At 41.9% G+C, this 144,179-nt stretch overlaps 3 protein-coding genes, 2 long non-coding RNA genes and 1 pseudogene across 8 annotated transcripts; 3 read left to right on the top strand and 3 right to left on the bottom strand.

Annotated features, from left to right (window-relative positions):
* Window positions 1-9,466: 9,466 nt before the first annotated feature.
* On the bottom strand, window positions 9,467-35,548 carry LOC101131481 (beta-glucuronidase-like). Its single transcript, XM_055347845.1, is given in 14 exon segments — window positions 9,467-9,567; window positions 14,806-14,921; window positions 20,343-20,489; window positions 20,574-20,752; window positions 20,976-21,146; window positions 21,234-21,292; window positions 22,096-22,251; window positions 22,254-22,274; window positions 32,471-32,616; window positions 32,793-32,922; window positions 32,925-32,958; window positions 33,266-33,452; window positions 34,946-35,302; window positions 35,376-35,548. Coding segments are annotated over 14 exon segments (1,977 nt in total).
* Window positions 27,829-28,578, top strand: LOC129523651 (ATP synthase subunit a-like; annotated as a pseudogene).
* Window positions 35,549-50,134: 14,586 nt separating the features above from the next.
* On the bottom strand, window positions 50,135-89,895 carry ZNF727 (zinc finger protein 727). 3 transcript variants are annotated; one of them, XR_008667211.1, is made up of 5 exons: window positions 89,691-89,895; window positions 66,289-66,415; window positions 65,697-65,792; window positions 55,983-58,035; window positions 50,135-50,729 (listed from the first exon to the last, which is right to left on the bottom strand). XR_008667211.1 is itself a non-coding variant. In XM_031012894.2 (4 exons), the coding sequence occupies exons 1-4, from the start codon at window positions 89,691-89,693 to the stop codon at window positions 56,762-56,764; spliced, it is 1,500 nt and encodes a 499-aa protein (XP_030868754.2). In that variant the 5' UTR covers window positions 89,694-89,893; the 3' UTR covers window positions 50,135-56,761. The 3 variants fall into 3 exon arrangements, 2 of the variants coding, with proteins under 2 accessions (XP_030868754.2, XP_055202906.1); XM_031012894.2 differs by having other exon boundaries at window positions 50,135-58,035; window positions 89,691-89,893; XM_055346931.2 differs by lacking the exons at window positions 65,697-65,792; window positions 66,289-66,415; window positions 89,691-89,895 and adding an exon at window positions 58,314-59,091 and having other exon boundaries at window positions 50,135-58,035.
* A 376-nt stretch (window positions 89,896-90,271) lies between these two features.
* Window positions 90,272-90,643, top strand: LOC134758866 (uncharacterized). The gene is made up of 3 exons (XR_010134530.1): window positions 90,272-90,353; window positions 90,430-90,506; window positions 90,622-90,643. It is a non-coding gene; the product is annotated as an uncharacterized lncRNA (long non-coding RNA).
* A 15,176-nt stretch (window positions 90,644-105,819) lies between these two features.
* On the top strand, window positions 105,820-111,181 carry LOC109027736 (uncharacterized). 2 transcript variants are annotated; one of them, XR_008667214.2, is made up of 5 exons: window positions 105,820-105,979; window positions 107,353-107,474; window positions 108,258-108,570; window positions 109,214-109,324; window positions 110,970-111,181. It is a non-coding gene; the product is annotated as an uncharacterized lncRNA (long non-coding RNA). The 2 variants fall into 2 exon arrangements; XR_002006772.4 differs by lacking the exon at window positions 110,970-111,181 and having other exon boundaries at window positions 105,824-105,979; window positions 109,214-110,869.
* A 7,891-nt stretch (window positions 111,182-119,072) lies between these two features.
* ZNF722 (zinc finger protein 722) lies at window positions 119,073-136,276 on the bottom strand. The gene is made up of 4 exons (XM_019030787.2): window positions 136,238-136,276; window positions 129,553-129,679; window positions 128,972-129,067; window positions 119,073-120,289 (listed from the first exon to the last, which is right to left on the bottom strand). Exons 1-4 carry the CDS (start codon window positions 136,274-136,276, stop codon window positions 119,397-119,399), a joined length of 1,155 nt encoding a protein of 384 aa, XP_018886332.2. The 3' UTR covers window positions 119,073-119,396.
* Between the last annotated feature and the right edge of the window lie 7,903 nt (window positions 136,277-144,179).

Genomic DNA, 144,179 nt, shown 5'->3' with positions numbered 1-144,179 from the left:
CAGAACCAGAGACCAGGCTTCCCCTATCTTGCCCTTGCTCTTCTCTGCATTTTTACTTCCCCCAGGCTCCCAGCTGCCTGGATTTCCACACGTGGTTAAAATATAGATGCCAACAGCTCCCCAAACATCAAAGTTTTAGTTACTATTAAAGAACTACGGTCAAGTGGTACCATAGTTCCAATGTGGTGGTAAAGGCATCATGCATTCAAGTATTTCAGGGAAGGAAATTATAACCTTGTTTGGGTGAAGTGCTCAGCCCTAGATGAATAAGCTGTAGCATGAGAGAGGGGAGAGGGATGAATAATGTCATAAATGAACATGGCAGCTCCATTAGGGATGGGAGAGGGTAGTTATTGCCCAGGAGGAAATTCTGATAGAGCTCCACTGCAAGGCCCAGTCTCTGCTTCCCTTGCATGGTTGTCATCCTCCAACCCTTAGACAGGGCCAAGCACTTGCTGCCTTGGTGTGTTAATCTGTTCTCATGCTGCTAATAAAGACATACCTGAAACTGAGTAATTTATAAAGGAAAGAGGTTTAAGGGGCTCACACATCCACATGGCTGAGGAGACCTCACGATCATGGCAGAAGGCAAAGGAGAAGCAAAGGCACATCTTACGCGGCAGGAGGCAAGAAAGCATGTGGAGAGGAACTCCCCTTTATAAAACCATCAGATCTCATGAGAATTACTCATTATCATGAGAACAGTATGGAAAAACCTGTCCCCATGATTACTTCCACTGAGTCCCTCCCATGACACATGGAAATTATGGGAGCTACAATTCATGATGAAATTTGGGTAGGGGCACAGTCAAACCATATCACTTGATGTCCCTTACAAGCCAGAGAGGCAGTATCTTGAGTGTTTTTGTGTCCTGAGTGTAAACAGCTATAACTACCATGGACAAAAAGATAAGAACAAAAGACATTCTTCAACAAAAATGTCCCTATAAAACCATCCCAATTGTCCCCTAGAAATGATGTTTATAGTTTCTTTTGAATAAAGATAAAAATTGGCCCTCCCAGTCTTAAAACTCAAGAAAGTTACGTTTGTCTTATCTGAGTTCCTTTCTCAGGAAACCATCAGCCCTCCCAGATAGAATCAAGTAGCTGAAACTCACGAGACCATCACATCTGGATAGTGAGATGCCAGACTTCTCATCCATCATAATTGCCTAAGCAATTACCTGCTTTCTGTTGGCCAACTTCTCTTCCTTTCCTCTCCCTAATTCCTGCTTTCCACATGATTACATTTCTTCTCTGCTGTATAAACCCCTAATTTTAGTTGGTCAGGGAGATGGATTTGTGGCTGATCTTCCATCTCCTTGACTGCAGCACTCAATTAAAGCCTTCTTCCTTGGCACTACTCATTGTCTCAGTGATTGGCTTTCTGTGCAGTGTACAGCAGAACCTAGACTGAACCCAGCATGTCGGTAACACCTTGCTGTAATGTAAACTAACTTTACATAGAGAAGAGAAAGGCACCTTGGGAGTGGCTGAGCTTAGGTGTTTGTGAGAAGCTAATCTCATGGTTCAGGGCATGACTTCCACCCATTTCAAATGTACAAAGTCTAGCTTCTTGGGAAATGCTTGAGTTTCTCAGGCTGACACTGTGTGTTGGGTCATGGCATACATACATGTTTCCTTAACACACACAGGTGCACAAACACATGTAGTTTTTTATGGAAAGAACTTTATTTTTTTTCTACCCGAACATCTCAATGGAAAGAGCTTTGGATTAAGGAGTTCAAGATCACATTCCACCCCTGTCTCTGCATGGGTGAGTTCAGACACATCTCTTTCCTTCACCCACTCAATGAGTTAGCCTCAAACAGGGACATTTGGAAATGCATGAGGAGGCATTGAATTGCTCCTATAACTTTAGGGAAGGGAAAAGGAGCGCTAAGGACATTGAATGGGTCAGGGATGCCAGTTGTGCAGCAACAGGAATGGGGGATTTTCTTGCCCCCATTGATAATTGTGCCCAGATTGAGAAACACCACCTGATGGCCCCTAAGGTGTCTCCATGCTGGAGAAAACAAGGCCAATGCTTCTATGTCTTTCTCAAAGTTCAGAGCAGAGGAGCCTTCCACTAGGAGAGGGCAGAGTGTCTAACAGGCCCATGGCATCTCGAGAGGACAAGTCTCTAGAGTAATCTTATTGGGGTCCTCCCAACTGTGCCCTTCAGTGCCAGCCCCTCAGATCTACTCAGATCTGGCTTCTGCAGAGAGCTGCCGATTTCAAGCCAACCCTCACCTCAACTGGCTCCCTCTCTGTTCTTCTCTGTCTTAATAAGGACTGCAGATCCCATGGAACACGTGTTTCCTTTGACATTTCCTAATTATGTGAATTTTATAAATTTAGTTTCTATAAAAATCTGTGTTGTTACTGCTGAAATGAGAACGGCAAGAAGTTCTGGATAGTACCCCAAGGGGCGGATGCAGGTTCCAGTCCATTTGACTTTTCACTACAGTACTGTAAAGGCCTTTCTCCCCATCATAATATATTAGGTGTTTTGTTTTGCTTTGTTTTTCTTGTTTATTTTTATTTTTTTGGAAACAGGGTCTTGCTTGGTCACCCAGGCTGGAGTGAAGTAGTGCTATCATGGCTCATTACAGCCTTGAGCTCCTGGGCTCAAGCGATCCTCCCACCTCAGCCTCCCAAAGTGCTCAGTTTACAGATGTGAGCCACCGGGCCCAAACTGTTAGGTTCAAGGTAAGGCTGTGGTGCAGATATGGTGAGGATATTTGATTGTCTGTGTTGACATTAAACTATTAGAGGTTGATGCTAGGAGTGCAGTGTTGAGCAGACCACATGACAATATTCAGGCTTGGCAGGATAACATTCTCTGCCTGATTAATGTGACATTTCATGGAACAAATGGAAAGTGTTTACCATTCCTGCTCTAGGTGATCAATTCTCTCCAGTCTTGAAAGCCATGTCCAGGTGGAATCTGGTTTAGATGTAGTCTGAAGCAAAAGGAAAGTCAGGAAAAAAAAGGGTAGGAGAGCCAGTCAACGTAGCCCATGCCTGTAATCCCAGCACTTTGGGAGGCCAAGGTAGGCAGATCACTTGAGCTCAGGAGTTCGAGACCAGCCTGGGCAACACAAGGAAGACCCCCATCTCTACAAAAAATAAAAATTAGCTGGCCATGGTGGTACACACTTGTGGTTCCAGCTCCTCAGGGGCTGAGGCAGGAGGACTGCTTGAGCCGGAGAGGTAGAGGCTACAGTGAGCCAAGATCATACCATTGCACTTCAGCCTAAGTGACAGACGATACCTTTCTCAAAAAAACAAACAAACAAAAAAACAGTAGGAAAAGGGTGAAGGATAGATTGCCCAAGTAGAGTACAGGGTGTTCTCATCAACTGACAAGACTCCTCCTCTCCAGCAAATGGCCCAACCACAGACCACTCCAAGGCCACCCTGGAGCCTCCAGATGCTGCCCGTCTTGGCACAACCCTGCCTTCAAAGCAAGCAGGTTGTCCAGCATTGCCTGGGTGGGCTGTCTCAGTAGAGGTTCTTATTGGCAAAACCCCACTTAGTTCAGGTATAAAAGGCAGCCTGAGGCCAAGGCGGGTAGATCACCTGAGGTCAGGAGTTCGAGACCTGTCTGGCCAACATGGTAAAACCCCATCTCTACTAAAAATACAAAAATTAGCCGGGTGTGGTGGCATGGATCTGTAATCCCAGCTACTCAGGAGGCTGAGACAGGAAAATCACTTGAACCCGGGAAGCGGAGGTTGCCATGAGCCAAGATCGTGCCACTGCACTCCAGCCTGGGCAACAGAGTGAGACTCCATGTCAAAAGAAAAGGCAGCCTGAGAATCACCACGAGGGCTCACAGAAGCAAGGCTAGAGGCTCCTAGGCCAAACGCCCATGCCATATTGAATTCCAGAACCCTTTTCACAGCACAAAAAGTCCTCCCCCATAGTGGCGTGTGGGACCTCAATCCTCAGCCCTGTTCAGCTGCCCCTGAATGCTGGACACCCTTTCTCACCCTCACCAGGAATCACTTCTGCAAAGAACCCTCTTCCTCATGTCACTGCCTGCTAAATTGTTCTCAGCTATTCACATTGGATCTGTGTCACTGTGCCCTAGTTACAAGGATGCCTGGAAACGAGTTATTGGCTTTCGTCTTGAAGAGGCAAGTCCCAAAAGCTTGGAAATTTTTGAACATAGAAAAGGGATTCAAAAAATGCCAAAGCAGCCCAAGAAATACATCTGCTGCAGAGATTCATCCAGATTCTGAGGAGGTCACTGGGGCAGGTGTTTTCTTACATGAGGCCGGGCACAATTACAGACACTCTTTGACTTACAAAGGAGTTACGTCTGGATAAATCCATCACAAACCAAAAATATCCTACTTTGAAAGTGCATTCAGTACGCCAGACCTACCAAACATAACTTAGCCTAGCCTGCCTTAGCCTAGCATTCTGCCTAGCTCAGAACGCTTATATTAGCCTACAGTAAAATCATCTAACACCAGGCCTATTTTATAATAAAGTTACTATAAATCATTTTGAATCAAAATTCAAAGTATGGCTTGTATTAAATAAATATCACATTTGCACAATCCTAAAGTCGAAAAATTGTAAGTTGAACTATCTTAAGTCAAACCATTGTAAGTCAAACAATCATAAATGGAACTATCTTAAGTCAGCAACAACAGAAGAAGTGGTCAAGTGGGTTCCTGTCCACTTAATTCAGCAATGGCATATCCAACACCTATGGCCACTTCAAAAAGACTAGTTTCAGACAAGCACGTTGGCTAATGCCTGTAATCCCAGCACTTTGGGAGGCCAAGCCGGGCAGATCACCTGAGGTCAGGGGTTCGAGACCAGCCTGGCCAACATGGTGAAACCCCATCTCTACTAAAAATACAAAAAAAAAAAAAAATTAGCCAGGTGTGGTGGGTGCCTGTAATCCCAACTACTTGGGAGGCTGAGGCAGGAGAATCACTTGGACCAGGGAGGCAGAAGTTGCAGTGAGCTGAGATCATGCCATTGCACTCTAGCCTGGGTGACAGAGCCAGACCTCGTCTAAAAAGATTAAATTAAAAAAAAAAAAAACTAGTTTCCAGTGTCTTTTCTTCTTTCCCACTGGTCCCAGGGATTTTATGTACTTCTGCTTCCTTTCAAAGGCAGCCTCTATCTACTCGATAAAGGTAAGCTACAAAATGGAACATGGACTCTTCAGGTCACCCCTTCCCACCAACAGCTCTTATCTGCAAGTGGTGCACACCATCCGTCTTCTTCTTTTGTTTTAACTGAGGTGAAATCTATGTAACAGAAAATGACTCGATTTAAAGTGTACATGGACACATGCACAGATGTTTACTGCAGCACTGTTGACAATAGCAAAGACTTGGAACCAACCCAAACACCCATCAATGATAGACTGGATAAAGAAAATGTGGCATATATACACCATGGAATACTATGCAGCCATTAAAAAGGACAAGTTCATGTCCTTTGCAGGAACATGGATGAAGCTGGAAACCATCATTCTCAGCAAACTATCACAAGAAAAGAAAACCAAACACCATATGTTCTCACTCATTAAGTGGGAGTTGAACAATGAGAACACATGGACACAGGGAGGGTAATATCACACAATGGGGCCTGTCGGGGGGCTAGGGAAGGGATAGCATTAAGAAAAATACCCAATGTAGATGATGGTTTGATGGGTGCAGCAAACCACCATGGCACGTGTATACTGATGTAACAAACCTACATGTTCTGCACATGTATCCCAGAACTTATAAGTATAATAAAAAAATAAAATGTACAATGCAGGGGCCTTTAGTACATTCAGAGAGTTGTGCAACCATCCTTGCCAGCTGGTTACAGAACATCTGCATCACTTTCAAAGGAGACCCTGTACCCATTAAGCAGTCATATCTCATTCCCTCCTTCTCCCAGTCCCTGGCCACCATCGGTCTGCTTTTTGTCCCTGTGGATCTATGAATTCTGGATACTTCATATAAATGGTCTCACACAGAATGTGGCCTTTCGCATTGGCTTCTTGCACTTCATGTACGTTTTTGAGGTTCATTCATGTTGAAGCAGTTGCTTTTTTTTTTTTTCCTGAGACGGAGTCTTGCTCTGTTGTCCAGGCTGGAGTGCAGTGGCATGATCTCGGCTCACTGCAAAATCCTCTTCCTGGGTTCAAGCAATTCTCCTGCCTTAGCCTCCTGAGGAGCTGGGACTACAGGTGCCTGCCACCATGCCCAGTTAAATTTTGTATTTTTAGTAGAGACGGGGTTTCACTGTGCTAGCCAGGATAGTCTCGATCTCCTGACCTCATGATCTGCCTGCCTCAGACTCCCAAAGTGCTGGGATTACAGGCGTGAGCCACTGCACCCGGCCGCAGCAGTCATTTTGACTTATTATATTAATTTGCTCAGACTGCCATAACAGGACTACAGACTGGATGGCTTGAACAACAAAAATGTATGATCTCACAGTTCTGAAGACCAGAAGTCCAGGATCAAGGTGTCAGCAGGGTTGGGTCCTTCTGAGACTTCTCTCTTTGGCTTGTAGACGGCCATCTTTTCCCTGTGTCTCTTCTCAACATCTTCACACTATGTGCGTGTGTCCAAATTTCACTTTGGCACAGGGACACCAGTCATACTGGATTAGGGGTTACCCAACTGATGTCATTTTAACTTGATAACCTCAGGAAAGAGACTATCTCCAAATAAGGTCACATTCTGAAATATTAGTGGTTAGGACTTTAACAAATAAATCTGTTTGCGGGGAGGGGCACAATTACACATAGCACATATCATTTCACTAAAGATTACAGGAAATAAACAGGGGCTCTCAAAATATTGCTGGCACAAAGAAGCCTGGTAGATGTTCATCCTCTAATTGCTTAAACTTGCACTGAGTTGTTACCAGAAGTCCAAATATTTCTTCTTTTTTTTTTTTTTTTTTTTGAGACAGGGTCCTGCTCTGTCATCCATGCTGGGAATGCAGTGGTACAATCACAGTGGCACAATCACAGCCTCCACCTCCCCAGGCTCAAGTAATCCTCCCACCTTAGCCTCCCAAGGAGCTGGGACCACAGGAGTACACCACCATACCCACATGATTTTGTTTATTTATTTTAGAGCTGGGGGGGGGGGTCTCACTATGTTGCCCAGGCTGGTCTCGAACTCCTGGACTCAAAGGATCTTCCTGCCTCAGCCTCCCAAAGCACTAGGATTACAGGCATGAGCCAGCATGCCTGGTCAGCTTCTGTGTTCTTGGAGTCCATCACTATCTCCTCCCTGTGGTCCCTTTTCAGATCACACAGTTCTCCTTCTCTTGGAAAGCCTCATTCCCAGAAATTTCCTGATGAGACTCTTCCAACTCCTGTGTGCAACTTCCCTGCATACCAACAACCCCCTCAACTATTACGTCTCCCCAGAGAAGGTCAAAGTTTAGGCATATGGAAGGGTCCCAAGGCTGAAGGGCTGCAGTGGACATCCTGGTCCAGTGTGGGCTCTGAAGGTCCCTGACACGCAGAGGTGTTTTATTTGTATGCAAGGGAATTGCACATAAGAGTTAGAAGAGTCTCATCAGGAAAGAGTTGGAAGAGCTTTTCTCTCTCCCAATCCTCAGGTGCCAGATCTCCCACTGAGTCATAATGCAGGGTAACAAGTTCCATCAAATTAGTTAGTCCTTGCCTCTGGGAGGACCTTTCAAGAGAACTGTTCCCAGGTAAAATATTGCCAAGAAACATGGTTAAATTAACATAAGGGATCCTGAGACCAGGAGGGAGGCAGAGTATCTCATCCCAGTGGCTGAGATTTCCCCGTGTAGTTTAGTGTGCTTTATCTCACCACAAATTTCTTTCCTTTTTCTTTCTCTTCTGCAAACACTTGGACTTTGAGTGGTCCCTTCACTCCCTACTGAATGAAGGCTGGGCACAGTGGCTCCTGCTTATAATCCCTGGACTTTGGGAGGCCAAAGTGGGAGGATTGCTAGAGCCCAGGAGTTGGAAGCTGCCGTGAGCTATGATCACACCACTGCACTCAAGGCTTGGCAACAGAGCGAGACACTGTCTCAAAAAAAAAAAAAATCAAAACAGATCTACCAAATGAGAAGAGGGCACAGCACAGGGAAAGAAACAACATCCCTTTTTTGTAAGGCATAACTCGATATGTGATGAGTGGTAAGCCATATGCAGCTGTCTGGGCCTCAGTCTACCCATCTGCCAAATGGGACTAATTCTACCCATTCCACATTTCTCAATCACAATCACTCAAAACGCAAAAGGCAATGCAGAAATCACCCAAAACACAAAAAGCAATGCAGAAATAAAGACTTGCTTTCCTATTCCCCCAATTCATAGACTTTTAGATCTTATTCATCAGCCTCCTAATCTGTTGGTTTTTCAGAGACATAATAGATATTATCCAACTTTTTTTTTTTTTTTTTTTTTTTTGAGACAGAGCCTCACTCTGTTGCCCAGGCTAGAATGCGGCGGCGTGATCTCAGCTCACTGCAACCTCCACCTCCCAGGTTCAAGCAATTCTCCTGCCTCAGCCTCCCGAGTAGCTGGGGACTACAGGTGCTCGCCACTAAGCCTGGAAAATTTTTGTATTTTTAGTAGAGATGGGGTTTCACCATGTTGGCCAGGCTGGTCTCAAACTCCTGACCTCAGGTGATCCTCCCGCCTAGGCCTCCCAAAGTGTTGAGATTACAGGTGTGAGATGACACACCCAGCTGGTCATTCAACATTTTTCTGATATCCTTGTTTTTAGCTATTGTGTTTTGCTGAATCAAAGCAAATTTGATAAACATTTGTAAATCAAAGAAAATTCCTGAGGTGTGTCTCAGTCATTTTTAGAGGTCATTTTGCCAATGTTGAGGACGCAATGGGAGGGAAAAAGGAATAAAAACCACAGGAAACATTTGTGATAGATGCTTTTCTTCCAAAGAGGGTCTTGGAGACTTAAATATTTGAAGGGAAAAAGAGGCCGGGCTTGGTGGCTAATGTCTGTAATCCCAGCACTTTAGGAAGCCGAGGCAGGCAGATCACCTGAGGTCAGGAGTTTGAGACCAGCCTGACCAACACGGTGAAACCCCATCTCTACTAAAAACATAAAAATCAGTTGGGCATGGTGGGGCGTGCCTGTAATCCCAGCTAGTCGGGAGGCTGAGGCAGGAGAATTGCTTGAACCCAGGAGGCAGAGGTTGCAGTGAGCCGAGATTGCACCACTCCACTCCAGCCTGGGCAACAGAGCAAGACTTGGTCTTAAATAAATAAACAAATAAATAAAGGGAAAAAGAGTGGGCAGTAGGGGAAGGTAAAAAAAAAAAAAAGCAGGGAGGGAAAGCAAATTGAAGAGACAAGCAATTGTGTTCCTTTGAGTCTTTGATCAGCATTTACAGAATTCACATTTTACATGTGGAAAGGAAAGGGTGGAAGAATAGTCAATTATGCATTCATCTTGCACTCAGTGAATCTGCATTTTTACATAAGGTAAATAAACACAAAGTACAGGAAGCAGTCAGATATGCTTTTGTCTCCGGGGCGCAGAGGGATGACTTTTAGTTCTGTCCTTTGTCCCTCACCTGTGAAGACAAGTTTTTCATTTATGTTTTCAGGGTGAAATTCAACAGAACTCTTTTGGCTGGGCATGGTGGCTCATGCCTTTAATCCCAGCACTTTAGGAGGCTGAGGTAGGTGGATTGCATGAGGCCAGGAGTTGGAGACCAGCCTGGCCAACATGGTGAAACCCTGTCTCTACTACAAATACAAAAATTAGCCGGGTATGATAGTGCACACCTGTAATCCTAGCTACTCAGGAGGCTGAGGCAGGAGAATTGCTTGAACCAGGAGGTAGAGGTTGCAGTGAGCCAAGATCACACCACTGCACTCAAGCCTGGGCAACAGAGCAAGACCCTGTCTCGAAAACAAAAACAAAAACAAAAAACCCGAACTGTTTTAGATGAAATCCAAGAAATTCAACAGAACTGTTTGTTTTCCTTTAGCATATTCAATGTCAGTAACTCATCTTTCTGGGTTTGAGATACTGAATGAGCAATGTCTGGCCTCATCCAAACCCTGGTAGATTTCTCCCCCAAGAAATTTTGATGTCAAGACCATACCCTCTTCCCTGAATAATGACAGTGAAAGGAAAAGAAATCTCAGGACCACCAACTCACTAAGTGAAAGGCAAAAGTCAAGCTGGAAACTGGATCATACAAACCTGCCTCTCCCATTCTGTTCCTAAATAGATAGCTACAAAGATTTTTTTTTTAAAGCTACACACCTCCCTCAAAATTTACCCACAAGGAAATTCCTTATGGGCCTCAAGATTTTGACCTTAGAATAGTTCTGTTGCATTTCACCCTGAAAATGTAAATTGATAGCTTATGCTTACAGGAAAAAGGATAGACCCCAAGGTCATCCCTCTGCTCACCTGAGACAAATGCATATCTGACTCTTTCCTCTGCCCCATGTTTACTTTTTTTTCATTAAAAAAAAAGAGACAGGGTCTCGCTATGTTGCCCAGGCTGGTCTTGAACTCCTGACCTCAACCGATCCGCCCACCTCAGCCTCCCAAAGTGCTGGGATTACAAGCATGAGCCACCGAGCCCAGCCGCTGTCTTGAGTTTCATGGAGACTTCAAGACACAGGCATGATTTGGTTTTTAGTTTGCTTTTTGTTTTGTTTTGGTTTTGAGACAGAGGTCTATGCCACCCAGGCTGGCATGCAGTGGTGCAATCATAGCTTGCTACAGCCTTGATCTCCTGGACTCAAGTGATCTTCCCACCACCGCCTCCTGAGTAGCTGGACCACAGGCATGCGCTACCATGCCTGGCCAGTTTTTTTATTTGTAGAGATGAATTCTCACTATGTTGCCCAGGCTGGTCTCAAATTCCTGGCCTCAAGCGATCTTCCTGCCTTGGCCTCCCAAAGTGCTGGGATTTCAGGCATGTACCACCCGCGATGGCAACATAGGCATGGCTGATTAAATCAGTGGCCACTGGTGATCAACTCAAACCTTCAGCTCCTCTCCATCCCTGGAAATCTGGGGGCAGGGGGCTGAAAGTTCCTACCCCCTAATCACGAGGTTGGTTCCCCTGGCAACTGCTTTTCATTTTGAGACTATTCAGGAGTCACCAGAAATCAGTCGTCTCATTAGCATCCACAAAGACACTTACTACTTCGGAGATTCCAAGGGTTTCAGGAGCTGTGCACCAGGGAACAGTGGCAGAGACCATATATGTGTGTTTGTGTATATATGTGTGTGTATTTTTTTGTGTGTGTTCTTTTTTCTTTTACACTGTAGCTCTCAGATTTTACAAATATATATTTTTTATTATTTCATGTCTGTATTATAAAAGGAAAATAAAATCTTAGGACCTCAGACTCACTACAACCTCCACCTCTTGGGTTCAAGCGATTCTCCTGCCTCAGCTTCCAGAGTAGCTGGAATTACAGGCATGTGCCACCATGCCCAGCTAATTTTTTATTTTTAGTAGAGACAGGGTTTCTCCATGTTGGCCAGGCTGGTCTTCAGTTCTCCACCTCAGGTGATCTGCCCGCCTCAGCCTCCCAAAGTGCTGGGATACCAGGCATGAGCCAGCACGCTTGGCCCAATGTTTTATGAACAAACATTTAAACTGTAATTCTGCTTTGTACCAGAATTCATCAGAAACAATCTTTTTAGCTCTGTGATTTTATTTTCTTTTCAAAATTAGCTGAACATTATAGCAAAACTAAAAGTTACAATTTTCTCCTGCCTTCCCTGAAGAAAAGCCCAGAGAGATTTTGTTTTGTTTTTTTGGGGGGAGTTTTTGAGACAGAGTTTCACTCTTGCTGCCCAGGCTGGAATGCAGTAGCTAGATCTCGGCTCACTGCGACCTCTGCCTTGTGGGATCAAGCGATTCTCCTTCCTCAGCCTGCCGAGTAGATGGAATTACAGGCATCTGCCACCATATCTGCCTAATTTTTGTATTTTTTGTAGAGGTGGGGTTTTACCATCTTGGCCAGGCTGGTTTTGAACTTCTGACCTCGTGATCCACCTGCCTCAGCCTCCCAAAGTGCTGGGATTACAGGCGTTAGCCCCCATGCCGGGCCATCTCTTTTTCATTAATGGAAACATGTCCTAAGTACCTCATACCTTTACTTATTAAAAACATATTTTCTTTGCATACTTTTCATACAGTCGTTTCCTTTCACCCTTATTATATTTAGTAGGTCAATTATGTACATTGATCAGAATTCTTAACACTTTCTAACTTTAATTTCCAGTGAAAATGAGGTTGTAGGGAATTGTGGACTACTTGTCATTTAACAGCATTCTCTAGTAGATTAGCATACTTTTACACCATTTTTTTTTTCAGATGGAGTCTCACCCAATATATTACCCAGGTTGGATGGAGTGTAATGGCACAATCTTGGCTCACTGCCACCTCCGCCTCCCAGGTTCAAGTGATTCTCCTGCCTCAGCCTCCCGAGTGGCTGGGATTACAGATGTGCACCAACACGTCTGGCTAATTTTTGTATTTTTAGTAGAGATGGGGTTTTCACCACGTTGGCCAGGCTGGTCTTGAACTCCTGACCTCGTGATCCGCCCACCTCAGCCTCCCAAAGTGCTGGGATTACAGGCATGAGCCACCGCACCCAGCCTTAATATACCATTTTATGATTTTTTTCTTAGACAGGGTCTCATTCTGTCAGCCAGGCTGGAATACAGTGACATAATAACTCTTAATAAAGCCTCAAACTCTGGGGCTCAATAGATCCTCCTGCCTCACCCTCCAGAGTAGCTGGGGCTACAGGCATGCACCAGAACGCCCTGCTAATTTTTGTATTTTTCATAGAGACGAAGTTTCACCATGTTGGCCAGGCTGGTCTCAAACTCCTGACCTCAGGCTATCCACCAACCTTGGCCTCCCAGAGTGCTGGGATTACAGGCGTGAGCCACCGTGCCTGGCCTCATTTTCTTTTACTTCACTTGATTGTGCTTCACAGATACTGCATTTCTTAACATAGTTTTGTTTTATTTAAAAATATAAATAACAGTTAAAACTACTGAGATGGAGTCTCGCTATGTTGACCAGGCTGGTCTTGAACTCCTGCCCTCAAGCAATCCTCCCATCTCAGCCTCCCAAAGTTCTGGAATTATAGGCATGAGTCCCCATGTCTGGACCATTTCTTAACATATGAGAGGATTGTGGCAACCTGTGTTGAGCTAGGGTAGTGGTGTCGTTTTTCTAACAGCATGTGCTCACTTGGTGTCTTTGTGTCACATTTCGGTAATTCTTACAGTATTTCGAACTTTATTATTTTTTTGAGACAGAGTCTTACTCCATTGCCCAGGCTCAAGTGCAGTGCTTTGACCATAGCTCACTGCAGCCTTGACCTCCTGGCTCAAATAATCCTCCTCCCTCAGCCTTAGCTGGGACAACTAGCTTGTGCCACCATTCCTGGCTAATTTTTTTTTTTTGTAGAAATGGGGTCTCACTACGTTGTTTAGGCTGATCTCAAACTCCTGGGTTTCCAGCAATCTTACCGTTGCCACCTCCCGAAGTGCTGGTATTATAGGCGTGAGCCAGTGTGCCAAGCATTATTATTATTAATTTTTTTTTTGGTTTTTAAGACAGAGTTTTGCTCTTGTTGCCCAGGCCAAAACGCAATGGCACGTTCTCAGCTCACTGCAACCTCCACCTCCCAGATTCAAGTGATTCTCCTGCCTCAGCCTCTTGAGTAGCTGGGATTACAGGCATGCACCACCATGCCCAGCTAATTTTGTATTTTCAGTAGAGACAGGGTTTCTCCATGTTGGCCAGGCTGGTCTCGAACTCCCAAACTCAGGTGATCTGCCTGCCTTGGCCTCCCAAAGTGCTAGGATTACAGGCGTGAGCCACCACGCCCGGCCAAAAGTTAGCATTTCTACCAAGTTCCTGGGTGGTAATTATAATGGGCAAGAATGACAGTCTGAGAACAACTACGCTGGAAGATTTTATCTTGGCAGCCCCTCATCCATCTGCACGTGAGAGTACAGATCTTATTCTCTTTGAAGACCAATTTTTTTTTAAAGACAGGTCTCACTCTGTCACCCAGGCTCACATGCAGTGGTGCAATCATACCTCACTGCAGCCTCCAACTCCTGTGCTCAGGCGATCTGCCCACCTCAGCCTCACAAGTAGCTGGAACTACAGGCACACACCACCACGCCTAGCTAATTCGTTTATTTTTTTTGTAGATGATGAGGTCTTGCTACGCTGAACAGACTGGTCTCAAACTCCTGGCCTCAAGCGATCCTCCCATTTTGGCCTCCCAAAGTGCTAGGATTACAGGCATTAGCACCATGCCCAGCCTGAAGACTTTTAAATGCTACCCCATTCAAGACGTGTTGAAACTCACCTATATTCAATCAGCCTGCTTTTTGCAAGTAATATAAAACTGACTAAAATACCTTAAGCCTCTTAGGCTTTGTACCCTACTGTGGAATAATGAGTGTGTCCCAAAAGTAAATCCATAATGAAGTCCCATTTTTCCTTCCTCCTTGGCTATGAAATAGACAAGAAAAAGGCAAGCTAGTCATTTCCGTCTCACTATAGCAGACTCTCCTGTTTGCTTTTTTGACCGTATTTGGGAGGCGGGGGCCTGACTGCTCTCCTACTTTCTAAGCACAACTTACTTTTTCTAGAAAATTCTCAATGCAACCTACATGGAGTAAGCCAGCTTCCCTCCTTTGTTTCCAATATTCTTATAATCAAAATGGCCAGAATTGGCAAGGCAACCTGAAAAAATGAGGACAGGTACGTTATCCCATGAGCCAAACTGCCACTTACACTGCATAGTCATGAAATCGGCAGAATTCCCGATAAGCTCTCCAAACACGTATTTTCTGTGTTTTTGATCCAGACCCAGATGGTACTGCTCTGGCAGACTCTTCTGGTACTCTTCACTGAACATCAGAGGTGGACCCTGGTATTCAAGGCAAAGAGATTCTAAGAGTCAGAAATGGCAGAATTGTAAATGTTAGATAAAAATAAAGATCCACTTGATGGTGACCAAAATATCTGTCCTCGCAGGGGGCTATAGTGACTGTAGGACTCACTGATGCTGGGGTAAAGACAGCCAGGGAATGATGTAACCCAGAATAAAAAAGGAGGTTTAAAAAAAAAAACAACCTTAATGAGCAACTGCTTTATTTATAAATGTAATTTGATATTCGCTTTACATTACTTTTCCACCTCTATCTGCTGGTACAGTCTAAAGGCTGAACTACTATACAGGTAAAAATACGTCTTTGGGCCAGGTGCAGTGGCTCATGCCTGTTATCCCAGCACTTTGGGAGGCCAAGGTGGGAGGATTGCTTGAGCCCAGGTGTTCAAGACCAGCCTGGGTAACACAGCAAGACCTCATCTGTACAAAAAACACAAAAATCAGCCAAGCATGGTGGCACATACCTGTGGTCCCAGCTATTTGGGAGGCAGAGGTGGGAGGACTGCTTGAGCCCCAGAGGTCGAAGCTGCAGTGAGCTGTGTTTACACCACTGCACTCCAGCCTGAGTGACAGAGCGAGACCCTGTCATACATACATACATGTAAAATGAAATTAAACTAAACCAGGCTGGGCATGGTAGCTCAGGTCTGGTATCCCAGCACTTTGGGACGTCGAGGCAGGAGGATCACTTGAGACCAGGAGTTCAAGAGCAGCCTAGGCAACACAGTGAGACCCAGTCCTACAAAAAGGCAAAATATTAGCCAGGCGTGGGGGTGCACACCTGTGGTTCCAGCTACTTAGGGGGCTGAGGAGAAAGGAGTGGTTGAGCCCAGGAAGTCGAGCAGTGAGCTGTGGTTATGCCACTGCACTCCAGCCTGGACAACAGAGTGAGTCTGTCTCAAAAAAAATCTTTTTTAATTAAACTAAATCAATTCAGTTATCCTAGTCATATATCAAGACCTCAATAGCCACGTGTAGCTAATAGCTACCATTTCAGACAGTGCAAATACAGAACATTTCCATCACTGCAAGGGTGTTTTTTTTAAAAAAAACAAGGTCACACTCTGTCACCCAGGTGGGAGTACAGCAATGCAATCATGGCTGACTGGAGTCTTGACCTACTGGGCTCAAACAATCCTCCCACCTCAGCCTCCCAAGTAGCTGGGACTACAGGCAAGCACAACCATGCCCAACTCATTTTAAATTTTTTGTAGAGATGGGGTGTATGTTGTACAGACTGGTCTCAAAACTCCTGGGCTCAAGAGATCCTCTGACCTTGGCATCCCAAAGTACTAGCATTCCAGGTGTGAGCCATCACGCCCAGCACTGCAGAGGTTCTATCAGCACTGACCTAGACCCTCTGAAGAGTTTCTTAAGAATTCAGAGCTGAGGCAGGGCATGGTGGTTCATGTCTATAATCCCAGCACTTTGGGAGGCCAAGGCAGGCGGATCACTTGAGGTCAGGAGTTCAAGACCAACCTGACCAACATGGTGGGGAAATCTCATGTCTACCAAAAATACAAAATTAGATGGGCGTGGTGGCGCATGCCTGTAATCCCAGCTACTTGGGAGGCTGAGGCAGGAGAACAGCTTGAACCTGGGAGGCAGAGGTAGCACTGAGCCAAGATCGTGCCAAACTCCGTCTCAAAGAAAAAAGAATTCAGAGCTGGTTACCTTTTCAAAGAGGATGAGCAAGCATGCATATCGATGAGCCACTTCCCCCTACTTGACTAGTTTGCAGAAGTGGCATTCTGTAATCATGATAAATTTAAGGGTGCAAACAGAACAGCACAGTCCACTGTGGGTGGCTGTTACCTGTATGTCAATGGGAGTCCCAGGAGCTGTGACAAACGAGCGTGAGCTGGCTGGGGAGGGGACGAGGGGCTGGATGAGGTTCAGGAATTCACATGTAAAAAAACCCCAAGACAAAGCAACATACCTTTGGTGAGGACAAAAAAAATGAGATGGATAAAAAAAAATCAGAACAGGCCGGGCGCGGTGGCTTACACCTGTAATTCTAGGATTTTGGGAACCCCGTCTCTACAAAAATACAAAAATTAGCTGGGCATGGTGGCGGGTGCCTGTAATCCCAGCTACTTTGGAGGCTGAGGTAGGACAATTGCTTGAGCCCAGGAGGCAGAGGTTGCAGTGAGCTGAGATCACGCCATTGCACTCCAGCCTGGGTGACAGAGCAAGACTCCATCTCAAAAATAAAAATAAATAAATACATAAATAAAGAGGACAAAATGAGTGATTAAACATGGCTCTGTGATCTCACCCATGCCCTCAAGCCCTCAACAGGTATTATATAGCACGTGCTGTGTCAGATATTGCAGAGTACCTAGGAAGCAACAATAAATAGAACTCCTTCTCTCTCCTGAGCCCACAGTCCAAAGAGAGAGCCAAAGAAATAACAACAGTGCCTGGTGAGAACGCAGGGAGAGCCAGGTTCAGGCTACAACAGGGGCAGAGCACGGAGAAGGCTCCCTTGGCCTGAGGCAAGTGAGGTAAACCTCCTCATAGAGGGGACAGCTATGAGCGTCCTCATAACTGTCCCCTCTATGAGGAGGTTTACCTCACCTGCCCCAGGCCAAGGGAGTCTTCTCCATGCTCAGACGCTGAATAGGAATCTTGTCAGCCATGCATTGTGTGACTCATGCCTGTATTCCCAGTACTTTGGGATCCGAAGCGGGAGAATCACTTGAGGCCAGGAATTCAAGGCCAGCCTGAAAGCGAGACTCCATCTCTATAAAAAATTTTAAAAATAGGCTGCACATGGTGGTGCATGCCTCTAGTCCCAGTTACTCAAGAGGCTGAGGCAGGAGAATTGCTTAAACCCAGGAGGTAGAGGTTGCAGTGAGCCGAGATTACACCACCGCTCTCCAGCCTGGGCAACAAAGCAAGACCAACTCTGAAAAACAAACAATGAAAGAAATGTTCCGAATGGAAATGACGAGTGGTGGCAGGAATTGGTATCTACAACACAATAAACATAACTTGGATTGGAGAGTCAGGGAGAGACTCTTAGAAGAGATGGCCCTTATGCCGAGTCAAGTTAACCAGGAGGGATAAAGGGAAGAAAAACCCAACAGAGGGATCAGTCCCTGCTCAGAGCTTCTGGCACCCACCTGAGGCCTGCACAGTACAGTTTTGTTTTTTTTTTTTTGAAAGAAAGAGTCTCACTCTGTAGCCCAGGCTGGAGTGCAATGGCACGATCTCGGCTCACTGCAACCTCCACCTCCCGGGTTCAAGTGATTCTCCTGCCTCAGCCTCCCGAGTAGCTGGGATTACAGGCAATTGCCACCACTCCTGGTTTATTTTTGTATTTTTAGCAGAGACGGGGTTTCACTATCTGTTGGCCAGGCTGGTCTTGAACTCCTGACCTCAGGTGATCCACTCGCCTTGGCCTCCCAAAGTGCTGGGATTACAGGCGTGAGCCACCGTGCCCAGCCTAGACTGTTGTTGAAGCCTGTTTTCCTCTTCTCTTTCCTCAGTTTATTTCTTCTTTTACACCCTCCCCCATCACTGCTCTGCCCATCCAAAGGCTGTGGCTGGCACATGATGGAACAGAATCTCCCAGCCTCAAGTTCCAAACCTGCACTATCCAACAGCCAGGCTCTCAGATGGGAAGCTTCAAAGCCTTGTGACAGCCTGGCTGAACCACTCCAGCCTGGGCAACTCCCTTCAATTCCTACCCTGAAAAACAGGCATCTCCTCTGGCCACCGCTCAAAGAAGCCTGTCTGGAAGCCTCAGGCATCCTGGAAGCCTGAACTCTTCACTTTTGCAAAAAACGTTGTCCACCCAGTCCTGCTGAGCACACCCCATGCCCCCGAGCTCTGAATTGTCCTTTGCCCAGGCTAGGACGACTTCTCAGAGCCTTCTGCCTGCTGTAGACTTGGCTCAGCCCAAAGCACTCCATGAAATTGGGGTGTGGTGTCTGTCTCAAGAAACATTTCTACAACCTCTGCTGCCTCTACCACAAGTGAAAAATTCACCTCTGAATGCTGTTAGAACTGCACGATTATAAGGAAGAAAAGGGGGCCGTGCGCAGTGGCTCACACCCGTAATCCCAGCACTTTCAGAGGCTGAGGCAGGTGGATCACTTGCAGTCAGGAGTTCGAGGCCAGCTTGGTCAACATGGTGAAACCCTGTCTCTACTAAAAATACAAAAATTAGCTGGGCACGGTGGCTCACGCCTGTAATCCCAGCACTCTGGGAGGCTGAGGCAGGCGGATCACCTGAGGTCAGCAGTCCAAGACCAGCCTTGCCAACATGGTGAAACCCTGTCTCTACTAAAAAACACAAAAGTTGGCCAGGCACAGTGGCTCACGCCTGTAATCCCACCACTTGGGAGGCCAAGGCGGGCGGATCATGAGGCCAAGAGATTGAGACCATCCTGGCCAACATAGTGAAACCCTGTCTCTACTGAAAATACAAAAATTAGCCCGGTGTGAGACTCCATCTCAAAAAAAAAAAAAAATTAGCCAGGTGTGGTGGCGCAAGCCTGTAGTCCCAGCTATTCAGGAGGCTGAGGCAGAAGAATCACTTGAACCTGGGAGGTGAAGGTTGCAGTGAGCTGAGATTGTGCCACTGCACTCCAGCCTGGCAACAGAGTGAGACTCCATCTCAAAACAAACAAACAAACAAACAAACAAAAATGCAAGTTAGTTGGGTGTGGTGGCACACACCTGTAATCCTAGCTCTTCGGGAAGCTGAGGCTGGAGAATCACTTGAACCCAGGAGGCAGAGGTTGCAGTGAGTCGAGATCGTGCCCCTGTACTCCAGCCTGGCAACAGAGTGAGACTCCATCTCAAAAAAATAAAAAATAAGTATAAAGTAGCTGGGTGTGATGACACACATCTACAATCCCAGCTGCTTGGGAGGCTGAGGCAGGAAGATCACCTAAGCCTGGGAAGTCGAGGCTGCAGTGATCCAAGATCACACCACTGCACTGTAGCCTGGGAGACCAAAGTGAGACCCCGTTTCAAAAAAAACAAAAAAAATCAAAAAAACAGGCCAGGTGCAGTGGCTCACGCATGCCTGTAATCCCAGGTACTCAGGAGCCTGAGGCAAAATAATCACTTAAACCCAGGAAGCGGAGGCTGTAGAGAGCCAAGATCACGTCACTGATCTCCAGCCTAGGTGACACAGCGAGACCCCGTCTCAAAAAAAAAAAAAAAAAAAAAAAAAAAAAACAAAGAAAAAGAAAACCACAACTTGGGTGGGTAGATATTTGGTCCCCTGAACTGTCTGGCTATGGACGGCACTCCCATCAGGCTGAGACAGGAGGCTGGTCTCAAACAGCACAAACCCACCCCAGCCTGCCACCTGCCAGGGTCTCCTTCCCGATCCAGCCCAGGGCAGCCAGGGGGCACTCACCTGAAGTAGTAGCTGGCAGATTCCAGGTAGGATGCAGGCTTGTTGGCCACAGACCACATCACCACGGCGGGGTGGTTCTTGTCCCTGCACACCAGTTCCTCCATCACCCACATGTGTTGATGCACAGACACATTGTTGAAAAGCTGCCTGTGGGCCAGGAGGGAAGGGACAGAGGGTCACGGTGCGGTCCGCGGGCTGGGCAGGTGGAGCGGGTGCGTGGTGGGGACTCACACCAGCACCAGGCCCACGGCGGGACACTCATCAATGACCACAATCCCATAGCGGTCACACATCTGCAGCACTTCCCCCACGTAGGGGTAGTGGCTGGTGCAGAAGGCGTTGGCACCAAGCCAGTGAAGCAGGTTGAAGTCCTTCACCAGCAGCAGCCAGTCGAAGCCCTTCCCTAGGATCTAGGAGACAGCAGAGTGGAGTGACCCCTGCCCGTCGAAGCTGCACTTCCTCTGAGAGCCAGGACCCTGGAGAGCCACCCCATGAGCCCCCTCTCCAGACCAAGCACCGGCTCCACCATGGGGCAGTTTGGAGCCATTTGCCTTATTGCCCTGAGCTGCCCTGAACTGTGGGACATACGGAAGGCAAAAGTGGAAGGTGACCAGAAGCAGCCCCCACGAGGACCCAGGAGCACAAACGCAGGTCCGCATCCTCGTGCTTGTTGATGCTGTGGAAATAAAAAGGTTTCCCGTTGATGAGGAACTGGCTCTCAGTGACAGCCACAGTGCGGATCCCCACAGGGAGTGTGTAGAAGTCAGACAAAGGCCCCAGTGACGTCTGTGCAGTCAGCCGCACCTAAGACAGCCAAAGCGCCAGGTGTGAGCACCCCGACAGCCTGAGCCCCATCCGGCCCTCCCTCTGGCAGGAAGGCCCCTCGTGCACCCCAGCAGCCGCCTTGGGCCTGCAAGCAGGGATGCAGCAATCAGAGGCTCTGCCCTTCCCTGGATGACCCCGGGACCTGCCCTTCAAAACTGGGCCTTCCCCTTGACCAGATGAGGTGGCTCATGCCTGGAGTTCCCACGCTTTGGGAGGCTAAGGCAGAAGGATCACTTGAGTCCAGGAGTTCAAGACCAGCCTGGCAACAGAGTGAGACCCCATCTCTATAAAAAAAAAATTTTTTATTTTTTTTTTGGAGACAGTCTCACTCTGTCGCACAGGCTGGAGTGCAGTGGCGTGATCTCAACTCATTGCAGCGTCTGCCTCCCAAGTTCAAGCAATTCTTGCCTCAGCCTCCCGAGTAGCTGGGATTACAGGCATGCACCACCATGCCCAGCAAATTATCGTATTTTTAGTAGAGACAGGGTTTCACCATGTTGGATGGGCTGGTCTCGAACTCCTGGCCTCATGTGATCCACCCACCTCAGCCTCCCAAAGTCCTGAGATTACAGGTGTAAGCCACCACGCCTGGCTTACCAAAACAGTTTTTTTAATTAGCCAGGCATGGTGGCATGTGCCTGTAGTCCCAGCTACTAAGGAGGCCAAGGTAGGAGGATTGCTGCAGCCTGGGAGCTCAAAGCTGCAGTTAGCTGTGAACAGGCCATTGCACTTCAGCCTGGGTGACACAGTGAGACCATCTCAAAAAAAAACCACAAAAACTGGGCCTCCCACCAAGGGTGGGAAATATCAGAAAGCTCAGAGGACCACGCCTGGCCGTTCATCTGTCCTGGGCTCCTGCTTAAGCCCAGATGGGGGCAAAAGACCTCCCTTAACCAAGTTCCAAACCACCATTATCTTCAATGAGTACAGATCGGGGGGTGTTCGTACATCAGGTAAGGCCACCAGAGGCTCCTGACTGCACCCGGTACCTTCAGCTGGCCCTGAGTAAAGGCCCCAGTGGCCACGGCTTTGTTTTCTGCCTCCAAAAGATGCACTTCCAACTGGATCTGGTTGCTGCACTTGAGGAGATCTGGTAATTCACCAGCCCTGCAGGAGGCAAGAGAGACCAGGGCTGAGGGAGGGACATGACCTGGGCCACACAAACGGGAGTGCCCCGCAGTCACCACTCCCAGGCAGCCATTTGTTTCTATTGTTTTTTTAAAATTTTATATACATATATATATATATATACACATATACATATATGAACACACACATATATATGTGTGTTCATACACAGACACACACACACACACACACATATATTTTTTGAGACAAAGTCTCACTCTGTCCCCCAGGCTGGAGTGCAGTGGCGTGGTCTTGGCCCACCGCAACCTCCACCTCCGGGGTTCAGGTGATTCTCCTGCCTCAGCCTTCCGAGTACCTGGGATCATAGGCGTGTACCACCTCGTCTGGTGAATTTTTGTATTTTTAGTAGAGTCGGGGTTTTGCCATGTTGGCCAGGCTGGTCTCCAACAGGTTTCTATTTTGTTTTTCTCCCTGTACGAAAGGACAAGAAAAATAGGGCCTACTTCATAAAGTGCCCTCGCACTATAGATGATGTTAATCTCAATCTAACACCCTACGGACTATTTATTTCAACCATCTGCTGATGCAATACAACTTTTCACCAAAGAACCCTTACAACCCTCAACATCTACTATTGCCCTCTATATTACTGCTCCAACCCTAGCCCTTTCTATCGCCCTTCTTTTGTGAACTCCCCTCCCTATACCAGACCCTTTAATTAATTTTAATATAGGCCTCCTATTTATTCTAGCCACATCAAGCCTAGCCGTCTACTCTATTTGACGATCAGGATGGGCATCCAATTCAAACTATGCACTAATCGGCGCATTACAAGCTGTCGCCCAAACAATTTCATATGAAGTAACCCTAACCATCATCCTGTTATCAGTCCTACTGAGAAGTGGCTCATTCAATTTATATACACTCATCACAACACAAGAGTCCCTCTGACTGCTCCTACCATCATGACCCCTAGCCATAATATGATTTATCTCCACATTAGCAGAAACTAACTGAGCCCCTTTTGACCTAACAGAAGGAGAATCAGAGTTAGTCTCAGGTTTCAACATCGAATATACCGCAGGTCCATTTGCCCTCTTCTTTATAACAGAATATATGAATATTATCGTAATAAATGCCCTAACTACTACATTTTTTCTAGGAACATTACACACTATATATTCACCAAACTCTATACTACATATTTCATTACCAAGACCTTCCTCTTAACCTATTTTTATGAATTCAAACAGCATATCCCCGTTTCCGCAACGATCAACTCATACACCTCTTACAAAAAAACTTTCTACCACTTACACTAGTATTCTGTATATGACATATCTCAATACCCATCCTAATCTCCAGCATCCCACCCCAAACATAAGAAATATGTCCGACAAAAGAATTACTTTGATAGAGTAAACAATAGAGGTTGAAATCCTCTTATTTCTAGAACTATAGGAATTGAACCCACCCCTGAGAATCCAAAATTCTCCATGCTACCTATCACACCATGTCCTAAAGTAAGGTCAGCTAAATAAGCTATCTGGCCCATACCCCAAAAATGTTGGTTATACCCTTCCCATCCTAATTAACCCATTAGCTCAACTTATTATTTCCCTTACTGTTTTTACAGGTACTTATCACAATGCTAGGCTCACACTGATTTTTCATCTGAACAGGCCTAGAAATAAATATACTAGCCCTCATCCCAATCTCAATTTAAAAAAAAAACCCGCTCTACAGAAGCAGTCACTAAATATTTCCTTATAGGGGCAACCGCATCTATATTCCTCATAATAAGTATTCTCTTCAATAACCTGTTCTCCAGTGAACAATAAATACTATTAATCAACTTTCATCCTTAATAATAATAACAGCTTAGTAATAAAACTAGGGATAGCCCCTTTTCACTTCTGAGTTCCAGAAGTAACCCAAGGAACTTCCCTAACATTCGGTATACTACTCCTCACATGACAAAAACTGGCCCTATTTCAATTATATATCAAATTTTTCCATCAGTAAACACGAACATCCTCCTGTCTCTCTTGATCTTATCTATTATAGTGGGCAGTTGAGGAGGACTTAACCAAACACAACTATGTAAAATTCTAGCCTACTCCTCAATTATTCATATAGGTTGAATAACAGCAGTAGTAATATATAACCCAAACATTACCATTTTTAACCTAACAACCACTGCATTCCTAGCACTCAGCCTGAATTCAAGCACTACAACCCTATCACTATCTCACGCCTGAAACAAATTAACATGGTCAGTATCTATAATTCTATCAATTTTATTATCCCTAGGAGGTTTACCTCCATGAACAGGATTCCTGCCTAAATGAATCACCATTCAAGAGTTTACAAAAAATAAGTCTTATTATCCCAACCATTATAGCTATCATAACTCTACTCAATCTGTATATTTACATACGCTTAGTTTACTCCACTTCAGTGACAATATTCCCCACATCAAATAATATAAAAATAAAATGACAGTTTGAAAATATTTCATATTACTTCTCCCCACACTTATCACCTTCTCTACCATCCTCCTACCAATCTCTCCACTAACACTATCCATAATCTAGAAATTTAGGTTAAGTAAGACCAAGAGCCTTCAAAGCTCTTAGCAAGTAAATTATACTTAATTTCTAAAAAACCCTAAGGACTGAAAAACTCTATTCTGTATCAATTGAATGCAAATCAATCACTTTAATTAAGCTAAGCTCTTGCTAGATTGGTGGGACTTAAACCACGAAAATTTAGTTAACAGCTAAACACCCTAATCAACTGGCTTCAATCTACTTCTCCCGCAGTTGGGGGAAAAATGGCGTACAAGCCCCAGCAGGATTCAAGCTGCTCCTTTGAGTTTGCAATTCAACATGAAAATCACCTCGGGACAGGAAAAAAGAGGCCTTTACCTCTGTCTTTAGATTAACAGTCTAAAGTTTACTCAGCCATTTTACCTTTTCTCACTTCACTTATGTTCACCAACCGTTGATCGTTCTCAACCAACCATAAAGATATCAGGACATTATACTTGCTATTCGGTGCATGAGCAGGGATAGTAGGTACAGCCTTAAGCCTCCTTATTTGAGCGGAACTGGGCCAACCAGGTACTCTACTAGGTGATGATCAAATTTACAATGTCATCATTACCGCTCATGCATTTGTTATAATTTTCTTTATAGTAATACCAATTATAACTGGAGGTTAATCCCTCTGATAATTGGCACCCCTGACATAGCATTTCCCCGGATAAATAATATGAGTTTCTGACTCCTCCCACCCTCTTTCCTGCTATTACTTGCCTCCACTATAGTAGAGGTCAGCGCTGGAACCGGCTAACAGTCTACCCCCCCTTAGCAGGAAACCTAACACATGCGGGAGCCTCTGTAGATTTAACCATCTTCTCACTCCATTTGGCAGGTGTCTCTTCTATTTTAGGGGCCATTAACTTTATTACCACAATTATTAATATAAAACCTCCAGCCATGTCCCAATATCACACACCCCTTTTCGTCTGATCAGTCCTAATTACAGCAGTTCTACTCCTTTCTCTCCCAGTCCTAGCCGCCAGCATTATTATACTATTAACAGACCGCAATCTTAATACTACTTTTTTCGACCCAGCTGGTGGAGGTGATCCTATCTTATATCAGCACTTATTCTGATTCTTTGATCACCCTGAAGTCTATATCCTTATCCCACTGGGCTTCAGGATAATTTCCCATATCGTAACATACTACTCTGGGAAAAAAGAGCCATTTGGGTATATGGGCATAGTGTAGGCCATAATATCAATTGGCTCCTTAGGGTTTATCGTATGGGCTCACCACATATTTACAGTAGGAACAGATGTAGATATATGAGCATACTTCACCTCTGCTACTATAATTATTGCTATTCCTACTCATGTCAAAGTCTTTAGCTGATTAGCTACATTACATGGCAGTAACATCAAATGATCTCCCGCAATACTCTGAGCCCTGGGATTTATTTTCCTTTTTACAGTAGGAGGTTTAACCGGCATTGTACTAGCCAATTCATAACTAGATATTGTTTTACATGATACATATTATGTTGTAGCCCATTTCCATTATGTCTTATCAATAGGAGCCATATTTGCTGTTATAGAAGGCTTTGTCCACTGATTCCCCCTATTTTCAGGTTATACACTCAATCAAATCTATGCTAAAACTCACTTTGCCATCATATTTATAGGTGTCAATTTAACTTTTTTCCCCGCAGCATTTCCGCAGCCTATCCAGTATGCCTCGCCATTACTCCAATTATCCCGGTGCATACACCGCATGAGATACTATTTCATTTGTAGGCTCATTTATTTCCCTAACAGCAGTAACGCTAATAACTTTCATGATCTGAGAAGGCTTCGCTTCAAAATGAAAAGTTCTAACAATTGTGCAACCATCTACCAACTTAGAATGACTATATGGCTGTCCACCACCCTATCACACATTCAAAGAACCAACCTACATGAAGATCTAAGCGAAAAAGGAAGGAATCGAACCTCCAGAGACTGTTTCAAGTCAATCCCATAACCTCTATGACTTTCTCAATAAGATATTAATAAAATTATTTCATAACTTTGTCAAAGTTAAGTTATAGGTTAAGCCCTATATATCTTAATGGCCCATCCAGTTCAATTAGGTCTTCAAGATGCTTCATCCCCTACTATAGAAGAACTACTTACCTTCCATGACCACACTCTTATAATCATTTTCCTAATTAGTTTCCTGGTTCTATACATTATTTCTCTAATACAACAAAGCTGATTCATACTACCACTATAGATGCCCAAGAAATAAAGACTGTCTGAACTATCTTGCCTGCCATCAGCTTAATCTTAATTGCCCTCCCATCCCTATGTATTCTGTACATAACAGATGAAATCAATAACCCCCCTCTCACCATTAAAACAATTGGACATCAATGGTATTGAAGCTACGAGTATATAGATTATGAAGAATTAAGCTTCGATTCTTATATACTTCCAACAGCCAACTTAAAACCAGAAGAACTTCAACTCCTCAAATTCGATAACCAAACATCCTCTCAACAGAAATTCCCATCCGCATGTTAATCTCATCCAAAGATATCCTGCACTCATGAACTATTCCCTCATTAGGGTTAAAAACAGATGCAATCCCTGGACGCTTAAACCAGTTTGCCTTAACCACTACATGACCAGGCCTCTACTATGGACAACGCTCAGAAATGTGTGGATCTAACCACAGCTTTATATCTATTGTTTTAAAATTAGTCCCATTAAAAACTTTCAAAACTTGGTCTATATCCACACTATAATCTCACTGTAAAGCTACCCCAGCGTTAACCTTTTAAAGACTTCTTCTGACAGAAATCACACCTCTCTACAGTGAATTCCTCAACAAGATACTTCCACATGACCTATTATTATTATATCAACAATCATAACTTTATTCTCGATTATTCAATTAAAACTATCAAATGTCATTTACCATACACCCCCTACACCAAAAATAATTGAAACACAAAAACATAACAACCCTTGAGAACTAAAATGAACGAAAATCTGTTCACCTCATTTACTGCCCCGACAATCCTAGGTTTACCCGCAGCAGCACTAATCATCTTGTTTCCCACCACACTCCTTCCAACCTCCAACTACTTAATTAATATACTCACTAATTAATATTAATTATCTAATTAGTATCATCTAATAACTATCTAATTAATATTAATATAATTAATACAAGATTGATTTCTATTCAACAATGACTAGTTCAACTTGTTCTAAAACAAATAATAATCACACATAATATTAAAGGACGAACCTGATCCCTTATACTAATATCCCTAATTCTCTTTATTGCCTTAACCAATCTCCTTGGGCTTCTACCCCACTCATTTACACCAACTACTCAACTATCAATAAATCTCGGTATAGCAATCCGCTTATGAGCAGGAACAGTAATCACAGGTTCCACTTTAAAACTAAAAACTCCTTAGCTCTCTTCCTGCAAGTCACGCCCATACCACTTACCCCTATACTAGTAATCATCGAAACCATTAGTCTACTTATTCAACCAATGGCACTAGTTGTACATTTAACAGCCAATATTATGGCCAGTCACTTACTCATACACTTATTGGAGGAGCCACACTAGTATTATCAACTATTAACCTTCCCACAGCTTCAATTACCCTTATTATTCTAATTCTATTGACCACTCTCGAATTCGCTGTGGCCCTTATCCAAGCTTATGTCTTTACGCTATTAGTAAGCCTTTATTTATATGACAACACATAATGACCCACCAAACACACACCTCTCATTTAGTCAAACTCAGCCCTTGGTCATTAACAGGGGCTCTCTCAGCTCTCCTAATAACATCTGGCCTAGCTATATGATCTCACTTTAACTCTATTACTCTTTTAACTTTAGGCCTACTAACCAATACACTGACTATATATCAATGGTGACGTGATATTATCCGAGAAAGTACATTTCAAGGCCACCATACAACAATTGTCCAAAAGGCCTCTGATATGGAATTTATTTATTATCTCAGAAGTATTTTTCTTTGCTGGATTCTTCTGGGCATTCTACCATTCCAGTCTAGCCCCAACTCCAGAACTAGGAGGACACTGACCCCCAACAGGCATTTCTCCCCTCAACCCTCTGGAAGTACCCCTCTTGCATCAGGGATTTCAATTACTTGAGCCCATCACAGCCTACTAGAAAATAATCAAAAACAAATAACTGAAGCACTACTTATCACAATTACCTCAGGTATTTACTTCACCCTCCTACAAGTCTCAGAATACTCTGAGGCTCCCTTTGCTATTTCTGATGAATTTATGGCTCAACATTCTTTATAGCTACAGCCTTTCACGGACTTCACGTCATTATTGGATCAACATTCCTCACTATCTGTCTCTTCTGACAATTAAAATATCACTTTACACCTAGCCATCACTTTGGCTTCAAAGCCGCTGCCTGATATTGACACTCTGTAGATGTAGTATGACTATTCTTGTATATTTCTATTTACTGATGAGGATCTTACTCTTTTAGTATAAAGAGTACTACTGACTTCCAATCAATTAGTTTTGACAACATCTGAAAAAGAGTAATTAACCTAATACTAGCCCTAGTAATCAACACCCTATTAGCCTTATCACTAATAGTTATTACATTATGGCTCCCACAACTTAAGATTTATACAGAAAAATCCAGCCCCTACAAATGCAGATTTGACCCATTATCCTCCGCCTGCATTCCCTCCCCCATAAAATTTTTTCTAGTAGCCATCACATTCCTCCTATTTGACTTAGAAATCGCCCTATTACCCTTGCCATGAGCTCTTCAAACAAACAACCTGACACTAACAATCAGCACAGCCCTTATACTAGTTATCATTTTAGTACTAGGGTTAACTTATGAATGAACTCAAAAAGGATTAGACTGAACTGAATTGGTAGATAGTTTAAGCCAAAATAAATGATTCTGACTCATTAGATTATAATAGAACATATTTACCAAATGCCTTCTATTTATATCAATATCATATTAGCATATACCATATCACTTCTGGGGATATTAATCTATCAATCCCACCTGATAGCATCCCTAATATGCCTAGAAGGAATAATATTATCATTATTCATCATAAATACCCTTATAACTTTAAATATACATTTCACCCTAGCATTCATAATACCCATTACCCTCCCAGTATTTGCTGCCTGCAAAGCTGCAGTGGGCCTCGCCTTACTAGTTTCAATCTCCAACACGTATGGCCTAGATTATGTACATAACCTAAATTTACTTCAATGCTAAAAATTATTATTCCAACAATTATACTGCTATCAATAACATGACTCTCTAAAAACTCAATAATCTAAATCAATATGACTATTCACAGCCTAATCATCAGCTTCATTGCCCTATTATTTTTTAATCAATTCAGCAATCTATTCAACTTCTCATTAACTTTCTCTTCTGATCGCTGACATCACCCCTTCTAATCTTAACAGCCTGACTACTACCTCTTATAATTATAGCAAGCCAGTACCACCTCTCCAATGAGTCACCCCTATGGAAAAAGCTCTATATTTCCATATTGATTTCCCTATAATTTTTTTTAAATTATAGCATTCACAGTCACAAAACTAATTATATTTTATATACTCTTTGAAGCTACGCTTATCCCTACCTTAATTATTATCACCCCCTGAGGTAACCAACCAGAACGCCTCAATGCAAGCTCGTATTTCTTATTTTATACACTAATGGGATCTCTCCCGCTACCTATTATACTTATTTATACTTGAAATACCTTAGGTTCACTGAACATAATAATATTTAACACCCAAGAACTATTAATTTTCTGATCCAATAACCTTATATGATTAGCATGTATTATGGCTTTTATAGTAAAAATACCCCTATACGACTTCACCTACGACTTCCTAAAGCCCACATAGAAGCCCCTATTGCTGGCTCAATAGTACTTGCAGCGGTTCTCCTAAAACCAGGCGGCTACAGCATAATACGGCTTACCCTTATCCTCAGCCCCCTGACAGAATATATAGCCTACCCCTTCCACATGTTATCCTTATGAAGGATAGTTATGATAAGCTCTATTTGTCTACGACAAACTGATCTAAAATCACTTATTGCATATTCCTCCGTAAGTCATACAGCACTTGTTACTATGGCTATCTTCATTCAAACCCCCTGAAGCTTTACTGGTGCAATTACCCTCATAATTGCCCATGGACTTACTTTGTCCTTACTATTCTGCCTAGCAAATTCAAACTATGAGCGAATCCATAGCCGAATCATATTACTCTCTCGAGAGCTTCAAACACTACTTACTCCCACTAATAGCCTTTTGAAGACTTACAGCAAATCTTACTAACCTTGCCTTACCCCCCACCATTAATAGGAGAACTCTGTAATGGTGGCTTCATTCTCCTGATCAAACATCACCATATGCTTATAGGACTTAATATATTAATCACAGCCCTTTATTCTTGTTTAAGTTCTTATTTATTTATTTATTTAATTTATTTATTTTGAGACAGGATCTCACTATGTTGCCCAGGTGGGTCTCGAACTTTTGAGCTCAAGCAATCTGTCCACCTCGGCCTTCCAAAGTGCTGGAATGACAGGCATTAACCACCGCACCCAGCCTAAATTCTTTTAAATTTGGAACTGCGGCCACAAAACACTGTCAATAATCTCGCCACTGCACTCCAGCCTAGGCGACCGTGCAAGGCCTCATCTCAGAAAAAGAAAAAAATATATTTTAAAAATGAAAAAAAAACTTAAAAAATCCTTACACTCTGGGAGGCCAAGGCGGGTGGATCACCTCAGGTCAGGAGTTCAAGTCCAACCAGGCCAACATGGTGAAACCCTGCCTCTACTAAAAAAATACAAAACTAACCAGGCATGGTGGCAGGTGCCCATAATCCCAGCTACTCAGGAGGCTGAGGCAGGAGAATCCTTTGAATCCGGGAGGCGGAGGTTGCAGTGAGCTGAGATCGCACCACTGCCATCCAGCCTGGGCGAGAGAGCAAGACTCTGTCTCAAAAAAAAAAAAAAAAAAAAAAGACAGGGTCTCCCTCTGTTACCCAGACTGGAGTGCAGTGGCACAGTCATAGCTCACTGCACCCTTGACCTCCCAGGCTCAAGTGATTCTCCTGCCTCAGCAGCTGGGACTACCAGCATGCATCACCATGCCTGGCTAATTTTTTAATTTTTTGTAGTGATAGTCTTGCTATGTTGCCCAGGCTGGTCTTGAACTCCTGGCCTCAAGTGATCCTCCTACCAGGGCCTCCTTGCAAAGAGCTGAGAGGACAGGCATGAGCCACCATGCCCGGTCCCCCGAAGCTGCCTGTTCCTTGAGCACGATGTGTAGCAAAGGGAGCTGGAGTGACAGCAGCACCGTGGGGAAGGGACAGGATTGCCACCCTGAGCTGTGTGACATTAGGCCAGACCCCTCTTCTCCAAGTGAGGTCAACCACACGGGTGATTTCGGGAGCCTGTGCCCCAGTCAGCCTGGATTTTACCTTCATAGGTAGGTAGGAAACTATGAGGGTTCAGAGATGCTCGGAGAACCTTTTCCCTGGGAGAGCTTTCCAAGCAGGAAACAAACAGAGCCACCCTGGGCCCCACTGAGGGAGGATCCTACCAGCACTGTCATGCTCCACGCCGGTGGTGATGGTGATGTCATCGATGTAGGTGGTAGGTGTTGTGTACAGAAGCACAGACCGCTGCAGTCCCATGTAGTTGAAGAAGTCAAAGTCTGTGTTCTGGACAAAGTAACCCTTGGGATACCTAGGGTCGGAGGACAGTGGTTCGCTGGGCCCTTGCCCTGAGTCCCTTGACCTCAGCTCACAAGCCTCCTCAGATCCAGGGCCTCCACTCTGCCAAGGCCACCCTGTCCCTAGCAGGAAGACCACAGGGTGGGATGGGAAGGTAGGTGAGTGCGGTGGAGACAGGATGGTATCCACTTGGAGGTGTTGATCATGTAGCAGATGGTCCCTGGTGGCAGGGTGGAGGGGGTGAGCGTATTATTGATGGTGATAGTGATGCGGGGGCAGAAGGACAGGGGTCCCACCTGGACCAGACTGCTGCTGTCGGCCCCTCATGCTCTAGCGTGTCGACCCCATTCACCCACTGCAGACACAGGAGATATGAGGAGGGGGCAGCAGGTTGGGGCATGAGGAGGGGCCCTGCTATCAGGCACTCCCTCACATAACCTGCAGCATGGGGCTCAGGGACCTGCCGGCCAGACAGGAAGAATGGCATCCCAGGGGTGTAGATCAGGCCACCTATCCCCCTACACAGGGCACAGCCCCCAGGGCAGGGCAGGGCCCCCCACCATCCCACCCCAGGAGACAGGCTGTAGGTGGCTGCTGGGGGTCCCATGCTGTTCAGCAGCCATGCCCACCCACCTACCCTGCCTGCTCCTGGCTGCACTGACCACAATGGCATAGGAGTGGGCACTGGCAATCCTCAGCACCACTCTTGTGCGCAGGTGCTGGGTCCATTGCTCCGGCAGGGTCACCTCCTGTTCGTACAACACCCAGCCAACAAACTGCCGCAGCCACCAGTCCTGACAGATGTCGTTGAAGCTGGAGGGAACCGGCACGCCCAGGGTGGGGCCCGATGGTGGAGAGAAGAGCCGCGCTCACCTCCTAGGTCCCCAAAAAGATCCTGGGCCAGTGTGCTGCAGAGCTGTGCCCCCAGGCCTAGTGCAAGTCCTGACACATAGCGGGGACTCTTGGCGGAACGGACAGACAACTTGCTGAGGACAGATTAATCGCCAAGGCGGTTTGTGCACCTGGACTAGCGGGGCCAAGAGTTCCTCTTCGGAGTGGATGGGGCCCAATATCTCCCAAGACAGATGACCCACTGCCTGTCACAGGGAGGAAGACTGTTTGGGGGTATGCGAGGCTTTGCTTAGGACACTGTGAGTGGGACGCACGCTGGCACCCAGCCCTCTTCTCTCTTCCTCCTGTACTGAATGCTGCAAAGTTTTTCTAAGGGGATGCAAGCAAGGAAAACGCGGCCCAGACCTCACTCGGTCCCACTTCTCTGCTGACCATATCCAAGTCAGGAGGAAAACAGGGGTGGTGTCCTTGGCCTGATATCATGTCCTGTCCTCAACCTGAACCTTGAAAACCAAGGGACCTTCCTGCCTCAGCAGAGCTGACCTCAGGAGGTCTAAACTGTCTCCCTCCTCCCAGCTCTGTGCAGCACATGCCGCTCTGGCCAGACCAGTGTCTGTGTGGCTCATGCCTGTAATCAGCGCTTTGGGAGGTCAACATGGGAGGATGGCTTGAGGCCAGGAGTTCGAGACCAGCCTGGGCAATGCAGTGAGACCTATATCTTTAAAAAAGAAAAAAAAAATTATTTATTTGTTTATTTATTTATTTATTTTTTTTTGAGACGGAGTCTCACTCTGTCACCCAGGCTGGAGTGCAGTCCAGTGGCTCTGTGATCTCGGCTCATTGCACCCTCCGCCTCCCGGGTTCAAGCACTTCTCCTGCCTCTGACTCCCGAGTAGCTGGGATTACAGGTGTGTACCATCATGCCCAGCAAATTTTCGTATTTTTAATAGAGACGGGGTTTCACCAGTCTAGTCTCGAACTCCTGGCCTCAAGTGATCCACCTGTCTCGGCCTCCCAAAGTGCTGGGATTACAGGCGTGAGCCACCAAGCCTGGTCAAGGTTTTGTTTTGTTTTGTTTTTAATAGCCAGGCGTGGTGGCCCCAGCTAACTTGCAAGCCTGGGGCGGGAGAATCCCTTGAGCTCAGAAGTTAGTATTACACCACTCTGCTCCAGCTTGGGCGACAGGGCCAAACCCAGTCTCAAAACAATTTTTAAAATTTAAAATAAACATTAAAAAGAAAGACACTGCCCGGGCTCACCCTTCGTCTCGTGAGGGGGTTCGGCAGCAGCGCTTCCTTCTTCTCCCGCCTCGGCCCTCCCCAGTTCCCCCGGTCTCCCCGTCCCCCAAGCCTGCGCCCCTAAGCCCATTGACCTTTAACTTCCTGTAGGGCGCCAGCTCCGGGGCGCCCAGGGGAAGGAGCCTGCAGGGAACCAGGGCTCCCCCCTCCCACCGCCGAGCTCCCGGGCGCCTCCCGGCCCTGCCCCGCAGCTCCCGCAGCGGCCGCGGGTACCGCTGCTCCTCGAAGCCCTGGCGTCGATTGTCCAAGACGGCGCGGAAGCTCCAGAGGCCGCCCAGCTCCTTGGACTCCCGCGACGGGCTCTCCCGGGGATACAGCATCCAGCCCTGCAGCGCCAGCGCGCAGCCACCGCCGTGCCTCGGATCACACTTTCCCCTCCACCGCTCGGCAGCCGTCTGCGGGGCTAAGAGCAGCGCGGGAGGAGTCCGGCGGATGGGTCGCGTGAGGCGCCTGAGACCGCCGCGCCATCTTTGCTGAGGGCGAGTGCCAGGCCTGGAGGGGCGGGCGGGCGGGGCCCCGCACTGCCCAGTGGGGCCTGCGGCTGGAACCCTGGGTTAGGCCTTTGGGGAAGCGGGACGCTCACCCTCAGCCCCCGCTAAGAAGGGCGAGGTCGGCTCCCCACCCCAAAACAGGCTGGATGATCCAGGGACGCAGGCGAGGACAGAACCCCTGAGATCGTGGTATCCCCGTTTCTTCAAGGAGCACCTCCTCTTGCTTTCCACAGCAGGAATTCCAGCAGGCCCCAGCGAAGCCTCTTCCATTCCTGTCGGATGCACGTCCTTTGGATGGGGCCATAGCCTTGACCCTGGGCCTCTGGGGCCCCGACCCTAACCAAGGGGCCAGGAGCTCCCTCTTGGGGTTGCAGGCACATGAATATGCAAGGAGAGAGGCCAAGTGGCTCACGCCTGTAATCCCAACACTTTGGGAGGCTGAGGTGGGCGGATCACCTGAAGTCAGGATTTGGAGACCAGGCTGGCCAACCTGGTGATATACCGGTCTCTACTGAAAATACAAAAGATTAACTGGGCGTGGTGGTGCACACCTGTAATCCTAGCTGCTCGGGAGGCTGAGGCAGGAGAATCGTCTGAACCCTGGAGGAGGAAGTTGCAGTGAGCCGAGATCATGCCACTGCATTCCAGCCTGGGCAACAGAGTTAGACTGTCTCAAAAAAAAAAAAAAAAAAAAAAAAAGCTACATACCTGTCACCCAGTTTGCCTGCTAGGAAATTCCTTGTGAGCACCAAGAATTTTACTGACCTCTTAAGTCATCCCTCTGCTCACCTAAGACAAATGCGTATTTGTTTGCTTCCTCTGCTAGAAAAATTCAGATTCCCTGAACTAGACAAAGGCAAAAGTGACGGCTGGGGGCGGTGGCTCATGCCTGAAATCCCAGCACTTTGGGAGGCGAGGCAGGTGGATCACCTGAGGTCAGGAGTTCACGACTGGCCTCACCAACGTGGTGAAACCCCGAGCAAATTTTTTTTTTTTTTTTTTTTTTTGAGACGGAGTCTTGCTCTGTCACCCAGGCTGGATGCAGTGATGCGACCTCCGCACACTGCAACCTCTGCCTCACGAGTTCAAGCAATTCTCCTGCCTCAGCCTCCCAAGTAGCTGGGATTATAGGCACAGGCCACTACTGCCCGGCTAATTTTTGTATTTTTAGTAGAGATGGGGTTTCGCCATGTTGGCCAGGCTGGTCTCAAACTCCTGACCTCAGGTGATCCACCTGCCTCAGCCTCCAAAAGTGTTAGGATTACAGGCGTGAGCCACCACGCCCGGTGAAATCCCATTTCTACTAAAAATACAAAAATTAGCCGGGTGTGGTGGCAGGCACCCATAATCCCAGCTACTCGGGAGGCTGAGGCAGGAGTATCGCTTGAACCTGGGAGGCAGAGGCTTGCCATGAGTCGAGATTGCGCCATTGCACTCCAGCCTGGGCAACAAGACTGAAACTATGTCTCAAAAAAGGTAAGAAATGGCCTAAGTGAGTATTCCTCTACCCTTCCCCCAGATGTACATTGTGTATTTGGCGAAAGTCTGATTAAAGGCTGGCATGGTGGCTCATGCCTATAATTCCACCACTTTGGAAGCCTGAGGCAGGTGGATCACCTTAGGTCTTAAGTTCAAGACCAGCCTGGCCAAGATGGTGAAACCCCATCTGTACTAAAAATACAAAAATTAGCTGGGCAAGGTGTCGGTGGCCTGTAATCCCAGCTACTTGGGAGGCTGAGGCAAGAGAATCGCTTGAACCCAGGAGTCTGAGGTTGCAGTAAGCCGAAATGGCGCCATTGCAATCCAGCCTGGGCAATAAGAGCAAAACTCCGCCTCAAAAAAAACCCAAAAAAACAAACAAAAAAAAGAAAGTCTGATCGAAGACTTAAAAGAATGCGACCGTTTGTCTCTTATCTACCCACACCTTTTTAAAATGTCTTCTTCCTTCCCCAATATCTGTCTTTTCTCCTTTAAATATTGAACCTCTCAAAGTAATCTTTGGAGAAAGATACAGACCTGCCTCCCAGGCATGCATCCTTAATGTTGGCAAAACAAAACTTTTTTTTTTTAAGATGGAGTCTCACTTACTCTGTTGCCCAGACTGGAGTGCAGTGGTGTGATCTTGCCTCACTACAATCTCGCCTCCCAGGATCAAGCAGTTCTCCTGCCTCAGCCTCCTGAGTAGCTAGGATGACGGCTAATTTTTGTATTTTTTGTAGAGACAGGGTTTCACAACATTGGCCAGGCCAGTCTCAAACTCCTGGCCTCAAGTGATCCACCTGCCTCAGCCTCCCAGTGCTGGAATTACAGGCATGAGCCATAGCACCCAGCCCAAAATAAATTGTCTAAATTGATCAAGACCTGTCTCAGATACTTTTTGGTTTATACCTTCTGCTATGATTGGAAGCTTCCTGAGGCCTCACCAGAAACAAATGCCAACACTATGCTTCCTGTACAGCCTGCAGAACCGTGAGCAAATACATCTCTTTCCTTTATAAATTACCCAATTCCAGTTATTCTTTGAGTGCAATAAAGAAAGGACTAATACAAAGAGACTCAAGATTTCCGTTTATTTGGCCAGGCACAGTGGCTCACGCCTATACAATCCCAGCACTTTGGGAGGCCGAGGCAGGCAGATTGCGTGAGGCCAGGAGTTCGAGACCATGGCGAAACCCTGTCTCTACTAAAAATACAAAAATACTAAATACCAAAATACAAAAATTAAGGTTGGGCATGGGTAATCTCAGCACTTTGGGAGGCCAAGCTGGGAGGATCACTTAAAGACAGGAATTTGAGACCAACCTGGGAAACATGATGAGATCCCATCTCTACAAAAAATAAAATTAAGGCCGGGCACAGTGGGTCATGCCTGTAATCCCAGCACTTTGGGAGGCCGAGACAGGCAGATCACAAGGTCAGGAGTTCAAGACCAGCCTGATCAATATGGTGAAACCCCGTCTCTACTAAAAATACAAAAAATTAGCCGGACATGGTGGCATGTACCTGTAATCCCAGCTACTCAGGAGGCTGAGAGAGGAGAATCACTTGAACCCAGGAGGCAGAGGTTGTAGTGAGCCAAGATCGCGCCACTGCACTCCAGCCTGGGCCACAGAGGTGACTCTGTCTCAAAAAAAAAAAAAGAAAAGAAAAAAGAAAAAGAAGTGGGCAGCCTGGTAGGAAGATGGGGCAGCCCTGAAAGGCTCAGTGAATGCACCAGCCTGAAGCTAACACTCTGCAGATCTGGGATGCTGCCCTCCAAGGTGTGGTACACACTGACAACTGGTGTCCCTGGTAGCTGGATCACACAGACCCGGAATCAAAGAGAGTAGAAATAGAAAAGTAGAGGCCAGGAGTGGTGGCTCATGCCTGGAATCCCAGCATTTTGGGAGGCTGAGGTGTGCATATCACTTGAGGCCAGGAGTTCAACACTAGCCTAGACAACATGGTGAAACCCCGTCTCTACTAAAAATACAGAATTAGGCGGGCATGGTGGTGCGTGCCTGGAGTCCCACTTACTTGGGAATCTGAGGCACTAGAATTGCTTGAAAACCCAGGAGGCGGAAGGTTGCAGTGAGCCAAGATTGTGCCACTGCACTCCAACCTGGGTGACAGAGCAAGACTCTGTCTCCAAGGAAAAAAAAAAAAACTGGAAAGGGGTCCTCTGAGCATCTCTTCTGGTGAACCATTTTCAGAGTTTTGGTCTCCTGCTCAGGCTGGAGTGTAGTGGCACAATCATAGCTCACTATAACCGTGAACTCCTGGGTTCAAGTAATCCTCCTGCCATGCCCAGCTAATTTTTAAAAACACTTATTTTAGAAATGGGGTCTCACTATATTACTCAGTCTGGTCTCAAACTTCTGGGCTCAAATGGTTTTTTTTGTTGTTGTTTTTGTTGTTGTTGTTTTTTGAGATGGAGTCTTGCTCTGTCGCCCAGGCTGGAATGCAATGGCTTGATCTCTGCTCACTGCAACCCCCGCCTCCTGGGTTCAAGCGATTATCCTGCCTCAGCCTCCTGAGTAGTTGGGATTACAGACATGTGCCACAACACCCAGCTAATTTTTGTATTCTTAGTAGAGACAAGGCTTCACTATGTTGATTAGAGTGGTCTCGAACTCCTGACCTCAGGTGATCCACCTGCCTTGGCCTCCCAAAGTGCTGAAATTACAGGCGTGAGCCACTGCACCCAGCCCTCAAATGATCTTTCTACCTCAGTCTCCCAAGTAGCTGGGACTCCAAGCATGTGCCACCATACCTGGCTAAGTTTTGTAATGTGTTCCCAATCTTTATAACATTAGGGTCTGATGGACTTAGGGGTGCCAGTTCCCAGGATCATGGTAAGCAGAATACTTTCTTTTTGTTTTTTTAATTACCTTTTTTTTTTTTTTTTTTGCCAGGTGTAGTGGCTCACATCTGTAATCTCAGCACTTTGGGAGGACAAGACGGGCAGATTGCTTGAGCTCAGGAATTCTAAACCAACCTAGGCAACACAGCAAAACCCTATCTCTACAAAAAATACAAAAATTAGCCAGGCATGGTGGCACATACCTGTAGTCCCAGCTACTCAGGAGGCTGATGTGGGAGGGTCGCTTGAGCATGAGAGGTTGAGGCTGCAGTAAGCTGTCATCACACTACTGCATGCAGCCTGGAGGACACAGAAAGACCTTGTCGAAAAAAAATATATATATATGGGTAGTAGAGGAGAAATAACGTTTGAAGGCCGGGTGCAGTGGCTCACACCCGTAATCCCAGCACTGTGGGAGGCTGAGGCAGGCAGATCACCTGAGGTCAGGAGTTTGAGACCAGCCTGGCCAACATGGCGAAACCCTGTCTCTACTAAAAATAGAAAAAATTAGCCAGGCATGGTGGCATGCACCTAATCCTGGCTACTGGGGAGGCTGAAGCAGGGGAATTGCTTGAACCCGAGGCAGAGGTTGCCGTGAACTGAGACTGCACCACTGCACTCTAGCCTGGGTGACAGAGCAAGACTGTCTCAAAAAAAAAGAAAAGAAAAAGAGAAAAGAGAAATAACGTTTGATATGTATGGACCTAGAAGCTAATGTGTGTAAAGTAATTCCAGTCATCAGAGAAGTGCAATTATAAGCATATAATTCCATTCTTGTTGATACCTAGTTATAATGTAGCATCACTCCTAACAGAACGGCCTCAATCATTTGGTATATGCATTTTTTTTGTTTGCTTGTTTTAGAGACAGGGATGTGCTTTGGCACCCAGGCTGGAGTGCAGTGGCACGATCTTAGCTCACTGCAGCCTCCAATTCCTGGACTCAGGCAACCCTCCTGCCACAGCCTCCTGAGTAGTTAGACACAGGTGCGTGCCATCACACCTGGCTAACTTTTTAAAAATAGAGTTTGCATTTTTATGAGAATTATATGCACTAGAAGTTATTACAATTGTTGTGTTTATAAACAATGATAATATCTTTTCATGAAGTCACAGCCCAATGTATCAGTTCACGTTTTTTTTGGTTTGTTTGTTCGTTTTGTTTTGTTTTGTTTTGTTTTGTTTTTTTGAGACGGAGTCCCACTTTTTCTCCCAGGCTGGAGTGCAATAGCATGATCTCGGCTCACTGCAACCTCCACCTCCTGGGTTCAAGTGATTCTCCTGTCTCAGCCTCCTGAGTAGCTGGGATTACAGGCATGAGCCATTGCGCGCAGCCTTCAGTTCACATCTTAGCACACCAGGAAGGCTATGTGGTTCCACAGCAAACAGACTAAAGAAACAAATGCTTCAGTAATAAAACTCCCACATATATTCATCAATATATCAATGTGTGTTGAGAAAGAATAATTTGATTACATAATTATGTAGTTTAGTACCAGTGTAGCAGCTTTTTGAGGCAGGGTCTCACTCTGTTGCCCAGGCTGGAGTGCACTGGCATCACCAAAGCTCACTGCAGCCTTGACCTCCTGGGCTCAAGTGACTGTCCTGCATCAGCCACCAGAGTAGCTGGGACCACAAGTGCACACCATCATGCTTGGCTAATTTTTGTATTTTTAGTAGAGACCGTGTTTCACCACGTTGGCCAGGCTGGTCTCGAACTCCTGACCTCAAGTGATCCACCCGCTTCAGCCTCCCACGGTGCTGGGATTACAGGCATGAACCACCACACCCAGCCTATTTTTTTGTTTTTGTTTTTTGGAGACAGGATCTCACCCTGTGCCCTGACTGGAGTACAGTGGCGCCATCATGTCTCACTGCAGCCTCGACCTTCTAGGCTCAAGTGATCCTCCCATCTCAGCCTCCCAGGTAGCTGGGACCACAAACATGCACCACCATACCCTGCTCATTTTTAAAATTTTTGGTGACATTTTGGAGTCTCACTACGTTGTTCAGGCTGGTCTGTCTCAAACTCCTTGGCTCTTGTCTCAAATGCCTTGGCTCAAAAAGCCGGGCGTGGTGGTGCATGCCTGCAATCCTAGCTACTCGGGAGGCTGAGGCAGGAGAATTGCTTGAACCCAGGAGGTGGAGGTTGCGGTGAGCCGAGATCGTGCCATTGCACTCCACCCTGGGGAGCAAGAGCAAAACTCCATCTCAAAAAACAAAACAAACAAACAAAATAAATAAATAAAAATAAAAAAATTAGCCAGGCGTGGTGGCAGGCACGTGTAATCCCAGCTACTTGGGAGGCTATGGCAGGAGAATTGCTTGAACCTGGGAGGTGGAGGTCGCAGTGAGCCAAGATCATACCACTGCACTCCAGCCTGGACAACAGACCAGGATTCCATCTCAAAAAATTAAAAGAAAAAAAGAGTGAGAATTACTAAGTGCCACAAGAATGACACCAAGCCGTTCATGAGAGATCTGCCCCTATGACCTAAACACCTCCCACCAGGCCCCACCTCCAACACTGAGAACCAAATTTCCACACAACAAACCATAACCAAACCACAGGATAGGGACTATTATTATTCCCATTTCTCAAATGTGGAAACTGAGACACACGAAGGTTCAGTAACTTTTCTGACACCACAGAGCTGGTAAGATGCAGAACTGGGAATTTGACCTAATCAATCTGTTTCCAAGTGTTTATGCTGTCACTCTAAATCACTCTGCCATACTAACTCGAAAAGGCTTTTCTTCTACTAATGCTAGCCTAATGCTATCCCTCCCCCATCCCCCAACCCTACAACAGGCCCTGGTGTGTGATACTCTCCGCCCTGTGTCCAAGTGTTCTCACTGTTCAATTCTCACCTGAGTGAGAACATGCGGTGTTTGGTATTCTGTCCTTGCGCTAGTTTGCTCAGAATAATGGTTTCCAGCTTCATCCATGTCGCTACAAAGGACATGAACTCATCCTTTTTTATGGCTGCATAGTATTCCATGGTGTATATATGCCACCATTAGGAGAAATACCTAATGTAAATGATGAGTTAGTGGGTGCAGCAAACCAATATGGCAGGCACATGTACACATATGTAACGAACCTGCACGTTGTGCACATGTACCCTAGAACTTAAAGTATAATAAATAAATAAATAATAAAAAGAAAAGACTTTTCTTGAGATAGTGTCATGCTCTGTCACCCAGGCTGGATCACAGTTCACTGTAGCCTCAACCACCTGGGCTCAGGTGATTCTCCTGCCTTAGCCTCCCAAGTAGCTGGGACTAAAAGCACATGCCATCACTCCCAGCTATTTTTTTTTTTTTTGAGACGGAGTCTCACTCTGTCGCCCAAGCTGGAGTGCATTGGCACAATCTCAGCTCACTGCAACCTCCGCCTCCCAAATTCAAGTGATTTTCCTGCCTCAGCTTCCTGAATAGGTGGGATTACAGGTACACGCCACCATGCCTGGCTGATTTTTGTATTTTTAGTAGAGATGGGGTTTCACCATGTTGGCCAGGCTGGTCTCAAACTCCTGAGCTCAGGTGATCTGCCTGTCTTGTTTTAAAACAAAATGTTTTTAAAATTATCTGGATATAGGGCCAGGTGCAGTGGCTCATGCCTGTAATCCTAGCACTTTGGGAGGCCGAGGCGGGTGGACTACAGACGTGTGCCACCATGCCCAGCTAATTTTTTGTATTTTTAGTAGAGACAGGGTTTCACTGAGTTAGCCAGCATGGTCTCAATCTCCTAACCTCATGATCTTCCTGCCTCAGCCTCCCAAAGTGCTGGGTATACCGGTGTGAGCCACTGTATCCGGCCAGATTTTTTTTTTTTTTTTTTTTTGAGACAGAGCCTCGCTCTGTCGCCCAGGCTGGAGTGGAGTGGCACGATCTTGGCTCACTGCAGGCTCCGCCTCTCTAGTAGCTGGGACTACAGGCACCTGCCACCACGCCCAGCTAATTTTTTGTATTTTTAGTAGAGACGGGGTTTCACCGCAGATTTTTTTTAAATAGAGATGGGGTGTTGCTATATTGACCAGGCTGCTCTCGAACTCCTGGCCTCAAGAGATCCTCCCGTCTTTGCCTCTCAAAGTGCTAGGATTATAGGTGTGAGCCACCATGCTCAGCCCATATATATACACACACACACACACACACACACACACACACGTTTATATCTACAGAGATGTCACTTGATATTTTAATTGCTATTTAATATTTTAATATCAATACCATGACAACAATTATCAAGCACAATATCCAATTAGAGTAACAGGCATTTCCGATCCTCTGGCCTCAGCCGCCCTCCTGCGTGGTTTTTGAGGTTAAAGGTTTTTTGGTTTTGGGGTGTTTTTTTTTTTTGGCAAGGTCTAAAACTAATCTCTTAATTCTGAATGTCTTCAAAGACCGCCCTCCCCTTTGTATAAATACTTCCATGGACTGTTGTTTCATTATTTAAAATAAACTTTATTGAAGTATACATACAATAAAATGCATCATTTTAAGTGCATAGGTTTTTTTTGAGACAGGGTCTCACTTTGTGCAGTTTGATGAGGCTTAGCAAATGGATATAACTCAGTACCCACTGCCACTATCAAGATACAGAACTTTCTACTGGGTGCAGTGGCTCATGCCTGTAATCCCAACTTTGGGAGGCTGAACCGGGAGGACAGCTTGAGGCCAGGAGTTCCAGGACAGCCTGGGCAACATAGGAGATACGTGGCTGCAATTTTTTAAAAAAAATTAGCCAGGCATGGTGGCATGCACCTGTGGTCCCAGCTTCTCAGGAGGCTGAGGCAGGAGGATCACGTGAGCCAGGAGTTGAGGGCAGCAGTGAGCTATGACTGCAAAACTGCACTCCAGCCTGGGCGACAGATCAAGATGCTGTCACAAACAAACAAACAAACAAAATTTAAGGCTAGGTGTGATGGCCCATGCCTGTACTCCCAACACTTTGAGAAGCCAAGGTGGAAGCATTGTTGACCCCAGGAGTTCCAGACCAGCCTGGGCAATATAGTCATATATCATCTCTACAAAGAATATTTAAAAATTTAGCCAAGCATGTTGGCAAAGGCCTGTGGTCCCAGCTACCTGGGAGGCTGAGGTGGAAGGATCACTTAGGCTCAGGTCAGGAAGGCTGTAGTGAGTTGAGGCAGAGCCACTGCACTCCAGGCTGAGCAACACAATGAGACCCTGTCTCAATACAAAAATACAAACAAATCAACAAAAAAAAACTTTCCCTAGGCTGCTGCGGTGGCTTGTGCCTGTAATCCCAGCACTTTGGGAGGCCGAGGTAGGCTGATCACCTGAGGTCAGGAGATCGAGACCACCCTGGACTACATTGTGAAACCCCGTGTCTACTAAAAATATAAAAATCAGCCAGGTGTGGTGGTGCACACCTGTAGTCCCAGCTACTCAGGATGCTAAGGCAGGAGAATTTCTTGAACCTGGGAGGCAGAGGTTGCAGTGAGCTGAGATCGAGCCACTGCACTCCTGCCTGGGCGATAAAGCGAGACCCTGTCTCAAAAAAAAAAAAAAAAAAAAAAGAACTTTCCCATTACTCCAGGGAGTTCCCTCTGACCCCTCCCAGTCAATCCACCTTCCACCCCTGACCCAGGCAACCACCGATCTGCTCTGTGTCACTGTGGATTAGGTTTGGTGTTTCCAGAATTTCACATCAATAGAATGATATGGAATGTTCTTTTGGGTCTGGCTTCTTCCACACAGCATGTTTTTGAGATTCATCCATTTCCTGCATGTTTCAGTATCTTGTTCCCAAGTACCGTTTTTAGCAACAGAAAACAGAACAAATTTCGTGAGTATTTGAATTACACACCTTATTCAGATAAGATTATTTGAACCAATTTTATGACATGAAATGGTGTCTACCACTTTGCAGCTTCTGAAAAGAAGAAACATATCCTCTTTTTTTTTTTTTTTTTTTCCTTTTGAGATGGAATTTCACTCTTATTGTCCATGCTTAAGTGCAATGACACAATCTCAGCTCACTGCAACCTCCACCTCCTGGATTCAAGCGATTCTCCTGCCACAGCCACCTGAGTAGCTGGGATACAGGCATGCGCCACCATACCTGGCTAATTTTTGTATTTTTAGTAGAGACAAGGTTTCACCATGTTGACCAGGCTGATCTCAAACTCCTGACCTCAGGTGATTCACCCACCTCGGCCTCCCAAAGTGCTGGGATTACAGGCGTGAGCCACGTGCCCAGCCTCTCTTTCTTGTCCCCCTGAAATTACCGTTCTCCCACAACATTCCCAAGCTCAGTAACAGTTTTCCATAAGCAGAAAAAAAAAGAGAGAGAGAAGGCCAAGGAGCTCAAAACCTAACATATGAAAAGGGAAAAGGCAAGAAGGGAATTACAAACAGGAGGAATGAGGGGCACATAATGTGTTTCTCGGTTTCACCTGATATAAATTTATATCTGTAACCTGGGCAGCATAGCAAGATCCCGTCTCTACAAAAAATACAAAAACTAGCCAGGAATGCTGGTGTACACCTGTGGTCCCAGCTACTTATGAGGCTCAGGCACAAGGATCTTGAGCCCAGACTGAGGCTGCAGTAAGCCGAGATCACACCACTGCACTCCAGCCTGGGTGACAGCATAAGACACTGTCTCTAAAAAAATAAATTAGCACGTGTTCCACTCAACTTCTGCTGGGGATGGGCCCCCAAATTTGGCCATAAACTGGCCCCAAAACTGGCCATAAAAAAGTCTCTGCAGCACCATGACATGTTCGTGATGACCATGATGCCCACGCTGGAAGGTTGTGGGTTTACTGGAATGAGGGCAAGGAACACCTGGCCCACCCAGGGTGGAAAATCGCTTTAAGGCGTTCCTAAACCACTAACAATAGCATGAAGGATCTGTGCCTTAAGGACATGTTCCTGCTGCAGATAACTAGCCAGGCCAATCCCTTTGTTTCGGCCCATCCCTTTGTTTCCCGTAAGGAATTCTTTTGGTTAATCTATAATCTGTAGAAACAACGCTTATCACTGGTTTATATGTGGGCAAATCTCTATTTGGGGCTCTCAGCTACGAAGGCTTTGAGTCCCCCGATTCCCCACTCCACACACTATATTTCTGTGTATGTGTCTTTAATTCCTCCAGCACAGCTGGGTTAGGGTCTCCCCACCTGAGCTGGTCTCGGCACCTTCTCACATCTCCCTGATTAATCTTTGAAATTTAGCAAATCCAAAATTACCACTGAGCAGGTGTGAGTGCTCACGCCTGTAATCCTAGCACTTTGGGAGGCTGAAACAGACCCTGAAATTGTGGTTCAGGGTGACCAGGCTGAGGCTGCCCTTTAAAAGACAGAACTGCCAGGTCTATGTCTTATTTGCCTTGTCATTCTAATGTATCTTTTGGTATGGAGACCAGAAAAAGAGTCTGAGTATGTGACAGCCCTCCTGCTAGACTTGGTACTATTTATACATGACTCTTAAGAGTCAAGGTAGATTGAGAGATCTCTCTTCCTGGCACAGCCTGAATAGGCTAGAGCACTGTGACCCTTAAAGCTTACCTCATGCAGTCTTCAGAGGAATTTCAAAAACCACAGGATGTGGGGGGTAGAGAAAGAGCTGGTACAAATAACAAGTTGCAGGTGAAATAATTGGAGCCAGGAAGAGAACAGGACTTGCTTGGGACAATACACACACTGCCTGGGTGCAGCTGAACAGTTAAGCCAGTTTTCTGATTTGGGCCTTGTGCCATGAAATTAACAGGCCCACTTCTGTTCTGGCCTGGGTGCTGAACTCTTTGGTTCTAGAACCAAATGTGAATTCTGGACCCTGGAATTCCAGCTGGGTTTCACAGGCCACTGGAGTGAGGTTGCCCAGGTGGGCCCACAAAAGTGGCTGTGGGTGGGCTTACCTCACTTGATTGGCTGCTTCTACGCCCACACTCACAAGGAAGAGGGATCTTCTTCCTCAAGGCATGCCTAGGGAAGCCTGAGGCTTATGGGAGCCAGTGAAGAAAAAAGGTGATGCCTCAGCCCAGTGCTTTTGCCCCTCCCGACTTGTGCAGCTCCAGGTACAGCCTGTGCTTCAAAAGGCTGGGGGATCTCTGGGCTGAGCTCAGGGCCCTGAGAGGGTTCTCCCCTTCAGGGACCCCTCATGCCTACCCCTGTACCTACCTGACAGCTCAGCATGTCTGCTGTATGCCACCCTTATTGCCTGCTCTTGCCAAGTCCATGTCTCCCCAGACCGGCTAGGGGTACATGCTCACTGAAGCCCAGTTGACCTGTCCATCCTTCTTCCAATGCACAGCCTCAGGCAGGTGCCACCCAGGGTACCTCCTAGAATGTGATCTCAGGGGGTCACAGCCACACATTCTGCTCTTACTTATTGACTAGTTAATCAGTAAGTCACTTAATGTGCCAAGATGAGTGTGGGCCTTGACACTCTTGATCTCCTTCCTCTAGTGGGGCTGCACTGAGGATTGCCATCCTGATTTCTGTGGAAAAAGCTAGCAGGTGAGGCAGGACTTAAGGGCCAGGGACAGGACAGAGCACCTAGGCTGGCCTCACCCAGGGCCCTCTGAGGCCCCATGCAGGCAGGAGGGCTCAGTGGAGCTCCAGGCCCCTTTTCTAGGATGGTGCCCATGGCCCCTTCCCGAACCTCCAAGAAGGGCCCACTCTTTCTGCAACTTGCACCCACTGGTCTCTAGGAGGTGAGCACCCATTTATCTTTGTGGACATGGCCTTCTGCTTCATTTCCATTCATGTTCTCCTGGAAGAAATGCCTAGGGAATCCTGGGCCTGTGCTGGAGGTTCTCTAAGTGCCAAAGTCAATAAGAAAGTCTCAAGAATATAATTAATAGTACTTTCTGCACATTACTATCTCAGTGCTACTTTTGTGCAAAAATGTGTAAAAAACAAATATTAAGATTTTTATCCTTTACATTATTTTAATTAGGTCATCATACAAACCTTTTATTTTCCTGAGATTTATTTTCATGCCAATCATTGAATTTTTGTTTTCCTCATTGTTCAAATTGTTACCTGTTTTAGAGGCAAAATCTTAAAAATATATATGCTTCACAAATACTAACAGGTGACAGCAATTTATTTAAAATGTAGTTAGATTTGTTAAATAAATAATTTAAGAAAACAGTTTATATTACTTGTATGAATTATTTTTACATCTTCAACTTAAAATTTTTTAGCTAGGTATGCAATTCAAAATTGACATATTTTAAAAATTATTATTTTAAAAAATCACCCAATTCATAGTCCAAAAAAATACCAATCTTACTGGATTTTACTACTAGCAGAAGCTGAGTTGCCTTAGGACCTGATGCAACATAACCACTCTATCTATATATCACCCAATTGCCCAAAATCTACCCAGAACTGAAGGCTGATTCTGCCAGTTCCTAAGAAGACAGTCTTAACACACACCCAATTTTCATTTAGGATCGTTTCCCACTTCTACCTTCTAGTAATTTCTGCCAGAACTACACTTCTGACAGCCCAGGACAGCAGGGCAGAAATAAAATCTCCTTGAGCTGTAACAAATGTTTGGTTTTGTTCTTCCATATCACACAGCTTTTCTATTAGACACCAAGGCTGGGTGCAGTGGCTCACACCTGTAATCCCAGCACTTTGGGAGGTTGAGTTGGGCAGATCATGAGGTTAGGAGATTGAGACCATCCTGGCTAACATGGTGAACCCCGTCCCTACTAAAAATGCAAACTATTAGCCAGATATGGTGGTGGGCGCCTGTAGTCCCAGCTACTTGGGAGACTGAGGCAAAAGAATTGCTTGAACCTAGGAGGTGTAGGTTGCAGTGAGCCAAGACTGTGCCACTGCACTCCAGCCTGGGCAAGAGTGAGACTCCATTTCAGGAAAAAAAAAAAAAAAAAAAAGATCTAGAATCAAATCCACTTGAAATAGCTTGATAATTCTGTCTAAGCCAGAATATAGAGGAGGAAAACTAAAACCATATTTTTGTTAATCTAAATGAAAAGAGTTCAGGGTATTTTAGGCATCAATACCTGTGGAGCATACCCTTAACATCTGTCAGCAATTCCAGGTTTGAACTGCATAGAATTGGCCTCTACCTCCCCCAGTAGATGTTTAAATGTAGAAACATAATCCAAAAATTTTACAAGGTTTTCACTTAGTTTTGCTAAAATGTCCATCTCTTTATCTTGTTTCAATTGTGAGAGTCAATTGTGCAGCATGGATACGATTATACTCTTTTCATATGCAGAATGTCACCACTATAGATACTTTCAATTTTTCACCTGAGAGAACAGGCTGATTTCAAAAAGAAGTTATTTCTAATTATGTAGCTTCTATTACATAGCTAGTATTGCTTTTGTTGGTTTATTTCATGTATATGCCAAAATAAAATGTTCAACTCTTTACTTGAATAAATTGACCCAATAAATTTAATAAAATCAATTATATCAATTTTACAAAGTAAAATGATCAATAACTAAACGAAAATTGGATTAAATAGCATTCTCTAATTGAAACGAAATGTAAAATATACTAAATAACACACAATAATACACTCAGTGTGAAATTACATGTGAAAATTATTTTATGAACACCATTAAATTTTATCAGTCACTTTCATAATCTCTGAGGGGATAGTACAAATAATGTTTTCTGAAATTAGATGACGAGAAAATGATATGTTATGCCTATGGTGAACAACAAGAAAACAGACAAACAAACAAAAAAAAGAATTTGCAAAAGATGATTCTAAGTCAGGAGCAATAACATTTTAGATAAATGAATTTAATACAAAGCAGAGAAAACAGATTTTCTTTCAAAATCTTTGAAATTACTGGTTTGCTGGCAAGATATCAACACATGTAAAATTATGTTTCATTCTAATATTTTTCTTTTCTTCTCAAAATAGGTATACAACCATAAACAAATACGAATACTTTCTCTATAAATCTGTTACACTTAAAGTTTATTTTACAGTGATACATTTGTATATTTAAATTGATGTAAATCAAAACTAAAGGTCTGTACGTGTTTAGCAGACGAGAGAAGTCATATTTTCAACAGAAAAAAGTAGGATAAAATTCTGTAAATAGTTGTTCAGAATTCAGAAACATATAGCTCCATTATACTCATCTTCATTACAAACATCATAATAACCTGTAGTTACAAGAAAAACAAAAATGTTAATTTGTAGGAATCATATTCTCCAAATTATGTTAAAGACCACTGACAAAGAAATCACTAGAGATTTTATTCCACAGTCATACAATAGTGTATTATTACCATCTGTTGACCTACAACCTTGGGTAAGATGGGATAAGTTAACATCAGTGGCAAGATACACATTCAATGTAAAATAGCCTTAACTCAATAACAATAATTTTGGTTTATTAAAATAAATTAAGTTCATACATTGTCATTAAAAAGGCATTTTGAAATTCACTGTATTTTAATTACCTTAGTTTGCAAATGGTAAAGCAATTTCCTTCTAAAATTCAAATTGTTTCTCTTACTATGCAGAATATTATCCTAATCACTTACCACACTTCTAACACCCTGTCACTTATAATACTGCTGTAAGCCAACCACTAAGTGGCCTTTCCACTTAGAATTTCTTCATGTATCTTAGATTTCAGTTCTCTTAATCTTCCATAGGAAAGTATATAAATCTTTTTATCTGATACGGAAGAACTTCTCCTAACTCTGGTGCAGCAACCATTGACCATGTTCTTTCACATAAATTCTAGAATGAAGACATAGCATCAAATGTAAGAGTTAAATTACATCAATATTTGCCTTTGAAAATAAATTATTTTAATATAAAAAAGTAGAAGGAGCTAGACTGTGTAGCTCTCACAGAGAAGAATGCAAGGTGTGCATAGATACAGCACCTTCAACTGAAACATCCAGGTACTTGCATTGGAACTAATGAAAGAAACAACTTAACTTACGGAGAATGGAGTAAAGCAAGGCAGGACAATGGGCCACCAGGGAACAACATGGAGCCAAGGGAACCTCCCCACCCAGTAAAGCAGTAAGTGCATGTGTGACCCTAGAAACCCATGATTCTCCCACAGATCTCTGCAACCTTCGAGTGAGGAGATACCCTCATGAACCCACTTCACCAAGGCCGTCAATTTAACACACAGAGCTACGTGGAGTCTCAGCAGAGCAGCCACTGAGGCCTGTGCAGAGATTCAAGAGCCTCAGATACTCTGGCTTTCCAGGCTTCCCAGAAAAAATAGCTGCAACTCAGCAAACAGGAGGTTATAACCTTGTACATACCCATAGGCAAGAGGCGAAATCCAGGGGGCTGAGCAGTGATGGTCTGCAGGACCCACTTCCACAGTGCCCCACAGGGTAAGAACTACTGGCTTAAAATTCCAGCCAACCATTGGTAGCCGTACGGTACCTCCCTGGGATGGAGCTACCAGAAAGAGGAGTGGGCCACCATCTTTGCTTCTTGGGCAACTTAGCCATTCCAACCTTCATGTGTTGAAGAGCCCAAGCTGACCGGGGACAGAAAGGATCTCCTAGCACAGTACAGGCGCTCTAAAAAGACATGGCCAGACTGTCTGTTAAAGCAGGTCCCCAATCTCATTCCTCCTCACTGCAAAGCAGTTCCCAACCAGGGTCTCCAGCTACCACCACAGGTGCTCTTTGATCAATGGAGTTTTGAATCCTCTTTGGGATACAGCTCCTAAAGGGAAGAGTGAGCGGCCATTTTTGCTGTTTGTGTGACTTAGCTGTTCCAGCCTTCTGGCTTTGAAGAGTCCAAATAAACTGGGGGTGGAAGTGGTACTTCTGCACAGCAGAGCTGTCCCACAAAAATGTGGCTAGACTGCATTCTTTCTTTTTTTTTTTTTTTGAGACGGAGTCTCGCTCTCTCACCAGGCTGGAGTGCAGTGGCACAATCTCGGCTCACAGCAACATCTGCCTCCTGGGTTCAAGCAATTCTCTTGCCTCAGCCTCCCGATTAGCTGAGACTACCGGTGCATGCCGCCACACCTGGCTAATTTTCTTTTCTTGTATTTTAGTAGAGGTGGGATTTCACCATGTTGCCCAGGCTGGTCTTGAACTCCTGAGCTCAGGCAATCCACCTGCCTCGGCCTCCCAAAGTGCTAGGGTTACAGGCATGAGCCACTGCACCCAGCCTACACTGCTTTCTTAAGTGGGTCGCCAATCATGTTTTCCTCACTGGGTAAGACCTTTCAACAGGGGTTTCCAGCTACCTCCTACACTTGCTTTGGGGCTGGAAACAGGTCTATACCTCCCTTAGATGGAGCTCTTAGAAAAAAGGGCATGCTGCCATTGTTGCTGTTTTACAGTATTCACTGGTGATAATGTCATCAGGTACTGGAAAATCTGAGGTGACTAGAAACTGCAGTGGACACCCAGCATACTGCAGCAGCCCTTCAGAAGAGTGGCCAGACTGTTACATGAGTGCCTGTTCTCATATATTCTCACTGGGCAAGTTCTCCAGGCCTGGGCCAGTAGCCAATCATTGCCAGAGCTATTGAGCCAGTAGCAACTTCGCGACTCCCTAGACAGAGCCTCCAAGAGCAACTGAAAATATTTTTGGCATTGCCTATGCAGCAGAACTGTCCTTGCTACCCTCAGACTAATGAAAAATCCAACACCCTAAGTGCCTTATTCACACCTCAAACAAGCTGTAGTTTACCCAAGGAGAGAGGGCCAGTCCATCCTCCATGGGTCCCACAAACTACCCACTGCTCATTACCAGTGAACCCCTAATTTGGCCAAAAGCACAGATCCTCCATCCTGGTCTGACTGCACTGAGTGATTGCTGGCCTACACGTCTCTGAGATGCAGCAACCAGAAGACAGGCAAAGAGGTGGGGCAGCAACCCAGCTCATGTGGTACCCAGAGGGTTTAGTGCAAGAGCACCTGTAGTAGAGTGTGGCCATTGACGGCCATTTCCATAGGCTCAACTTTCTCCCATAAGAGACTTTAGCCCTAGGGGAACTTTTGGACCTAATTTCTGCAGGATGGTCTTGCAAATCAGAAGAAGCTGATCCAACTGAGCACTCCTTGGTCTGCTGGCCTCTCCCAGGGATCCAGTCTGGCCACAACTGCTTACAGGGCAGTCTCAGGTACCCTAGGAGCCCATACCATAGCATCTGCACTGGTGGGCCATGCCTGACCCATGAAGAGCTCCAGCAAGGCAGCCCCTGTGACTGCACCAGCTCACATGTTTCTTCCCTATACTCCAGCTTCCCTCAAGACCATGGCAACTCCTCATATTACTTTGCTGGCACATGTCTGCAAAGGTGAGTTTGGCTTTGCTTGCCCCACCAGCAAATGGAAATGTGGTATGCCCCTGCCACTCCCAGCAATTGCCATTGTAGATGAAGCTTTGGTGGGTAGAGAGCCAGAAAGCCCCACCCTGGCCTTTGTGGTAAAACTGTGCGGAGAACAGGGTATCCTCCCACACTCTGAACAATCATTCCTTCTTGGGGGGCAGAGAAGGCAACAAAACCTTTACTGGCCAGTATCCTGCCCCAAGCCAACACCACCTTTAGTGAAATAGCACACAGTCTCCAGCAGGTAACCCCCTCTCCCAGCTGCTTTGCTCCTGCCACTGAAGTGAATACCCAAAGACAGGCAGAAACCCCATATCCACTAGCACTCTGCAGCAGCTGTGGCACCTTAGTCCCACAGAGTGGCAGACTCCAAATCACAAGGAGCCAGAGAACACAGTTGGGGCTCAATACAACTCCCCCAGAGTTAGAGTATGCAGACTCTAAGTTGTGAGCTGAGCATTTAGAGTATGCAGCCTCTGAGTTGTGAGCTGAGCATTGCCCCCTCCACCACCCCAAAAAAAAACAAAACAAAAAACAAAAAACAAAAAACTCCCAGGAACAAAGCCTGTTGGCTGAATCCACCTTTTACCACAATCAAATACTCAAGACCATCAAATAGGATCAAAAAAACCAAACCCCATTCAAAGTTCAGCAACTTTAAAGATACGCCCACAAAGATGAGACAAAATCAGTGCAAAAATGTTGAAAACACAAAAAGCCAGAGTGACTTCTTTCATCCAAATGACCAAATTACATTACCAGCAAGGCCTAAGATGACAGAAGCAGAATTCAGAATATGGGTAGAAGCAAACTTCATTGAGCTACAAAGGTAAGTTGCAACCCAATTCAAGGAAGAAAAAATAATTGCAGGAAGTGATGGAAAAAAACAGCCAGTCTAGAGAAAAATATGGCCAACATGATAGAACTGAAAAACACAACACAAAACCTTTATAATGTAATTACAAGTGTTAATAGAAGAATAGGCCAAGCAGAGGGAAGAATCTCAGAGCTTCAAGACTGGCTTTCTGAAATAAGACAGACAAGAACAGTGAAAAAAGTATAAAGAGGAATGAACAAAACCTCCAAGAAATAACAGATTATGTAAATAAACCAAATCTATAATTAAAGAGACTGCTTGAAAGTGATGGAGAGAATGAAAACAACTTGAAATACATATTTCGGGATACCATCCATGAGAATTTCCCCAACCTAGAGAGGCCAACATTCAAAGGCAAGAAATGTGGAGAACCCCAATAATATACCCCACAAGAAGGTCATCCCCAAGATACATAATCATGAGATTCTCCAAGGTCAAAATGAGAGAAAAAAATATGTTAAAGGCAGCTAGAGAGAAAGACCAGGTCACCTCTAAAAAGAAGCTCAGACAACAATGAACCTTGCAGCTGAGATCCCTCAAGTCAAAAGAGATTAATGGCCAATATTCAACTTTCTTAAAAAAAGAATTCTAATCCAGAAGTTCACATCCGGCCAAAGTAAGCTTCAGAAGCAAAAAATAAATATGATCGTATTCAGATAAGCAAATGCTGAGGAAATCTGTTACCACAAGACCTGCCTTAAAAGATCTTCTGAAGAAAGCCCTAAATAAGAAAAAGACTATAAACAGTCACTACAAAAACACACTAAAGTACACAAACCACTGACACGATAAAGCCACCACATAAACAAATGTGCAAAATAGCCAGCTAAGATGATCATGACAGAATCAAATCCACACATATGAATACAAACCTTAAATGTACATGGGTTAAATGCCCAAATTAAAAAACAGAGTGGCAAATAAAGAACCAAGATCTAATGGTATGCTGTAATTGAGATACCCATTTCAAATAAGCTCAAAATAAAGGGAAAAGTCTACCAAGCAAATAGAAAACAGTAAAAAAGCAAGGATTACAATCCTAGTTTCTGACAAAACAGACTTTAAATCAACAGATTTTTTTAAAAAGACAAAAAATGGCATTACATAATAGTAAAGGGCTATATACGCACCCAACACAAAAGCACCCAGTTATGAAGCAAGTTCTTAGAGACCCTCTAAGATGTTATTAAATGTTCTTCAAGTCATTACCTTTATACTACATTTGTTCAGTAGTAAGTCTCTGATGTTGAACACAATATGACGACTTGTTAAAGGCTTTTCCACATTTTTAACACTTGCGGAGCTTCTCTCTAGTATGAATTGTCTTATGTCTAATGACGTGTGAGAACGAGCTCAATACTTTGCCACATTCTTCACATTTGTAGGGTTTCTCGCCAGGGTGAATTCTCTTATGATTAGTAAAGTCTGAGAGCCACATAAAGGTTTTGCCACATTCCTCGCATTTGTAAGGTCCCTCTTCCATATGAATTCTCTTGTGGTTAATAAGGATTGAGGAGTAGGTAAAGGCCTTGGCACATTCTTCATGGATGTAGGGTGTCTCTCCAGTATGAATTCTCTTATGTTTTCTAAGGGCCGAGATCCACATAAAACCTTTTCCACATTCATTACATTTGTAGGGTTTCTCTCCAATATGAATTATCTTATGTTTAGCAAGGTCTCAGAACCACCTATAGCCTTTGTTACATTCTTCAGATTTGTAGGGATTCTCTCCAGGGTGAATTCTCTTTTGATTAGTCAGGTCTGAGAAACACAGGTTTTGCCACATTCTTCACATTTGTAAGGTCTCTCTTCCATATGAATTCTCTTGTGGCTAGTAAGGGTTGAGGAGCGGATAAAGGCTTTGCCACATTCTTCACAAATGTAGGGTTTCTCTCCAGTATGAATTCTCTTGTGTTTACTAAGGGCGAAGATCCACGTAAAAGCTTTTCCACATTCATTACATTTGTAAGGTTTATCTCCAGTATGAATTACCTTATGTTTAGTAAGGTCTGAGAACCACCTAAAGGCTTTGCCACATTCTTTGCACTTGTAGGTCTGTCTCCAGTATGACTTCTCTTGTGTTTAATAAGGCTTGAGGAGCAGGTAAAGGTTTTGCCACATTGTTCACATTTGTAGGGCTTCTCTCCAGTGTGAATTCTCTTATGATTAGTCAGGTCTGGGAACCACTTAAAGGTTTTGCCACATTCTTCACATTTGTAAGGTCTCACTTCCATATGAATTCTCTTGTGTTTAATAAGGTTTGAGGAGCAGGTAAAGCTTTTGCCACATTCTTCACATTTGTAGGGTTTCTCTCCAGTGTGAATTCTCTTATGATTAGTCAGGTCTGAGAACCACTTAAAGGTTTTGCCACATTCTTCACATTTGTAAGGTCTCAATTCCATATGAATTCTCTTGTGGCTAATAAGGGTTGAGGAGTAGGTAAAGGCTTTGCCACATTCTTCACAAATGTAGGGTTTCTCTCCAGTATGAATTCTGTTATGTTGACTAACGGCCGAGATCCACATAAAAGCTTTTCCACATTCATTACATTTGTAGGGTTTCTCTCCAGTATGAATTCTCTTATGTTTAGTAAGGTCTGAGCAACACCTAAAGGCTTTGTGACATTCTTTACATTTGTAGGGTTTCTCTCCAGTATGAATTCTCTTATGTTTAGTAAGGTCTGAGCAACACCTAAAGGCTTTGTGACATTCTTCGCATTTGTAGGGTCTGTCTCCAGTATGATTTCTCTTGTGTTTAGTAAGGGCTGAGGAACAGGTAAACGTTTTGCCACATTCTTCACATTTGTAGGGTTTCTTTCCAGTATGAACTCTATTATGTTCAGTAAGGTTTGAGAACTTTTTACAGGCTTTGCCACATTCTTCACATTTGTAACTTCTATCTGCAGTATGAATTCTCTTCTGTATGGTAAAATCTGACAACCTACAGTCTTTGCCACATTCTTCATATTTGTAGCATTTCTCTCTGCTAAAAATTTTCTTATGTTCAGTGAAGACTGAGCACAACCCAAAAGCTTTGCCACATTTATTATATTGACAGATTTTGCTATGGGTACTTGACAAACATTGATGAATGCCATTATAACTGCTTTTCTGCCCCTTGCAATTACCCACACGTTGGTAGTCTTTCTTTAAACGTAAAGTATTAAGGTCACAGCTTCCAGATTTTCTCAGAATCACTTTTTGAAATGAATCGTTTATGTCGTGCTCCAGCAATATCTCTGCAGTAAAATGCAAAGAGCCAGCTGAAAAAAAAAAAAAAAAGAACCACAAAATTTCTCCCTCATCAGACTTAGGTGAATACACTTTACAAATATATAATTATACAAAGCACATTAACAAGGTGACATAATAAAATACCACAGGCTCTACTTCCTTTATAGACATATAAGCTTAACAGAAATATACTGACCAAAATGCCTTTGTGAGAAGTGTAAGAACCAGTTAAGCATTTGCAGCACCTCGTGAGAAAAATGCCAAGAACCACATAGAAGTGTAATAAAAGTATTTCATATTTACCCACCACAGCCACTCTTCATCCCATGATGACTTTAAATATAGACTCCCAATTCCTGTCTTCCCCCTCCAAAAATAAATAAAACAGTGGTACATGTGTTCATGTTTCTGGCTTTTTGAGACCTTACCAAAAACTAATTTCTGTATTCCATGACAGTGTTGAAAATAAAGGTGGTATACTTTGACAGTTTCAGACAGCAGAGACACTTCAGTATCATAGACAGAGAATGGGTATAGCAAGTGACTACAGGCAGAAGATCAAAGAAGTAAAGAAATAGAAACTGGAACAGAATTGCAAACCACCTAGAACTCTCTACTCAACAATACTAGAGCACACATTCTTCTCAAGTACATATGGCACATTCTCAGAAGAGACCATACAACACATAAAAGAAGTCTCCATAATTTTTTTTTTTGAGACACAGTCTCTCTCTGTCGCCCAGACTGGAGTGCAGTGGTGCAATCCAACCTCCATCTCCAGGGTTCAGACGATTCTCCTGCCTCAGCCTCCGGAGTAGCTAAGATTACAGGCATGCCTCACCTGGCTAATTTTGTATGTTTACTAGAGATGGGGTTTCACCGTGTTGGCCAGGCTAATCTTGAACTTCTGACCTTGGGTGATCCGCCCGCCTGGACCACTCAAAATGCAGGGAATACAGGTGTGAGCCACCACGCCTGACCCTTGTAGTTTTTACAATTAAGAATAAAACAATCATTGACTAATAACCAAAAAATAAAAAAGTAAATATACAAGTCATAAAACAGGAGTAATATTTTACACAGGCAAACAAACACATAAATAATTATAATGGCAATATACATATGACTGATTCATATCTGACTTCTGTCCGAATATTGTTTTAATGTGTACAGAGTTGAATATTGGCATAAAAAATTATACACAAATAAAAACTAAAAGCACAATTAATTAATGTGACATAGCCAACTAAAACATGAGCCACTAAAATATAAAATAGTGAAACAAAATTTAACAAAAAAATTAACCAAAAAATATTGAATCAACATAGTGTACTACTAAAAAATAATTATTCTAGATAGCCATGCATTTTAAATGTGACTGCACATTTATAAAGAGCACATATTTTGGTATTTTTGTTCAATTTCAACTTTTCCTACATGTTCAGAGGCTACATGTCTAGGTCTGTTACATTGGTATATTATGTACTGCGAAGTTTTGGGATATTGCTACTACTACTCAGGTAGACGGCACAGTACCCCATAGGTAGCTTTTCAGGCCTTGTCTCTTTCCTCCCTTCCTCCGCTAGTGGTCCCCAGCATCTATTGTTTCCATCTTTATATCCATGTATACCCAATATTTAGCTCTCACTTGTAAGTAAGAACATGTAGTATTTGGCTTTCTGTTTTTGCATTAATTTACTTAAGATAATGGCTTTCAGCTGCATCAGTGTTGCTACAAAGAGCATAATTTTTTTTTGGCTGTGTACTATTTCATAGTGTATAGGCACCACATATTCTTTATCCAATCCACCACTGATAGGCAACTAGATTGATTTCAGGTTGTTGCTATTGAAGACAACAAAGTTTGAATCACTAGTATATAGTGAAAGCAATAACATTTTATAGAAAATGCATTATAATCATTTATAAAAAGCTTTGATGAGAAAATATGATGAAATAGGCACTTAAATAATACTGGACATATTTATTATGTCATTAATATATAGCTACTATTTTTGCACAAAATGTAAAGGCAATAAGGTGACCTTTGGAAGCAAAGCATTATATTACTAAATAATATAAACAATATAAATACAGTACAATATGATATAAAATAAAATGAACAATTAGAAATAAATTTATACAATTATGTAGACAAAGTCTGAGAAAAGTTGATGAAAATGCTGATAACATTTTGTATGCAGTAAACTTAGACATATAAATCAAAGATTTTAATATATGGTGTGCCTATTAATTATCTAATTCACTTTTTATATAACATATACATTTGAGCACATTAGCTCAGAACCCGTGAAATTACAGGCATAGTTGGTATACAGCAAATCAGAAAGAAAAAAATATATATAGGACACAGCCCTAGTAATCTTCATAGTAAAGAAGATAAAATTTAAAAATAATGGTTATTAAGAAAGAGGTAACAATTTCGAGTTTATTATATGCTGGACAGTGTCCTATGGTATTAGTGTTTTTATGCATTCTGTGAGCTGAGTAGATCAAATCAACTATGCCACAGTACCGGCATTTGTCATACAGCATTTAAATTTCTAAGCTTAGTTCCTACTAAAATAAAGATACTTTCGAAGTGAAACAGATGTTTAGATTTTCTTGTACTTAATCAGATGCTTTGTACTCTGATAAAAGTTATCACTTTCATTTTCTGTATGATCAGTTGACTGGAAATTATAAAGCAGAAAACATATGACATCTGTCCCTGGCCTCTCTCAAATCTCTTGACCAAATCTCAATGTCTCCCCTACTCCTCTCACAGATGTCTAACATAAGGCACAAACAGATTTTTAAAAACAGCTTAACATAGTGGTCTCCAAAAATCTGCACAAATTTTCCAAATCCCTCAAAGCAACAGAAGAGCAGTTACATTATTTAGATCCTCACAGCAAAAATATGAGTTTGTCTCTCACTGTGAAGGCACCAGCAGATTATTAAATAAACTGAAGATTTAGATAATTCAAAAGCCTAATAAGTATGCATCAAAAAATTTTCTTCCATGACAGTAAGAGGTTTTTCAAGAATCAGTTCCATTGGAGAACAGCTTCCCAATCCACAATTTAAACTCTTGTTTTCTCCTTCGCCTTTGGACATTTCACATGTGTTATCTGCCAAATCATTCTGAGTGTAAACTATTCTTTCCACTCTTTTCACACTCCAGTAATATTTTCTATGATGCAGAAGGTAACCAGGTCTAGCTTAAAGACTTTCCAACACAACCTTTCTTTCCCTCAACACCAATTGGGCTAAGTAAAGCACAATCAACTCCCAGTACTACCCTCAGGAGAGATCTAGAACAGTGGGTCTGTTTAAAGTTATGAAATTATAGGAGACTGTCCAATTAATAGAGTCTGTCTCCCTTAATATGAAAATGATGGAGTAATGAGAATTATAGTTTGTATGTGCTAGAAGAAAGGTGAATGCTTGTTACAATACTAGAGGAATTGCAATGCCACAGTCAACTAGGAAAGCAAAAGATTATAGAATCTGAAAAGAAAATGAGGAAAAGTCTCTTTATCTTAGAAATTACACACAAAAATCCAAAGACAACTGAGAACATGTTTGTGAAGCACTGAAAATCTATAGCCCGGCCCATTGCTATAGCCAGTCTTTAAGCAAGTCTTTAAATATTAGATTAGATGGCTGTTTTTAAGTTTCCAAATTTCAAAAAAGGATGACATGACATAAAAAAGACAGAAAACATACCCCACTTAAAGAAATAAATTTCCAAAACTCAATCCTTAAGAAAAGAAGATCTTTGCATTATCTGACAAAGATGTCAAAATAATGATACTAAGTATGCTCAATAACTCAAAAATAGAACAAAGAAAAAAAAGAGCCCAGTAGAAATTGTGGAACAGAAAAATAATTGTTGAAAAACTTTGTAGAGTCACAATAGAATAATTGACCAGAAAACAAAAATCAGAAAACTAAAGACATGTTACTTATAAATATTGAGTCATGAAAAAAAACACACACACACAAAATTGAAAAACATCAACATGGAATATGTAACTTATTAGATACCATTAAGGAGACCAATATATTCATGAAAGCAGTCTTTGAAGAAGAATGCAGGGGAAAAGTCATAGAGAGGTTATTTAAAGAAAAAAAGGGCCTAAGAACTTCCCAAATTTCAAGGTGATGAAAAAAAAAATGCTACCAATCAAGGATACTTAATCTGGGAGAAATTTACTTTAAAAAATAAGAAAAAAATAAAGACTTTCTAATATGAACAAAAGGTAAGGGTGTTCATTACCCCTAGAACAGTCTTATAAGAAATAGACAGACTTGGTGGTTCACACCTGTAATCCTAGCAACTTTGTAGGGTGAGGCAGAAGAAGAATCATTTTAGGCCAGGAGTTTGAGACCAGCCTGGGTGATACGGTGAGACCCCTTATCAAAGAAGAGACCTTTATCATAATTTTGTTTTTCAGGGAGAGGGTTTTAAAACCTGCTAGAGCTAAAGATTGATTGGAGTCATTTTGAAAAGGCAGGCCCTCATTCAGGCGGCAAACTTGAAAACGCTTGGTCTTAGCTACAGACCAAGAAACGGTTCACCTATTTTGACCCACTTAAAATTCTGCAGTGACTCTATAACTATCTCTGGCTCCTTCCAGCCATAGTCAAGGAGTGGTTCTGCACATCCAGAGACCCAAAGAAAGATGCCTATTTGTGGTTACAGCAGTAGGTCTGCAGACCTTGGCCTTTACTGTGCTCTCTGAAACAGTTCAGTGACTCAGTTTCAGCACCGATAGTCACAGTTCGTGGCCAGTTCTGCCAATCTAGGTACCCAGAGAGTGACCTGAGGAAATCCTGCCACATACTCAGTAAGAAACACACATCAGGCACACCATATGCCAAACCTACTGCAGAACTCTGCCCTAGTGCTAGCCCTACAGATCAAAGTCCTAAAGGCAATTCAGTCTGCCAAGAAATAAGACAGGATTAACAACTACCCAGGCTCCTGGTAACAAACTCACTAAAGGCAAACTCCACAACAGACCAAGAAGCAGCCATGTGACCCACGTATAACCCCTCTCCACTGCATACCCAAGAAGATTCTATCAGCTAATTGACCCAAGAGAAGATTTGTACATGCTGAAATCAGTCTATAAAATTGGAAAATTTAGATTCAATAAATCCCCTATTAAAATTTTAGTACAATTTTTCGAAGTAATAGAAAATTCAATCTTAAAATTTATATGTAATTACAAGAAACTTTAAATAGCCAAAGCAGTTTTGAGAATTAAAAACAAAGCTAGGGGCATTATACTTTCTAATTTTAAACTACATTTGAAGGCTATTGTAATAAAAACAGGATGCTCTGTGGATAAAAATGCACACCGATATCAGTGGAGCAGAATGGAGAGCCCAGAAACAAATCATGTAAGATCAACTCATCTTTGACACTGAGCCACAGAGAACACACAGTGCAGAAAGTACAGTCTCTTCCATGCTTGAGGCTGGGAAAAGGGAATACCCAGAAGTAAAAGAATAAAATTAGACCACTTTTCTTACACTGTATTTAAAATTAACTAAATATAAAATAAGGACTCTAATGTATGACAAAATTCTTAATAATCTTAAAAGAAAACATTTTAAAACCTTAATATTGGTTTTGAAAATGAATTTTGGGATACAACAGAAAAGTACAGCAATGAAAGCAAATATAATCAAACTAAAACGCTTCTGCATAACCAAGAAAAAATAGAATAAGAAAACCATATCTGATAAGTGGTTAGTATCAAAAACACATAAGAAACATAAGAAACTCATATAAATAAAAGGCAACTATAATGATAATAGCAGTAATAATAACAAGATTTAAAAATAAGTCAAGGACTAAATAAATGTTAATTAATGAAAACATATAGTTGGGCAACAGGTATGTAGAACGGTGCTCAATGTCACCAATCTGGCAGATGCAAATTAAATTCATGGTGAGATATTACTTTATACCTGTTAGGATTGCCAACACCAAAAAGAAGATTTATGACAAGTGTTGACAAGAATATATTAAAGAAAAAAAATGATGTACATTCTTGGTGATGTGTAATTTCTTAGAGACATTATGAAAACCAGTATGAAGGTTCTTTAAAAAAATTTTTAATAGTACTATTGTACAATTTAGCTATCTCGTTTCTGCATATACAATAAATTTACTATCTCAAAGAAATACCTGCACCTCCATGTTCATTGAAGCATTTTTCACAATTGTCAAGATACAAAAGCAATCTAAAGTGTTTGTGGAAACTGACTGCACACACAAAAAAAACATGGCATATATACAAAATAGAATATTATTTAGCCATAAAAAATAATAAAACCCTGACATTCTACAACATGGGTGGACCTAGATGACGTTATGCCAAGTGAAACATCACAGAAACAGAAAGACAAATACTGTATGATCTCACCTCTATGGAGAATATAATAAGGTTGGACTCCTAGAAGAAGAGAGTATAGAGGTGAGTGCTAGGCCCTAGAGGTGGGGAAAGTGGGATATGTTGTTCAAATGGTACAAATTTTCAGTGAAAAGACATAAGTTATGGTAACCTAAGGTACAGCTTTATGATTATAGAAAGTAATACTGTTAGGTATGCTGAATATTTGCTGAGAGATCTTAATTGTTCTCACTACAAAAAAGGTAAGTATGTAAGGTTATAAATTTGTTCATTAATTTGATTGTATTAATCATTTCATTATGTATACAGATATAAAATCAATACATTATATATAATATATAGATATTCAATTATTATTTGTGAAAAAATTGACGTTACTGGTATTATATGTCTCTGTCATACACATTCATATATACACATGTTTATATACATACATATGAATGACAGTCACAGTAAGCTTTATACTAAATAAAATCACAAAATGATGTCATTTAAAATAAAGATTGGGAGTTTAATATGTACTCAACAATGTTGCAAGCTCCCCAATGACACAGTATATTTAATAAATGTATGAAGTAGATACACTGAACTATATTACAGTTGAGGAATTTGGCCACATTTGCCAACATTTGTTTATATGAAAAGAATAACATTTGAAGTAATACTATTTTAGAGTTTGTTTCATTTAGGGAGATGCTTAGTGTTTTAATATAATTACTGAGTATAAATTTCTGTAAAATCACACTTGAAGCCTCCATAGAATAGAAAATTATAAACCAGGAAGCACACATCTTTTTGTGGTGTTCCTGGGATTTCTGATCCAAATTGCAATATCACCAAAACTTCTACATTTAGACATTATCCAAAAACAGAACTTAAAAAAATGGTTTAATATAGTTTCTCAAAAATAGATACTGCTGTTTCCCCCAAGCAATGGAAAAGCAGTCAAATCACACATTTTCTTTTAAGGCATGAAAAAGACTTTATCACTGTAAACTCAAAAAACCCACAAAAAACAAAAAAAAACAACAGCAGCAACAACAACACACATTACTGAAGGGGATGTACAGTGCTTAGAAAATTCACAAGAATGGGACAAAAAATTCCCCTATGTTAAAGCAAGAGAAAGAAATGAAGGCTTCTCAGAAACGATTTCCACTGGAGCAGAGCTTCTGGAAGCATGTTTCAAGGTCTGGCTTCCTCCTTGACATTGGGAACCGTCATTTATGTCATTTGCTTCACTCACTCCCACCTACCTGGGTGTTTGGCTACTGTCTTCTGTCTCCTCGCATTCCAGGGCTCTTTTCTTTGCTCCAGATAGGTAATCAAGTCTGGCTTAAAGATAGCAAGACCTGTTTTATTAGAAAAAAATAACATGACTCTTGCTAGGATAATCTGATTACCAATCTAGTACTATGCTCAGTAGAGAAGAGAGAACATTATAGAAGACTCTAGAAAATTAATTCCATCTACTGTTTTGTAACAGAAACTTCAGAATATTTAGAAAGTAAATTTGTGGGTTATTAGCTCTATTACCCAGTAATATTGCATCAAAAATCAGTTGTGAAAATTGCATTTTTAGGAGTGGGTAACAATATTTTATGCTATCAAATTTCTGACATTACCATAATTTAGACTGAAATATACAGATGAGCTCAAAAAAGGGAAAGATTAATGTTAAGATGAAACATCTTAAAGATTATATTTACTACCTAAACAGATACCCAATTTTTTCTTTTTGAAGCAGGATTCTGAAACTCATTTATGCAAAGCAGAACTTCAAAAAAAAAAAAGAGGAAATAAAATATTTAATGTAGAATATGAGTTGTATATTGAAGTTATTCTCACCCAAGGAGAACAGGTTTCCGTAGTTCTCTAACATCACATCCCTATACAAACGCTGCTGAGCAGAGTCCAGGCATTCCCACTCTTCTGGGGAGAATTCTACAGCCACATCCCTGAATGTCAGCACTCGCTGAAAAACAAAACATATTTACCAAGTGACCAAAGAATTCTTGATTTGACATCAGGTAAAATGAGAGTAAAGAGAGCTGGTTCTGACTTATTTGAGTTACTAGAGTTATCCAATAGGATACTTTCTAGCACAGAAATATTCTCTAATGTATTTTTAACTCTGAGAAAAAATGGCATAAGATCACGAAACCAGTGTATATACAATACTTTTCTTGATGATACAGTATAAAATGAAGGACATTAACACAGGCATGTACATTACTTAATGCTATATTTACATAATACAAGATGAGCTGTCTATACTTCCCACATGGAAACTTCATGGTGAGTTAAAAGCATACTTCTCAAATCTTATTGTGCATAGCAATAAACAGGAGATCTTGTTAAAAAGCAGATTTTGACTCTGAAGATCTAGGGTAAAGCTTGAGTTTTTGAATTGATAAGAAGTTTGCCAGTGGTATCATTGCTTCTGGCCCAAGGAGAATATTTTGTCAAAAATTCAGTAAGTGGCACAGCCTAGGTTTTTAGTTTATTTGACCAGTAAAGAAAGATGAGAGCCTTCACTTTCCATAGGAAGCGATATGCAAAGAGAAGGTAAGAAGAAAGAAGAGCTGTCAGATTAAATGTGGCTTAATCTTGTTTTTGCACATCACTTGATAAAACTCCTCAAAGTACCCATTAAAAATAAAGAGTACAATAATTAACTCTAGAGTGAAAAAAGAGTCAGAGAGCATTTTTACCAAGTAAATAAATGAAGATCAACTATATTAAAAGAAGTTTGTATCCGGTGCTGATTAACAAAGGATACGACACTACTGTGCTATGATTAACATTAACACAAAAAAGGGTCAACTTAATCTGAGCCTAGTCATGAAGAAACATCAGTTTTAAGCAAAATTTAAGCTACAAATATCTCTCATGTTCTGTAATCTCTAATGGTGTATATAAATAAGTCTTTCTCTTTTTTAGTTAAACTTTTTTTTAAAAGCTTTAAGTTCTGGGATACATGTGCAGAACACGTGGGTTTGTTACATAGGTATACATGTGTCAAGGTGGTTTGCTGCACCTATCAACCTGTCGTCGAGGTTTTAAGCTCCACATGTGTTAGGTATTTGTCCTAATGCTCTCCCTCCCCTTGCCCCCAATCCCCTGACAGGTCTCAGTGTGAGATGTTCCCCTCCCTGTGTCTACGTGTTCTCATTGTTCGACTCCCACTTATGAGTGAGAACATGCGGTGTTTGGTTTTCTGTTCCTGTGTTAGTTTGCTGAGAATGATGGTTTCCAGATTCATCCATATCCCAGCAAAGAACATGAACTCATTCTTTTTTATGGCTGCATAGTATTCCATGGTGTTTATGTGCCACATTTTCTTTATCCAGTCTATCACTGATGGGCATTTGGGTTGGTTCCATGTCTTTGCTATTGTAAATGGTGCTGCAATAAACATACATGTGCATGTGCCTTTATAGTAGAATAATTTATAATCCTTTGGGTATATACCCAGTTATGGGATTGCTGGGTCAATATTTCTGGTTCTATACCCTTGAGGAATTGCCACACTGTCCTCCACAATGGTTGAACTAATTTACACTCCCAAGAACAGTGTAAAAGTGTTCCTATATCTCCACATCCTCACCATCATGTTTTCTGACATTTTAATAATCACCATTCTAACTGACATGAGATACTATCTCATTGTGGTTTTGATTTACATTTCTCTAATGATCAGTGATGATGAGTTTTTTTTCATGTTTGTTGGCTGCATAAATGTCTTCTTTTGAAAAGTGACTGTTTGTATCCTTTGCCCACTTTTTGATGGGGTTGTTTTCTTCTGGTAAATTTGTTTAAGTTCCTTGCAGATTCTGGATATTAGCCTTTTGTCAGATGGATAGATTGCAAAAATTTTCTCTCATTCTGTTTGTTTAGTTTTTTCTGGTAAATTCGTTTGTTTCTTATAGATTCTGGATATTAGCCCTTTGTCAGATGGATAGATTGCAAAATTTTTCTCCCATTCTATAGGCTGCCTGTTCACTCTGAGGATAGTTTCTTTTGCAGTGCAGAAGCTCTTTAGTTGAATTAGATCCCATTTGTCAATTTTGGCTTTTGTTGTTATTGCTTTTGGTGTTTTAGTCATGAAGTCTTTGCCCAAGACTATGTCCTGAATAGTACTGCCTCAGTTTTCTTCTAGGGTTTTTATGGTTTTAGGTTTTACCTGTAAGTCTTTAATCCATCTTGATTTAATTTTTGTGTAAGGTGTAAGGAAGCGGTCCAGTTTCTGTTTTCTGCATATGGCGAGACAGTTTTCCCAGCACCATTTATTACCTAGGGAATCCTTTCCTCATTGCTTGTTTTTGTCAGGTTTATCGAAGATCAGATGGCTGCAGATATGCGGTATTATTTCTGAAGCCTCTGTTCTGTTCCATTGGTCTATATATCTGTTTTGGTACCAGTACTATGCTGTTTTGGTTACTGTAGCCTTGTAGAATAGTTTGAAGTCAGGTAGCATGATGCCTCCAGCTTTGTTCTTTTCGCTTAGGATTGTGTTGGCTATATGCACTTTTTTGGTTCCATATAAAATTTAAAGTAGTTTTTTCTAATTCTGCAAAGAAAGTTAATGGTAACTTGATGGGAATAGCATTGAATCTATAAATCACTTTGGACAGTATGGCCATTTTCATGATACTGATTCTTCCTATCCATGAGCATGAATTTTTTTTTTTCAATTTGTTTGTGTCCTCTCTTATTTCCTTGCTTTAGCATCCTAGAGAGGAAGTCTCTTCTAATTATTTTTTATTCAGAACTTTCTGACTTATCCTGGGCAATAAAGACCATTCTCATTAAATGTGCATTTTTATAAGCAGTTTTGCACAGATTTAATGGAAGCTAAACAGTACATGGTCTCCTTCTTCAGTGATAACCAAGGACCTGATCCAATCTCAAACAGGAATCTTGGGCATCCACACCTTTCCATGTTCAACAGCCACAAAAGGAACATTTGTAATGCTGCAGGTTATAAATTCATGGTGACAATTTTTTCACGGCTTATTAAAAGCTACGATGTGGAAAATAAAGAGAAGGCTCTGGTACACAAGAAAGAAGTATTTCTCAGAGCCCCTTGACTATCAGGAGAATAAAAAGTGGAAAAGGAGTTAAACTGATTAGGCAAGAACATCACAAGTGGAGAAGTTAACATTTGCAAGTTCTACACACGTGATATTTCAGAAGAAAAAGTGGACACAGTCTCTGACTTCAGACACATTCACCTCAGAATAAGCCATTTCTTTATTTTTCTTCTCCTCCTCTGTGATCCCTTCCAGGTGTGATTATCTGCACAAATTAAACCTGTTTCTTGAGAATATGCCTTTGAAGCATGAGCAAAACTCCTTCCCTTGAAATCACCACACTCACAGGCAGAAGGTCCTAGAATTGCAGATAAAGTCTGCCTTTGTTTGTCTTTTATCACAGGGGAGGTTTGGAACCAGTAAACTCCTAAATAAAAACCAAAATGTGAGTTTCCCCTTTCCAACACTCAGTTGCCCTTCTCTGCCACAGCTGCCAGAAATTTCTACTGCAGCAATGAGAATATGGACCGCAGCGACCTGCCCCTACCAAACCTAAGCAGAGCAGTCTCTATGATCTTTATCTGGGACTAAAACTAAACTCACCTCTCGTGAAAGTATCTGAAAGCGCTCGTGGTTGACCCTGGGCTCACCTTAGCCTCACATGTGGCACTTAATTCAAACAACATGGCTGCAGGGGGGAAGTGGAGCAAGATGACTAAATAGCACCCTCCAGCAACCATCCCCCAGATAAAACACCAAGTAGAATGACTATCCAAATAAGAAGCAACTTCATAAGAACCAAAACTCCGGGGAGCGATCACAGGACCTAGTTTTAGCATCACATGAAAGAGGCACTGAAGAGGGTAACAAAGCTGTTAATTGCCAATAGCAGCCCTCCTCCATTCCCTGGAAATGCACCTTGGCAGAGACAGAAAATCCATGGGCTTACAAAAGGGAGAGTGCAGTAACTGTGAGACTTAGCAGTAAAACTCAGTGCTGCCTGTCACAGCAGAAAGCAACATGGGGCAGAATTCAGCCAGAGCCTGCAGAGGGAGCACTCAGACTAGCCATAGTCAGAGAGGAAGTGTCCGTTTCAGTAATCAAAACTTTAGTTTCAGGTAGCCGCATCACATGGGCTAAAGCACTCTGGGGTTCTAAATAAACTTAAAAGGTAAGCCACTGGGACTGCAATTTCTGGGCAAATCCTGGTGCTTTGTGAGATGCCAGCTGGGATGGCCAAGAAAGTGCCTGCATCATCCTTACCCCAGACACAGGCAGTGCAGTTCACAGCTCCAGGAGAAAATCTTTCTTTCTACTTGAGGAAAGGGGAGACAAGAGTAAAGAAGACTTTGTCCCGCAGCTTGGACATCATCTCAGCCACAGTAGAATACAACATCAGAAAAAGCCCTGAGGCCCCCTTTCTAGGACTTAGTTCCTGGGTGACAGTTCTAGACATACCCTGGGCCAGAAGAGAACACACTGCCTTGAAGGGAAGGTACCAGTTCTGGCAGGATTCATCACCTTTGACCTTGAATAAACATCAGCAGTAACCAAGTAGTACTTCTTGCAGCCCTTGGGGGTTGAGACCTAGTGCAGTGCAATCCAAGCTGTGGCAGCCATGTGGAGAGACTGCTGCTTGAGGAAAAGAGAGGGAAGTGTAAAAGAGACTTTGTCTTGAAGCTTGATTACCAGCTCAGTCATAGTGAGGTAGCAGTAACAAGATAGCTCCTGAGGTCACTGATTTCAGGCCTTGGCTCCTGGATGACATTTCTGGAACCACCCTGAGCCAGAGAAGAACCCACTGCCCTGAAGCAAAAGAAGCAGGCCCAGCAGAGTTCACCACAAGCTGACGTAAGATCCCTTGGGTCCTCACTGGATATCAGCAGTAGCCTGGAAGTACTTACTGTGGGCTCTGGGTGGTGGTGACAATGGGGAGTGGCTTCTTATGCTTGAGAAAGGAGAGAAAAGAGTAGGAAGGATATTGTCTCATGGCTTCGGTGCCAGCTAAGCCACAGCAGAATAGGGCACCAAGTAGATTCCTAAGGCTTCTGACTCCATGTTCTTCCTACCAAATTGCATTTTGCTACCCCCAGCCCAGGGTGGGTAAGAGCTCACTGCCCTGAAGGAAAGGAAATGAGCCTGGCTTGATCCACCACCTACTGACTGAAGAGAACTTGGTTCTTGAGTGAACATCAGTAGTAGCTAGGTCACTGTGGGCCTTATGTGAGAGCCAGTCCTGTGCTGGCTTTGGGTATGACTTAGTGTAGTCCTAGTGATGGTGGCCACAGGGGTGCTAGTGTTACACCAGCCTCAGCTCCAGGCAGCACAGCATGGAGAGAGAGAGAAATTCCATTTATTTGGCAGAATGTAAAAAAATAGAAAAAGAGTCTGCCTGGTAACCCAGAGACTCTCTTGGATCTTACCTATGACCACCAAAGTGGTACCTCTACAAGTCTGCAAGCATCACAGTGTTATTCAGGTTGGGGTGTCCCCTAATGCAGATATGACTGCAATGATCAAAGGCTTAGATTACAACACTCGATTCCCTTTGAATACTTGGAAAGCCTTTCTAAGGACAGGTATTAAAAAGCCCAGAATGCAAAAACTAAAATAAATACCTAACTCATTAATGCCCAGACATCAATGAACATCCACAAAATTTAAGACTATTCAGGAAAACGCAACCTCCTAAAACTAAATAAGGCACTAGTGTGCAAATCCTGAGAGACAGAGATATGTAACCTTTCAGACAGGAAATTCAAAACAGCTGTTTTGAAAAAGCTCAGCAAAATTCAAAATAACAACAAAAAAATAAGAAATTCAGAATCTGATCCAATAAACTTAATAAATTGATTAAAATCATTTTGAAGAATCAGGCAAAAATTCTGGTGCTGAAAATTCAAATGACATTGAAGAGTGCATCAGAGTCTCTCAACAGCAGAATTGATCAAGCAGAAGAAAGAATTAGTGAATTTGAACACAGGCTATTTGAAAAGATACAGTCAGATGAGACAAAAAAAAAAAAAATAGCCTCAAGAGGGCAATTCTAAAAGTTATGGCCTTCAAGAGGAGGTAGAGAAAAAGTTCTGGGTAGAAAGTTTATTCAAAGGGATGAGAACTTCATATATATATATATATATATATTCAAGTACAAGAAGGTTATAGAATGCCAAGTACAATTCACTTAAATATGACCACCTGAAGGTCTTTAATAATAAAACTCTCAAAGGTCAAAGATAAAGGTTTCTAAAAGCAGCAAGAGAAAAGAAACAACATTCAAACAAGCACCAATATGTTTGACCGTGGACTCTTCAGTGGAAATCTTACAGTCAAGGAGATGGTGACATGACATACTTAATGTACTGAAGGAAAAAACTTTTATCCTAGAATAATACATCCAGCAAAAATATCATTCAACCATTAAAAAAACTAACAAGCTGAGAGATTTTATTAACACCCCCAGACCTGTCCTACAAAAATGCTAAAGGCAGTTCTTCAATCTAAAAGAATAGAACATTAATGAGCAATAAGAAAACATGTGGGACAAAACTCACTGGTAATATGAAGCACACAGACAAACACAACATTTTCTAGCACTGTAAATATGGTATGTAAACTATTCATATTTTGAGAAGACTAAAAGATTAGTCCATACTTATAATTATTAAAAATAATAACTCTTTCTCTACCTCCTTAAGGCCATAACTCTTATATTTCTACTTTTGAGGCTTAGTTATTCAAAATACTAACTACACAAGTTTAAGACATAGACAGCATAATAAGATATAAATAGAAATGACAAAATGTTAAAAAGTTGGGAGATAAAGTAAAGCTGTATTTTTTATTAGTTTTCTCTTTGCTTGTTTGTTCATTTTTATAAGTGTTAAGTTGCCATCAGTTTAAAATAATGGGTTATAAGATGTTATTTGCAAGCCTCATGGTAACCTCAAATAAAAAAACTTATAATAGACACACATACATAAAATCAAAAAATAAAAAATAAAACACACCACTAGATAAATCATCTTTACTAAAAGAAAGACAGGATGAATGGGAGAGAGAAAAGGAGAGAAAAAGAGAGAGAAGATACTACAAAACAAGAAATCAGATAACAGAATGGCAGATGTGTCTTTATTTATTAATAATAACACTGAATGTAAATTAAGTTAACTCCTCAATCAAAAGACACAGATGGGGCAAATGGGTAAAAATAAAAACAAGACCCAACAATCTGTTTCCTACAAGATACACACTTCACCTATAAAGACACAGAAAGACTGAAAATAAAGGGATAGAAAAAGATACTCCATGCAAATGGAAACAAAAAAAAAAAGAGCAGGGATAGCTGTACTTATATTAAACAAAACAGATTTCAAGAAAAAAAAAACTATAAAAAGAGAAAACAAAAGTTATTATATTATAAAAAAGTGGTCAATTCAGCAAGAGAATATAACAATTGCAAGTTTATATGCACCTAACACTGGAGAACTCAGATACATGAAGTAAATATTAGAGCTAAAGAGAGAGAGATCAACCCCAATACAATAATAGCTAGAGACTTCAGCAACCCACTTTCAGCAGCAGACACATCATCCAGATAGTAAAATCAACAAATAAACATTGGACTTAATCTGCACTATGGACCAAATAGACCTAATAGATATTTACAAAGAATTTCATCAAAAAGCCACAGAATACAAATTCTACACCTCAGCCCCTGGGTTATTCTCAAGGATAGACCATATGTTAGGTCACAAAATAACTCTTAAAATAAGCTCTCCCAAAATAAAATTATATCAGGTATTTTCTCTGACGATAATAGAATAAAACTAGAAATCACTAACAGAAAAAACTTTGGAAACTATACAAACACAGAGAAATTAAAATATGCTCCTGAATGACTGGTGGGCCAATACAGAAATTAAGAAAAAAATTTAAAATGTTCTTGAAAGAAATGAAAAATGTAACTATGAATAAGTGAAAGAAGTACTAAGAAGGTTTATAGCAATAAGTGCCTACATCAAAAAAAGTTTAAAAAAAAACTCCAAATAAACTATTGATGTATCATATAGAACTAGAAAAGAGCAAACCAAACCCAAAATTAGAAGAAAAAAATTAAAATTATAGCAGAAATAAATGAATACAAAACAAAATATCAAAAGATAAACATAATGAAAAGTTAGTTTTTTGAAAAGATAAACAAAATTTACAAAACGTTAGCCCATTGGCTAAAGATCTGGGATTCAGGTTCCCATGGAGTTGGAATTACTTTCAGGTCTGAAGGTGCCAAGTGCATTGAAAGATGGGGCTGGAATGGCTGATTGCTCTGCTGTGAAGCTATTTTTCTACAAATCTGGCTGAAGTGCTCTGGAAGGGACTGTGTATCACAAACAGGCACAGAAATATTCTGCCTGCAGATTTTGGGACAAGCCAAAGAGAGAAAAGCCTCTCTGAACTAAAGCCTTGTGCGTATCTCTGTGTTTATATCCTGTCTGGTAATTCTGTACAGTGTTTGGAAAGCATAATTAAAAACAAAATTATCTCCAACCTCAGAGACACTCTAAAATGGTAGAAGAAAATTGTTTTATTACATAATTAAACCAGAATGTGATATGCATCATAGGCAATCTGCTGAGATTACAAAAGCAGAAATAAAAATCACCATATTTAGTCTTTAAGTAGAAGACTTAACAGCATACTCTGTCATATATAGTTTATCCTAAATAAAACTATTAATTGAGAAGCCTATCTATATATTGGGTATATTCAATGAAAATTTAAATTGGCTATATTCAAAAGCAAAATAAGCTTTCCTTGGCTTCATAATATTTTATGAAGTTACCTACTGTCCAACAGAAATGTAAACCATTTACATTTCAAAGCAATGGTTTCCAGGTCCTAGAGAAAGACATTTCTAATTTAAAGAGACTGACAAAGTCCTATTTACCTATTTAAATGATTTACATATATTTAATAGAGACAAAACAAATTTACATATAAAAATTTTCTAAAATTATTTTTAAAGAGGAGAGCAAAATGTCTTTTATCTTCAAGTTGGATAATTAAGTCTGGTATTTCTAATTTGTATTTGCCCTTATAACAGCCAAGTCTAAGGCCATGACCTTGAACTCATGGATATCTGATTTCCAGTAGACATTTGAATCAGGCACCTGAGGAGTGGCATTGGGTACAATTTGTTCTCATGAAAGAGGGTTTAGTCAGGAAGTAAAGGCAGAAGAAAGATGTTATGAAGAACTGTTAATCTGAAATAATCTGAATAATCAATAAGGCCTCAACATCCAGTTTTAGAGAGTTTATTCAAGTGAAAAGCTAGAAACAGTCATCCAGGAGACAAAGGCTCTAGTGAAATGAGATGAGTGCTTCATAGCTGAAAGTTAAGTTCTTATTTTTACAGGCGAAAAACAAAGAAATTTAAGAAGACTACAAGTTTCTATACAAGGCTGGTTTAAGATTTACAAAAAAAATTAATCAGTTACACTGTATTTTTTCTACCTTTTTTTTACAACTGGTTTTTCTTTCCTTTTCAACCTAAGAGTGTATTTAACATTTTCATCTTAAGACACTGCAATAGCCAGCCAGGTGTGGCGGCTCATGCCTGTAATCCCAGCACTTTGGGAGGCTGAGGCAGGCAGATCACAAGGTCAGGAGTTTGACACCAGCCTGACCAATATGGTGAAACTCCGTCTCTATTAAAAATACAAAAATTAGCAGGGTGTGGTGGCATGCACATGTAATCCCAGCTACTCAAGAGGTTGAGGCAGGAGAATCACTTGAACCCGGGAGGCGGAGGTTGCAGTGAGTGTAGATCGTGCCACTACACTCCAGCCTGGGCAACTGATCGAGACTCCATCTCAAAAAAAAAAAAAAAAAAGACAATGCAATAGCCATAAGCAATAGGTTAATCTATAATGAAAGTCAATAGTGAAGGGTAAAGAGGTCTTCCATGGGGCACTTCAGCTGTTTACAACACCTGACAAAAGAATAAAGATGTAGACGTAGGTGTAATCCATAAACAGAAAAACAAAGGTTACAGCTGCCTTGTTACTGCTGCCTGTCGTATTACCCAGATCTTGTGTTTACATTCCTTTCAGGCCTGGAATAATTTAGAATATCAAACAGCTTAAATTTTGAATTATTTAGTTTTACAGGACCTATGGGCAGGGGAAAGTCCAGAGTTAGTAGAAAGACTAATTTGTGCTACACAGATGGTGGCTGGCTCAGAAAGGGTTAGGCTCTGGCTTAGTTCTGTGTCTATGCAGGTAGAAGAGACTATGATCAGGTGACTCAGAAGCCCAGTTGAGTGGATGCACCAGGTTTAGGGTCTGGGGACAGGGATAAGTCTAAAGTCCTCTAGGCCCTTGTATTTGGCTGAAAACTCTAGGAGCAATGAAAATGTAGATGCAATTTGTGAGCATGGAGATTAGTCCTAAGAGGGTTGTGAGCACATTATTATATAGTGTGCATGTGTCCAGGTGGGCAGAATCACATACTGGTAGCTAAATGGGAGAAGGAGTCTGACCTCATAACTCACTTCCTATGTGTCCTCAGTTCCTGTTGACTTTGGGAGAAACATGGCATCACAGAACAATTTACAGTGTGACAGTCTGTGTGCACTAGAGCAGAACCTCCCTTTTCTGAGACACCTGGAGTCTCCCTTCAGCCCAGGGCCTGCCTGACACATGCTGAGTAACTCACAGGCACGCACATGTCCTTGGCTTCTGTTACTTGTTGATGATTGACCCAAGTGTCAAAAACATGAGCAAAACAACTCCATTTTCTTTTGAGTAACCCAGGGCATATTGTGAGAAGTTATTATAGCATGAGCATGAAGATGCTTTTATCCCAGCTTTGTTGGAAAATTAACAAATCAAAAACAAAAAAAGAAAATGAACAAAATCAGCAACAATGGATATGTGGTAGGAATAGATGAAAGCCTTTGACAATTATGCCATGAATCTATACTTTATTAAGTAATAAAGGAGAATATAACTGCATTAAGAGATCAGATTATGATGTTTTCAAATAGTTTGTGGGTGTGTGTTTACTATGAATTTTTGTACCACAAATACCCCTGCTTTTAGGTATTTTTTTTTTACTTTTTTAAAAAAATCAACTTTTATTTGAAGTCCTGGGTCACATATGCAGGATGGGCAGGTTTGTTACACAGGTAAATGTGTGTCATGGTAGTTTGCTGCATAGATCAACCCATCACCCAGGTATTAAGCCCAGCACCCATTCGCTGTTCTTCCTGATGCTCTCCCCGCCCCCTGACAGGCCCCAGGGTGTGTTGTTCCCCCAAGGTGTCCATGTAACTCATCATTCAGCTTCGACTTATTAGTATGAGAGCATGCAGTGTTTGGTTTTCTGTTCCTGTGTTAGTTTGCTGAGAATAGCAGCTTCCAGCTCCATCCATGTCCTTGTCAAGAACATGATCCTTTTCCTTCTTACGGCTGCATGGTATTCCATGGTACATATGTACCACATTTTCTTTATGCAGTCCACTGTTGAAAGGCATTTGGGTTAATTCCATGTCTTTGCCATTGTGAACAGATTTTTGTTTTACTTTTTAAAACAGTATACTGCCTAAGGTTAATTAAAAAATACATTGTAAAAACATACTTAGAGAGCACTGAACCTATTGAAATGTAATCATAAGTGTTTCATGCTCAACAAACTGTAGTTTAATATTTGTTATAAATAATTATTTGGGGGCTGTTTCAACATTTCTTATCTAGTATTTTTTAAATGCTTATTACTTCAAGTGAGTGCTCATAATATGGTAAAGATATAGGAGATTTCAAATAAAAAAGAACTCACAGAATTTACATGTTTGGAGGAAAATGTCACAGCTGTAATTGGTTAGAATTTACACAAAGGCAGATGTCTTTATACAAACACATACAACAGAAAAGCAGAGCAAAACTGTGGTTTGCACCAGGCAAGATAAGGAAAAAAGGAGCTAAAGAAGGGAATCCTGATAAACAGTGTGGTTAAAGACTGTAAGTTTAGGTGGCCCTAGAAAGGCCTTACTAAGAATTAGGAGGTTTTAGTAATTAATAGAGAGTGACTAAGTAGTTTTCTAAAGAGTAAACAGAAAGATGTACATTTTTTGTAGGATGAAAATGTTGATGCTCCTACTAAATAAACTATTATCTAACCTATTCCAATAATTGACATATTCTTATTACTGTTACTCAGTTAACTACACTGATAAATATTTTAATTTTCAAGTCAGGATATTACTGCCTCTTAACATACTCAACAATAAAATAAATAATATGTTATTATTTCTGTTTCACAAATGAGAGCTGTGAGACACAAAGAGCCTGTGTAACTTATAAAAGTTGACTTTTTAATTGTTGGGATAAGTTTCAGGCCATTTTTAAAGCCAACTTTTTTCTCTATTGATGTCTTTTGTCACATTCTCAGCTGTAATTTTAGAAATGTCTATATCTTCACTCCTGCTCACACTGTATTTTGATGTCACGAGTTACTATCTTAGCACTTCTTAGAATAGTGCCTGGCATATCGTACATAGCCTTATCAAACATGATTCCCAAAGGAAAAAAATAAAAACATAATTTCTACTTTTAGATGATATCAATATACCTAGCAACCCAAGAGATTCAACAAATACCAAGATTTAGCATAGTGGCAGGATATAAAATAAACCTGTTTATAAAATAAATATAAAAATCAATGTTCTATCATATTGAAATACCACTTCACACACATGACAATGGCTATTACACAAAAAACAACATAATCCCTAAAAGAGCAAGTGGTGTAAAGAGGAGGGAGAAATTAGAATGCTTTTTAACTCCTGGTGCAAATGTAAAATGGTGCAGCCACTATAAAAACAATGTGGACATTTCTTGAAAAAAACAAACATAAAATGAACATTCTTCTATTTAGAACATAGAATTATATGATCCAGCTATTTCATTACTAAATATATATCCAAAAGAATTAAAAGCAGGGGATTGAAGAAATATTTGTATGCTTGTGTTTATGGCAGCACTATTCACAATAGCCAAAAGCTGGAAGCAATCCATGTCTTCAGCAATGAGTAAACAAAATGCGTTATTTACATGCAATGAAATATTATTAACCCTTAAAGGGGAAAATAAATTTGACACATGCTGAACCTTGAGGACATTATGCTAACTGAAACAAGCCATTTCCAAAAGAACAAATACTGTATGACTCCACTTACATAATTGACCGAGAATGGTAGAATTCAGAGAGAAGGAAAGTAGAATGGTGGTTATAAGACAGTGGACAATGGGAAATATATAGAGTTTCAACTTTGCAAGACAAAAAGAATTATGAACATCAATGGTGGTTATGGTTGCAAAACAGTGTGAATATACTTTATTGTCACTTTATGTATACTTTTTTTTTTTTGAGATGAAGTCTCACTCCATTGCCAGGCTGGAGTGCAGTGGCGTGATCTTGGCTCACTGCAACCTCTGGCTCCTGGGTTCAAGTGATTCTCCTGCCTTAGCCTCCTGAGTAGCTGAGACTACAGGTGCACACCACCAAATCCAGCTAATCTTTGTATTTTTTAGTAGATATGGAGTTTCACCATATTGGCCAGGGTGGTCTCAAACTCCTGACCTTGTGATCTGCGAACCTCAGCCTCCCAAAGTGCTGGGATTACAGGCCTGAGCCACCATACCCGGCCTATGTACACTTAATAATGGATTAAAATAATATATTCTATGTTATGCATATTTTACAATATAATTTTTAATAATTTTCATATAGAAAACCAGTGAAAATTTAGCAAATATAATGAGGGGGAAAAGATGACATTACCAAAGCTACAATAAATACATCTAGGAGAAAATTTTAAAGAGGTATGTAAAACATATAAAAGAACAACCTTAAAATACTTTAAAAGACACAAAAATCACCTAAAAATTTTTGTAACATCCTAGAGACATCAATTTTAACACAATTTTAGGTATTTAACACAATAGACAAAAAGTTGATGAATAAAGGCAGTTGGCTCATAAATTTGAAAATAATATCATAAAAATGGAAATGTACACTAAGACTACAGAGAGATACCTATTTTTACATCTCAGTTATAAAAAATTCCGCAATATTCAGTGATGCTGTAAAAAACAGACAATCCTGTGCAATCAAATTAGAAGAGAATATACAAAATACCTAAGCATTAACTTTGAAGCCTGGAAACTCAATTCTATGACTATACCGTGCAACAGAGCTTTACAAACATTAAACAAATATTTCTGAGGTTATTCCCTGTGACCTTATTTGTCATAGCAAAATAACAAACAGAGCAGCTATGTTTATTCACAGGGCAAAGGGTGAATAGTCTCATGCCACCATCTATATTAGAACACTCAGCAGCTATTAAGATAGAAGAGAGAGACCTCTATGTGCCTGTAGGGAACCTTGGTCATAGCATATCGTAAAGAGCTGTGTCAGTGTGAGAATGCGATTATAGCAAGAAACATACATTGGTCTCTACCCCAGCAAGTTTAATTCCTGAGGTTCTAAGCAACCTCATCTTTCTCTCTCTTTGAAGACAAACCTGAAGATGAGTTTTTCTTTCACTGCATAGACCAACCAGAAACTGAGGTGTGCTTTCAGACATGTGTGTGCATTGAGGGAAGGCCACCCTCACATCCAGGGCATGGCTTTCGTTGCAAGCAGAAGCCAGCCCAAAACAGCTACTTACTGAGAGAGCCTCTGCATATACTAATTCCTGCTGTACATCTGTGCCTCCCTCACAGAGCCTGGCAGCTCATGGTTAGGGTATTTATGCCCAGATGGGTGTTCCAGAACAGCCTTCTCCCCCTACTGCTTCCACCCCTGTGCTGGATACACATAATCTATTAACAATGAGAAATTAGACACAACTTTTTTATCTGATTAATGTGAGTTAACCTCTAAATTATAAGGCCCAGAGACACAGGAATGAGGAAGCAGTCATGTCCCGCCCACTCCGTGTATTAGTGTGTTTTCATGCTGCGGGTAAAGACATACCTGAGACTGGGCAATTTACAAGAGAAAAAGGTTTAACTGGACTTACAGTTCCACATGGCTGGGGAGGCCTCACAATTATGGCGGAATGCAAGGAGGAATGAGTGACATCTTACATGGATGGTGGCAGGCAAAACAAAAAAAAATGTGTGGAGGGGAACTTCTCTTTTTAAAACTATCAGATCTCAGCCCAGTGCAGTGGCTCACGCCTGTAATCCCAGCACTTTGGGAGGCTGAGGTGGGCAGATCACAAGGTCAGGAGTTTGAGACCAGCCTGACCAACATGGTGAAACCCCCATCTCTACTAAAAATACAAAATTTACCTGGGCATAGTGGCACACACCTGTAATCCTGGCTACTCAGGAGGCTGAGGCAGGAGAATCGCTTGAACCCAGGAGGCGGAGATTGCAGTGAGCCGAGATTGTGCCACTGCACTCCAGCCTGGGGGACAGAGTGAGATTCTGTCTCCAAAGAAAAAACAACAACAACAACAACAAAAAACCTATCAGATCTCATGAGACTTATTCGCTATCAGGAGAACAGCATGGGAAAGACTTGCTCCCATGATTCAATTACCTCCCACCAGGTCCCTCCTACATGTGGGACTTCCAGATGAGATTTGGGTGGGGACACAATCAAACCCTATCATTCTGCCCCGTGCCCTTCCTAAATCTCGTATCTTCACATTTCATAATCAATCATGCCTTCTCAACAGTCTCCCAGAGTCTCAACTAATTTCAGCATTAACTTAAAAGTCCACAGTCCAAAGTCTCATCCAAGACCAGGCAAGTCCCTTCTGCCTACGAGCCTGTAAAATCAAAAAGCAAGTTAGTTACTTCCTAGTTACAATGGGGGTAAAGGCACTGGGTAAATACAGCCACTTCAAATGGGAGAAATTGGCCAAAACAAAGGGGCTACAGGTCTCACGCAAGTTTCAAATCCAGCAGGACAGTCAAATCTTAAAGCTCCAAAATGATCACCTTTGACTTCATGTCTCACATCCAGGTCACACTGATGCAAGAAGTGAGCTTCCATGGCCTTGGGCAGCTCCGCCCTTGTGGCTTTGCAGGGTATAGCCCCCCTCCTGGCTGCTTTCATAGGCTGGCATCCAGTGTCTGCAGCTTTTCCAGGTGCACGGTGCAAGCTGCAGTGGATTTACCATTCTGGGGTCTGGAGGGCACTAGCCCTCTTCTTGCAGCTTCACTAGGCAGTGCCCCAGTAGGGACTTTGTGTGGGTGCTCTGACCCCACATTTCCCTCCTGGACTGCTCTAGCAGATGTTCTCCATGAGGAGGGCCACACCCCTGCATCAAACTTCTGCCTGCGCACTCTGGCTGGGGAGGCCTCACAATCATGGTGGAAGGCAAGAAGGAGCAAGTCATATCTTATGTGGATGGCAGCAGGCAAAAAAAAAAAAAAAAAAAGAGAGAAATTGTGCAGGGGAACTCCTGTTTAAAAAATCATCAGATCTCATGAGACCTATTCACTATCTGGAGGTGTTAGGATGAGTTTCAGTGATGTGTACCAGTCTCACAGGGTCTTCCCAAAAGAAAAACACCTGCAGAGACTTTTAGCTAAGCTGGAAGGTAAACATAAGCATTGCTCACCCAGCACTATAATCACCAACTCTTGGGTGACACCTTGAGGAGTGATGCTCATACACAGCACACTTAGCCCTGGTACACTGCTCTGGCCATGATCACCTTTGAAAAGTTTCTAAATTATGGAAAACTGATCATCAAAACCTTCCTTCTAGGTAACATCCCTTAGAAACATAAGCTGAACTTATGTATAATACCTGTGGAGCTTCACCTTGCAAATGCCTGGGTAAATGGACCAACATGACTTCAGATGACCCCAAAATGCAATGACAAAAATGAAGGTCTTTTGACAGTTCTAAATTAATATCTTTCCATGCACAATTGGAAAAGGCAGGTTTTAGAATGAAATTTAATGAAAGGCCTTCTTTCTGTTTTGCCTGGCTAAATTCTAGTAAGAGATTTCAATGTACATTTTACAATACATACTTTAACTTTTTCCAGTCTTTTCTCAGTCTCTAGGAGACATAAATCTTACCATGTATTTGAAATGTTAACATCCAGAGAATTAGCGAAACAGCATTCCAGCTAAGATCAAATTGGGAAAAAAAAATTGAAGTTTTTTAGACCAAACCTCTAGATTTTATCTCAGTGAATATCTCTAGCTTAGGCAAAAAACATTACCCACATAATAATTAATTAATAATGTATTTGTTTTTATTATTTTATTACTACTCTTGATCTTTTGGAGTACACATTTGTAAACTTGTCTACTCCCATAGACAGCTTTTTTTCTCCTGTTTTACCAACCATTTCTTAAAATCTTGTGTCTGGCCTTTGTGGGCAGATGGTAAGCTGAGAAGCTGAGATACTAGAAAATATGGCCTGAAAATATAGATTGTACCCCATTTGCGGTAAGCTGTGCTTAGGAGAAGTTTTGATTATACCAGAGCTACAATTTTTTTTGTTCTTTCTCTGAAGTTTTAAAGCCATACAGGATTTCTTGGATTTGGCCTCATGAATGTGTTGGTTTTTAGTCACTAGTTCAGATATGCCTTCAACTTAAAATTTCAGTTTATGTTTAGAGTGTAATAGAAACTTTTGTTGCTTTGTTTGTTTACTCTCCTCTCCGGGACTAAATAAAACTGTATAGTGTGGTTTGGAAAAAAGAAAACTATTTACTCAAAAATTCCAAAGATAAATGTTCAAATATTAGTTTTAAATATTTTAAATACAGCTTTAAATAGTGATCACCCTATACCTCCAATAAACAAAAATGTCCCATCTCCAAAATTTCTTCTTGATGTAAATTTTAGAAAGAAAAAGTAAAGAAATGTTTTCTATTTACCTGGGTAAAATCTAAATTTAAAAAATTTAAAAGCTCTACAGTCAAAAGTCCATTTATTTAAAATTGACAATCAGGCTATATATACATACATACATACACACACACACACACACATATATACATACATATGCATACATACACACACATATTATACATACATAAATTTGAGGCCTATGGTTTTTTCATATAAGGTCTTTTGTCAACTGAATTTCTCTCTCCCTAAACTGGTATCTCTATGTGCCTGTTTCTTCTCTTGCTGACATGATTTTTGCCAAGGATAATGTAAAACTTTACTGGCTGTTTGGAAAACAAAATCTCAAACTGTCTCATCTAGAATTAATTCTTCCATTTACTTCTATCTTTCTCATCTTCCACTTAAAACCTTTTGTCACTAAGGAGGACACCTAAAGGAAACTTCTAGCAGCCTGGGACCCCTTGAAGAACACAGATAAAGCGCCACAGGCTTCTCCTTCTTTGGCAGGGTACCTGTTTTTCCTCATGAAGCCCCGGAAGTTGTGGGTAAACAGGTTTTTTTGGGGCCTGAAGCTCTACTCCCTTTTACAATGAACTCCCTCTCTAGGGCTGTTAGATACAAACATGAGTAAGTTATATTTTGTGTCTACATGTATGTATATGTCTATAAATGTGTTTGTATATTATCTACATGGTACTAAATTAAAGATAAATAAGTTTTCATGAATTAAAAAAAAAGCCCAAATATTTTTCAAGAATATGTGAATTGAGTAAATCTTTTGGCAAATATGACTAGTTTGTTGATTTAATAAAAAACAGTGTCTTCTGACTTCTCAGCAAAATATATATATATATAGAAAAATATATATATGTAGAAAGTTTATTGCTTTTATAACTTGTCCAATACAGTAATACAAAAATGGATAATAGAAAGTTTAACTTCAGATGAGTGTATTAGTCTAATGTTTCATGAGATTTTACAAAAATAATTAAGAATAAATAAATAAAACAGATGTAAATGGGACAAAAGCTTAAAACTTACAATACTAATTGTTTTGTAATGTGTTTAAATAGTTTCTCAAATCTTTATGGAAACTATAATCTTAGATTGTTGCTAACCTACATTAAATAATGGCTATTCATTAAATATCTAGATTATCTCTAAATAAGATAAAATGCTAAGATATTAATTTTTAAATATAAGTTTAAGCTAAATATTTTTGGTTTCTTCACAGAAACAAAAGATATTTAGATCTGTCAGTAAGTATGTCCCATTCCACATTAAAAATGTTTCCATTTAAAATCCTATGTTTCTAAAAATTATAAAATATAGATTTCTAAATGTTTACTACATGACTAATAGTTAAAATTGCTTACTTCTCAGGCTTTCACTATATATTCAGATTACTAAAAATTAAAATTCTGGCTAAGATATAATAACTAAAACTATTGTTAAGGAGAGAAACAATTTTACATACAGAGTGTACAAGGAAAATAAGATGTGTTTCTTGGTGAAAAAAATTATTTTAGAAAGAGACAAGAGGATGTGGTTTTTCTTAAAGGGAAGGCAATTTTGCTGGGTTTAGAGGTTAAAGAATACATAAAATTGAAAGAATAAAAGATAAAGAAAATGAGGTAAATTCAATGTATATAGAAAGTTGGAGAAAGAGAATAAAGAAAATTTTAAGGGGTTATAAAATGTTTCTAGAAATCTTATCTTGTATGGTCAGCTGACTGAGATTGAATACATCTGTTTATAAGGTTTTCTTAAAATTAGCTTTAATAATAATATAATAATACAAGAATAAAATTTGATTTTCTTTTTTAAACAAGATTTTTATGAAGAAAAAGATTTACTTCAAATTTGTTGGAAGGAACCATATTAGATTTTCTTGGCCAATACCTGTGCCACTAAATTGAAGACCAATATCTTTTAGAATATTTGGTCACCGCCCTCTCCATACATAGCTCTGCAAAAACCCAGCACTGGACAAATTCTCTCTAACTTTCTGCAGGCTTGGCCACCAATCTGTTTTAGATGAAGATTCTATTTGAAAAAAATCTGCTAATTATCTGCCTGGCTTTCAAAGAACACCTTCATGCATTTTATTGGAAAAAATGCTTTTGCCTTGGTGAGGTGTCACTTCCCATGAACATATGATTTAAAATATTTTTATAAGCTTAGAAAGAATTACTGATAAAATTGTTGCATCCATTGCAGCTTAAAAAAAAAAAAAAGCTACTGATTTACTGGCTACAATTATACTAGACAATCATATTGCTTTAGGTTACGTATTACCTGAGCAAAGATATGTATGTATAGTGGCAAATACTTTTTTATTGTGTACACATAAATATTTCCTATGAAGTAGAAATTTTTCTAAAAAATAATGAGTTGCCCACTACCACAAATTCTCCACTCTGCACGAGACAGAAACTGACGTTTTCATGAATGTTTGTAATTTACGTGTTAATCTACCACGCTTTCTTGTAAAAATGTATTTATTTTTCTGCAACCATCATGAGACAGACATTTCCTCTGTCTTTTCCCAGGTAGCATTCCCAAAGCTAAGCCCTGGGATTCTGTTTGAAATCATGCTAAAACAGAACAGACCTCAGAATCTTACTACATTCACTGTGCAATACATAAAAGGTAAATGAGAATTTTTAACCAATGGAATATAAACTATTTTTTTTCTGAAATCTACCTCTTTTCTCTTAGAAAACATTTGTGGTTTTTTTTAATCTTTCAAGCTCTAATGATCAAATCCATTATACAATTAATGAAAAACTGAAGTTGAAATAACTGAACATATATATTCAAGGCAACAAACACGGGGTGAAGTAGTGCTGACTGGAACACAGATGTTTTAGACTCATGTGTCAATCACTTGAGAGATTCTCCCACCCCCATTCTGCTCACTAAAGTACTTGATCATCACTCTCCCAAAAGACACTGCACTTGCCCCCTGTGTGGCAGATGTGTATTTTGCTTTGCAAATTTATACACGCCCTCACTAGGGTGGGTCTTTCCTATACTTTGGGACAGTTATTCTCCTTCACAAGCCTGAGAGAAGCCAGAGGGCAAGATGCATTTGTGCCTTTTTCCCTCAATACCAGCACCTGATTGGTTGAGCACCAATGTGTCTGCAGAAAGGAAAGCTAGGGTTGAGAGGGAAAAAATCTTAATGTTAAAGCAGTTAGTTAGCTTTTTAGAGGAAGGGTGTATCAGGAAACTGCTCTCAGCACGAGGGCATCCAGCTGCTCCCCTGAGAGGCTCCACCCAATACCTCAGGCTCTTCTCTGAAAGGAGATGACCCAGGGGCTAATGTTTGCTAGACACTCCAAGAGACATGGTCCTTGTGGGTATCTTGGATCATCCCCAGAAAGCTGTAATACTTGGAACCAGGAAAATACAGGAGAGTGACTGAGGACACATCACCCTGCAAAGGATCCAAAGACATGCTGGGAAGGCGCGCGTGCCTAGAGAAGATGAGAGGAGATGCGCAGAGCATCAGGTGATTACTCTCTGCTTTCCTGTTATGTGAAATGTTCACGAACAGACGAAATTAAAAAGAGCCACCTACTGCTCTCTTAAACAAAAATAAACAATTAAAATGCCACGTCCGTTTTGAAATTAAATAAAGGACTAATAGTTGATAATGTGATTTGGACAGGGATAGTCGGCATTGGGGAATGTGGGAAAGAAACTGGAAATGTAGAATTTTCTACAGTCCCTATAACAGTTAGGCTGGGAGAAGTTTTGGATTTGAGACCCTGCTTGCCAAACATTTGAAAATTGCAGACAAAACCAACGACCCTGTAGAGCATTAAAATAACTAAATAGCTGGCAATTAGGCTGAAATGGCCATGATGCTCTGGGATTCTGCCTAAGGAAACCTAACTACGTCGAAGGAATTTCTTACAAATTACTAACTTTGAGAAAAAAACAAAACAAAACACAAAACTTAGGCTTAATCAACCACAAGCTGCCAATAAAGCTCTAAGTACATAACCAGGACATTTCCACCGGATGGGTGCAAATGCAATACATAACTGTAACCAATCAAATACTGAATCTGGTTTGCGTCCTCATACCTCTTACAAAAGGCTTTTGTTCCAAGTCTCTCCTTTGAGCCCCCAAACCATAGTTGGGTATTCTCTGATTCATAAATTGCTGTTTGTGCCAATAAACTGTTTGTATTAATCGGTTCTGGCATTACTATAAATGCCTCAGACTGGGTAATTTATAAGAAAGAGGATTAACTGGCTCATGGTTCCACAGGCTGTACAGAAAGCATAACACCAGCATCTGCTTCGGGGGGGGGGGCCCCACCCAGGAAGCTTAAAATCCTGGTGGAAGGTGAAGCAGGAGCTTGAAAAGAAGGCAAGGGGGTTGCTATACACTTTTAAATAAGAACTTCAGGGAACTCACTCACTATCGAGAGGTCAATATCAAGAGCAATGGTGCTAAACTATTCATGAGAAATTCACGCCCATAATCCAATCACTTTCCACCAGGCCCCACCTCCAACATGGGGTATTACATTTAAATAGGAGAGTTGGGCTGGAAAACACTTCGAAACTATATCCTAAAGATGCCTCAATTTAGGCTACGACAGTGGCTCATGCATGTAATCCCGGCACTTTAGGACGCCCGAGGGGGCCGGATCACCTGAGCTCAGGAGTTCGAGACCAGGCTGAGCAACATGGCAAAAACCCGTCTCTACAAAACAAACAAAAAACAAAACCACAAAACCAGGTAAGGTGGCGGCGCATGTCTCCCTAGTCCTAGCTACTTGGGGAGCTGGGGTGGGAGGATCATCTGAGCCCAGGAGGTGGAGGCTGCAGTGAGCCGAAATCTTGCCACTGCACTTTAGCCTGGGCACAGAGTGAGACACTGTCTCCAAAATAAATAAATAAAATAAGCCACAATTTTTAAAAGGAGAAAGGAGGGACTGGGGACCCCAAGGCCCACTGCTTCTTCCACGGAGGAACTCCAGACCCTGAATGAGGATTCTCGTCTTATGACGTCCCCGCACAATCTGGAGGAGACTCGGGATTGCGACACAGAGCTGCCCAAAAAGGCTCTGGGCTGGAAAGAAATTCGCCTTTATGGACAAAACAAGACGCTCGGGTTTTGGCTGCTGGCTCAGCTCCTAATCTGCGACGGAGGTAAGTGAGGACTGAACTGTGCCCACGGGGACTCGGAGCTGCTGCAGAGCTGACCGCGAGGCCAAGATCCCACCGCAGCCAGTTCCGGCCGGATTCAAACAGCCTCTTCCCCCTTCTCGGGACACCCTCTCCGCGCACTCACCATTTCCCAGCCTTCGGATGTTCCGCCTTCTTCCCTATGGATCTCCCAGTACCTGCAGGTCACAGGATAACAGGGGCTATGGTGGAGTCACCGAGGAGCTAATGGAGCGGAAGAGATGGAATAGTACAGACGGGTATTGGACTCAGAGCCTAGGAGCTAGGAGACAAAGGCCTTGCCATATTGAAGAGCCCGCCTCTTCCTCTCTAGCTGCGCACCTGATTGGGCAGTTTTCACGCTAGCACCACTGATTGGCTGGGGTTCTCCGCCCCACACATTTAGACCCTGATCGACAGGAGATGTAATGAGACACTGGGCTGAATGAGGAAAGAGTGACAGGTTTTTGCCTGCAGCATGTTCAGGCAGCGATTTCTCCTTGTGTTGGGGGCCTGGCCCTGCCTGAGGGACATTTGTATGTAACGTTGCATATAAGATTATATCACTTTCTGATTATATTTACGTGTGTGTATATCAATTTCTGAATTATAGTTATGTGTATGCTGCAGGCCCTGTCTCAGCATCCTGTCTTTCCCTTTAGTTGCAGGAGATCAAAGTCCTCCAGGAGATGCAGCTGCACCAGCTGGCTGCAGACAATTATCACCTTCAGTCTGTGAAGCAATTTTGGGTCTGCTTCCAATTAATGGAGTGTCTCAGTGAGACTAAGAGGTGAGGGCCTAGCAGATTGGTTAGAGGTGCCACTCACCCAGACCTCCCAAAACACCCTGTTTCTTTCCCACCAAAGCTGAGCCTGCCTGAGGACCTAAACAAGCATGGAGAACGAAGATGGGACCCTAGTCAGGGATAGTGCTGGGCTGCGGGGTAAAGTCAGCTGGGTCAGTGCCTCCAGGTGTGGGAAGGAGCCGGCCTCTTCTCTAGAGCCCTGGGCAAATCACTGCCCTCTTTGGGCCTCTGTTTTCTTATCCAAAAAATGTAGGGATGATGAGACTGAGAGGGGCTAATGATGAGCTTCAAAGGAGAAAAGAACTTTGAGAGTGCTTGGGCCTGGCTCTTCCTGAGATGATGAGAACAATGGTGACAGCTACATATAACTGAGTCCTCACAAGGCCCAGTGAGGTAGGTGGTTCCCATCACACTTTCAAGTTGAGAAAACAGTCTCAGGGAGGCCTGGCTGCATGCCCAAGGTTCCACATACAGGGAGTGTTGGAGCAGGGAGTCAATCTAGAATCAGAACTTACTGGAGATGACAGGAGCATTGGACCAGCTTACTCACACCAGTTATCCAGGATACCAGGTCAGTGTAACTGGGCATAACTGGGTGAAGGGAGCATAGTATCACTGACCTTTCCTTTGACTCTGGCAGATGAAGACATCCATGTTGGCCACCCTGGAGACGAAACCACAGAGAGGCCAGATGAGGCTAAAGCAGCAAAAAGGCAGTGTCCCTGTGATGGGGAGGAGCTCCAGGGAGTCAGAGGGAAGAGCTCCTCCCTCACAGCCGGAGGCCTCCACATCAGAAGAGCAAGGGGCCTTTCTCCCTCAGCCCTTCCCTCCTGTGGCAACAGTCCCTGAAATGCCTCTATAAGACAAATCTGAGTAAAAGCCTGGAAGAGCTGGATTTGGGAAATAGTGGGGGCAGGGACCACATAACATTGTGACTTGTTAAAATCTCACCACAGAGTTAACCTGGGAACATGGGGGTTCATGTTTTTGGAGGCCAGCTAGGAGGAGGGGAGAGAGTTGGGGAGAGGCAGCTGAGCGTCTTTGGCTTTTTCAAGTGGAAGATGTAGATAGGAGGGTCCAGGAGACAGGGGATTATGAGACTTCAGGGGACAGGCTTTGAATGGACACCCAAAATTGGATACTCATCCCCATCACCACCCGATGGCACAGGGTGTTGCCTCCAACCTGGGCACATCTTCCAGTTATCTGGTGATGGGAGACCCTGCCAGAAAGGATTATATGGATGGGAGTGAGCCTGGGATGGGCAGGGCTGGAACCAGGATCCTGAGGCTTGGGAAAAGAGAATCCAGGACTACACCCTTAGATCTCAGCACTTGGCAAACCTCCTCTCATGAGAGCCTCACGGCTGCCTCTGTGAGCTGAGGCATCAGGCCCCTCTTCCCTATGAATGTTGAAGATTCCACATCAGCCGTCAGTCCCTGTTCCCAGAGTGGTGAAGCTGCAGAGCTGCCTGCTTGCAAAGCTCAGTGAGGTTTGGCCTGAGCTGGGCTCAGACTCTCCCTCAGGTGGTTCCAATGGAAGGAGAGTAAACTTAGACCTCTCTAAGGGCAGGCAGCTCATCTGAGCCTGAGCACTTTTTTAATGGGAGCCTCCAGTTTTTCTGTCATCAGAGAGAGTTGGGGCGGGAGGTCCCTGAGCCTCAGCTCCCATTGTTCCGTTCTTTGAACCCCAGAACCTGCTGCAGACCCAACTCCTGCTTTGTGCACATGCCCTGACCCTGGTGGTCCTGGCAGTAATGCAGTATGAAGGGAGTGGGGAGGGGACCTAGTCCAAGGGTCTAAGGGGCCTTTCTAATGAACACTGGCTGTCTGACTTCCAGGGAAATGTGAATAACACCAAAAAAAAAAAAAAAAAAAAAAAAAAAGGAAGGTGAGTAGCTGGGGCAACACTGGGGGAGAGTGGAGAGGTAAAACTCACAGATGCCCCTGGGGAGAATACTCTGTGTATCTAACTTATTTATCTATTTATTTTGATATAGAGTCTTGCTCTGTTGCCCAGACTGGAGTACAGTGGCATGATCTCTGCTCACTGCAACCTTCACCTCACGGGTTCAAGCGATTCTCCTGCCTCAGCCTCATGAGTAGCTGGGATTACAGGTGCATACCACCACATCTGGCTAATTTTTTATATTTTTGGTAGAGATGGGTTTTCACCATGTTAGCCAGGCTGGTCTTGAACTCCTGACCTCAAGTGATCCACCTGCCTTGGTCTCCCAAAGCGCTGGGATTACAGGCATGAGCCACTGCACCCAGCTTAACCTTTTCAGTAAATCTAAGATACAGAGGATGGAGCCTCTGCAATCTCAGATTTAGATTCCATCCTCTGCATCTTAGATTTATTGAAAAGGTTTGATACACAGATAAAGAGACCCATCACAATGGAGGGTGTGAGTAGGGGACTGAAATCAAAAACCAGTTTCTGGAGGAGGGGCTGTCTGTATCCAACTCTGAAAATAGGTTGGGGCTGCCTGGCATTAGAGAACAGGAAGAGGCCCTTAAGAGAAAAGCCCCAGAAACCAGCCCCTGTTACCTCTCTTCCCCACAAGTTCCCTTCAACATTTTTCACCCAGGCCTGGTTAGTAGGAAGTTTACTCTCCTTCCACTGGCACCACCTGAGGGAGAGTCTGAGTCCAGCTCAGGCCAAACCTCACTGGGCTTTGCAAGCAGGCAGCTCTGCAGCTTCACCACTCAGGGAACAGGGACTGGTGGCTGATGTGGAGTCTTCAACATTCACAGGGAAGATTCATAGATTCATAGGCCTGAAGCCTCAGTTCACAGAGGCAGCCGTGAGGCTCTCATGAGAGGAGGTTTGCCAAGTGCTGAGATCTAAGGATGTAATCCTGGATTCTCTTCTCCCAAGCCTCAGGATCCTGGTTCCAGCCCTGCCCATCCCAGGCTCACTCCCATCCACAAAATCCTTTCTGGCAGGGTCTCCCATCACCAGATAACTGGAAAATGTGCCCAGGATGGAGGCAACACCCTGTGCCGTCGGGTGGTAATGGGGATAAGTACTCACTTTTGGGTGTCCATTCAAGGCCTGTCCCCTGAAATCTCATAATCCCTGTCTCCTGGAACCTCCTATCCACATCTTCCACTTGTCCTTCCCTTTAGCTGCAGGAGATCAAAGTCTTCCAGGAGATGCAGCTGCTTCAGCTGTCTGCAGACAATTATCACCTTCAGCCTGTGGAGCAATTTCGGGTCTGCCTCCAGTTAACGGAGTGGCTCAGTAAGACTGAGAGGTGAGGGTCTAGCAGATTGTCGGAGGGCATGGAGAATATTTGTTTTGGGCCAGCTGCCAAGAGCCTGTGGCCATGGCTCCCTGGTCAGTGTCAGGCCCTGCTGCATGATGACCCCTGGGACCCAGCACTCCAGCTGGGCAGGCACTGGGAAGGAGGCCAGGGATGTGGATTCTACTAGCCTCACATCTGCCTCTGTACTGTAGCTACAACCTGCCTGCCAGCTGGATCTCTTATCCCAGTAGTCCAGCATCACCACCCTCCTGGCCATGGAGAACATGCCATGATAAATCTTAGGGAACACTGAGTGCCTGGACCAGCAGGAGGAAAGTACCTTAGAGCTCAGTGACATTTGGGCTAGGCATGGGATCCGGGTGTCAGACAGCTACACTGGGCTCCCAGCTCCACCACTGACCAGCCCTGTGACTGGGGCAGAGGACTCACTACTATGGTACTTGAGGTCCCATTGTCATAAATACAATGCACACTGCCAATTCCTTTTTCTCATTTATCTGTTTATTTATAATCACCATGTACTACTGATCACTGTTGGTGTTTTTATTCAAAATTAATAAGCATGTGATACGTTTTTATCATTCTTCCTCATGATTTCTTTACTATATGATTCCTTTCATGTGTGGTACTTAAGAGTAAATCCATAGAAACACAAAGTAGGAGAGTGTTTCCCAGGGGCTAGAGGGAGAATAACAAGGAGCTGTTGTTTAATGGGTACAGTTTCAGTTTCAAAAAATGGAAAATGCTTTTTATACATGGAAATTATGGTAGCAAATTAATGAGTGTCCTTAATTCATGTCAACTGAAACCTTTAAAATAGTTAAAATAGTTAGTTTTATGTGTAATTTAACATCATGTATAAAATTCTTTTAAATTTTTATATATATATTTTTAAGAGACAGTCTTGCTCTGTTACCCAGACTGGAGTGCAGGATTCTAATCATCACCTCCTGCAGCCTTGAACTCATGGGCTTAATTGATTTTTCTGCATCAGCCATCCGAGTAGCTGGAATGACAGGCACATGCCACCATGCCTGGCTAATTTTTAATTTTTTTGTAGAGAGAGTGTCTCACTATATTGTCCAGACTGGTCTAAAATTCCCAGCCACAAGTGATCCTCCTACCTTAGCCTCCTAAAATATTATAGGCTGAACATGTTGGCTCATGCCTGTAATCTCAGTGTTTAAATATCTGCAGCAGCACTGATGAATATTACAAATGTGATGTACAAAAGAAAGTAGATGTAAAAATATACATACTATATAATGCCATTTATGTAAAATCCAAAAAGAATATAAAATTGAAGTTTTGGCTTTCAGTAATGGTGGAGTAGCTTGTTGAACAATACTCTCACAAATAACAATGGTAAAATCTGGATACAATGTCATATATTGTTATATAGAAACACACATCTATATATCATACATAGGATATACGTACAGATAAGAACTGAATGAGAATTTTAGCTGTGCCCACTGAAAGGGAGATGGGTATCTGAATTTGAATCCAGCCAAATTAACTCCCTCTTCAAAAAATAACAACACTCTTCAAAGGAATACAACAGAATCCAGAGTCTCTGTAAGTATTATTTATAGTTTTCAAAACACAATTTTAAAATTTAAGAGACATGAGAAGAAACACAAAAATGTAATTCATGCACAAGACAAAACACAGGCATTAGAAGCTATCCCCAAAACGTCCAAGATGTTGTTATCAGCAGTCAAGTATTTGAGAGCAGCCATTAAAACTATAGTCATGGGGTGAAGAAAAAACATTCTCATAATGAATGAATACATGTGGAATCTCAGCAAGAAATGCACATTATTAAAAAGAACCAAATAGAAAGATAATGAAATTTTAAAATAGTACTTTTAGGTTGATTCATAGATTAGAAAAAGACAGAACAATAGAAATTATTGAATCTGAAAAAAAGAGTAAAAAAAGTTTGAAGAAAATGGACAGAGTCTTACCAATAAATGTGGTACAAAAGTAACAACTAATAGCTGAAAAGTATTGGTCAAAACCCCCAAGTTTTTTTGTTGTTGTTGTTGTTTTTTTTTTTTTGAGGTGGAGTCTCACTCTGTCGCCCAGGCTGAAGTGCAGTGGTGCGATCTCAGCTCACTGCAAGCTCTGCCTTCCGGGTTGACACCATTCTCCTGCCTAGTCTCCCGAGTAGCTGGGACTACAGGTGCCCCTCACCACACACGGCTAATTTTTTGTATTTTTAGTGGAGATGAGGTTTCACCATGTTAGCCAGGATGGTCTCGATCTCCTGACCTCATGATTCGCCCACCTCGGCCTCCCAAAGTGCTGGGATTACAGGCCAAAACCCCCAATTTTTATATCCAAGCAAAGTCAACAAATCCCAGAAAAAAAATCCAAGTAAAACCATACCAAGGCCATAGGCCATATTGTGATTTAAGAAACTGGCATGACAGGGCTTTCAATTGACTTTCTATGATTTCTAATTTATATATATATATATATATATATATATATATAGATGGAAAATAGGTTATCCTTGAGAGTTTTTATCTTGGAGAAAGTCTCACATATCAGGCATAGATGACTAAGGGTTATTAAAGGCAGATGACTTTCTAGCCTTGTTCTAGAGTTTTAATTTCTTACTTTGGAAATAAATTTGTTTCTTACACATCTTGTGGTAAAAATGATTCTCCAGAAAGATGTGCCCAGGATATTCTCTCCTGCTGCATCCTCCCTGCGCAGAATTAAAGCTGTGTGTACTTCAATTTCGGAAATGTACAGTATGAATTACTTAGAGTTAATTTGAAAAACTAAAAGAAAAACATGGGATGAATTAAGATATTTAAGAATTAAGATATTACTGTGATGTTCCTTCAGCAAATTACTAAAAGTGGTTCCAGAGTGATATTTAAAAATGATTATTAAAAGAGTTTCTAAGGAAGCCCTATTCAGGGCAAAAAGACATTGTACATTACCTCAGTACACAAATATTCCTAATGTTTTGTGAAGGACCAAGGGTCCTGTTTTGTCCTATTGGCCCGTATTAACACTAAGACACCTGATTCCTGGGAACCAACCTGTGTGGGAGTCACAAAAGTGGTGGATGTGGCTCCCACAATGGCTTATTTTGGACTCCGAAAATAAGGGAGGGGTCCCTTCTCTGTGAGGCTGAGTTTCCTGACTGTACGAAGGAGTCAGGCCTTTCCCCTGTGACGTTTTCTCCTCTTTATTACAGTGGCAGGAGCATCCCTGCGAGAGGCCTGACCCAGGTGTGTAGGCCAAGCAGCCAGCCCGGAAATCCAATGGGGTGTTCTTGGGGTGCAGAGGAGGATTTGTGACAGTCCAGACACAGAAAAAGGAAAAGGTGGCTTTGAAGAGGCAAGTGCAAAAATACCAGAGATGGGGTATTGTCATTTTAGGCAGTGAACTGACGGTTTCACTTACCAGGGAGCTCCCATCGTGAGCTCCCAAAAGGCCTAACAACTGCTAGGCCCACGGGTCATTAGCTCCACCTTTACGGAGAAGCTGCACTATGCATGTCAGAAGCGGGGTAGGCAGGGATGAGGGAAAGGACGGGATAAGGAAAGAAAAGATGTGCGCTGAGCTGAGCTGCAGGAGGGTAAACCTAACTACTTCACAATGAGCAGGCTGTGAGAGGCTCCTTGCCCCTTGCAGATTTGTGAAAAATCAAACTTCCGCCCAAGAAGCCGGCATTTCAGGTAGGGGCGATGATGTCACAATCACAGGTTAAGATGTGCTGCCCAAGCCACGCTTGCTCCCCGCAGGCAGGCGAGATTTCGGAACAGCCAGGACCTCCTCCGCATGGGGGAACCGCTCTAGACGCTCAGAGGGGCGGAGTTGAAACGGGTGCCATCACCGTACATCCTGGGAGCTGTACTCTCTTAATCGCTCCTAGCCCCTTAGTGACAAAGCGACAGTATTATTTCCCAGGGCTGGGGGCGGGCGAAGCCCTGGGGACGCGCATCATGCTGGGAGTGGTAGTCTCTTTTTCTTTTTTTTTTTTTTTTGAGACGGAGTCTAGCTCTGTCGCCCAGGCTGGAGTGCAGTGGCGCGATCTCGGCTTACTGCAAGCCCCGCCTCCCGAGTTCACGCCATTCTCCTGCCTCAGCCTCCCGAGTAGCTGGGACTACAGGCGCCCGCCACCACGCCAGGCTAACTTTTTTGTATTTTTAGTAGAGACGGGGTTTCACCGTGTTAGCCACGATGGTCTCGATCTCCTAACCTCATGATCCGCCCGCCTCGGCTTCCCAAAGTGCTGGGATTACAGGCGTGAGCCACCGCGCCTGGCCTGGGAGTGGTAGTCTCTTAACCGCTCCCAGCCCCTTGTTTGCAGGACTACAGGACTACAATCCCAGCATGCTCCGGGCTCGGGGTTGGGGCACAGCCATTAGAGAGAGAGAGGCAGGGCGCTGCGCACCTCGCCGGGCATGCGGGGCGTTGTAGTCTCTCAACGACTCCCGGCTCTTTGGTCGCCTGGCTGCAGGACTACAATTCCAGCAGGCACCGGGCTCAGTGGGAGGGGCAGGGTGGTGTGGACCTGGCAAAGCAGTGGTGCCCGCTCACCCCCTGCTGCCTTCTCTCCATGGGGAGTGAGTTTGGAGAGGGATATGAGGGATAAATCTGGGCTGGACAGTGAGAAAGGTGTGACTCTTCTAAGTACACCTCGCTTTTGCCTAAATCTGGCAGGTCCCACCTTCGACTGAGCAGCTCGGTTTCCTCTCTTTATTCTTACCCGCTGGTCTTTCCATGACATCGCGCCGCCTCCAGCCCAGGGAGCTGCCTGCTTTCCTAAAGTACTACGGAAACTGGCCTGATGTCTGTCTGAGACATTGTACATTGTGCCACCGGCCTCTGCTTACTCCAGGCAGAGCTCCAGTTCAGCAGCATTTGGGAGAAATTTGCCTCCTGGGCCGCCCGTATACAACTTCAGCTTTGCAGTGGGTAACATGGGCTGTGGTTTGGTGAAAATGTCGACCTCACTGACCCCTTTTTCGTGGAAGTGGAAGTTGAGACATGAGGGACAGTAATTATTGGCACACTGGGATCTGCTAAAAGCAGAGGAGAAAGCCCCAATATTTCCAGGCATGTGTCTAGTGGGCCATTTTCACCTACCCATTTATGGATCTAGGCCTCCAAAAAATCACCCTAAACATGATGATTGTTTTGATATTTTACACGTGTAGCCATGGGCCTCATCTCACCTGAGACCTGACTGGCCAGTGTCTCAAAGACGTGGATGGTGACCAGCTCTCTCCAGAACAGATGGCGCTGCAGCTTTGTGGGAGCAACTTTCAAGGTGTGGATCACTTGGAGGTCATTTGAAACCTGTGAAGTTTAACATCTCTGCTTTGGATGGAACGCTCATCACCTACAGCAGTCAGGGATGTAACTAAACTTGCTGGGACTGATGTGTTGAAATTTTTTGTCTAGATAGTGGAAACATCCAGGAGCACTTCTGCTTCCATGTAGCCTCTTAATAATTGATGTCCCTAAAATCCTATGTCCTCAGAAACAGATACTTTCAGCCAAGGGCAGTGGCTCAGGCCTGTAATCCCAGCACTTCGGGAGGCCAAGGTGGGTGGGCCAAGGTGGGTGGATCACCTGAGGCTGGGAGTTCGAGACCAGCTTGGCCAACATGGTGAAATCCTGTCTCTACTATAAATACAAAAATGAGCTGGGCATGGTGGCATGTGCCCATAATCCTAGCTACGTAGGAGGCTGAGGCAGGAGAGTTGCTTGAACCTGGAGGCAGAGGTTGCAGTGAGCAGAGATTGCACCACTGCACTCCAGCCTGGGTGACAGAAGAAAAAAAAAAAAAGGAAGGAAGAAAGTTACTTTCACAAAGTTGGTACCAGCTTTCTTGTTTTTATATCTAATCTGTAAAAATCTGGCTGTTAATCTACATGAAAGTAATAGTTCATTCATGTCACACTTCCAATAGTTTCTCATTTGTGATTTCTGAATGTGGTACACTGTCAAAAAAGGGAAAACATGATTGTGACCATTGAATTCTATTACTGTACTTGTGAAGCTTATAAAGAATTTGCTACTTCAGGATTAATTACACCTGGGTTCATCAGTGCCTTTGTAAAGAAAGGAAGAGAAACCATGTGTCATCTATGCAGGTGGCAAGATGAGGAAGTATAGGGAGATGACAGCAGAATACTAGGGCTTTGCCCTTTTTGTTTGTTTGTTTTTCGAGATGGAGTCTTGCTTTGTCGTCCAGGCAGGAATGCAGTGGTGCAGTCTCGGCTTTCTGCAACCTCTGTCTCCTGGGTTCACGTGATTCTCCTGCCTTAGCCTCCCGAGTAGCTGGGATTATAGGTGCCCACCACCACACCTGGCTAATTTTTATATATTTAGTTGAGACAGGGTTTCACCATGTTGGCCAGGCTGATCTCAAACTCCTCACCTCAGATGATCCACCCGCCTCAGCCTCCCAAAGTGCTGGGATTACAGGCGTGAGCCACCACCCCTGGCAGTCTCTGCTCTTTTTAACAGTAGGGCCTCTAGGGACAGTCTGTGTGGTAAAGTGCATGCATCCCTCCCCAGTCCCTCAGTATTCTCACCCTAGTCCCTGTTCCCTCTTTAGGTAATGGTGTCTGATTACCCTTGCCCACAAGTGTCAAAAGGGAATGTTGTAATGTGAGCCTATCCATCATTTTAAAATGAGGATTAATGGAGAGGAGAGTCTTTGGACCTGTGTTTAGAAGCACTGATATTTGGTGTGTGCTGTCTAACGGCAGCTATCTGAGAAGACTGGTCCTGATGCAGCCACAGCTGCTATGCATAGAGCAGAAGCTCCTTGCAATTTGGTGTCTTCTGGTTAGATTTTGTGGCTCTGACTCTCCTCTGCTCACCCACTCCTGGTAGTATCTGCTGGCTTGCCTGGTTTGTTCCACTTCTTTCCTGTTAGCCTGTTGTGTAACTGTATTTCACAGGGTCTTTAGGGATTCTACCCTCACCAGACTAGTCACTGGACACTGGCCATGTGCTTATCTTGCTGGAGCCCCTATGCTCATTCTCTCCAGTGGAGCTGTGAAGAATTCAACTTAATTGTCAGTCTTCTCATTTGGGTATTGCTGGACTGTTTAGGAAGCAGGGAATCTTGTCTTTGGTTTCATTATTATTTCTGTTGTGTATTTTGAAGTCTGATAACTTTTTTTTTCTGAGATAGAGTCTTGCTCTGTTGCCCAGGCTGGAGTGCAGTGGCAGGATCTCGGCTCACTGCAACCTCTGCCTCCCAGGTTCAGGTGATTCTCCTGCCTCAGCCTCCCAGAGTAGCTAGGACTACAGGTGCCTGCCACCACCATGCCCGGATAATTTTTATATTTTTGGTAGAGATGGGGTTTCCCCATTTTGGCCAGGTTGGTCTCAAACTCCTGACCTCAGGTGATCCACCCATTTCGGCCTCCTGAAGTGCTAGGATTAAAGGCATGAGCCACTGCGCCTGGCGTCTGATACTATTTTGTTAATGATGTGGACACTTGCCACTTTTAAATATTAGTGAATTTAGGCTGGGCATAATGGCCCATGCCTGTGCCACTTCACTCCAGCCTGGGCAACAGAGGCGAGACTCTGTCTGAAAGAAGAAAAAAAAAGATAGTGAATTTAACTCTGGCAACAACTTGATGAAGTAGGCATAGATCCCCATTATACAGGTGAGGAAACTGACACCCAGAGTGGTTGAGTCGTTTCATTAACACCACACAAGTTTTTGGTGCATTTCAAATTGTAACCTAGAAACCTTCCTCTAGGATATCTAAGCCTATCTAATATTCTACTTTGTTTCTCACTGCCAGAGTCCCCAAAAGTACAAATCTCATTCTGACTCCATTTTCTACTTGTTGATACAAAACTGGCAAAAAATAGCCTCATGGTGAGGGAGAAAACTAGCTGGAGGGGGGCCTTCCCTTTTCTATTTCTTACCTGTTGTGGGAAGTCAGGGACCCCGAATGGAGGGACCTGCCGAAGCCATGGCAGAAGAACATAAATTGTGAAGATTTCATGGACATTTATCACTTCCCCAATCAATACACTTATAATTTCCTATGTCCGTCTTTAATCTCTTAATCCTGTCATCTTCGTAAGCTGAGGATGTATGTCGCCTCAGGACGCTGTAATGATTGCGTTATCTGTACAGATTGTTTGTAAAACATGTGTGTTTGAACAATATGAAATCTGGGCACCTTAAAAAATAACAGGATAACAGCAATTTTCAAGGAACAAGGGAGATAACCATAAGGTCTGACTGCCTGCGGGGCCAGGCAGAACAGAGTCATATTTCTCTTCTTGCAGAAAGTGAATAGGAGAAATATTGCTGAATTCTTTTCCCAGCAAGGAATAGCTCTGGGAAAGGAATGCATTCCCAGGGGGAGGGCTCTAAAATGGCTGCCCTGGGAGTGTCTGTCTTACTCGGTTGAAGATAAGGGATGAAATATGCCCGGGTCTCCTGCAGTGCCCTCAGGCTTGCTAGGATTAGGAAATTCCAGCCTGGCAAATTCTAGTCAGACTGGTTGTCTGCTCTCGAACCCTGCTTCCTGTTAAGATGTTTATCAAGACAATGCATGCCCAGTGGGACATGGAACCTCATCAGTAATTCTAATTTCACCCTGGCCTTGTGATCTCGCTCTGCCCTTCTGCCCTTGTAATCTTTTATTGCCCCTTGAAGCATGTGATCTTTGTGATTTACTCCCTGTTCATACCCCCCTCCCCTTTTGAAATACCTAATAAAAACTTGCTGGTTTTGTGGTTCGGGGGGCATCATGGAACCTGCTGACATGTGATATCACCCCTGGAGGCCCAGCTGTAAAATTTCTCTCTTTTGTACTCTTTCTCTTTATTTCTCAGACCAGCCGACACTTAGGGAAAATAGAGAAGAACCTACATTGAAATATTGGGGGGCTGGTTCCCCTGATACTTACCCTTGATAATTGTTAGTTTTTTTGAGTGTGCTCGAGAACTGGCAGAGGCTGGCCAGTCCTCACCTGAAAAGTATATTATGTAAAGTTAATCTACTTACTTTTTGCAGGTGTGATTTTTATATCCTTTTTTGTTGTTGTTGTTTTTTGAGGTGGATGGAGTCTTGCTCTTGTCGCCAAGGCTGGAATGCAATGCCGAGATCTTGGCTCACTGCAACCTCTGCCTCCCAGGTTCAAGAGATTCTCCTGCCTCAGCTGGGATTACAGGCACCTGCCATGACGCCCAGCCAATTTTTTGTATTTTTAGTAGAGACAGGATTTCATTATGTTGGCCAGGCTGGTCTTGAACTCCTGACCTCAGGTGATTCACCCATCTCAGTCCCCCAAAATGCTGGGATTACAGGCATGAGCCACTGTGCCCAGCCTTATCCTAGTTATTTTTCTGGGTTTTCTTTTACAAGTTCCTGCTGTGCATTAAAATACAATGCAAATATTGATGAAAATAAAACTTTTTTCCTCCTACTAAATGGTAAAAACACTTTTTTTTTTTTTCGAGACAGAGTCTTGCTCGTGTTGCCCAGGCTGGAGTGCAATGGCATGACTGCAGCTCACTGCGACCACTGCCTCCCAGGTTCAAGTGATTCTCCTGCCTCAGCCTCCAGAGTAGCTGGGACTACAGGCACCCGCCACCATGCCTGGCTAATTTTTTGTATTTTTAGTAGAGACAGGGTTTCACCATATTATCCAGGCTGGTCTTGAACTCCTGACCTCAGGCGATCCACCTTCCTTAACTCTGAGCTACCACACCCAGCCGAGGTGGGTGAAGTTCTGGGTTTTCTTATAAAATGTCACAGGAGATTATGACACAAATATTTTATAAAGCCTTTGGGTGGTATGAGCTGTGTCATAACACAGTCCAACAAGCAGGTGAGTTTGTGACTCTCATAGGCACATCCAGCCAACAATGGTATTATCATTCCTAAACCTAGACACAACCCACTGGTGAGGTTATAAATCTCACATATGGATGCAGACCACAGTTGGAATTGTTACTGTCATATGTGGATTTGGCCACAGGTCGAAGGGGAAGTCATTTCTTGACTAACTCACAGGCACAGTGTTGTCTCTTATACTTGGACCAAGCTAGTAGAAGACATGTTGACTCTTATTGTTAGGATTAGGAAATGGGGATGATTCTGGGTTTTTCTACTTGCACAAAGGTCACAAAAAATCACAACACTCATGCATACAGCATAATGCCCTATGGTGGTACAGAGAGTGTCAACACAGCCCAATACAAAGTTGAGACTTATTCTCATATGCACAGCCAGCTGACAGTAAGAATTGTCACCCACACACATGGACAGATCCCATTAGTGAGGTCCTGACTTTGCCTTGTGGACAGGGTTCACAGTTGAAATTGTGACTGTCATATGCAGATCTGACCACAGGTAAGATTGTGACTCATTTCTGGACCCAGCTTACAAACATGGTGATGACTCTCATACCTGGACCCAGGCAAGAGAAAATGTGTTGACTTCTGCCTGGGCTTAGGGTAACGGGCAAGATCTTAGAGCCATACAAACAAAGTTCACAGAGCAGAATTCCACTCTCAAGCATATTATGTGAAAATCTCAGATGGTACAGAGAGTGTCATAACATAGCCAGAAACATAGAGGAAATTGTGAATCTCATATGCATACCCAGCCAACAATAAGGATGGTCACTCTCCCATATAGACACAGCTCACTGTTGAGGTTCTGAATCTCACGCCCAGAGGCAATGAAAAGTTGAAAGTTTGACTCACGTACATGCATCTGGTCAACAGGTAGGATAGTGACTCTGAGACCAAGATTCAGCACCCTGGTGAGGCTGTGCCTATCTTATGGGAACACTGTTTGCAGGTGGAGATAGAGCTCTCATGGACGGATCCTGTCCGATGTTAAGACTGTGTCTCGTGTATTTGGATGCAACTCACCAGAGGTGTTGACTGTCAGACCTAAAGCTGGGAAATACGTAGAATTGTGAAATTTATTCCTGGTCCTTCCCGCAGGTGTGATTGTGGCGTATACTTTCACACAGCACCTAATTTATTTTACTAATTTGCTTGGGCCCAGCCAACAGTTGGGACTGTGACATATACCTGGATCAAGTACCTAGGTGATGTAACTCTCCAGCCTGGGCCTTACCACAGGGTGCATTGTAACATATCTTTGGACTTATCACCTATGTGATGTGACTCTACTTTCTCGCCTCATCTTGGCCTCCATTGGGAATTGTGACATATTGCTCGGCCCAATACCTAAGTTATGTGACTCTTCTTCACTGCTTGTGCACTTAGAAGGGATTGTGACATATTGCTGGGCCAAGAACCTAGGTGGTGTGACTCTCCTGTCTTCAGGGGAAATTGTGACATGACTCTGGGAAATTTTCCCTGCCTTCAGGGGAAATTGTGATATGTCTCTGGGTTTATTACCTAAGTGATGTGACTCTCATCGCCCGTGTGGGCAAGCCCAAAGGGGTCATTGTGACCTATCTCTGGGCACATCACAGAAGGGGTATGGCTTTTCTCTCATTTCAGGACCCTGGTCTCAGTAGGGACTGTGACATATCACTGGGCCTATAACCTAGGTAATGTGACTCTCCTTTTCTTCCTGTGTTCTGTCCCAGTGAAGATTATGACAAATTTCTGGGCCAATCAGGTATGTGGTATGACTCTGTGCTCTTTCATGGGCCCCACTAGCAGGGAGCATTGTGACATATTGCCAGGCTCAGCACCTAGGTAATGTGACTCTTCTTGCAGCCTGGGTTCTACTTACAGAAGGGATTGTGACATATTCCTCAACCAAGAACTCAGATGATGTGACTCTCCTGCCTGTGCCCTGAGTACAGTGGGCATTGTGACATATCACTGGGTCTAGCACCCAGGTGATGTGACTTTACTGCCATGTTCCTGCCCAAATGTAAAATTGTGGCATATACCTGGGTCCAGCTCAGAGGCACAAGAATGACTCTCTTACCTGGACACAGCCAGTGGGAGATATTTTGATTTCTGTAGCCAGGCTTAGGCCACAGGTAATGTCCTGGGTCTCTTACATGTATAAAGTTCACAGAACATTACAACACTCAGGATGATCACAGGAAGCCCTAGAGTGATACAGAGAGTTTCTAATAGGGCCTAGCTAACAGCTGAGATTGTGACTCTCGCATGCAGACCCAGCCGACAGGCTCTTCATTCTTACACATAAACAGAGCCTACGAATGAGGCACTTAATCTCACACATAAAAGCAGTTGCAAGTTGGATTTGTTACTCTCATATGTGGATCTGGTTTCCAGGTGGTTTGGTGACTCTCGAACCATGATTCAGCAGACCTGTGAGGCTGTGAGTTCCCTATCAGAACACAATCTGCAGGTGAGATTGGGGCTGTTGTACATGGATTTTGTGCATTGTTGAGACTGTAACTCCTATACTTGAACCCCACTCACAGGAGGGGTTGCCTCTCATACATGAAGCCAGGACTCGTGTGAAACTGTGAAACTCATTTCTGTACATTCCCAAGTGTGTGATTGGGAAATATACCTTTGCCCAGAACCTGAGTGATCTGACTCTTTCCTAGGCCCAGCCCACAGATAAAATTGTGACATATACCTGGGCCACCCACCTAAGTAATGTGAAACTCCTTCCTGGGCTCTGCCTGCCAAGGGCATTTTTACATTTCAGTGTGACCAGCAGCCACCCAGGTGCTGTGACTCTCCTGCCTGGTACCTGCCTACAAAGAGCATTGAGACTTATTTCTGGGTTCATTATGTAGGTGATGTGACTTCATTCTACTGCTTTGGCTCTGTGCTTAGAGTGCACTGTGACATTTAGCTGGGTACTGCACCCACATAATGTGACTCTCCTGACTGAGTTCTTCCTACAGGAAGCATTGGAACCTATCACTTAGCCTAGCATCTAGGTGATGTGATTCTCCTCTCTTGCCTGGTTCCTGCCCACTGGAGAGATTGTGACCCATTGCTGAGCCCAGGGCCAAGGTGATGTCACTCTCCTGCCTTGGCTGTGCCCATGGGGGCCACTGTGACACCTGTCTAGGCTAATAACTTAAGTGAAGTGAGTCTCCTTTCCTGCCTAAGCTCTGCCTACAGGGGGGATTTTGGTATATCACTGGGCCCAGCAGCCAGGTGATGTGACTCTTCTGCCAGGGTTCTGCCTACAAGGGGGATTGTGACATATCTCTGGACCAGCACCCAAGTGATGTGTCTTTTCTGGCCTCTCCCTCTCCACAGGTTGTATTGTGCCATTTATCTGTGTCCAAATTATAAGCACAATGATGAATCTTTTACTGGGAGTCAAGATATGTGCAGGATGGTGAAACTTATCACTGGACCTTTCCACAGTGTTATTGTCACATATACCTTTGTCCAACATGTGAGTGATTTGACTCTGCAGACTGGGTCCAGTTCACAAATAAAATTGTGCCATATACCTGGGCCAAGAACCTAATAGGTATGACTCATGTGCCTGGGCCCTGCCTTCAGAAAGATAGTGACATTACACTGCACCCAGCACCTAAGAGGTGTGATTCTCTTCTTCTACCTGGGGCCTGCCCACAGCAAGACTTGTGACATATCAATGGGTGATGTGACTATCATTTTTCTTCCTGGGCCCTGCCCACATGGATAATTGTAACATATCACTGGCCCCAACTATTAGGTGATGTGACTCTCTTGTCTGGGATTTGTCAACAAAGGACATTGTGACATATTTCCTTTTTATTTTCCCAGATGGAGTCTTGCTCTGTTGCCCAGGCTGGAATGCAATGATGCAATCTCAGCTCACTGCAACCTCCATCTCCCAGGTTCAAGTGGTTCTCCTGCCTCAGCCTCCCAAGTAGCTGGGACTACAGGTATGCACCACCACGCCTAGCTAATTTTTTTGCATTTTTAGTAGAGACGGGATTTCACCATGTTGTCCAGGCTGGTCTTGAACTCCTGACCTCAATGATCTGCCATCCTCAGCCTCCCAAAGTGCTGGGATTACAGGTGTGAGCCCCTGTGCCTGGTGTGACATATTTCTAAGTTCAGCGCCCAAGTGCTGTGACTCTCCTGACTGGGCCCTCCCCACGAGGAAAATTGTGACATATCCCTGGGCCCAGTCCTTAGGCCATGTGACCCTCCTTTTTTACCTGGGCCCAGCCCACAAAAGTAATTGTGACATATCAGTGGGCCCAGCATCCAAGAAATATTATTCTGCCTAGGCCCTGCCAACAGAAATATCCCTGCTTTTTTCATATCCCTGCTTCAGCACCAAGTGATGTAACATGTTTTCTGGTTCACACCCACAGGTGTGATTTTGACATATACCTTTTCCTAGCACCTGAGCGATTTGCCTCTTTAACCTGGGTTAATACCACAAGTAGAATTGTGACATATACCTGGCACAGGCACCTAGGTGATGTAACTCTTGCCTTGGTGCTGTCCTCAGAGGGGATTGTAATATATCACTGGGCCCAGCACCTGGTGATGTGGCTCATGTCGTTTTCCCTGGGCTCTGCCCCAGTGGGGATTGTAAATATCTCTGGGCCCTACATTCATGTGATGTGACTCTCCTGCCTGGGCCCTGCCCACAGAGGCACTGTGACATCTCTGGGCACATCCCTTAGGTGGTGTAATTCTCCTTTTGTGCCCAGGTGCTGCCTTCAGGAGGGATTGTGACATATGCCTGGACCAAACACCTGGATGACGTGACACTCCTGCATGAGCCCTGCCCTAAGGGGATATTTTTACATGTTGGTGAACTCAGCCTCTAGGTGATGTGACTCTACTCTCCTGCCTGGGCCCTGCCCACAGGGGGCATTGGAACATTTCACTTGGCTCAGCACCAAGAAGATGTTACTCTCCTACCTGGACCTCTCCCACAGGGGACACCTAGATGATGTGATTTTTCTTCCTGGTTCCTGCTCAGACTTCAAATTGTGATGTACATCTGGGCCCAAAACACAGGTAAGGTAATAACTCTCATAGCTAGACCAAGACAATAGAGAGATTTTGACTTTTGTAGCGAGGCTTAGAACAATGGGTACATATTCCTGGCCCAGCTCCCAGGTGATATGACCCTCCTACCTAGTTAGTGCTCACAGGTGTGATTGTTACCTATGTTTGGACTCAGTTCATTGTGAGCATTGTGATCACTCATACCTGGACCTAGCCACAAAAAAATATGTTGACTCTTATACCTCAAAATAGGAAACTCAACCCACAAGAGGTGTTGACTCTTACACCTTTTGCTGGAAAATGTCCAGGATTGTGAATTTCTGCTATTGATTGGGTCCAGGTATGAGTTTCATTGCTGTGCCTGAGCTGAGTTCAAAATGAGTCACTATCTCACCTGTGGCTGCATCTACATATGACAGTCACAATTCCAAGTCTGGATTGCATTTGTGTGTGAGACTTAGGACCTCACCAGTAAGCACTGTCTATGTGTGAGGGTGACAATTCTATCAGCTGGAAGTGCATATGAGAGTCACAATGTCACCTTTGTTCTTGGTCCTGTTATGACATTGTATCACTTGAGGGCTTTATCCAGACCCAGGACCTTGCCTGTTGCCCTAAGCCTAGATATCAGAGTCAAAATCTGTTCTCTTAGCTGGATCCAGGTACGAGAGTCAACATCTCACCAGTGAGCTGTGACCATGTATATGTCACAATTTCACCTGTGGGCAGGAACCAGACATGAGAGTCATCACCTGGGTGCTGGGTAAGTGATACATTACAATTCTTACTTTGGGCAGGGTCTAGGCAACAGAGGAGAGACACATCACCTGTATGATTGGCCCAGCGATGGGTGAAAATCCTCTCTGAGAGCAGGGCCCATTCAGGAGAGTCATATCACCTAGCTGCTTGGCCAAGTGAAATATCACAATGAACCCTTTGCACAGGGCCAATACAGGACAGTTACATCACCAGGGAGCTGGGTCCAGCTATATGTCACAATTCCTTTTGTGGAAAGTGTCCAGGCAGAAAAGCAGAGTCATATCACCTAGCCAATGGGCCCAGAGAGATGCCACAATGCCATTTGTAGGCTGGGCCCTGGGAGAAGAATAACATCACCCAGTTCTGGGCCCAGCAATATGTTGTGATCCCAACTGGAAAAAGGTTCCAGACAAGAGAGGAGAATCACATCATCATGATGATAAGCCAAGAGATTTCACAATCCCCCCCCCCGTGCACATGTCCCAGGCAGAAGACCTGAATTACCTTTTTACTTAGGCCAGTAATGTCACAGTGCTTCCTCAGGGCAGGGCACAAACAAGATAGGACAGTCACATCATTAAGTGCTAGACTTAATGCTAGATATGTCATAACCTTACTTGTGGGCAGGGTCCAGGAAGGAGAGATTTATGTCACCTAGGTGCTCAGTAAAGAGATATATTACAATTACAATTCCTTTGAGGGAAGTGGCCAGGCAAAATAGTCACATCACCTAGGTGTTTGGCCCAGGTATAAGTCACAAGATATCTGTGTGTTGAGACCAGAAGGACTAGCAAATTATGAAGGTTCTATGTAGAAGTGCATGTCACAGACACCTGCAGGAAGGCCCAGGAATGAGACTCCCAATTCCACACATTTTCCCACTCCAAGTGTAAGAGTCAACAACTCCTGAGACTTAGGCCCAAGTACATGAGTCACAATCTCAACAGTGGATTGCATCCTGCCATGAGAGCCCCAATCCCTTCTCCAAGCTGTGTTCCAGTAGAGGAGTCACAACATCAATGGTGTGCTGAATCCTGGTTGGAGAGTTCCCACTTCACCTGTGGACTGGATCCGTATATGAGAGTCTCAATTCCAGCTCTCAACTGCCCCTGGGTGTGAGATTCAGGACCTCAATTGTGAGCTGTGTACACATGGACATGTAACAATTTCTACTTTTGGCTGTGTGTTCATACAAGACTCAATCTCATCTGTGTTCTCGGCCCTGTTATGAGACTCTCTGTACCACCCATGGGATTTATTCAATACGCATGGGTGTCATAATCCTCTGTGATCTTCATACAAGTAGAAGACCCAGGACCTTACCCATGGCCCTAGGCCTATCTATGAGAATTGACATTTTTCCTCACATTTTTAATTTTAACAAATAAGTTATTCTCCTCTCAGTTCAGATTCATCAGGAAATTGAATCATATTCAGAAGAATTAAAACTGAAAGACTAATATGTTTGTTAAAGCAATGCAGGTTGTCATACTAATAAACCCTAAAATTTCAAAGGCTTAGCAAAATAATACATTTTCTGCTTCCATCACCATCCCCTTTGGCTTATTTCTGGTTAAGAGAACTTCTTTGTGATTTTTCGGAGATTAGATTTTTTTTAAATTTTCTATCTGCACTCTCTCTTTCTTCAGCCAATAGATGAAAAAAGATGCAAAGAAGACACATTTGCTTTTTATGCACACATCACTTCCAGTCACTATGTTGAGCAGAGTCAGTGTGAGGACAATTGAGAATAGCAGTTTTCTGGCAGGACAGCCACTTCTCAGCAAAAGATGACACAATAAAAGTATAAATCTTTCATGGGAGGCTCACATATTTTCAGCAAATTAAGCATATGCATGAATAAAATTCTTGTGGTAAAATAAAGATTCATTTTGTTGATTCCTATGGAGCTCAGGTAATATTGGATAAAAAGCAAAAAAATTATTTGAAATAGTAATATTGTGAATGAAGTTATTCTGTCAATAGAATTAAAAATATTTTTATCTCATACTAGTCATCTTATCTATAATTGTACAATATCAAATGCTACTTTTTATTCACAATTGTACTTCATATAATTATTCCATGTATATCATCCTTCTTCACTGTTTCAATGCCTTCTGCACTTCACATCAGTGAAAAACAGGCCAGCTAATGCCAGGAAATGGGTGTTTTGCTAGTGCTACTTTAAGAGTAATGATGAAGAGCACTTGTCTGAATTGTTCCCATGTGGCAAACACTGTGATTTGGCCCAAAGTACACACATTTCTTATGTACCTCTAAATTTACTGATGAAATAAAATTCTTAGCTAACATCATCTCATTCAAATATGTTTTATGAAATTTGGTTGACATTTCAGTGTCTCTGACTTAAATGGAATATTGAAAATGTCCATGAATCCAAATAGAGTGTTATACATGAGCAATCTTTTACTAAAAGCCTTTCTGAGGCAGAGTAAGATTCATAAAATTTCTTTATAATATAGAAGAAATGTGTTACCTATGTTTCCAGTAATCAACTCCGAACACTGAGCATCTCAGTTCCCAGTACTCACCCTGAGATATTCAGGAAAAATTGGTATCTCTGTAAGGAGACAGAAAAAGGTGTTTGGGGGAGGGTCACAACATTGCACGTAAATGCTTTCTGCAAGCACCTGTTAGGATCTTAATCTAATTGGTCTATCATTTGCATGGCTAGACAGTTACTGAATGTAGTCATACTATTTTGTTGTTTTTTGCAGCCAATGACATCTGTTACCTATAACTTTTACACAATAACTTGCTCAGCTGAAACATGAATCTTTTGTTAATTTACCCTAAACTGAGAGACTAGATTTGCAATTTCCAATCTTTCAATGTTAAAGCAAATCAGAGAAGAGTAATGTGTGTATGTGGTATGCATTTTCTTGCCTAACTATCAAAATTCTTCTCATATTGAATTGCACACTCTAGGCAGCCACCTTAAAAATAGTCCCTCCTACTTTTTTTAGCCAGGATATTAGATTTCAAAAGGTCAAGGACTTAATAATTGGGCAAAGACAAAACCTTGCCTTTGCTTCTTGACCATTTCAAAGAGCATGGTAATTGTGCCAAGCCATTGAAAGATGTGGTTCTGATGACTTTTATTTCATTTCAAATGTTTTCTCTAATTTTTAGTCTTATTGCATTAATCTAAAAGAGAAACTACCTACACAACAATTTATGCATTCAAGAAATATTCATGTTAAGGTGTTCAAAGTTCAATATTGTATTACAGAATAGTAGAATTCTCTAAAATTAGAAAGTCAGATTATTATTATTAATAAATTCATTATTTTTTCAACATTTTCCAATGTTGAAATTAAATAATTGGGTATGCTTTTTCAGGATAAGTTCAATTCTAGGAGGACACTCAATGGTCTGCCTGGTATTTTTGTCATGAATGTAAAACTGAGTTAACAGAATGGAGCAGAAATGCTAATTTAATCAGAATGAGAATGAATTCAGCCTTATTGGTAGACTGTTGGTAGACTATTGGTATCCCAGAGGCTGATCATTTACTTCGGCTGTGTAAACATTGCTTCCTAATGCCAGTGAGCCCTTTCAACCAAGTTGCCTTTGTTTCCCATTGATGTGGTCATGTTCTGGTCTCTGTTTTTCTTAAGCTGTCCCAGATGAGGAGTGATTATTTCTTGTATTAATAAGATCTCTTCTTTTTCCTCTGCCATCCTCCTATTCTTCCTTCTGAAAGTAACATGTTGAAGGCAAAAATAGAGACAATATACAAATATATCCCTTGCCATGTGGCCACCATAAGCAGCTCACAACCTGGCTTACCTAAAAGTTTGATTAATTTCAGGGAAGCAGGGGTGTTTTTCTATGATGTGCTCTTTTTCTTAAAAACATGTCTGATTAAGTTTGGTGTAATAAAGATAATCTCTCTTATGATAAACAGAAAGCCAATACCTTTGTAACCTAATTACATGAATAATGTCCCACCACAGTCACACACATTTTCTCACACTCAGGAGAAAATGATACACAGCAGGTGTGCACTGAAGTGGGAACCTGAGGGTCATCTGAGAATTCTGCCTCTCCACCTGAATAGATTTCTAAAATAGCCTTTCAGTTGCCTTTGTTGTCTAAGTAAACACATATATCATCTGCAAATAATAATTAATTCATCTGCTTTTCAATTTTATTCATTAAGATAAGTATTTATCTTTTTCTGGCTTATATGAAGTATTTCTTATTTATAATATACATTCACATATATACATATATAACAGTACAAATGTATCCATTTTCATTTTTGTTAAATTTTTAAGAATGGATGTTAAAGGTAACTTCTTTTCTGTTTGAAAGGGTTTTTATTGTTGTATTCAGGAGCATTATCTCTGCAGTCAAAGTTGCTTGTGTTTTAATACTGGCTCTGCTATTGTGAGCAAATTATTTCTCTCTCTGGCTCTTTTTCTTTCTTTGTAAATTGAGGACAATAATACCTTTGTTATTAAGTTACTGTGTCTATTAGTCCATTCTCACACTGCTATAAAGACACACCCAAGACTAGGTAAATGAAAAAGGAAAGAGGTTAATTTGACTCACAGATCAGCATGACTGGGGAGGCCTCAAGAACCTTGCAATAATGGCAGAAGTTGAAGGAGAAGCAGGTATATTTTTCACTAGGTGAAGGAGAGCAGGAAAAATGACCACTTATAAAACCATCCGATCTCATGAGAACTCACTCAGTATCACAACAACACCATGAGTATCATTCCGCCCCTGGCCCCTTCCAAATCTCATGCCCTTTTCATATTTCAAAACCAAACATGCTTTCCCAACAATCTCCCACAGTCTTAACTCATTTTAGCATTAACCCAAAAGTCTAACTCCAAAGTCCAATCTGAGAAAAGTCCCTGCTACCTATGAGCTTGTAAATCAAAAGCAAGTTAGTAACTTCCAAGATACAATGGGGGTACAGGAATTAGATAAACTCTTTCAAATGGAGGAAATTGGCCAGAACCAAGGAGGTACAGGCCCCATGCAAGCTTGAATTCCAATGGGGCAGTAATTAAATCTTAAAGCTCTGGGATGATGTCATTTGACTTCATGTCCCACTTCTGGGCCATGCTGATGCAAGACGTGGGCCCTCATAGCCTTAGGCAACTCCTTTATGGACTGGAATTGCGTGCCTGTGGCTTTTCCAGGTGCACAGTACAAGCTCATGGAGGATCTGTCATTCTGGGGTCTAGAGTATAGTGGCCTTCTCACAACTCCAGTTGGCAGCTTCAGTGGGGACTCTGCATGAGGGCTCCAACCCCACATTTCCCTTCTGCATTGCCCTATTACAGGTTCTCCATGAGGGCTCTGCCCCTGTAGAAGACTTCTGCCTGAACATCCAGGCATTTTTATACATCTTCTGAAATCTAGGCAGAGGTTCCCAGAGCTCAACTCTTGTCTTATGTTCACTCACATGCCCAACACCACATGGAAGCCACCAAGGCTTGAGGATTGCACTTTCTGAAGAAATAACCCAAGCTGTACCTTGGCCCCTTTTAGCCACAGCTGGATCTGGAGCAGCTGGGATGCAGGACACCTAGTCCCAAGACTTCATAGAGCAGTGGGGCCCTGGGCCTCAACCATGAAACCATTGTTGCCTCCTAGGGCTCCTGGCCTGTGATGGAAGGACCTGCCTCAGATCTTTGACATGATCTGAAGACATTTTCCCCATTGTTTTGTGTATTAACATTCAGTTCCTCTTTACTGCTGTAAATTTCTGCAGTGGCTTCAATTTCTTTTCAAAAACTTGGGTTTTATTTTCTACTTCATGGTCAGGCTTCAAATTTCCCAAACTTTTATGTTCTGCTTCCATTTTAAACATAAGTTTCTCATCTCCATCTGAGACCACCTCAGCCTGGACTTTATCATCCATATCGCTATTAGCATTTTGGTCAAAAGCATTCAACAAGTCTCCAGGAAGTTCCAAACGTTCCCACATCTTTCTGTGTTTTTCTGAGCTCTCTGAACTGTTTCAACCTCTGCCTATTACCCATTTCCAAAGTCACTTCCACATTTTCAATTATCTTTATAGCAGTGCCCCAAACTCCCAGTATTAATTTTCTGTATTAGTCTGTTTTCACACTACTATAAAGACACTACCAGAGAATGGGTAATTTATTCAGAAAGGAGGTTTAATTTACTCACAATTCTGCATGGCTGGGGAGGTCTCAGGAAACCTACAATTATGGTGGAAGGCAAAGGAGAAGCAAGCACCTTCTTCACTAGGCAGCAGGAGGGAAAGCAGGAAAAACCACCACTTATAAAACCATTAGATCTTTCAGAACTCACTATCATGAGAACAGCATGGGGGAAAATTACCCCCATGTTCCAATCACCTCCCACCAAGTCCCTCCCTTGACACATGGGGATTACAATTTGAGATAAGATTTGGGTGGGATAAGATTTTACAGTAACGAATTCAATATAAGCCACAGAATATAGATTTATTTTGAGAATCTCTAAGGTTTCCAGGTTTCTTGTTAATTACCCACCTTATTGAAATAAACTTTTTTGTTTCAGTATTGTTCCTCTGTTCTGAAAATGCATACAAAGTCACACACAAACACACTCACTTGCTATATAACTTTTTTATACTTAAGGTACATCTTTTTTTTTTTTTTTTAATGATGTCTCGCTCTGTCACCCAGGGTGGAGTGCAGTGGTGCCATCTTGGCTCATTGCAACCTCTGCTTCCCAGGTTCAAGCAATTCTCCTGCCTCAGCCTCCCTAGTAGCTGGGAATACAGGAACTTATCACCACACCCAGCTAATTTTTTGTATTTTTAGTAGAGATGGGGTTTCACCCTGTTGGCCAGGCTGGTCTTGAACTCCTGACCTCAAATTATCTGACCACTTCGGCCTCCCAAAGTGCTGAGATTACAGGCATAAGCCACTGCACCCGGCTGGTACATCTTTAGAGTAATACATTTGTATATGTAACTCTATGTAAATAAAAACTAAAAGCCTGTTTTTGTTTGTCAGCAGAGAGGCCACATGTACAAAAAATATATAAAACAAATTTTAAAAAATATTTAATCGACTCAGAAATGTATGGATATTAATTATACTCATATAATTTTTATGACCATAAATGGACCCTGTGGTTAATAATTCAATTGCACATATTGAAATGACTAAAACTATATAATGGGAATGTTTGTAATACAAAGTATAAATACGTGCTTGAGGTAATGAATACTTCATATACCCTGCTGTGATAATTAAATAATGTATGCCTGTGTTAAAATACCTCATATATGCCATTTTGTGTATGCAAACTACCCATAAAAATTTTTTAAAAATGTAAATAAGGTAAAAAAGAATACAAATTTCACCTATGAGAACAAAATTCTTCAACTTTTTTGCAGTTTAAAGCCACTGGAGGGCCAGGTGTGGTGGCTCACACCTGTAATCCCAGCATTTTGCAGCACCGAGGCAGGTGGATCACCTGAGGTCAGGAGTTCAAGACCAGCCTGGCCAATGTGGTGAAACCCCATCTCTACTAAAAATACAAAAATTAGCCTGGTGTGGTGGCACGTACCTGTAGTCCCAGCTACTTGGCAGGCTGAGGCAGGAGAATCGCTTGGACCCAGGAGGTGGAGGTTGCAGTGAGCTGAGATCGTGCCACTGCACTCCAGCCTGGGCAACAGAGCAAGACTCCATCTCAAAAAAAACAAACAAAAAACACTGGCAAAAAAGAGATTACTAGAGATGTCATTCCCCTACATTAACAAATAGTATATTGTTACCATCATTTACTTAGAACTTTAAGATGAGACACATTAATGTTGATGGCAAATTAACACTTTGTTCAAAGCACAATAGTTTTAACACATTAAAAACAACTTTATTTAATGAAAAATTAAGTTAAATTTATTGCATTTTATTACATAAAGGTACAACTGATAAACAATCTCCTCTTATATCTCTGATGCAACAATTGATCAAATACTTTCACAAACAATGGGAAGAATCAACATTAAGTAATCTGAGACTTGAGTTACAATATTATTTGCTTCTCAGAAAATCTAAATTTTTTTTTACAGAAAATGAAGCATAGCTCAAATGTAATTATAAATCTCCAAAAAAACTACTTCTTTGAAATGTATACACTGTTATCTTTGGATCTCTTTTACATTCAACACTCTGATTTAGTGTAATGTCTGAAGTTTCAGTGCCTTCATTCTTTCTACTGTGAATCCTCAAATGTCTATATAAACTTACCTTTTCATTAAATATATTTTCCCCATATATTGGATCTACAAAAATATTTAGTATAAACTGGTGTCTTCTAAGCTGTAGTTTTTGAACAAATGTTTTTTCACATTCATTACATGTTTAGGCTTTCTCTCAAATATAAATTCTCTGATGTTCCACAAAGTTTGAGCATCTGCTTCAGGGTTTTCCTTTAACATAAAATGCATACAATAACATCTGTAATGCCAGTAAAGGTATAACAATCCTCTTTATGTTTGTATGTTTGTCTTCAGAATAAATAGTCTTTACTTTAAAGGCCTATATTTTCTGAAAGGTGTTTTTACAGTAATCACATTTATAATGCTTTTTTTGTTTTTTTGAGATGGAGTCTTGCTCTATCACCCAGGCTGCAGTGTAGCAGCTCTGTGTTGGCTCACTGCAACCTCCACCTCTCAGGTTCAAGCAACTCGCCTGCCTCAGCCTCCCAAGTAGCTGGGATTACAGGCACACGCCACCACACCTGGCTAATTTTTGTATTTTCAGTAGAGATGGGCTTTCACCATGTTGGCCAGGCTGGTCTTGAACTCCTGATCTCATGATCCACTGACCTTGGCCTCCCAAAGTGCTGGAATTTCAAGGGTGAGCCAACACGCCCAACCTATAATGCTATTATTAACTATAAACTTTCTGATATTGAGTAAAATGTGAGCTGATAGTAATGGCTTTTCACATTCTTTGTATTTCTACAATTTTTCTCTAGTATAAATGCTTTCCTGTGGCATAAGGTGTGAGAATTTATTAAAAGTTTTGCCACATTCTTCATTTCATATTTGTAGTTTTCTTCAGTATACATTATCTTACCTACCATAACGTGTGACTACCATTTAAAGGCCTTGCCACATTTAACACATTTCTAGTTTCTCACCAGTATGATTTCCCTTTTTTAGAAAAGTTTGAGGTATGGTTAAATGCTCTGTCACATTTTTATGCTGTAGAGTTTCTCTCCAGCATAAAATTTTTCTAATTAATGAGGATGGAAACCAGTTAAAGGCTTTGCCACATTTTTTTCTACAGTTTCAGGGGTTCTCTCCAATATCAATTATCTTACATTTATTCAGGTTTGAGGACTTTTTGAAGACATTGCCATATTCCTTATTGTAGGGTTTCTCTTAAGTATTACATCTCTTATGTATAATAAGGGTTCAAGACTAGTTAAAATCGTTACCACATTCTTTGCTTTTGTAGGATTTCTCTCTAGAATGAATTAACAGATATTGTGTAAGGCCTGAGATGTGCTTAAAGGTTTTTTCACTTTTTTTTTTAACCTTTCTAGGGTATCTCTAATATAAATTCTCTTAGGTTTTGGGAGGCTGAGGCAGGTGGATCACCTGAGGTCAGGAGTTCGAGACCAGCCTAGCCAACATGGTGAAACTCTATCTCTACTAAAAATGCAAAAATCAGCCAGTGTGGTGGCACATGCCTATAATCCCAGCTACTCAGGAGGCTGAGGGAGGAGAATCACTTAAACCTGGAAGGCAGAGGTTACAGTGAGCAGAGTTTGTGCCACTGCACTGCAGCCTGGATGACAAAGGGAGATACCATCTCAAAAAAATATTTTTTTTTAAATAAATTCTCTTGGGTTCATTAAGGTTTGAGGGTTGGTCAAAGGCTTTGTTACTTTTTTTTACATTTATAAAATTTTTGTCCAATATGGATTCTCTTATTTTCTATTAAGGATTGGAACTTGTTAAAGGTTTGTCCATATTCTCTACACTTGTAGTGTTTTTTTCCAGCATAAATTATTGTATGTATTATAAGGCCTGAGGGCTGGAATTTGCCACATTATTTACATTTGTAGGGTTTCTCTCCAGTATGAATTATCTTATGTTTAGCAAGACTTGAATGCCTCTTAAAAGCTTTGTCACATTCTTCACATTTGTAGGGTTTCTCTCCAGTATGAATTCTCTTATGTGTCTTAAGGGTTGAGGAGCAGTTAAAGGCTCTGCCACATTCTTCACATGTGTAGGGTTTCTCTCCAGTATGAATTCTCTTGTGGTCATTCAGGGTTGAGGATACGCTAAAGGCTTTGCCACATTCTTCACATTTGTAGGGTCTCTCTCCAGTATGAATTCTCTTGTGGTTAATAAGTGTTGAGGAGCGCCTAAAAGCTTGGCCACATTCTTCACATGTGTAGGGTTTCTCTCCAGTATGAATTCTCTTATGTCTAGTAAGGTTTGAGGGCCACCTAAAGGCTCTGCCACATTCCTCACATCTGTAGGGTTTCTCTCCAGTATGAATTCTTTTATGTGTAGTACAGTTTGAGGAGCGTTTAAAGGATTTGCCGCATTCTTCACATTTGTAGGACTTCTCCTTAGTATGAATTATCTGATGTTGATTTAGGTGTGAAGGCATGCAAAACAATTTGCCATATTTTTTACATTTGAAATGTTTCTTTCCAGTATATCTTGTTTCATGTCTATTGCAATTTGAAAATTTACCAAAGACTATGACACACTTATGAGTCTGAAATATTTTGTTTTGGATATTTGACAAACATTGCTTAACTTCATTATAACCTCCTTTGTGCACCTCACACTCACCCACACTTTTACAGCATTTTTTAAATTGTAAATTCTCATGTCCACATTTTCCATATGTTCTTGGTATTACTTTTTGGAGTGAATGTTTTATGCCCTGCTCTGGATGAAGGTCTTGGGTGAAATGAGAACACGTAACTGAAAGACATAAAAATCACAAGTTACTCCACTTACTAGACTCAGATAAATATACTTTACAAATCGAATATATAAAGTTATACAAGGCACACTAGCAAAATGGCATATCAAATTACTACAGGCCATAATTCCTTCATAGATGTATAAACCTAAGAAAATCATAGTGATCAAAATACCTTTGTTGGAAATTTATAGAGTAAGTGTGTGCCCCATGTGAGCACAATGTCAAAAGCCATATAGAAAGAAAAGAAAAGTCTGCTACATTTGCCCAACACAGCCCTTCCTCATCCCCAGGAGAAGAACATGGTGTCTTTAATGACAGGTTTAAGTCTTCTGTGATCAAAAGTGAATGTTACAACAGCAGAAAGACTGCAGTACCATGGACAGAAAATAGGTGTAGAAAGTAGTTATTGACCAGTAATAAGAAATATGAAGAAGTCTTTTAACTGAAAAATAAATACAAAATTGCAGACAAGACACATCCTGAGAACATGTTTGCAAGACTCCCAGAATCTCTACCCAATACAACTGGTTTCAGGCTATGCCAGAAAAGAGCTGCATTATAAAGATTGTGAAAGGTAGTTTTATGTTAATGTCTAAATCTCAACCAAAGATTATAATGTATACAAAATATTTGGGCAACAAGGTCCAATAAAAAAATCAAAATTTTCAAAAAGCAACTATAAAAATAAAGATGTATATATTAATTTTTAAAATTTAAGATAATCCGTATTTCGCTCAATGAGAAAAATGGAAAACCAGACATCGGATAAATGAGAATGTCAACAAAAGGCTCGGAATAATAAAAATAAACAATTGTGGAAGTAAAAAAGAATAAGTGAAATAATTTTAAAGTATGAAAAAAGTAATGTAAAAAATGAAGAAGCTAAACAAACAAACTAGGATATACACAAAAAGACCCATAACACATATTTAAGCAAAGTTTCAAAAGTCACAAACCAGAAGATAATCTTGGGAGCTGCAAGATAAAAGTGAGGTATTATTTATAAGCCTAGTCCTCCGAGACAACCAGTGAATTTGTCAACAGAAACCTTGCAGGTCAGAAAAGAACTGTGTTAAATGGTCAAAGGCTGAAAAAGAATCTTCATTGTGAGAATAATGTAATCAGCAAAAATGTACTACAAAATAAAGAAAAAAATAAAGATCTTCCAGAATAAACAAATGCTGGAAAAGCATATAAGCACTGCATGTACCCTAAATAAAATGCTGAAAAGAGGTCTTTCCACTTAAAATAATATGATGAAAAATATATGATCATATGAAAATACATAACTTTCTGAAAAACATGCATATATAAAAAATAAAATTCCGTGGCATTATTGTGGTGGTGCTGAAAACATTTTTAGTTATTCTTTAAAATTTGAAAGATATAAGCATAAAAATAATCATAAAACATAAAAAGATACAATTAGCAACATCAATAAGAAGTATAGGGTAGATATAATGTGGACAAATTTTTCTATGCAACTGAAGTCATTTTTTTTTTACCAGTTTAAAATGTACTGTTGTAACATTAACAGGTTTTATAAAATCTCTAATGTAGCATAAAGAAAAAAATCTTTATAGACACACAAAAGAAAATGAGTCAATTACTAGCATGAAACAAAGATTGATATTATATAATGGTAAAATGAGTCCATTTACTAGGAATCTATAACTATTATGTCTATCTATATGTATAGGCATATATAACATCACAGCTTCAAAATATATAAAGCAAATATTGACAAAAATGAAGCAAGAAATAAAATAGCAACATAAAATTATAAACATTAAGACCTCACTTTCAATAATGAATAAAAAATTTAAAGAAAATATCAATTAAAAAACAGAAAGCCTGAATAACATTATATTGTGTATGAATTCATTTTGCAATGCTACAGAAAATAACCTGAGACTGGGTAATTTATAAAGAAAAAGATTTCTTTGGTTCACAGTTCAGTAGACTGTAAAAAAAGTATATGCCAGCATCTGCTTCTGGTGAGGATATGAGGAAGCTTACAATTACAGTGGAAGGCAAAAAAGAACCAAACATGTCACATGGTGAAAGATGATGCGAGTGTGAGGTGGAGGAACCAAGTTCCTTTAAGCAACCAGCTCTCATGTGAATTAAGAGAGTGAGAACTCTATGATTACCAAGGGGATTGTGCCAAGTCATTCATGAGGGATTTGTCTCCACGATGCAAACAGCTCTCATTAGGCCCCACATCCAACACTGGAGATTACATTTCAATATGGGATTTGGAGGGCATCTACACCATATCACAAACCAGATAGGCTAAACAGACATGTACAGAACTCTCCAGCCAAAAGCAAGCGGATACACAATATTCTTATTTGCACCTGGCACATTCTGTTAGAACACATAAGTCTTAGTAAATTTCAAAAGATCAGCCAGGTGCAGTGGCTCACAGGTGTAATCTCAGCACTTTGGGAGGCCAAGGTGGAAGGATCACTTGTCCTGCAGCTGAGGGACTTGACTGTTGGAAGGAAAACTAACAAACAGAAAGGAATAGCATCCACATCAACAAAAAGGACAACCACACCAAAACCCCATCTGTAGGTCACCATCATCAAAGATCAAAGGTAGATAAAACCACAAAGATGGGGAGGAACCAGAGCAGAAAAGCTGAAAATTTTTAAAATCAGAGTGCCTCTTCTCCTCCAAAGGATCACAGCTTCTTGCCAGCAACAGAACAAAGCTGGATGGAGAATGACTTTGACGAGTTGACAGAAGTAGGCTTCAGAAGATCAGTAATAACAAACTTCTCCGAGCTAAAGGAGGATGTTCGAACCCATTGCAAGGAAGCTAAAAACCTTGAAAAAAGATTAGATGAATGGCTAACTAGAATAAACAGTGTAGAGAAGACCTTAAATAACCGGATGGAGCTGAAAACCATGGCACTAGAACTATGTGACGCATGCACAAGCTTCAGTAGCCGATTCAATCAAGTGAAAGAAAGGGTATCAGTGATTGAAGATCAAATTAATGAAATGAAGTGAGAAGAGAAGTTTAGAGAAAAAAGAGTAAAAAGAAATGAACAAAGCCTCCAAGAAATATGGGACTATGTGAAAAGACCAAATCTATGTTTGATTGGTGTACCTGAAAGTGACAGGGAGAATGGAAGCAAGCTGGAAAATACTCTGTAGGATATTATCCAGGAGAACTTCCCCAACCTAGCAAGGCAGGCCAACATTCAAATTCAGGAAATACAGAGAACGTCACAAAGATACTCCTCGAGAAGAGCAACACCAAGACACATAATTGTCAGATTCACCAAAGTTGAAATGAAGGAAAAAATGTTAAGGGCAGCCAGAGAGAAAGGCCGGGTTACCCACAAAGGGAAACCCATCAGACTAACAGCGGATCTCTCAGCAGAAACTCTATGAGCCAGAAGAGAGTGGGGGCCACTATTCAACATTCTTAAAGAAAAGAATTTTCAACCCAGAATCTCATATCCAGCCAAACTAAGCTTCATAAATGAAGGAGAAATAAAATACTTTACAGACAAGCAAATGCTGAGAGATTTTGTCACCACCAGGCCTGCCTTACAAGAGCTCCTGAAGGAAGCACTAAACATGGAAAGGAACAACCGGTACCAGCCACTGCAAAAACACGTCAAATTATAAAGATCATCGATGGTAGGAAGAAACTGCATCAACTAATGAGCAAAATAACCAGCTAACATCATAATGATGGGATCAAATTCACACTTAACAATATTAACCTTAAATGTAAATAAGCCAAATGCCCCAATTAAAAGACACACACTGGCAAATTGGATAAAGAGTCAAGACCCATCAGTGTGCTGTATTCAGGAGACCTGTCTCACATGCAGAGACATCCATAGGTTCAAAATAAAACGATGGAGGAAGATCCATCCTCACCAAAAAAATGGAAAGCAAAAAAAAGCAGGGGTTGCAATCCTAGTCTCTGATAAAATAGACTTTAAACCAACAAAGATCAAAAGAGACAAAGAAGGCCATTACATAATGGTAAAGGGATCAATGCAACAAGAAGAGCTAACTATCCTAAATATACATGCACCCAATACAGGAGCACCCAGATTCATAAAGCAAGTCCTTAGAGACCTACAAAGAGACTTAGACTCACACAATAATATTGGAAGACTTTAACACCCCACTGTCAATATTAGACAGATCAACAAGACAGAAGGTTAACAAGGATATCCAGGACTTGAACTCAGCTCTGCACCAAGCAGACCTAATAGACATCTACAGAACTCTCCACACAAAAGCAACAGAATATACATTCTTCTCAGTACCACATCACACTTATTCCAAAAATTCACCACATAGTTGGAAGTAAAGCACTCCTCAGCAAATGTAAAAGAACAGAAATCACAACAAACTCTCTCTCAGACCACATGGCAATCAAATTAGAACTCAGGATTAAGAAACTCACTCAAAACCGCTCAACTACATGGAAACTGAACAACCTGCTCCTGAATGACTACTGGGTACATAACGAAATGAAGGCAGAAATAAAGATGTTCTTTGAAACCAATGAGAACAAAGACACAACATACCAGAATCTCTGGGTATCTTTAAATGTGTTTTAAAGCAGTGTGTAGAGGGAAATTTATACCACTAAATGCCCACAAGAGAAAGCAGGAAATATCTAAAATCAACACCCTAACATCACAATTAAAAGAACTAGAGAAGCAAGAGAAGACAAATTCAAAAGCTAGCAGAAGGCAAGAAACAGCTAAGATCAAAGCAGAACTGAAGGAGATAGAGACACAAAAAACCCTTCAAAAAATCAATGAATCCAGGAGCTGGCTTTTTGAACAGATCACCAAAATTGATAGACCACTAGCAAGACTAATAAAGAAGAAAAGAGAGAAGAATCAAATAGACACAATAAAAAATGATAAAGGGGATACCACCGCCGATCCCACAGAAATACAAACTACTATCAGAGAATACTATAAACACCTCTACACAAATAAACTAGAAAATCTAGAAGAAATGGATAAATTCCTGGACACATACACCCTCCCAAGACTAAAACAGGAAGAAGTTGAATCCCTGAATAGACCAATAACAGGATCTGAAATTGAGGCAATAATTAATAGCCTACCAACCAAAAAAAGTCCAGGACCAGATGGATTCACAGCCGAATTCTACCAAAGGTATAAAGAGGAGCTGGTACCATTACTTCTTAAACTATTCCAATCAATAGAAAAAGAGGGAATCCTCCCTAACTCATTTTATGAGGCCAACATCATCCTGATACCAAAGCCTGGCAGAGACACAACAAAAAAAGAGAATTTTAGGCCAATATCCCTGATGAACATCGATGCGAAAATCCTCAGTAAAATACTGGCAAACCGAATCCAGCAGCACATCAAAAAGCTTATCCACCACGATCAAGTCAGCTTCATCTCTGGGATGCAAGGCTGGTTCAACATACGCAAATCAATAAACGTAATGCATTGCATAAACAGAACCAAAGACAAAACCATATGATTATCTCAATAGATGCAGAAAAGACCTTTGACAAAATTCAACAGCCATTCATGCTAAAAACTCTCAATAAACTAGGTATTGACAGAACGTATCTCAAAATAATAAGAGCTATTTATGACAAACCCACAGAAAGTATCATACTGAACGGGCAAAAACTGGCAGCATTCCCTTTGAAAACTGGCACAAGACAGGGATGCCCTCTCACCGCTCCTATTCAACATAGTGTTGGAAGTTCTGGCCAGGGCAGTCAGGCAAGAAAAATAAATAAAGGGTATTCAATTAGGAAAAGAAGAAGTCAAATTGTCCCTGGCTGCAGATGACATGATTGTATATTTACAAAACCCCATTGTCTCAGTCCAAAATCTCCTTAAGCTGATAAGCAACTTCAGCAAAGTCTCAAGATACAAAACCAATGTGCAAAAATCACAAGCATTCCTATACACCAATAACAGACAAACAGAGAGCCAAATCATGAGTGAACTTCCATTCACAATTGCTACAAACAGAATAAAATACCTAGGAATCCAACTTACAAGGGATGTGAAGGACCTCTTTAAGGAGAACTTCAAACCACTGCTCAATGAAATAAAAGAGGACATAAACAAATGGAAGAACATTCCATGCTCATGGATAGGAAGAATGAATATTGTGAAAATGGCCATACTGCCCAAGGTAATTTATAGATTCAATGCCATCCCCATCAAGCTACCAATGACTTTCTTCACAGAATTGGAAAAAACTACTTTAAAGTTCATATGGAACCAAAAAAGAGCCCACATTGCCAAGACAATACTAAGCCAAAAGAACAAAGCTGGAGGCATCACACTACCTGACTTCAAACTATACTACAAGGCTACAGTAACCAAAACAGCATGGTACTGGTACCAAAACAGAGATATAGACCAATGGAACAGAACAGAGCCCTCAGAAATAACACCACATATCTACAACCATCTGATCTTTGACAAACCTGACAAAAACAAGAAATGGGGAAAGGATTCCCTATTTAATAAATGGTGCTGGGAAAACTGGCTAGCCATATGTAGAAAGCTGAAACTGGATTCCTTCCTTATACCTTATACAAAAATTAATTCAAGATTGATTAAAGACTCAAATGTTAGATCTAAAACCATAAAAACCCTAGAAGAAAACCTAGGCAATACCATACAGGACATAGGCATGGGCAAGGACTTCATGACTAAAACACCAAAAGCAATAGCAACAAAAGCCAAAATGGACAAATGGGATCTAATTAAACTAAAGAGCTTCTGCACAGCAAAGGAAACTACCATCAGAGTGAACAGACAACCTACAGAATGGGAGAAAATTTTTGCAATCTACCCATCTGATAAAGGGCTAATATCTGGAATCTACAAAGAACTTAAACAAATTTGCAAGAAAAAATCAAACAACCCCATCAAAAACTGGGCAAAGGATATGAACAGACACTTCTCAAAAGAAGACATTTATGCAGCCAACAGACATGTGAAAAAATGCTCATCATCACTGGTCATCAGAGAAATGCAAATCAAAACCACAATGAGATACCATCTCACACCAGTTAGAATGGTAATCATTAATAAGTCAGGCAACAACAGCTGCTGGAGAGGATGTGGAGAAATAGGAACACTTTTACACTGTTGGTGGGACTGTAAACTAGTTCAACCATTGTGGAAGACAGTGTGGCGATTCCTCAAGGATCTAGAACTAGAAATACCATTTGATCCAGTGATCCCATTACTGGGTATATACCCAAAGGATTATAAATCATGCTACTATAAAGACACATGCACATGTATGTTTATTGCAGCACTACTCAACAATAGTAAAGACTTGGAACCAACCCAAATGTCCATAAAGAATAGACTGGATTAAGAAAATGTGGCACATATACACCATGGAATACTATGCAGCCACAAAAAAGGATGAGTTCATGTGCTTTGTATGGACACTGATGAAGCTGGAAACCATCATTCTGAGCAAACTATCACAAGGACAGAAAACCAAACACCGCATGTTCTCACTCATAGGTGGGAATTGAACAGTGACAACACTTGGACACAGGGCGGGGAACATCACACACCAGGGCCTGTCGTGGAGTGGGGGGATGGGGGAGGGATAGCATTAGGAGAAATACCTAATGTAAATGACGAGTTAATGGGTGCAGCAAACCAACATGGCACATGTATACATATGTAACAAACCTGCACGTTGTGCACAAGCACCCTAGAACTTAAAGTATAAATATATATATATATATACACACACACACAAATGGGAAGAAGCACTTGAAAGGTTGCACAAAATTAATAATTTATAGAAAAATGCAAAACAAAATCACAATACAAAACAAAATTACCTTACATCAGTTAGAATGGCCACTATAATTTTTTTCAAAAACACCAACTATGTTGATGATGTAAAGAAATTGAAACCTATGTAAGTTGTTGAGAAAAAAGATGCAGCCATCATAAAAATATCATAAATGTTCTTCAAATAATTAAAAATGAAATTATCATGTAATACAGCAATACCATTTATGAAACTATATCTAAAATATACAACACAGTAAAATGAAGACAAAAGAAATATCCTGCTTGCATATCCCCCCACAGCAAGTATCATAACCCAGCCTCTAAATAAATAAATAAATACATACATATATAAAAATTTAAAAATGAAAAAAATTTGTAAAAAAACTTTATATTTCAAGGCTATAGTAATAAAAACAGAATGGCCTGTGTAGAAAAATGGACAACCACCAATGAAACAGAAATTACTATTCTCACACATTTTAGACATGATGCAAAAAAAATTTTATAAACAGTTTAACGTAGAGTTTCTCAAAAATATGCAAATATTAGTGTGTCCCCAAAAGCTATGGCAAAGCAGTCAGTTTGTGCAGTCCCTGATAAGCCATAAAGAAAACTCTGGCTCACACTCTGAACTTGAAGAAAGATTATTGAAGTGGAAGTAGAATCCTTAGAGAATTTAACAGCATGGGGCAGAAGGTGTCCCTATGTGAGAGCAAAAGAAAAAAATGACTCAAGCCTCTCAGAAACTCCTTCCATCAAAGCACAGCTCCCCAGACCACATTTCAAGGACTGGCTGCCTTGTTGATTTGTGTATCTCTCATCTGTGTCATCTGCTTCATTCCCTCTCACCTACCTGGGTGTTTGGCTACCATCTCATTTCTCTTTATATTCCAAGCCTCTTTATTTTGCTCCAGACAGGTAATCAAGTCTGGCTTAGAGTCAGCAATACCTGTTTTATTAAGAAAAAAAAGTAACATAAATCTTGCTGAATTCTTTAATTACCAAATTAGTATTATGGTTAGTAAAGAGGATTTAATAGAAAATTCTAGAAAATTAAAGTTGATTCATAACAGACCTTTCTACATATTTAGAAAATATTTTAAAATTGTAAGTCCTTATTTTCACTACTCAGTACTACTGAATCAAACATTGGTGGTGGCAACTGAATTCTAAGGCGTAGGAAACGCTATTTTATGCCACGACATTTTTGGAATTGCAACTAACCTAGAGCAAAAGATACATAAGCTCAGGAAAGGGAAAAGTTCAGGTCAAGATAAAACATCGTGAAGAATCTGTTCTACACCAATGAATCCCCAAGATTTTCTTAAAATTGGAGAGCTAAAAATTATTCATGCAAAGCAGAAATTACCAAAATCATCTTAGAAAAGAGAGAAAGGCAATATATTAGGAATTGTGTATTGAAGTTATCCTCACCCAGGGAGACCAGGTTTCTGTAGTTCTCTAACATCACATCTCTATATAAATTCTGCTGAGCACAATCCAGGCATTGCCACTCCTCCAGAGAGAATTCTATAGCTATGTCTCTGAATGTCAACAGTCTCTGAAAAAAACAAAAACAAAAACAAAAAACACTCATGAACACACAGTTACCATGTGGCCATAGGCAGAGATTTGTATTTGACTCAAGTTAAAAAAGAGAGTAAAATGAAGTGGTTCTCACTTATAAGACTGACTAAAATTATTCAATAAGATAATTTTTAACACCGAAGTATTCTCTAACTCTAAGAAAAGAGAATAGCATAAGATCCACAATACCACTGTAGATTTGATACTTTTCTGGATGATAAATTATAAAATTAAGGGCATCGACATGGACATGTCTCTTTTTTTCTATTTTTCTTTTCTTCTTTTTTTTGAGACCGAGTTTCGCTCTGTTGCCCAAGCTGGAATGGGAGTGGCATGATCTTGGCTCAGTGCAACCTCCACCTCCCGGGTTCAATCGATTCTCCTGCCTCAGCCTCCCAAGTAGCTGAGACTACAGGCGTGAGCCACCATGCCTGGCTGATTTTTGTATTTTTAGTAGAGACGGGGTTTCTCCATGTTGGCCAGGCAGGTCTTGAATTCCTGACCTCAGGTGATCCACCCACCTCGGCCTCCCAAAGTGCGGGACATGTCTATTTTTAAGGGCTATATTTACATCATACAGAATAAGTTGTGTTATTTCTCAGATAGAACAGTCATGATGACTTGGAAGGTACCTCTCAAGTCTTAATATGTGCAATAAACTAAACATCTTGTGCAGATTTTGTTTCAGGAGATTTGGGATAAAGTCTGAATTTCTGAATTTTTAGCAAGCTCACCAATGTTTCTAGCCTAGTAAGAATATTTTGTCAAACATCCAGTAAGTGGCAGAGTCTGAGTTTTTCCCAGTTTCTCTCACCTGTAAATAAAGATAAGAGCCTTCATTTTTAAAAGACAAATATATGCAAAAGTCATCTAAAAAGAAAGGACAGATTCCAGATTAAATGTGATGGTTTATGCACTTCAGCTAGTAAATCTCCTAAGTGTACTTAATAATTAAGAGAATAATAATTAACTCTATAGTGGAAAAAATGTCAGAGACATCATGAACCAAGTGAATAAAATTGTTATCAACTTTATTAGGACACATTTGTATTATGTGCTGATGCACACAGGACACATCACTGCTGTAGTATTTCTCACCTCTCAGAAAAGTAAATGGTAATCCAAATTTAATTACATATATATATATATATATATTTTTTTTTTTTTTAAGAGACAGAGTCTCGCTCTGTCACCCAGGCTGGAGTGCAGTGGTGCAATCTTGTCTCACTGCAACCTCCACCTCCTGAGTTCAAGCAATTCTCCTGCCTCATCCTCCTGAGTAGCTGGGATTACAGGTGTGTGCACCACACCTGGCTAATTTTTGTATTTTTTTTTTTTCCGTAGAGACGGGGTTTTACCACGTTGGCCAGTCTGGCCTCAAACTCCTGAACTCACATCATCCGCCTGCCTTGGCCTCCCAAAGTGCCGGGATTACGAGCCTGAGACACTGTGCCCGGCCTAAATTTAATTATAAAGAAACCATCAGTTTTATGCAAAGTCGAAGGTGTAGATAACTTCCCTGTTCTGTAATTTTTAATAGCAATTTTAAGTAGTCTTTCTTTCGCACCCTGGAGAGCAAGTATCTCCTTATAGCTTTTTCAGAACTTTCTGGGTAATACATGCCATTCTGTATAAATGAGCATTTTCTAAATCCTGTCCTGCATGGAACTAATAGAGCGCACAGATGAAAACTCAACAGGACATGTTTCACTTTTCACTAATATCCAAAGACAACTGTGTTTCCCCAACAGAAATCTTGAGTATTTACACCTTCTCATGTTCAACAGCTACAATGGGAACGTTTTTAATATTGCAGGTCATAAATTTGTAGTGAGAATTCTGCATTGCATACAAGAACCCAAGATGAAGAGTATGTATAGAACACCATGGCATATAGAAAAAATATTTTTTTTCAGAACCCCTTGACTATCATAAAAATAACAAAAAATAGTTGAAACAAACTCATTAGGGATCAACAGTACAAGTACAGAAGTAAAAATTTGCAAGTTCCAAACAGATGGCATTCCAAAAGGCAGAGTGGACACTGTGCTTGATCTGAGACATGTTCACCAAGAAAAAGTGATTTTTTTCTTTTCCTCCTCTTTCTCTGAAATGTATTTTCAGATAAGATGCTCTGGACATATCAAACCTGCATCTTGAGAATATGCCTTTAAAGCACAAACTATTCACCTGCTACCACCACACACACCCACGGCAGAAAGACCGAGACTTGCAGAAAACATTCACCCATTTTTGTTGTTTATAATTGAAAAGATTTAAGAGCAATGAGAGAATGAGCTTCTTCATAACTAATAAAATATAAGTTTCTTTTTCCCTGCCCTCCCCTATCAGACACCAGCAATGTTCTTTACAGTAATGGGAGCATGAACCGCACTGACCTCTTCCTACCAAACTGAAACAGGGCAGGCAGTGCAGCCTTCCTTTGATGCAAAGGTTGAACTAAACTTTCCTGAATGTATCTTGAACCCCTCAAGTTTATAAATCACTTGGTAATCTTGGCCCTGCTTTTCGCAATGTGATTCTGCAGGATCCAAAAAGTTCCAGGAATGGGCTTTTTCAACAAGTCCCCTGTAAATGCTGATTGTGCTTTCCCAGACACATTATTAGCATTAGCGAGAGAAAGCAGGCACAGCAGAGTCCCTTACACCCACCACATTTGTCACAAAACAAATACATCTGGTACAAATAAAGACAACCAATCATCATGCTGAAATATTTTTTGTTGGCTTTTTTAAGTTTACAGGGACAACAGAAGACAGCAATATCTGAGTAAGTCTGCTCTTGGGAAATGTGTATGCATGTACTAAAAAAATGTTTATTAAGCAGGTACTATGTGCTCTGGAGCATGTCACAGAACACTGTGCTGGGAATAACACATAATGTGATTTAATTTTCATAGCACTCTGGGAGTTGCTACTAAGTGTTGAATAATTTTTAGTATTTAGATTAAGAGCACAGCATTTTTATTTCTTCTTATGTTTCTCTATCATTACTTTTAGAAAGAAAACGTATAGAATAATAATTCAATACCACAAAAAACATATGAAATGATACAATTACATAAAAATTGAATAATCAGCTTCGAAATGGCTATTTTGTAAATAATGAAATTAAGGCAGACACAAAAAATTTTTTGAAACTAGTTAGAGCCAAAATACAACATACTAGAATCTCTGGGTTACAGCTAAGGCAGTGTTAAGAATAAAATGTATGTCACTAAACATCCACATCAAAAAGTTAGACAGATCTCAATTTAAAAATCTAATGTTACAATTAAAAGAATTTCAAAAGTAAGAGCAAACCAACTTCAAAGCTCACAAAAGACAAAAAATAACCAAAATCAGAGCTGAAATGAAGAACGTCGAGACATAAATAGTACAAGGAGCTGGGTGCTGTGGCTCACTCCTGTAATCCCAGCACTTTGGGAGGCCAAGGCGGGCAGATCACAAGGTCAGGAGTTCGAGACCAGTCTGGCCAACATGGTGAATCCCCATCTCTACTAAAAATACAAAAATTAGCTGGGCGTGCAGCACATGCCCATAATCCCAGCTACTCGAGAGGCTGAGGCAGGAGAATCTCTTGAAACTGGAGGGCAGAGGTTGCAGTGAGCCGAGATTTTGCCATTGCACTCCAGCCTGGGCAATAGAGTGAGACTCCATCTTAAAAAAAAATATATATATATTTCAACGAAACCAGAAGTTGATTCTATGTAAAAATTACTAAGATAGATAAAACACTAGACTAATGGAGAAAAAAGAAATAATTCAAATAAAAACAATTAGACTAAAAAGTCAAACAAATAAACAAAAAACCAGATGCTTGTGAGGTTGTGGAGAAACTGAATGCTTATACACTGCTAGTGAGAGTATAAATTTGTTTAAACATTGAGAAAAGCAGTTTGGCATTTTTTCAAAAACCTGAAAACAGAATTACCATTCCGAATCCCACAATTGGGAATATACCCAATGAATGTAAGTTATTCTACCATGAAGACACATGCACATGTATGTTTATTACAGCACGATTCACAATAGCAAGAACCAGAAATAAACCTATATGTCTTCAGTGGTAGAATGGATAAAGAAAATGTGTTACGTAAACACCATGAAATATGATGCAGCTATAAGGAAGAACAACATCATGTCCTTTGCAGCAACGTCAATGGAGCTGGAGACTGTTATTTTTAGAAAACTAGTGCAGGAACAGAAAATCAAATACTATATGTTGTCACTTATAAGTGGGAGCAAAATAATGAGAACACGTGGACACAGATAAGAGAACAGACACTGAGGCCCAGTTCAGGGTGGAGGGTCGGAGGATGACGAAAATCAGAAAACAAATCTGTTGGATACTATGCTTACTACCTGAGTGATAAAATAATCTGTACACAAAAACTTCATGATATGATTTTACCTATACAACAAACCTGCACATGTACTCCTGAACCTAAAATAAAAGGTAAAAGAAAAAAAATTCGGCTGCGCACAGTGGCTCATGCCTGTAACCCCAGAACGTTGGGAGGCTGAGGCAGGCAGATCACCTGAGGCCAAAAGTTCAAGACCAACCTGTCCAACATGGTCAAATCCAGACTCTACTAAAAATAAAATAATTAGTTGGATGTGGTGGTGCGAACTGTAATTCCAGCTACTCTGGAGACTGAGGCAGGACAATCACTTGAACCCGGGACGCGGAGGTTGTAATGAGGTGAGATCGCACCAATGCACTCCAGCCTGGGCGGAGAGTGAGACTCCGTCCTGCTCCCGCCCCCCCAACCCCCCAAAAAAAAGACACAGTTGAAAAATGCAGGCTGGGTGTGATAACTTATTCCTGTAATCCCAGCACTTTGGGAGGCTGAGGCAGGCTGATCACTTGAGTCCAGGAGTTTGAGACCAGCCTGGCCAACATGGCAAAACTGTGTCTCTACTAAAAATAAAAATGTCACCTAGGTGTGGTGGTGGGCACCTGTAATCCCAGCTACTTGGGAGGCTGAGGCAGGAGAATCACTTGAACCCGAAAGGCAGAGGTTGCGGTGAGCTAATATCGCACCACTGCACTCCAGCCTGAAGGACAGAGCGAGACTCCCTCTCAAAAAAAAAAGGCCGGGCATGGTGGCTCACGCCTTCAATCCCAGCACTTTGGGAAGCCCAGGTGGGTGGATCACCTGAGGTCGGAAGTTCAAGACCAGCCTGACCAACATGGAGAAACCCCATCTCTATTAAAAATACAAAATTAGCTGGGGTGGTGACGCATGCCTGTAATCCCAGCTACTCGGGAGGCTGAGGCAGGAGAATCGCATGAACATGGGAGGGGGAGGTTGCAGTGAGCCAAGATCACGCCATTGCACTCCAGCCTGGGTAATAAGAGTGAAACTCTGTCACACACACAAAAGTAAGGGAAAAGCAGTTTCCTTTGCAGTGTAAAAATATTTAAACAGTAGGTAATTAGGCTGAGGTGGATTGATTTTTTTCGGTTCTCACTTAAAAAAAAAAATCTAACTCAAATGTATCTCTTATGGTTGGGTGAGGTGGCTCACGCCTGTAATGCAAGTGCTTTGGGAGGCCAAGATGGGCGGATCACTTCAGGTCAGGGGTTCGAGAGCACCCTGGCCAACATGGTGAAACCCCGTCTCTACTAAAAATACAAAACTTAGCCTGGTCGTGGCGGGCTCCTGTAATCCCAGCTACTCAGGAGCCTGAGGTGGGAGAATCGCTTGAACCCGAGAGGGGGAGGTTGCAGTGAGCCGAGATCGCGCCATTGCACTCCAGCCTGGGTGACAGAGCGAGACTCCCTCTCAAAAAAAAAATAAATAAATAAATACATTTCTTGTAAATTATTATATTGAAGAAAAAAATTCAGGCCTAGTCAACCACAGACTGGCAACTAATCTCTGATGACATAACCAAGGCATTTTCACCTGGATCTTACAAATAAGGAAACTACATAACTGTACCAAACCAATTACTGAATTTGGTTTCCTTCATCACGCAACTTATAACAGAATTTCCTTCAAGTCTCTCCCATGGATCACAACCCACAAATCATAGCTGGGCGCTCTATGACTCTTGAATCACACTTTGATCAAGTTCTCTAATATTTTTACAGTGACTCCCATACACCTCTAAAAGGAAAAATGGTGAACTAGGGACCCCAGGGACCACAGCTCTTACCACTTATGAATCCTGCACCCTGAGTCTGGATTCTCCCCTGATGACTTTCCCATCCCTGTACAATCTGGGTGAGATGAGGCGCTGGGAGTGCAGAGCTGCCCAGAGAGGGCTCCAGTCCAGGGCAAAGCCACTGCAGAGGAAAAAGACAGAACTCCCAGGGTCCCAGCCGCTGGCCCAGGCAGCATCTTACGGTTCGAGGGGACTAAAAGCCGAGCTGGGACAAGGAGGATTTGGGTCCTCAGACTCCGGAGCTGACTGCGAGGAAGTTTGGGTCCTGCTACAGCCACTTTCAGCCGGTTCCAACCGTCTCCCGCCCCTCTCACGATGACAGACCCAGCACTCACCATTTCTCGGCTTCCAGGGGATCCTGGTCTTTCAGCCATAAATCTGCGAATACCTGCAGGACACAAGGCCACAGAGGCTTGGCCTCTAGGAGCAGAGAACGTAGAGCCCTGAAGAAAAGAACTGGAGCTCGGGACGCAGAGAAGCACAAAAGGACCCGCAGACTTACGGAAGCGTCCTGGTCTCTCCAGCTGCACGCCTGATTGGCCAGTTTCTAGTCCACGGCCCCTGATTGGATAAGGTTTCAGGCCCCACCCTTCATGCCTGAATGACACAATATTTGATCACTGGGCTGAAGGAAGCAAAAATAACAGGCTGGGCTGCAGCCTTTACAGGCAAGGCTTCTTCCCTGATCTCAGCCAGGCCAACACCGGAGGATATTTGCATTTAACCTTGTATATAACGTCATATGCATTTATAAATGATATATAATATAGTTATTCATAAATTGAAAGAATATAATGACAATTATTTTAAAAATTTGGATGTTGTGACCTTCCTTGCTGTGGATCCTTTGCACAGCATATGATATAGTTTGACTCTGTGGCTCCACCCAAATCTCATCTCAAATTGTAATTCCCGTCCATGCGCGGTGGCTCGCGCCTGTAATCCCAGCACTTTGGGAGGCTGAGACAGGCGGATCACGAGGTCAGGAGTTCAAGACCAGCCTGGCAATATGGTGAAACCCCTCCTCTAGTAAAAATACAAAAATTAGCCAGGAGTGGTGGCGCGCGCCTATAGTGCCAGCTACTCGGGAGGCTGAGGCAGGAGAATTGCTTCAATCCAGGAGTCGGAGGTTGCAGTGAGCCGAGATGGCACCAATGCCCTCCAGCCTGGACGACAGAGTGAGACTCCCTATCAAAGAAAAAAAAATTGTAATTCCCACGTGTCAGGGCAGGGACCGGGTGGGAGGTGACTGGATCACTGGGGTGGATTATCCTCATGTGTTCTTGTGATAGTAAGGGAGCTCTCAAGATACCTGATGGTTTAAAAATGTGGCACTTCCCCCCCCCCAGCCCCAAGTTCTTTCTCTTTTTCCACCATGTGAGATGTGCCTTGCTTTCCTTTCACCTTCTGTCATGGTCATGATTTTAAGTTTCCTGAGGATTCCTCAGCCATGTAGAATTATGATTCAATTAAACCACTTTAAAAAAAGTACGCAGTCTGAGGTATTTGTTTATAGCAGTGTGAAAATGGACTAATACATTCAGGCAGCCTGAGATTTCAAAAAGGAGGCAATCCTTTGCAGTAAAATATGAGCCACATGTAAATTTTGAATGTGCTAGTAGCCAAATGTTAAAAAGTAAAAAGAAAAAGGTGTCAGGCGCAGTGGCTCACACCTGTAATCTCAGCACTTTGAGAGGCCGAGATGGCAAAACACCTGAGGTCAGGAGTTCGAGACCAGCCTAGCTGACATGGCGAAACCCCGGCTCTACCAATAATAGAAAAATTAGCTGGGTGTGGTGACAGGCACTTGCAATCCCAGCTACTCTGGAGGCTGATGTAGGAGAATCGCTTGAACCCCGGAGGCAGAGGTTGCAGGGAGCTGAGATCCCGCCACAGCACTCCAGCCTGGCAACAGAGCGACTCTGTCTCAAAATAAAAAAGAAAGAAACAGGTGGAATAACAGGTGGAATTGATCGTAACAATTTAATCAGTCCAATATATCCAAAATATTGTTATTTTAATATCTGATTAGTGTATAATGGTTAACAAAGCATATATGTTTTTGAAGCTTAATCTTTGAATGTACCCTTGCATTTTACCTTTCCAGCACATTGCAGTTCAGACCAGCCACATTCCAGCACTCTGTGGCCATGTCAGAGGCGTTAGAACCAGAGCAACTGCATCTGGAATAGGTTCTGGGTAAAACAGGGCTGACACCTACAGGACTGCTTTTCCATGCGGTCAGGCATTCTAAGTCACAGGATAAATAGATTAGCATAAGATACAGTTCACAAAGACCTTACTGATAAAACAGTTTGCAGTAAAGAAGCCACAAAAATCCACCAAAACCAGTTGTGAACAAAAGGGACCTTTGATTGTACTCATGGATCGTTACACGCGAATTATAATGCATTAGCATGTGAAAGACATTCCCACCAGCACCATGACAGTTAACGAATGCCACGGCAACATCAGAAAGTGACCTTACATGGTCTAAAAAGGAGAAAACTCAGTTCTGGAAATTGCCATCCCTTTCTTGTAAAACTCATGAATAATCCACTCCTTGGTTAGAATATAATCAAGAAATAACTGTAAGTATCCTTCGTTGAGTGGCCCACACTGCTGCTCTGCCTACGGAGTAGCTGTTCTTTTATTCCTTTACTTTCCTAATAAATTTGCTTTTGCTTTGCACTGCAGACTCACCCAAAATTCTTTCTTTTCTTTTTTTTTTTTCTTTGAGACAGAGTCCAGCTCTGTCACCCAGGGTGGAGTGCAGTGGCACCATCTTAGCTCATTGTAACCTCTGCCTCCTAGGTTCAAGAGATTCTCCTGCCTCAGCCTCTGGAGTAGCTGGGATTACAGGCACACGCCACCATGCCCGGCTAATTTTCGTATTTTTAGTAGAAATGGGATTTCACCATCTCAGCCAGGCTGGTCTCAAACTCCTGACCTCAAGTGATCCTCCTGCCTCTGCCTCCCAAACTGCCAGGGTTACAGGTGTGAGCCTCCACCCACGGCTCTAAATTATTTATTGTACAAGATCCAAGAACCCACTCTTTGGTTCTGGATTGGGACCATTTCTGGAAGCTTCTTTTCAGTGAATCACAAAGGAATGATACTAAGGAAACCACCAACCCACAGGAAATAGACTGAATCACCAATTGGCTAACCTTTTGCAAGTGTTGGCATACCCGGGTATGGAATGGGATTGGGTTAGTAGCCAAATTTACGGGAGTTAGAGTGTCTCCTAAGACAGATAAGATAAAAGGTCTTTTTTAATAAAAGGCAAGAACACTTAACGAAATTTGTTGTTGAGGTGCAACTTTGAAAGGTTAGAGTTTTTCCTAAGATTTAGGGGGTTAGAGGCCCCTCTCAGTAAAGTCCCTCTCAGCTAAGATTAGATTTGGCATTATGGAATGTTAACCACTGCTGTCTTTGTTTGTTTGTTTGTTTGTTTGTTTTGAGATGCAGTCTCACTCTTGTCGCCCAGGCTGGAGTGCAATTCAACACCTCGGCTCACTGCAACCTCCACCTCCCAGGTTCAAGCGATTCTCCTGCCTCAGCCTCCTGAGTAGCTGGGATTACAGGAGCCCACCAGCACACCCAGCTAATTTTTGTATCTTTAGTAGAGACGGGGTTTCACCATGTTGGCCAGGCTGGTCTTGAACTCCTGACCTCAGGTGATCCACCCACCTTCGCCTCCCAAAGTGCTGGCATTACAGGTGTGAGCCACCGCACCCAACCTATTTTTTTTTATTATGCTTACATTGGGATTATTTAGTTGCTCTTTTTCAAGTATTTCTGTGGATTAAAGTTATGTTTTTTATTTGACATCTTTTCCTTTTTCTTAATATAGAAATATATCACTATAAACTTCTGATTTAGAACTGTTTTGTGGGTTTTTTTTTTTTTTGTATCCCAGGAGTCATTGTATGCTTTGTTTCTTTTTTCTTTTTTCTCATTATACTTTCTGATTTCCCTTTGCTTTTTCTTTTGACCTATTGGTTGTCCAGGAACATGTTGTTTACTGTCCACGTATTGGTGAGTTTTTAAATTCTTATTTGGCTATTATTCTCTAGTTTTTATTAAATTGTAATTTAAAAAGTTGATATAGCTGGGCACAGTGGCTCAAGCCTGTAATCCCAGCATTTTGGGAGGCCAAGATGGGTGGATTACCTGAGGTCAGGAGTTTGAGACCAGCCTGACCAACATGGTGAAACCCTGTCTTTACTAAAAATAAAAAATTGGCTGGGTATAGTGGTGCATGCCTGTAATCTCAGCTACTTGGGAGGCTGAGGCAGAAGAATCACTTGAACCCAGGAGGCGGAGGCTGCAGTGAGCTGAGATCATACAATTGCACTCCAGCCTGGGCAACAAGAGTGAAACTTCATCTTAAAAAAAAATGGACAAATGATTAAACTAAATTTTAATTTAAAAAAAAGATACACAAATGGGAAGAAGCATTTGAAAGGTTGCACATAATTAATAACCTATAGAAAAATGAAAAACAAAATCACAATACAAAACAAAATTCCCTGACATCAATTAGAATGGCCACTACAAATTTTTTCAAAAATACCAACTATGCTGATGATGTAAAGAAACTGAAACCTATGTAAGTTGTTGATGAGAAAAAAGATGCAGCCATCATAAAAAACATCATGAATGTTTGTCAAATAATTAAAAATGAAATTATCATATAATATAGCAATTCCATCTATGAATCTATATATATAAAGTATGCAACACAGTAAAATGAAGACATAAGCAGTACCCTGCTTGCATATCCCCCCACAGCAAGTCTCACAACCCAGCCTCTAAATGAATAAACACATGGATAAAAATTTAAAAATAAAAAAATTTAGTAAAAAAAACTTTATATTTCAATGTTATAGTAATAAAAACAGAATGGCATGTGCAGAAAAATGGACAATCACCAATGAAACAGAAACTACTATTCTCACGCATTTTAGACATGATGCAAAAAAAGAATTTTAAAAATGTTTTAACATAGAGTTTCTCAAAAATATGCAGATATTTGTATGTCCCCAAAAGCAATGGCAAAGCAGTCAGTTTGTGCAGTTCCTGGTAAGCCATAAAGAAAACTTTGACTCACACTGTGAACTTGAAGGAAGATTACTGAAGCAAAAGTAGAATCCTTAGAGAATTTAAAAGCATGGGGCAGAACGTGTCCCACCCTATGTGAGAGAAAAAGAAAAAAATGACTCGGGCTTCCCAGAAACTTTCCATCAAAGCACAGCTCCCCAGACCACATTTTAAAGACTGGCTGCCTCCTTGATTTGTGTACCTTTCATCTGTGTCATCTGCTTCATTCGCTCTCACCTACCTGGGTGTTTGGCTACCATCTCATTTCTCTTTGTATTCCAGGGCTCTTTGTTTTGCCCCAAGCAGTTGATCAAGTCTGGCTTAGAGACAGCAATACCTGTTTTATTAAGAAAAAAAAAAACATAAATCTTACTGAATTCTTTAATTACCAACCTAGTATTATGCTTAGTAAAGAGGATATAATAGAAAATTCTAAAAAATTAATATTGATTCATAACAGAACTTTCTAAATATTTAGAAAATATTTTAAATTTGTAGGTCCTTAATTTCACTACTCAGTACTACTGAATCAAAAATTGGTGGCAGCAACTGAATTCTAAGGTGTGGGCAATGATATTTTATGCCATGACATTTTTGGAAAAAGAAAGAAAAATTTGGCGGGGCGTTGTGGCTCATGCCTATAATCCCAGCACTTTGGGAGGTCGAGGCGGGCAGATGACCTGAGGCCAGGAGTTTGAGACTAGCCTGGCCAACATTGTGAAACCCTGTCTGTACTAAAAATACAAAAATTAGCTGGGGTGGTGGCATGCACCTGTAATCCCAGCTACTCAAGAGGCTGAGGCAGGAGAATTGCTTGAACCCGGGAGGCGGAGGTTGCAGTGAGTGGAGATCACACCACTGCACTCCAGCCTGGGTGACAGAGCAAGACTCCATCTAAAAAAAATTCCTTGCACTCTTTCCCACTCCAGCCAGGGTGGCAGAGAGAGACTGTCTATAAATAAATAAATAAATTAATAAAGTTCTCCATCCTTTGTGGTCTTCACCGACAGCTTAAGAGAAACACTTTTTCCTATTATGACTTAGATGGTTTTGTATTTTCTTACTTATCACATAGCCAGATACAGACTCTGCAAATTTCCACCTGTTTCTTATAAAAGAATCAGCTAAATACTTTTCTTCAGTGGTCAAAATATTTTTAAATCAACTTTGCTTAAATTTTTCTCTTATCTCAGGGCTCCTGACCTTTGAGTACCCTCAGTCTGAGCCAACATACAACCCCATTTTCTGTCTCTCCTTAAGAACATGCTAACTTCAGGGTAAAACATTCTCTGATCTAGAATCTAATTTTGCCCCCTTATATCATACCATTCTTACTCCATCTTCTTTCTAAACTTGTTTGCTATTCTCTACGAAAGAAAGTCCTTGTCTGCCTATACACGTTGATATCCTTAAAAATCTTATACTTGGCACTTTTTTCTGTTGTTGGGATTCAGAACTTCTTACCTAAATCTGAATTTGTTTTATTTTACAAAGTCTAGAAACTGCCCCAAAACAGCAACACCTTTATTTTCAGTAAGATCCTCCCAATTCCCATCTATTCTAACTCTAACTGCATCTGCCTGTGGGTCCCCAGCTTTCCTGGGCTCTGCTGCTTATCTCAGTAAAAAGACTTCTTCCATGGCTGGGGTGAGCAGGCTGGGACATCTGCAGGAGAGGCTCCCTAGAAAGAACTGACTAGGTCTTCAAGGTCTTCAATAACCTCCTTTTGCAGGCTCTATATTGCCCTTAGCTTGGAGTCACAGGGCTCAGGCTTTAATTTCCAAGTCAGAGATGTTCACTTAGTTTTAGAAACTAAGTGGTAGATAAATCCAGAAAAATTACTGAAACGCCGTGTTTATGCAAGGGAAAAAAATTTAAGGTGCTTACATTTTATAGCTCAATGAGAAAAGCAAAAGTATTTATCTCTTTCAGGCAATACACATATCACTAACTTATTTCCATAACAGGATATTCAGTAAACACTTAGTAATATGAACAAACTTCTAGAAGGTGCCCAGTCCCATCTCATAAAGTTTAGCATAAAATTCAGAAATCAAGATAACAGGAACAGGAGGGTGGCTCACACCTGTAATCCCAACAATTTGAGAGGCACAGGTGGGTGGACCACCTGAGGTCAGGAGTTCAAGACCAGCCTGGCCAACATGGCAAAACCCCATCTCTACTAAAAGTACAAAAATTAGCCAGGCATGGTGGCATGTGCCTGTAATCCCAGCTACCCGGGAGGCTGAGTCAGGAGAATCGCTTGAACCCAGAAGCTGGAGGTTGCAGTGAGCCGAGATCATGCCACTGCACTCCAGCCTGGGCAACAGAGTGAGACTTGGTCTCAAAAAAAAAAAAAAAAAAAATCGTATAGGAATGTAATTGGAAGCCATAGTTTCTGAATTTCAAATCATTATAAATGATTAAATTTAAATGATTAATTTAAATGATTATAAATTACGCCTGTAATCCCAGCACTTTGGGAGGCTGAGGCGGGTGAATCACCAGGTCAGGAGTTTAAGATCAGCCTGCCCAAGATGGTGAAACCCCATCTCTACTAAAAATATAAAAAATTAGCCGAGAGTGGTGGCGTGCGCCTGTAATCCCAGCTACTCAGGAGGCTGAGGCAGAAGAATCGCTTGCACTTGGGTGGCAGAGGTTGCAGTGAGCCGAGATCGCGCCACTGCACTCCAGTCTGGGTGACAGAGTGAGACTCCATCTCAAAAAAAAAAAAAAAAAAATTACTGAATATTTTTCCAACTGAACACATAAAGATGTTTTTGGGTTTTGATTTACATTGAATGCAATATACAAATATATTAAGCTAAAAATAAACTATAAGTGTAAGAGAAATATAGAGGAACAAATTTCTGTGTGTGTGTGTGTGTGTGTGTACACTTCTTTAAATGGAAAAGAAAATAGTGGACCAAAAAAATGGTGTCAAATCCGCAATTTGCTAGCAAATCAGGAACTTCACAATGCTTAAAGTAAAATTAGTTTCTCTATTGCACACTGAACTTATTTTTCCCAAATCTCAAGTCTCCTGGGTTCAGAATCTTTCTTATGTATAGTTTTGTTTATGTATACTTTTTGTTTACTTGCATATTATTCACATGAGAACAAATATATAATTTTTTTGTTCCAAAGTTTGTGAAATATTTTTACATTTTC

This window comes from Gorilla gorilla, chromosome 6, assembly GCF_029281585.2.
Source record: "Gorilla gorilla gorilla isolate KB3781 chromosome 6, NHGRI_mGorGor1-v2.1_pri, whole genome shotgun sequence".
In the NCBI taxonomy this organism is placed as follows: Eukaryota; Metazoa; Chordata; class Mammalia; order Primates; family Hominidae; genus Gorilla; species Gorilla gorilla.
The sequence above is the reverse complement of the archived record's forward strand: the minus strand, read 5'-3'. Positions and strand labels throughout refer to the sequence as shown.

Bases quoted from the DNA above. Each gene is read 5' to 3' on its own strand.
- ZNF727 (XM_031012894.2), bottom strand. The intron at 65,793-66,288 runs GTGAGAATAACT...CTAATAAAACAG, and splicing joins CGGAAACCTGTTCTCCTTGG to GTCTTGCTATCTTTAAGCCA. The intron at 58,036-65,696 runs GTAGGTGGGAGT...TTTTTTTTTCAG, and splicing joins GACAGTAGCCAAACACCCAG to CTGGCTCTTTGCATTTTACT.
- ZNF722 (XM_019030787.2), bottom strand. From the start codon at position 136,276: ATGGCTGAAAGACCAGGATCCCCTGGAAGCCGAGAAATG. The intron at 129,680-136,237 runs GTGAGTGCTGGG...TGTTTTTTTCAG, and splicing joins CCCCTGGAAGCCGAGAAATG to AGACTGTTGACATTCAGAGA. The intron at 120,290-128,971 runs GTAGGTGAGAGG...TATGTCTTTCAG, and splicing joins GATGGTAGCCAAACACCCAG to TTACGTGTTCTCATTTCACC.